Below are 140,960 nucleotides of genomic sequence, written 5' to 3' on the forward strand. Positions count from 1 at the left end.
TTGAGAATTGGTTTGTGACTATGCAAGAAAATCTGTTTTATCATTTCAGTTGCACCGAAAACTTTTCTGGAAGCTTAATATGACCTATCTCATTCACCAAAACAACTCTACTTTGGCTGTTTTCTTAGAACTAAACTATTAAGGAAGTTCAAAAGAATATGCCATAGGCTCTGAATTAGCAGAAGAGAATGTTTTGAGCACTGATTTGTAATATCATTTAATAAAAAAATAGTTTCCTGATGTCACTGCTTTGAAGTAGGCAGTATTGTTTGGATGTACAAGTTTTATTTTATTTTTTAAATTTAGTTTAATTACCTTACAGTTAAATATAATAGTTTACAAAACCAAAGTCTTTTTCTTATTTTCTATTTTTGGTCCATTTTCCTGATAACTTTTGGATTATATCTTGAGTACTGTAGGGTAGTTTTGATTGAAGGTATATTAAAAATAATGGATCCAATATTTAAGATAGAAGTAGCTTAAGGAAGCAGCAGCCTTTACCTCCATGCTTTTTTTTTTTTAACTTATTTTCACGCAAATGAACAATTTGAATTTAAAGACTGGAGATCATTGTAAAAAGAAATTGGAATACAGTTTATATATTAATTACGCTGAATTTAAGTCTGTGTGTCACAGTAAAATATTTCAAATTGTATAATCATTTCATATGTGATTTATAACTTTAACATTTTGAATGTCTTTTTAAAAGATATGAGACAAGAAGTATATTTGAAAATGTCACTGCATACCAAGAGGAAAACTTAACATATTTTGAAACTTATCTGGGATATTAAAGAATATACCAATTCCTAGAAACACTATTCTAGATCTATACTTTAAGGACCGCTCCTAAAATGATTTAAATATCAGCGTTTTGTCATAATATTAAGTTTCACCATAGGAATTACAGTTGTTGAGCTATCAGTTTAATGGTATATGAGATAACTATTTAGAGCTAAAGCTATTTCATGACTTAATGGAAAAGTTTAATTTTAAGATATAATAACAATTCTGACTGCAGACAATTTGAATTTTTTTTTTTTTTTTTGCGGTACGCGGGCCTCTCACTGTTGTGGCCTCCCCCGTTGCGGAGCACAGGCTCCGGACGCACAGGCCCAGCGGCCATGGCTCACGGGCCCAGCCGCTCCGCGGCATATGGGATCCTCCCAGACCGGGGCACGAACCCGTATCCCCTGCATCGGCAGGTGGACTCTTAACCACTGCGCCACCAGGGAGGCCCGACAATTTGAATTTTTGAGGCTCTCCTAATTGGCTAATTATAGAGGAAAATTCATTTTGAAGGTATAAAACTATGCTGCATGTCTGCCAGTTGTAGCTGAACTGATACTTAAATTTTGACAAAAGAGAGAAAATACAGATTAAAATACTGAGTACTCTCAGTTTTGCAAGTGTGATACAAATTTCCTTTTCTGCATATAATACTACACAGTAGAAAAATTTGGATTAGAATCCTCAAAGATAGTGAAATCACTGGCCTTCCCAAGCTTATGTTTACTTGTCATCTCCTTCTCCTTGGAGGTAAATTACTTCCTTACTGGTGTTGACTTCCCATATACTCCTCCCTCCCCCATCTCACAACACACACACACAGACGAAAAACAAAACAGATTGATTATATAGGTCCTCACTGTTAGTGATTCTGAAGTGATTGCTGTCAATACGTAGGTTGCACCTGGAGTGTTGGATGATACAATTTACATAAGCATTTTTGGTTTGTTTTGGTTGACAGCTTTCTTTAAATTACATCACTGAAGCTGAGATTACTAGAGATATAAATTTAAATCTTTTATTATTTAATTTCTGTTATATATTATTAAATTCTTATATGTGTGGGTGTTTCTTACAGGTTTGCAGGTTTTCATTTTTTTTTGTTTACTTAATTGTGCAAGTTGTAAAATAGATTCTCGCATTTTCATTTTAAGAACACTTTTCTCCTTAAATTGTTCTGCAGAGATAACTGTTTTTAGGGGAATAGTTTTTTACAGCCACTAAATTGTATTTGTTATTTTTGTACATGCATTACTAGGGTGGTAAGGACACTAATCTTGTGGGGAAAACTTAAATTTGTTTTATTTGAACTTTCCCTATACATTATTACTAAAAATTATCTAGGAATAGCATCATGAAATCTAGGTTGAGAGAGAATACAATAAACATGAGAATACTTAAAGTTTTAATAGAATCATTTCTAGGGACAAAACCAGAAGAATACTGCCAGTGCCGTAAATGGAAGCGTGAGGCAGCATTTACACTGTGCAACTGTTGCAGAGAATGAGTAAGACAGGATCCTGCGCTAATGGAGATGGACAATTTCTCTCTATTAAAGTAGCTGAATCTAAAACATGAAATGCAACATGGGGGCTATATTGTAAACTGTGCCAAGATTACTCAAATTGTAGCTACTTTTGAGCAGACTTCAACTGTTCTATGATTTTTGTTTTAAAAGGGGATACTGAGGGAATTCCCTGGCAGTTCAGTGGTTAAGACTTGGCGCTTTCACTGCTGGAGGCCCAAGTTCTATCTCTGGTCAGGGAACTAAGATCCCACAAGCCATGTAGTGCGGCAAAAACTAAAAAATAAAAGGGGATACTGAATGTCAGAAAATCTGTAATATGTTTTAATTGAGAGATGTAAATAATGTATACAGACTTGTATGTGATGGGGATTGGAAATATTTAAATTCTAGGGTTTTTTTTCTTTAAAGGAAGAAACTGAATGTTTATTTAAAAAATAATAAATAGTTATGTTTGGCCATGAATCCTGACTTTGCATTACTGTTTATTTTTGCTGTAGGTGTTCCCACACTTCACAGATTCCTAGAGAAATATTGAAGGGTATATGAAATATGTTGAACATTTAAAACTTGTTAGGCATTATTTTTTATAATGCTCACAACAACCCTGGAAGTTAGTGGCTCAGTGTCTTCTATACTAGAAAACTAAAGTTTAGAAATTATAGAAGTCACTGATTAGGGCTAGGGTGTGAAAACCCAAATATGCTTGACCTTGAGGCCAGTGGTTTTGTTTATTTTCTTTAAATATACTATTACCATGAGAATAATTAGCAAAATAATTATTTGTTCACCTTTCCATTAAGCTTTTATCTAATATTTTGTCTTCATTACAGACTATTAAAGAATACAGTATGGGAGAATCCTCATTTTACCCTGATACCTAAGTTCCAAAAGGAAATGTGTATTTTAGAGTATTCTTAGAGTATCATTATTTAGAGGTATTTATGTTTAGAGGAAATTGTGTTTAGACCATTAGGTTGAGAGTATTTTGATGGTAGCAGCCATAGTTGCCCAGTGTCACTAATTAGTATTTGAGATGAAGACTAGGAGTAGAAAATGCTAGTCCATGCTGATGTGGACTGTGTCTGCATGCTTTGCTCCTAATGTACTGAATTTATATGGTTCTTTATAATATTGTATGGAATGATGCATTTTGGTAACAGGTTCTAAATTATTTCTTTAATGCGTGAACAGCCATGCTTCATAGATACTGTTACAAACAGCATAATGATTATCGTGTCATGTTTTCTTGATGACTTAAGTTCACCTTTACAAGTATGCAGCAAAATATAGGTTCCTTTGCTAAGGAGCTATATAGGGCTGCTGGCTTGCTCCTATGCCCTGCTAGTATGTTATTTTGCTGTCATACTTCAGACTTGCTGGAAGCACTCTGACTCCCAATCTTGCTGTTATGATGGCTTCTGCATCCTTGCGTTTTCTGGGCAGTAATGAAGGTTGCAAGTAGAAATTTAAAAGCAAGTTTATTAAGTTGATAAATATCCTTTTACAGAAGTTGTTGGGTTGGTGTACACAAATGCAGGGCCCGTGTAACCACTACTTATCAATGTTCAAGACCTCTTATTTTTTCAGCCTTTGTTCTCATTTTCTCAGTTGGTTTAGAGTTTTATTTATTTATTTATTTGGCTGTGCTGGGTCTTAGTTGCGGCACACGGAAATTTTTTTTTTTTTTTTTTAGTTGCACACGTGGACTTTTATTTGGGGCATGCGGGATCTAGTTCCCTGACCAGGGATCGAACCCGTGCCCCCTGCATTGGGAGCTCGGAGTCTTAACCACTGGACCACCAGGGAAATCCCTAGAGTTTTCTTAATAAACTTGTATGTTATCAGTTAGGAGACACTGTCTCATTCTTTAGTTATACCAGCATTCCCGCTGGAGAAAAGGAATTCCTAAATTGAAGGAGTAGTAAAATTTCTGGGAAGGAAGGGTTAAGATGGTAGCATGCTCACACCTGATTGAGTACTCTAATACAGAGGTCCCCAGCCTTTTTGGCACCAGGGACCGGTTTTGTGGAAGACAATTTTTCCACAGACAGGGGACGGGGCGGGGGTGGGGATCAGGCGGTAATGTGAGCAATGGGGAGTGGTGGGGAGTGGCAGATGAAGCTTCCCTTGCTCACCTGCCATTGACCTCCTGCTGTGCAGCCGGGTTCCTAACAGGGGGTTGGGGACCCCTGCTCTAATACCCTGTATTTTATCTGTAATTCCAAAATCTGAAACGCTCAGAAAACAAAGTATTTTCTTGAATTCACTGCAAACTTAACCTGATCTGAGGTTAATAGTCTTTATTCTACTTAATGTGAAAACATGTTTCACTGCAAAATGTTAGTATACTTAACACTTTGGCAGTAGGGTGAGGAATGGTTACATAATATATGTGGTATATAATTATATTTCTTTTCTAAATTCCAAAATTAAAAAAAAATTATTTACTTGGTTGTGCTGGGTCTTAGTTGTGGCAGGTGGGCTCCCTAGTTGTGGCAGGTGGGCTCCTTAGTTGTGGCATGCAAACTCTTAATTGTGGCATGCATGTGGGATCTAGTTCCCGGAGCAAGGATTGAACCCAAGGCCCCTGCATTGGGAGCGCGGAGTCTTATCCACTGCGCCACCAGGGAAGTCCCATAAATTCCAAAATTTTAAAAATTCTGAAACAGAGTTGACTACAAGAGTTTCAGATAAGGGGTTGTGGACAAGAATCAGGGAGGTACTTTTGAGAGTGCTTTTCTCTAGTCTCTTTCTTGTGTTATCGACTGGTTATGCACCATAATGGGAAATTATGCTGAAATTGATGTAAAAAGAGCTAGGTTTCCTGTTTCCCCATTTGTATTTTTGAGGTACACTCTTCAGCTTGGAGGAACTCAAGTTCTCACAGCCAGACACTGGCAGAACTGGGATTTGAAACCAGTCTTTAATTTTCCAGTGCTTAAACTCTCAATCACTGTACTATACAAGTACTTCTTTTGTGGTTTTTGTTTTTGTTTAGTTGTTTTTTGTCTGGTTTGGTTTGGTGGAGGGGGAACCACACTTGGAGATTTCTAATCCTCAGCCTCAAACATCTTTGTCAGATCCACATGGGACTTACTGAGTTCCACTTTCCTCCTGTTGAAGGTCTCAGAGACTTACCTTGCCTTATTACTCTCTCAGTAGCTGCCAAAACCCTTACCATTACATGTTTTTTTCCCCCAAGTATGGGTGTGGAATATAATACCTAGTAGCAGGAATTCCCTGGCAGTCCAGTGGTTAGGACTTTGAGCTTCCACTGCTGGGGGCCTGGGTTTGATCCCTGGTTGGGGAACTAAGATCCCACAGTCTGCTCAGTGGGACCAAAAAACAGTAAAACAAAAACCTAGTAGCTTCCCCAGCTTCCTTTCCATCCCCATGACAAGTATTCAGGCCTTTTTCATTTCAAGGATCCTGCTACTAATTACTGTGGGGATAAACAAAAGTAATATACATAAAATACTACCATAATGAAATAGGGAATTTACAAAAAATGATTTTTTCTGTTTTCATCCTAGAGTTCCCCATGGAATCACATTTTGATTTCTGCCTTCTATTTCTGAGAACAGATTCACCATTTACCCCCTTCTTCTTACTCCACCTTTTGATGCATTTCAGGTCTGATGTTGGTTGTAAGGTAGAAAGGAATAATAGGGCCTTTGGTTTATGTAGACAATTTGAACTTGGGAACTTCCAGACTGGGGAGTGGCCTGTTTACTAGGTCTTTACCATGATTAAAAATGAATTCCTCTGGGCGTTTCTACACTGCATTTGTCCCCAGCTAGATGAGTCATCTAGCAGAGGACATGGCACATAAGAAGGCATTCAAAAATTCAACATACATTTGTTAACTATGTGCTAGGTGTAGGGTATGCAGATTTAATTAAGCTTATAGTCATGCTGAACAGAAACCTACCCAGTGTGGTAACTTCTTCACAGCATTGTAGGGCAGAGAAATTTTCCCTCTTCAGGTGCTGGTCTAATAATGAAATTGACATAAGATTAACAGGAGAAAAACATTTAATTACATACGGGAGCCCCATAAAAATGTAAGACTCAATGAAATGACTAAAGCAGGAAGCTTTTATATCTTTTAGACAAAGAAACAATACATTTGTGATGAATTGACAAGACGAAGGGGTTTGGGCCTGGTGTAGTAAATTGTTGAAGCAGTAACAAGGTTTATTTATCCAGCCTTCTCTGCCCTAAATTCCCAGTCTCTGGCGATAGGATGCCTTCTACCCTCCTGGTACAGGGAAGGTAACTTTTATATGGGAGAGTTAGCCCCCGCCTTCAGGAGGAACAAAGGATGGGCAGAGTGTCCTTATTTAATTCAAAGTAATATGCCAAAGTGGCAAATTTGGGGTGGCACCTTCTGCTCCCCTTCAGCATAATTGGGGCATCCAAATCAGGATATGAGAGATCAGAAAAGGCTTCCTGTGGTGTGGCATCTGAATACTTCAATTCCCATCCCAGTTCCACTCACGCTGACTTTGAGACTTTCAACATCCCTCCTCAGTGCCTGTTTCCTCACTGATAAATGGGGCTCATGGTAGGATCTCTGGCACTTGATTGCTAGTTAAGCAATGAAAAACGTTCAAAATAATGTCTGGCACACAGTAAGACTGCAGTACATTCCCAACGCCACCTGGCCTGATGATAGCCTCCAGGCTGCGAACACAGGGTAATGTGTTTGGTATTCTACTACTCACTGCCTCACCCTTGACAAGTTCAAAGTTTCAAGTCCAACCAACTCGGTCCAGACGCTCAGAACCCACAAACCCCACGGGACAAACGAGTTCCCCAAAGCCCGGCCCACTCCTGGTGACGAGGGCAGGTGGCGACCTCTACCCTCGAGCGCCTTTCGTCCTTGGGCACCCGCTGGGATTCCCACAAGATTCAGGGAACGCTCCCTGCCACCGCCTTCTGGGCAGAGATGCGCCTGCGCGCGCGTGGCCCCGCCCCCCCGCTCCCCGTGACCCTTCGTGCTGGGCGCGCACGCAGGGGCCCCGCGCGAGGCGGGCTCTGGCGGAGGGGCCCAGGAGGGATCAAAGGTTTAGGGGAAGGCGGGGGCGTGGCTTCCCCGCTGGGCGGGCGGCCACTTCACAGTCCCGCCTCCGTCTGCAGCTTCAGCCGCGCGCCAAAATCAAACCCGGGTACCCGCCGGCCAGAGACCCTGCCGTTCAAGGAGAGCTCCGCGGCGGCGTCGGCCCAGTCGCGCACACCTTCGGCCACCTCCCAGCCCTCCCTGCCCGACGCGCTCGGGGCCGCCACAAGACGAGGCATGGCCACCCCACCCAAGAGGAGCTGCCCATCTCCCGCGGCCAGCTCTGAGGGGACCCGCATCAAGAAAATTTCCGTCGAAGGGAACATCGGTAAGGAGCCTCGGGAAGTGTTGGTCCCAAAGCAGGGGTAGTCGCGGCAGCGGCGGCTGAAGCGCCCCTTCGCTTCATCCCTGCTGCTCCTCATTGAGGGCTTTCCTCCCAGCCTGCTCCTGTGCTTGCAGACGCGCCCTCAAATTCCCCAGCCGCCGAAAGCACCCGTCTCTTGCCTCTCCAGCTTCCCTCCCGTGCCATGAGGGTGTTCGTGACCCCTGGGCGTCTGGCGGTGGGCCTAGGCCTGCGGGCCTTGTGAGGCGTGCTTGGGGTCCCTTTCATCCTCTTTGTTTGGGAAGGGTTTTGTTTTTGCGGTGTGTGGCGGTTTTTTTTTTGGATGTATCTGGTATGTCATTTCTTGAGGTGCAATATACATGTTAAAGGATCCCTTTTTAGGTATACCCCTCTATGAGGTTTGACAAACATACAATGTTTTACTACCACCAAGATCAAGATTCAGAACATTTCCATCCCTGCAGAAAGTTCCCTCTTGCTTCTTTATAGTCAGTCTCCTCTCCATTTCTATCCCCTGGCAAGCAGTGATCTGATTTCTAATCCTGTAAGTTTTGCCTTTTGCAGAATGTCATATAAATGGATTCATGGAGTATGTAGCCTTTTGTGTCTTGCTTCTCTAGTTTACCATAATGCTTTTACATTTATTCATGTTGCTTGTATCTGTGGTTTGTTCTTTTTTGTTTCTGAGTAGTATTCCACTGCACGGATATACCACAGTTTCTCTCTCCCAATTGTGGACATTTGGATTGTTTCCAGTATTTAGATTATGAATAAAACTGCTGTAAACATTCAAGTACAAGGAAAGAATTTTTAAATGATCTTAGCGGAAGGAGTTCCTCACTCCCTACCCAACATCCAAGTGAACATTGTGTTATGATTCAAAGACCACTGCTATTTCTGTTCTTAACCCAGACGTCGTTTTGCAAGATACATGAGAACTTCCGATTCTTCTCTGTTTCCTACCACAGGAAACCTATGCCTGGTACTTCCTGTTTTGGTAGGATTTTGTTTTTTTTGGTTCCAAGTTAGGTACTGGCCATTCATGCATACAGCAAATTTTAATTCTTACCGTGCTGAAACACTTGTACTTCTTTAAAAAGGCAAGGCAGGGGCTTCCCTGGTGGCGCAGGGGTTGAGAGTCCGCCTGCCGATGCAGGGGACACGGGTTCGTGCCCCAGTCCGGGAAGATCCCACATGCCGCAGAGCGGCTGGGCCTGTGAGCCATGGCCGCTGAGCCTACGTGTCCGGAGCCTGTGCTCCACAACGGGAGAGGCCACAACAGTGAGAGGCCCGCGTACCAAAAAAAAAAAAAAAAAAAAAAAAAAAAAAAGGCAAGGCAAACAGGTGCTTTAGCAGCATTCCAAGGAATAGAAAAAGCTGAACACACCCTCAAAGAGGACATCTTGTTTCATTGCTCCAATATTAAGGCACCAGTGGGAAAGATCAATGGAATAGACTCTCATTTCTTCTTAGCTGGATAAGTTCTTTGAAGGTGAATGTTTACTAGTATGATTCCTCACAGCTACTTATTGGATATAGAAGACCATGTATCAAGACAGGAGAAAGTAGATGAACAAAACCTTTCAAAAGTAAATTTGAATGAACAACGCCTCAGATTTATACCACAATCCCTTCCCTTTCCTAAATCCACTGAAGCAATGTATCATATCTGGAAATTTACTTCCTTCCAAGCATCTTTAATCTTCTCAGCACGTAAAATAATTTCCTAATATGTCCCCCCCTCTCCAGTTTCTCAAAATTCTTCCAGAGCAGTCTTTCTGTATACAAATGTGATTGTGTTATCCCTTGCTTAAGATTCTCTGACCTCCCCATTACCTGCACTGGAAGGAGCTGCAAACTGATGGCCTGCATTTACACAATATTGGCCTGCCCAAATTAGAAAAAAGCATTTTTTATTAGTTGCTAGCATTTACAAATGTTGAGATTTCCCATAAACATCTAGATTCTTGGCTTCTCCTGAAAAATCTGAAGATCTGGTAGCACTGTGTTTCTGTAAGAGAACCATTCGCTCTTTAGATGGGATATGTCACTTACCACTTAACTGTTTTCCCTGACACTGCAGCTTTGTCATTTGCTGTTTATTAATGCTCTTATACTGTTGTTCATGTGCCCTCCGCCTTATTTGCCAGACCCAAATAAGCTATATATGTACAAATTGCTAATCTGTGTATAGAAGACTATTTCATGATTCCTCTATTTTCTAAAAATTTGAACTTTAACTGGTCATTTTCATTTCATACTCATGTAACTTGTTTTCTCATGTTCTCTAACTAAAATACTCTCTTATGTTAGATTTTGGAGTCCTTACCTACTTCTCATCTTAATGGTCTGTATAGAATGATTTTTGGCATCATTATGCCTACTTGGCATTAATAATTTTGTTAGGTCCCATGACTTTTTAAAGTATTAACATCAGTGTCCTTGGTTCTTGTTCTCCTTTGCCTTCCTAGAATTTTAATTTATTAAGTAGCTTATTTTCAAGCTCTCCATTTCCTCCCCAAAAGTTAAGGAACTGGATATTAGTCTGATTGGGAACTGCAGGTAACTATTTTTACACTGCTTGAACTAAAGAGTAATTTTAGAGAGTAACTGTTATTACTCTTAAAATTTCAGAGTATGACCACATGAACTTTTTCTGTTTGTAAGCAGTATCAGAAGAAAGCTGAATGCTCTAGCCTTAAGTGCTTTCAGACTCTAGCTGATGGCTGGTGTTTTAATGTGTTCCTTGGGTGCTCTTTCTGAACATCATGTTTTCCTTCCTTCCTCCATCTAGCTCAGTGAATGTGTGGTGAACGTTTTACATGCTTCCATTCACTTCTTCTAAATGGCTTACAGTTTCTGTGCTTACCCTCTTCACATGCAATCTGTGGTCCACCAGTGTTTTTCCTATGATTAAACCTCATGGTCATCTAGTTTATCCTTAAAAGTTTTTTGCCTGTCCTCTGGTGGTAATATGACTTTTGTGTTTTGCTTCTTAACTCTTCTCTCTGTGTTACCTTCTGATTGACCCTCCCTCTTTTTTTTTTTTCTTTTCTATCGACGTTTGTAATGTTTTAGGTTTGATTATAGTTCTTCAAGTCAAAGGTGAGTTCTTTTTGCCCTCTTTGGATCCAGTTTATAAGGAAGAGGAGGCTTTGCTTCAGTTGCTTTTTTTATATGTTTATCTATGTGCGTGTGCATTTGTATTCATATATATAGAGAAAACATCATGCTGACCAGAGATGACTAATATAATCACATTTGGTGACTTCATGTAGGAAGGGTGTGGTGGTCATTAAGAGTATTGTTAAACCCTGTCAAATTCTAGGTCAAGACTTTTCCTACTATTAAATTGAATGAATTCCCAGATAATTTTTTTTTTTTTTTTTTGCGGTACGTGGACCTCTCACTGTTGTGGCCTCTCCCGTTGCAGAGCACAGGCTCCGGATGCGCAGGCTCAGCGGCCGTGGCTCACAGGCCTAGCCGCTCCGCGACATGTGGGATCTTCCCAGACTGGGGCAGGAACCCGTGTTCCCTGCATTGGCAGGCGGACTCTCAACCACTGTGCCACTAGGGAGGCCCTCCCAGATAATTTTAAAATAGTGAATATAATGTCTTGGTTACACCCAAACTGTTTTCTTTTTTTCCTTCTAGATATCTCAGAAACTAGTGAACGATCAGGTAGAATGAAGTCTATACAACTTTTTTTTTTTTTTTAAGGAGTTTGATAGAGTGCACAGAACCATAAAAGTGAAGCAGAAAAAACATGGCTATTGCTTGTAGGAAGTGTTTTGCAAAAATATTTTTATAGTTTCTGTTAGCCATAGTGTTGTATGATAATTAGTGTCATATAATAATAATCATATCATTTCCCATCCTAAAACTCTGGGAATTGGATGCTTTTTTTTTTTTTTCTGGCCACACTGCTTGGCTTGTTGAATCTTAGTTCCCCGACCAGGGATTGAACCCTGGCCCTCGGCAGTGAGAGCTCAGAATCCTAACTACTGGACCACCAGGGAATTCCCTGGCGGCATCTTTATATTAATTTTGTGGTTTATTTGGTTGTTTCTAGATTGGTTTTAGATAGGAAAAACCTGAGTTTGTTTGTAAACTGAATGAATAGAGCCAGTAGAGAGGAAAATTTTGAAAATGCAAGAGCCTGGAATGACTGTCACTGTTGTGGTGGTTTACTTATTTATCACAGCAGTTTCCATGAGGAGGGTATTATTATTACAGTCTCCATTGTATTATGAGGAAACAGGCTCTGAGAGGTTCAGTGACTTGCCCAAAATTACATACCTAATTAAGTGGGAGAATAGCCTTAACCACTTTCCACAGTTATCTCTGTTTTGTTAAGGAAAGTAAGTCTAGGACTAGAATTTTTACTTTTTTTTTTTTTTTTGCGGGATCTTAGTTCCCCGACCAGACCAGGGATGGGACCCATCCCCCCTGAATTGGAAGTGCGGAGTTCTAACTACTGGACCTCCAGGGAATTCCCTAGAATTTAAAAAATTCTGTTCCATGGCTTTGGTAAACTAAAAGCAGTAACAAACAAGTGAGCTTAATACAGGTGGGCAGGGATCCTTTTACTTTTCATTTAAATAAAGTCTAAAAGAGAAAGTTTAGAAAATCAAATGCTTTTCTTTTTTTGTATTGTTTGCTATTATAAATTTTGTAAAAGCTGATGGCTGTCTTGGCATTTTTTCCCTGATAAATTTCCTTCCTCAGTTTCACTTTTCCTCTCACAACAGCTGCGGGGAAGTCAACATTTGTGAATATCCTTAAAAAAGTCTGTGAGGATTGGGAAGTGGTTCCTGAACCTGTTGCCAGGTGGTGCAATGTTCAAAGTACTCAGGATGAATTTGAGGTATGAAAATAAACTTTATTTAATAAAATAAAAAATTTTGATTTAGAGAACAGTTGTATTCTTGGATTTTGTTTTGTTTTGTTTTTTTTCCTTTTGCAATAAAACTTTCAAATATAGGGCTTCCCTGGTGGCACAGTGGTTAAGAATCCTTCTGCCAGTGCAGGGAGCACGGGTTCAAGCCCTGGTCCTGGAAGATTCCACATGCCACGGAGCAACGAACTACTGTTCGTTGTACGCTGTTCGTTGTACGCCTGTACGCCACAACTACTGAGCCTGTGCTCTGGAGCCCGCAAGCCACAACTACTGAGCCCGTGTGCCTAGAACCTGTGCTCCACAGCAAGAGAAGCCACTGCAATGAAGACCAGCCCCTGCTCGCCACAACTGGAGAAAGCCTGCACGCAGCAGCAAAGACCCCACGCAGCCAAAAATAAATAAATTTTAAAAAAGCAAACAAACAAACTTTCAAATATAGCTCTAGGTCTGTCTCTTCATTTGGGCAGTAGTTACGGGGAAGTGTATATATATGTATAACACGCATTGAACTATGCACTTAAGATTATGCACTCCATTGCATCTAAGTAGAATTTTTAAAGTTTTGAAAAATTAATTAAAATGTTGGTTTTTTTTTTTTTTTTTTTTTTCTTTGCGGTATGCGGGCCTCTCACTGTTGTGGCCTCTCCCGTTGCGGAGCACAGGCTCCGGATGCACAGGCTCAGCGGCCATGGCTCACGGGCCCACCCGCTCCGCGGCATGTGGGATCTTCCTGGACCGGGGCATGAACCCATGTACCCTACATCGGCAGGTGGACTCTCAACCACTGTGCCACCAGGGAAGCCCAAAATGTTTTTTTATTTTTATTTTTTAAAGAAGGTGTTGGGGGTAGGAGTTTATTAATTAATTAATTAATTTTTGCTGTGTTGGGTCTTTGTTTCTGTGCAAGGGCTTTCTCTAGTTGTGGCAAGCGGAGGCCACTCTTCATCGTGGTAAGTGGGCCTCTCACTATCACAGCCTCTCTTGTTGAGGAGCACAGGCTCCAGACGCGCAGGCTCAGTAGTTGTGGCTCACAAGCCTAGCTGCTCCGCGGCATGTGGGATCCTCCCAGACCAGGGCTCGAACCCGTGTCCCTTGTATTAGCAGGCAGATTCTCAGCCACTGCGCCACCAGGGAAGCCCAATTAAAACGTTTTTAAAAAATCTAATTGGGGCTTCCCTGGTGGCACAGTGGTTGAGAGTCCACCTGCCGATGCAGGGGACACAGGTTCGTGCCCCGGTCCTGGAAGTTCCCACATGCGGTGGAGCGGCTGGGCCCGTGAGCCATGGCCGCTGAGCCTGCGCATCTGGAGCCTGTCCTCCGCAGCCGGAGAGGCCACAACAGTGAGAGGCCCCCATTCCGCAAAAAAAAAAAAAAAATCTAATTGTAAGTTAAATTTCTTGCGTGGCTTTTTACATTTTGTTTAAAAATAGGTAAATAGGGGCTTCCCTGGTGGCGCAGTGGTTGAGAGTCCGCCTGCCGATGCAGGGGACACGGGTTCGTGCCCCGATCCCGAAAGATCCCACATGCCGCGGAGTGGCTGGGCCCGCGAGCCATGGCCGCGGAGCAGTGAGAGGCCCGCGTACAGCAAAAAAAAAAAAAAAAAAGGTAAATAAGAAAAGCAAAAACAGCTACCCAATAGCTGAATTTTACTAGTTTATTTCTCATGACTTTTGTCTTAGAGACAGCCATTATTTTTGTACTTTCGTTCTTGTCAGACTTTCACTCTGGACACAAGTTTCAATTTCCCAGAACTTTCCATCCTACACTGCAAATGAGAAAGAGGGCATAATCGTTAAATTCCATTCTTTACAGCAAACTTTATTGTATGTGTATGAAGAAGAGAGAGCTGATTGCTAAGATTTTTGTTTCTGGAGAAATGAGAATTGAAATTGAAAGCAGCATAGCAGAAACGGAAAGATGAAAATGTGTGCTAGAAACTTGCTTTGTTAGGTCTGAGTAGAACAGAGAGGTTTTGAAAAAGAAATGTCTAATTTTAAAAGTTTAGCTGTTGGTCTAGGGAATCTAGGAATAATAATTGAATATTTAAAATGTAAATCATATATACAAGGAGGAGTCGCCAGCCAAGGTACTCTGCAGACTTTGAGGACATTGGTTTTTAACAACCAAAAGTATTTTCTCATATACCTGTTTGCCAAACATAGTTAACTTTAAGTCTGGGACCCAGCTCACTACACCCCAATCCTTTTAATAATCTAGGACTAAACCCTGAAGGGACTTCCTTCCCATATGGACTCCATCTCCTTAAGAAATTGATATTTCAGTCTGGTCTTTGAGGAAGGGCAGAGTTAGCCTTAAGTAGAGTTTTAAAGTGGGTAAATTTATTTGCTTCTTTCAACATTTTTTATTGACATATGATATAACTATAGAAAAGTATATAAACCTATGTACAGTTTAAAGAACAATTTGAAGGCTATCATCTTTGTAACCATCACCCAAGTCAAGAAATAGACCATTACTTTCTCGTTCAAGAAGTCCCTGTTTGTTCTTCTCAGGTCACAGTATCTTCTTCCCAAGGGTAATAACTCTGCTAGGGGTAATCACTCACATAAAATAATTCTTGTGATAATAATTTTTCTGCTTTCTAAAAAGAATTTGATGTACATGAACATATCTCTAAGAAATATAATGTTTTGTCTGTTTTTTAATGTTGTATAAATGAAATCATCTGTTTGCATTCCTTTTCCTCTTGCTTATTTTGCTTAATGTTTGTGAAACTTGTCTGTATTGTTGCATGCAGCTACAGCTTGTTCATTTTCATTGCCATGTGGTATTCAATTGTGTTCATATATTGCTGTTTGTCCATTCTATACCTTTGATCAGTTTTTGAGTGGTTCCTAGTTTAGTTGCTGTAAAAACAGCCCCATTAGGAATATGAATCCTGGTGTACACATGCAAGAGTTTCTCTTGGAATAAGAAGTAAAATTACTGGGTGGTGGGTATGTGTATGATGCCTACTTTCTGAAGTGGTTTTACCATTTTACATTCCCCACAGTGTACTGAAGCTGTCACTGGTCCACCCCTTTGCCAATATTTAGTATTGTCTAGCTTCCTAAATTTTATCATTCTGTTGAACATTTAATATCTTTCATGTTTTTAATTTATATTTCCCTGATTGCTAATGAGATGGTGCTCCTTTAATTAATTAATTTATTTGCCATTTGGATTTCTTTTGTAAAGTCCCTTTTCAGGTGCTTTTGCCCGTTTTCCTTTGGATCTTCTGTCTTCCCTCACCCTGCATTTTTACCTCTTAAAGTATGTCTTGTGGCCTCTTTCAAAGTGCCCTATTCAAGTTTGCTTACATTTAGAAATGAGAGACCTGTGTTCTAAAAATAATCTTTCTCCCCCTCATTTCTGGGTTCAACTTTCAGTGCAGTCATTCTCAGGGGTTAGGTAGAAAGTAGCCAAATTAAACCAATGTGAAAAATACAGAAGGAACCCTTTCATTGGGGAATGTTAGACTAGATTGGATTAGGTGACCTTCATTTAAGGTCCATTCTAGTTTTAATATCATAGCTTCTAACTCATATTAAACATGTATAACTGGTTTGTTGGCATATTAAATGTTTCTGCCTCTCAGTGTACCTTACTTTTTTTTTTTTTTTTTTTTTGTCACACCACGCAGCTTAGTTCCCTGACCACCAAGGATTGAACCCGTGCCTCCTGCAATGGAAGTGCAGAGTCCTAACCACTGGGCTGCCAGGGAATTCCCAGTGTACCTTATGTTAACCAAGCACACAGGAACATATATAAAAACTATAATGTCAAAATTTTTAATTTGCAGAGAGAAATATAATTATCAGATTCATTGATGTAGGTCAGCCCATTCTCTATATAGGCCCAGTAGAAGGAACTTATATGATCTCAAGGATTTGGGGTGCTTTTTCAAACAACAAACAATCCCTTGGGAATTTAAATATGTGGGATGCCTCCCGGTTAAAAATGACTGCCCTAGTGAATCACTGTTAGTGTTAGGAGTGTATTGAACCCTTTAGTCGTGTTGGAGAGGAGAGGTTGAAAACATTGCATTAATATACATGGGAAGACAATTTATAATAAGAGGGTTGTCTATTAAGCTTAGAATCAGAGCTCAGGGAAATTAGTTATATTATCTTAATGACTGATGTCATCAGACTAAGATGCACTGATGCATCTGCCTCCATTTTAAGAATTGGCTTCATGGATCTGATATTCATGTTTATGGGCTGGAGCATTTTCTTCCTGTGTACTAGAGTCAAAATTCCAAACTTTCTTCATAACTACCATGCAAATGAACCTACTATTATTGTTAACATATACTTTCTTTTTTTCTTTTTTTTTTGGTGGGTACGCGGGCCTCTCCCTGTTGTGGCCTCTCCCGTTGTGGAGCACAGGCTCCGGACGCGCAGGCTCAGCGGCCATGGCTCACGGGCCCAGCCGCTCCGCGGCATGTGGGATCCTCCCAGACCGGGGCACGAACCCGTGTCCCCTGCATCGGCAGGTGGACTCTCAACCACTGCGCCACCAGGGAAGCCCCATATACTTTCATTAACATATACTTTCATCATTTTCCTGTAATCCAGTCATGTCTCCACCATGTTACAATTTGGTAACCTTCATTGGATTTTGTATATTTGTGTACGTTCTTGGAGGATAGTTTTATTTTTGTGTGTGTATTAAAGGCTACTATGTTGTTAATCCTCTCTACTTAGGTGGAGTTTCAGATTGTGGGGATAGTATTTTGGGGATAAGGTAGTGGAGTGTGAGGGTAGTAATGAGTGGATGGGTTCTCAGTATCTTTGGATATTTTCTTCTTTTTTCCTGGACCTCAAGAAATGGAATTTCTTCCCTCATCCTGGGGCCCTTCTTTCCCAGACCCATCCCTGACCTATTCCTTGGGATTATAGTGTGAACCACTATCCAAATCTAAGCTTTCTTAGCATGCTGTCAATAGTGAGAAGTAGACTGTCTTCAGACCCAACTCCGGTAAGGCCAGTCCTACTTCGAATGTTCTCCATTTAATCACACTTCTTGGCAGTAACACTCTTGTTGGGAAGAGTTGGGCTGCTGATACCTTTGATCTCTTCCCCTAATCAGTAATTTAATTTGCACCTGCATGTTTAGCTGGTTTTGTTTTTTACCTGCCACCTAGTGGCTGAAATGTTGCTATACTATCGATGAGCTCCCACCAATTTTAGCAAAATAAAGAGGAAGAAAGTACCTAGAAAGATTATGTAGTCTCCCCTCCCTTCCCCTCCCATGGTAAGATTATCTTTAAATCATATGACCCAGATGATTATCAGTCTTTGTATTAAAGATTTATTTCAAATAACAATGTGCTTTATTTGGTGATTTATGTTATTATTTAGGCCCAAAGCTTTGATTTAATTGCTTTCTTTTAGCTTATTTTTTGAGGTCTACAGACTGTTAGGAAGATATTTTTAGTCTGTTTCTCAGTGAGCTGAATTCTTTTGGGAGATCTTTGTTATTTATTGTGAAATGCTATTTTACTTTTATCTAACACTTCTTACCACTAAGAAGTCACTGAAAAATTAGTAACTCTGCGAAAGAAGGGATAAAATATACTTATCTGTGAAACAGCTTATTTTTTGATAAGTCATTCTTTTTTTTTAATTTAATTTTTATTTTTGGCTGCATTGGGTCTTCGTTGCTGTTCGCAGACTTTGTCTAGTTACGGTGAGCAGGGGCTACTCTTCATTATGGTGCGCGGGCTTCTCATTGTGGTGGCTTCTCTTGTTGTGGGAGCACGGGCTTCAGTAGTTGTGGCTCACGGGCTCTAGAGCACAGGCTCAGTAGTTGTGGCGTATTCTTAACCACTGCGCCACCAAGGAAGTCCGTATCAGGTAAATTTAAGGTAATACTTGCTGCTGTAGTAAAGTCTCTGTGGTTTAAGATGATAAAATTTCATTTCTCAGGCGGTGTACAGTACAATATGGTATTGAGTGGATGGCATACCATGCTGTCACTCAGAGAGCCAGGCCCCTTCTAATGTGTGGCTCATCTAACCTCTAGGACAGTGCTTCAAACTTTAGTGTTCAGTAGAGTCACCTGGAGGACTTGTTAAAGACTTGGCCCTCATCCCCAGTTTCTGATTTAATAGGTCTGGCAGTGGGGTGTTGAAAATGTGCATTTCTCGCAAGTTCCCAAGTGATGTTGATGCTGCTGTTATGGGGATCATACTTTGGTACCCCTGCCCTGGAGTTGAAGTTGAAAATCGCTGCTCTAGGGCCTTGGTGTCTTTTGCTTCCAGTTGATGAATAAAGAAAGAATCATCACTTTTGAGAGGTTTTTATGAGCCCAGCCTGGACATGGTAAACATTGCTTCTGCCCTACTTCCACTGGCTAGAACTGAGTCTTCTGGCTACAGTTAATTACAAGGGAGACTGGGAAATAAAGCCTAGCTGTGTGTCTAGGAAGAAAAACAACCTGGTTTTAGGGAACACATAGTAGTATCTATCACATGCAATTTCTAAATAGAAGTACTTTAAATATATTTGTTAATGTAACTTAAACTCAAAAGTGCCATGTTTAATTAATTAATGTAGAAGTTGTTGAAGTTTATTTTAAAGTTAATGGGTTATTTTAGGGAATTCTCTTGTGGTCCAAGTGGTTAGGACTCCGCTCTTCCATTGCAGGGGGCACGGGTTCGATTCCTAGTCAGGGAACTAAGATCCCACAAGCCGTGGGGCGCAGCCAAAAACAAAACAAAACAAAACAAAATAAAGTTGATGGTCATTTTGGTAATAGTTATTTGTGCACCAAAGACAACCTGAAATAGTAAGCCCAGATAATGATAAAGACAAAAAATTGTTTTTCACGGTTAGTTTTATTTATAAAAATAGCTCAGATGTATTTTCACTAGTGAATTTGTATTTGTTATTAGTGAATTCTCTATTGTATAATTATGTAAAGTTATCCATGTCTAAGATAAAATTATTGAAATACAGAGCACCAGCACCAGTTAATTATCCACATAGTATCTGAATATCTCCCTTCAAGAAATCAAATTAAATATTACTTACTTTATAGATATAACTTCAGTATTTAATAGCAGATCAACATTTTGGAAAGAATATGGCTTTATTGTCAGTCTTAGACTTGAATCCTAGTTTTGCTGCTTACCAGATATATTGATATTAATGAGTTATTCAACGTTTTTGAGCCCCATTTTTAAAATTTATAAAATAGTGTCAGTAATGACTATTTCATAGGGTTGAGATAATGTATGTAAAACTTTTCATGTAGTCACTGGCATAAAATAGATAATAAACAGTAGGTATTATTATAATTATTAAAATTGAAGTATATTTTCTTAATGAAGGGATATTTTGTGTAATGAACTTACTAGTTCTTCAGCGAAAATTCTTTATTTTCTAAATCTAAGACATAAAAAATAAACTTTTAAGAAAACTTAAATATGGCCTTTGTGTTCACATTCCTAAGCACATTCTTTTTTGAAAATGTGCTAAGTAAGCTACAGATAGTGCAACCAGGGATAGAGCAGACTAATCCAAGACTTAAATTTTGTGTTTTTTTTTTTTTTTTTTTTTTTCTTTTTGCGGTATGCGGGCCTCTCACTGTTGTGGCCTCTCCCGTTGCGGAGCACAGGCTCCGGATGCGCAGGCCCAGCGGCCATGGCTCACGGGCCCAGCCGCTCCGCGGCATATGGGATCCTCCCAGACCGGGGCACGAACCCGTATCCCCTGCATCGGCAGGCGGACTCTTAACCACTGTGCCACCAGGGAGGCCCAAATTTTGTGTTTTGAATTAACATTTATACTGCATAGAATTCCATGTATACATAAATACCACTACACCTCTGCCCCTCTTTTTTAGTGTCAAGTAAAAAAACTTTTTAATGTATATTTTTTGATTATTTGATAATTAATAATTTAATATTATGTATTTAATATTTAAATATATTTTATTGAGCTATAATTGACATATAATATTGTATTAGTTTCAGGTGTCCAATGTAGTGATTCAACATTTGTGTACATTGTAAAAATGATCACCACAGGAAGTCTAGGTACCGTCTGTCACCATACTAAGTTGATACAATATCATTGACTCTATCCCGTATGCTGTGCTTATTTATTTTATAACTGGAAATTTGTACTTCTTGATCCCTTTTACCCATTTCACCCCACATCCCCTACCTCCCTCCACTCTGGCAACCCCCGATCTAGACCTGTGAGGCTGGGGGTTTGGTTTTGTTTGTTTGATTCCACATGTAAATGATATCATGTGGTATTTGTCTTTCTCTGTCTGACCTGTTTCACTTAGCATAATACCCTCAAGTTCCATTAATGTTGTTTCAAATGGCAAGATTTTGTTCTTTTTTATGGCCAGGTAATATTCCATTGTATACGTACACCACATCTTTATCCATTCATCTGTCTACAGACACTTAGGTTGTTTCCATATTTTGGCTATTGTAAATAATGCTACAATGAACCTAAGGGTACATATATCTTTTCATACTAGTGTTTCTGTGCTTGATATATTTTTTTAAACTTTAAAAAATTAATTATTATTATTATTTTTTTTTATGTGTGGAATAGCAGCTTGTGTTCTTTAGCTAACTTCTCTTATAAATCCAGCAGTCAGTGTTCATAAAGTTGTCTCTGTTACTAAGAGTAATTTCCAAAATGCTATGCTTACTAGGGTAGGAAAATAAAATAGACACTACTGTCCTCTTTATAAAAATAACTACACAAAAGTTTTGGTTGAGTTGATAAACTTCATTTAGCTGGAAAAATTCACTTGTATGAAACATTTTCTCCCTGGATGATGATGAATAAGTGGAAAGTCAGTTTATAATTAAATTAACAAAGGCCCTTGAAACTCTAATACAATTAAATTTATTCTTTAAGCAGTTTGGGAAGGCAATTACTTCACCCTTATTTCAGTTCATCATCTGCTCAGTATTTCTAAACAGCCCTATTGTTGACTGTTAGCCTCTTGCCATTTTATGCTTTTTTTTCTTCCAGTTTTGAGAAGAAGTTTCACTTAATTATGTGGTTTGTGGTATGAAATTTAAATTCTGCCTCAAAGTGCCATGTGTTTGTGTGGTTTTTAGTTCTTAACTGAAACTGAGGTCCGTTGTAATGTTTACACTTCTGGATTTTTTTTTTTTTTCCTCAGGAAAGCCACCTACCTTGAGCATGAACTTTCAGGAAGTGTTCAGGGGTATTTGAACTGGGATTGAGAATAGGAATTAGGCAGTCATATTTTATTCCTTGAAAGTTAGAAAACAAGATTAAAGACTGTATAACTTTTGGGGGAATCTTTATATAGCTTGACATAGAAAAGATGATGAAGCATCCCTGGGTCCTGGGTTTTGTTTTTTCTTTCTTTCTTTTTTTTAATTTTTATTTTATTTGGTCACGCGGCACATGGGATGGATCTTAGTTCTCTGACCAGGGATCGAACCCATGTCCCCTGCATTGGGAGTGTGGAGTCTTAACCACTGGATCATCAGGGAAGTCCCTTGTTTTTTCTTTCTTAATCTGACAACTCTAATATCAAAAGTATTCTAATATATTCTATTACTGTGCAATCAATTTTAATTTAAAAAGAAAGAAAATACTGTCGCTCAAAGGAATAAATTTCAGGGACTTCCCTGGTGGCGCAGTGGTTAAGAATCCACCTGCCAATGCAGGAGACACGGGTTCGACCCCTGGTCTGGGAAGATCCCACATGCTGTGGAGCGACTAAGCCCGTGCGCCACAACTGCTGAGCCTGTGCTCTAGAGCCCACGAGCCACAACTACTGAGCCTGCATGCTGCAACTACTGAAGCCCGTGCACCTAGAGCCTGTGCTCCACAGCGAGAGAAGCCACTACAGTGAGAAACCCATGCACCGCAATGAAGAGTAGCCCCTGCTCACCACAGCTAGAGAAAGCCCGCGTGCAGCAACGAAGACCCAGTGAAGCCAAAAATAAATAAATAAATTTATAAAATAAAAAAAAGGAAAAAATTTCAGTGGCTTCTTTCTCTTTACCCCCCCCCCACCCTTTTTTTGATTTGGAAGCTTCGAATGTTAGAATTTGTTGACTTTGGCCTGTAGTAGTGAAGTGGCAATGGATAGATGCTCAAAATTATTTTCTGTATTTTTTGCAAATGATTCATTGAGGATACCAAGCCTCTTTAAAAAAAATTCATGGTTTAAATCAGATATTCCCTAACGTAAATGACTTTAATCAGATTATATAAAAATCTAATAACAAGAAATTGGCTCTACAGAATATAGACAAGTGGATGCTATGGTTGGAGAAAGATTAGCAAATAGATACCACCAAGGTATCTCAGGAGTTTTTCAGTGTGAAAGGAATACTGGAAGGGACCTAAGATGGCTTTGCCTGTTTAATTACTTAAACACATCGTACTCTGTCCTGGGAAGGTGCTAGGCTAGAAATCTGAACAAAGCAGTGTTACTAGTAAACTTTTGTGATATTTTGTAAGAGCAGTAAGTAATTTCACTGTGTTCAGAGGCAGGTGTGAATATCTCATTGTCTTGATTTGTGTTTCTCTAAATTAGCAATGTTGAGCATATTTTCATATGCCTATTAGCTATCTGTATATCTTTGGAAAAATGTATATTCAGGTCTTCTACCCATTTTTTAAATTGGGTTGTTTTTTATTTATTTATCCAATTTTTTTTAACTTAAAAAACATTAAAATAGCCCTATTGATCATTGCTTTTTGTTTCTTTTTTCAAATTCAAAACAGGAACTGACAACGTCTCAGAAAAGTGGTGGGAATGTTCTTCAGATGATGTATGAGAAACCTGAACGGTGGTCTTTCACCTTCCAGTCATATGCCTGCCTCAGTCGAATACGAGCTCAGCTTGCCGCTCTCAATGGCAAGCTCAAAGATGCAGAGGAACCTGTATTATTTTTTGAACGATCTGTGTATAGTGACAGGTATATATAAATGACTGTACTTGTCAGTTTGGAATCTTGGCTTAGAAGTGGACTTTTTTTTCCTGTTTCCTGGGAATCAAAGTAATAAGAGAGGCTGAGTTGGAGATTTGAGATGGAAAATGACATTTAATACCTTCAGCAGTTTGGTACTAATGCCATTAGGGAAGTTCTAGCATAATTGCTAGCTGCCATGGAAACTGGTATAGTGGCCATCTCATCTCATTCAAATTTGCAGAGAAGTTTTTTTTTCTTCCAACCCTCTTAAAATTCTTATCTGCTCTGGTTAAATCTGGATCTGTATTCTAGACTTGCACCTGGAGCTAGGAGATCATATATCTCTAAGGGAGGCTTAGAATTACCCTGCTTATTATGCAAGGATTGTTTTACTAGAGTTAGATCTGAGGTTCTCAAACTTTAGGACCCCTTTCATTCTTAATAATTATTAAGGAGCCCAAAGAGCTTCGTGTCTTATTGATATTTATGTTATTAGATATTAAGGTTGAGAAATATAAAAAACATTTATTAACTTATTTAAAGTTAGTAATAATAAATCCATTACATATAAACATAAAAAGATGTGAAAGTTATATCTTTCACAACAAAAAATTAGTGAGAAGAGTAGCATTGTTTGAAACTGTAAATCTCTTTAGTGTCTGACTTAATAGAAGTCAGCTGTATTCTCATTTGTGCTTCTGTTTTTAAGTAGTTGTAAGCTTTTGGTTGAAGCACAGTATATAAAGTAATCTGGTCTCTCACAGAACCCCTAGAAGGGTCTTGGGGACCACCAGGGGTTCTCACACCACATTTTTGGGAACCACTGGCCAAGTTCATATTTTCTGTAGTTGGAGATAATGTGTTGTTTTCTTCTGTTGTTGGTTTTTTCTGCTAACCAAGGCATTATCTGCCATGGGTTTAGGAGAATGTTTCATGTCCATTTGGTAGATCCGTTTTTTCTTTGTGCTTTTTGGAAAGAATTTATGTGTTGATGTAGACTCTCTTTCAGGTATATTTTTGCATCTAATTTGTATGAATCTGACTGCATGAATGAAACAGAGTGGACCATTTATCAAGACTGGCATGACTGGATGAACAACCAGTTTGGCCAAAGCCTTGAACTGGATGGAATCATTTATCTTCGAGCCACTCCAGAGGTGAGAAACAATAAAAATTTGTTTTGTCCATTGACATTTCAGAGTAATATTTAGAAATCCTTTCAGTGGTATGCAATGAAGGCGATTTAGTTTAACTCCATTCCCCACCTCCAAATTAGAAACTCATAACTGTGTAGATAGAAACATTCTTTTTTCCTAAGCAAACTGTAAGCCCACATTTGGAAGTTGCTCTTCTAGGCCCCTCCTCTGTTCTTCCTCAGTTCTGTTCTTCATTATTTCCTCCTGACTTTCTCAGGGTCTGTTATCTATCACAGCTGCATTAAGAAACTTTCTAAAGCAACCCCTAGAATGTAGGCTTCATGAGGTGGAACTTTGGGTATTTTAATTACTGTTGAATTTCCAGTGCCTAGAATAGGGCCTGGGTACATAGTGGGAGCTCAGTAAATGTTTGCTGAAGGACAGGCCAAGTTGGTGGAGGTCCATTTCAAGAAATCCTTTATGGTTGTTTGTGGCTTGGAATGGGTGGGCAGTAGCAGCTGTAGTTGAGAAGAGCCTTAGAGGACCCTTGCCATTTTCAGTTAAGGGAGCTTACTTGAAAATGTGCCTTTTGTCATAGGTTGTAAATAGCTATTCTTGTTTACATATGAAATTATGTTATGAATCCAGGAAGACCAAGTAGATAGATGCCTTTCGTAAAAGTAACCTAAATAAGAGCTTACATTTGTTAAGGAATTTCTGGTTTTGGTGCTTGCATCCCCATTTTTCTCTGTTTTTTATTCCTGTTTCTTCCCTAAGTCACAAAGTAGGCTCTGGTGAATGTAAATGCCATGACTTCCAGCCTGAAAGAATACCGTATTGCTATTGAAGCTGAATTTTCAAAGAAACTAGGTTTCTGATTCCAAGGGATGATTTTGTTCCTCTTCTAATGTCAAGTAAGCCAGAATTTAACAATAATAATTTTGAAATTCATTTTTATTTTTGAAAAGAATTTTTGTTTTTAATTATGAAAATAATAAATACAAATATAGAAGAAAACATGAAGAATACTAATAATTTCATTCTGCTAGAAACATTCATAGTCAATATCTTAAAGTCTAACACAAAACTTTATTTTTTACATATTTTTAAACAAGTAAATACATTTATTAAAAAAAACAAAAACAAAAAACATTCTATTCTGGTTACCACTCTTTGTTACAGTCTATTCCATTTTAACTCATTTCCATTTTTCCCATGGTCTTTAGAGATAAGAGCCTCAAGGGTATGGAACAGTTCGATAGTAATTCCTCATCTTGAAAATTCACATGCAGTGTCAGTTGTGTGAATTAGCACCCCAATGCTACATGTGTCTGAGGCCTGTGATTTCAGGTTCTCACTGGTGAATTATTTATTTTCAAGTCACTGTCTTGAAATGTTTTCGAGCTCCCTCTCTCTCACTCCGGCTTGTGGATGGAATTTTACTAGCTCTCTTTTAATTAAGGCACAACCTCTCAAGACTCTTTGTTTCCTTCAGAAAGATCAGCTCCAGCTCCTTATACTACATAGCCTACTGCCTCAAATCTCCTGGAATGACTCAAAACCTCAAAGCTCCATACTCCAACCTGGGCTGGTTGTTCTACCATTCTGTTTCAAATTTGCTATTTTTGGATTTTTTATTCTTATCCTCTTGAGACACCTATTCACTTATCTCTTGTGGATCCTGTATTGCCTGGCTCTTCTTTTTTTTTTTTTTGGTTTACTCTTTTTTTTTTTTTTTTACATTTTTATTGGAGTATAATTGCTTTACAATGGTGTGTTAGTTTCTGATTTAAAACAAAGTGAATCAGTTATACATATACATATGTCCCCATATCTCTTCCCTCTTGCGTCTCCCTCCCTCCCACCCTCCCTATCCCACCCTTCTAGCTGGTCACAAAGCACTGAGTGATCTTCCTGTTCTATGCGACTGCTTCCCACTAGCTATCTATTTTACATTTGGTAGTGTTTATATGTCCGTATATACACTACCACTCTCTCACTTTGTCCTAGCTTACCCTTCCCCCGCCCCGTGTCCTCAAGTCCATTTTCTAGTAGGTCTCGGTCTTTATTCCTGTCTTGCCCCTAGGTTCTTAATGACCATATTTTTTAAGATTCCATATATATGTGTTAGCATACGGTATTTGTTTTTCTCTTTCTGACTTACTTCACTCTGTATGACAGACTCTAGATCCATCCACCTCACTACAAATAACTCAATTTCGTTTCTTTTTATGGCTGAGTAATATTCCATTGTATATAGGTGCCACATCTTCTTTATCCATTCATCTGTCAATGGACACTTAGGTTGCTTCCATGTCCTGGCTATTGTAAATAGAGCTGCAGTGAACATTGTGGTACATGACTCTTTTTTTTTTTTTTAACATTTATTGGAGTATAATTGCTTTACAATGGTGTGTTAATTTCTGCTTTATAACAAAGTGAATCAGTTATACATATACATATGTTCCCATATCTCTTCCCTCCCGCGTCTCCCTCCCTCCCACCCTCCCTATCCCACCCCTCTAGGTGGTCACAAAGCACCGAGCTGATCTCCCTGTGCTATGCAACTGCTTCCCACTAGCTATCTATTTTACGTTTGGTAGTGTATATATGTCCATGCCACTCTCTCGCTTTGTCACAGCTTACCCTTCCCCCTCCCCATATCCTCAAGTCCATTCTCTAGTAGGTCTGTGTCTTTATTCCTGTCTTACCCCTAGGTTCTTCATGACATTTTTTTTTCTTAAATTCCATATATATGTGTTAGCATACAGTATTTGTCTTTCTCTTTCTGACTTACTTCACTCTGTATGACAGACTCTAGGTCCATCCACCTCATTACAAATAGCTCAGTTTCGTTTCTTTTTATGGCTGAGTAATATTCCATTGTATATATGTGCCAAATCTTCTTCATCTATTCATCCGATGATGGACACTTAGGTTGTTTCCATCTCTGGGCTATTGTAAATAGAGCTGCAATGAACATTTTGGTACATGACTTTTTGAATTATGGTTTTCTCAGGGTCTATGCCCAGTAGTGGGATTGCTGGGTCATATGGTAGTTCTATTTTTAGATTTTAAGGGACATCCATGCCGTTCTCCATAGTGGCTGTATCAATTTACATTCCTCCCAACAGTGTATAAAGATTCCCTTTTCTCCACACCCTCTCCAGTATTTATTGTTTGTAGATTTTTTGATGATGGCCATTCTGACTGCTGTGAGATGATATCGCATTGTAGTTTTGATTTGCATTTCTCTGATAATTAATGATGTTGAGCATTCTTTCATGTGTTTGTTGGCAATCTGTATATCTTCTTTGGAGAAATGTCTATTTAGGTCTTCTGCCCATTTTTGGATTGGGTTGTTTGTTTTTTTGATAGTGAGCTGCATGAGCTGCTTGTAAATTTTGGAGATGAATCATTTGTCAGTTGTTTCATTTGCAAATATTTTCTCCCATTCTGAGTGTTGTCTTTTGGTCTTGTTTATGGTTTCCTTTGCTGTGCAAAAGCTTTTAAGTTTCATTAGGTCCCATTTGTTTATTTTTATTTCCATTTCTCTAGGAGGTGGGTCAAAAAGGATCGTGCTGTGATTTATGTCATAGAGTGTTCTGCCTAAGTTTTCCTCTAAGAGTTTGATAGTGTCTGGCCTTACATTTAGGTCTTTATCCATTTTGAGTTTATTTTTGTGTATGGTGTTAGGGAGTGTTCTAATTCCCAGCACCAGTATTGAAGAGGCTGTCTTTTCTCCACTGTATACTCTTGCCTCCTTTATCAAAGATAAGGTGACCATATGTGCGTGGGTTTATCTCTGGGCTTTCTATCCTGTTCCATTGATGTATATTTCTGTTTTTGTGCCAGTACCATACTGTCTTGATTACTGTAGCTCTGCAGTATAGTCTGAAGTCAGGGAGCCTGCTTCCTCCAGCTCTGTTTTTCTTTCTCAAGATTGCTTTGGCTATTCGGGGTCTTTTGTGTTTCCACACAAATTGTGAAATTTTTTGTTCCAGTTCTGTGAAAAATGCCACTGGTAGTTTGATAGGGATTGCATTGAATCTGTAGATTGCTTTGGGTAGTAGAGTCATTTTCACAATGTTGATTCTTCCAATCCAAGAACATGATATACCTCTCCTTCTATTTGTATCATCTTTAATTTCTTTCATGAGTGTCTTATAGTTTTCTGCATACAGGTCTTTTGTTTCCCTAGGTAGGTTTATTCCTAGGTATTTTATTCTCTTTGTTGCAATGGTAAATGGGAGTGTTTCCATAATTTCTCTTTCAGGTTTTTCATCATTAGTGTATAGGAATACAAGAGATTTCTGTGCATTAATTTTGTATCCTGCAAGTTTACCAAATTCATTGATTAGGCTCTTATAGTTTTCTGGTGGCATTTTTAGTATTCTCTATGTATAGTATCATGTCATCTTCAAACAGTTACAGTTTTACTTCTTCTTTCCCAATTTGTATTCCTTTTATTTATTTTTCTTCTCTGATTGCTGTGGATAGGACTTCCAAAACTATGTTGAATAATAGTGGTGAGAGTGGACATCCTTGTCTCGTTCCTGATCTTAGAGGAAATGCTTTCAGTTTTTCACCATTGAGAATGATGTTTACTGTGGGTTTGTCATATGGCCTTTATTATGTTGAGGTAGGTTCCCTCTATGCCCACTTTCTGGAGAATTTTTATCACAAATGGGTGTTGAATTTTGTCAAAAGCTTTTTCTGCCTCTACTGAGATGATCATATGGTTTTTATTCTTCAGTTTGTTAATATGGTGTATCACAATGATTTGCATATATTGAAGAATCCTTGCATCCCTGGGATAAATCCCACTTGATCATGGTGTATGATCCTTTTAATGTGTTGTTGTATTCTGTTTGCTAGTATTTTGTTGAGGATTCTTGCATCTATATTCGTCAGTGATTTGGTCTGTAATTTTTGTTTTTTATAAAAAAACAGTATCTTTGTCTGGTTTTGGTATCAGGGTGATGGTGGCCTCATAGAATGAGTTTGGGAGTGTTCCTTTCTCGGGCAGGCGGATTCTTAACCACTGTGTCACCAGGGAAGTCCCTGAACTTTTAAATTTTTAACAAAATTTATTGAAGAATAGTTGATTTACAATGTTGTGTTTAATTTCTGCTGTACTGCAGAGTGACTTAGTTATATATGTTTATATTATTTTTCATATTGTTTTCCATCATGGTTTATCACAGGTAAATTATTTGTTTTTTAACTAACCTTATTTTATACAGTATATTTCAAGTATGGATGCCAAAAGTTTATACACATATTTTGACTTATTTTTTGAGAGTAACACTTGGTTTAGAGCTACCAAATGGTTGAAAAGCACAAGGAGGGGAAAATGAACTACTTCAACTTCCTAGGGAAAATAAATAGAGATTTTGACTAGCATATCTAAAGAGACACTAAGGATAAATTTAATGGCAGCTGTCAAGAATAATTGTTCCTTGCCTCCTCCACTCCTCCTACCTGTTTCTTATTGCTTGCTTTTAGAAATGCTTGAATAGAATATATTTACGGGGAAGAAATGAAGAACAAGGCATTCCTCTTGAATACTTAGAGAAGCTTCACTATAAGCATGAAAGCTGGCTCCTGCATAGAACACTAAAGTAAGACTTCCTTATTCTTATTTACTATTCATTTTAAATTCCTTGATCAAATGTTAATCCAAATCATGTATAATTTTTCATTTTCAGCCATTTTTATTTATTAGTATTGTAGGATCTCCCAGAATTAAGTATGGATTTTGATTCTTTTTATTGCAATGAGATCCTGTTTTCTTAAAGTTTTTATAGCTAATTTCCCCCAGCAGTATTTACAGCATAATATATGGGATTTCACATTAAGGGATAAAGTAGGAAATATATCTGAATACATTATTTAGGTACAAGCATACCTTGTTGTATAGCACTTTACTTTATTGTGCTTTGCACATGCTGCATTTCTTACAAATGGAAGGTCTGTGGCAACCCTGTGTCAAGCAAGTCTGTTGGCACCATTTTTCCAACAGCATTTCCTAATGTTGTGTCTCTACATCACATTTTATAAATTCTTGCAATATTTAAACCCTTCATCAGCAAAAAGATTATGACTCTCTAAAGGCTCAGATGATGGTTAGCATTTTTTAGCAATAAAGTATTTTTAAATTAAGGTATGTACTTTTTTTTAGACATAATGCTATTGCACACTTAATAGACTGCAGTATAGAGTAAATGTAACTTTTGTAAGCACGGGGAAAGCAAAAAATTTGTGTGACTTGCTTTGTTGCAATATTTGCTTTGTTGTGATATTCACTTTATTGCAGTGGTCTGGAACCAAACCTGCAGTATCTCTGAGATATACTTATACCCTTTCAGAGAGAATTTTAAGATATTTCAAGTTTGTTTCTTAGATCACTGTACTTTGTCATTAGTCAGATCTTGGTTCAGACGCATCTCACTTATTAGTATGCAATCTTAGACAATCTCTGAGCCTCAGAGTGACCTCCCTGAGCTTTAGTTTTCTCATCTGTAAAAAGCAAACATTCCTGGACTTCCTTGGTGGTGCAGTGGTTAAGAATCCGCCTGCCAATGCAGGGGACACAGGTTCGAGCCCTGATCCGGGAAGATCCCACATGCCGTGGAGCAGCTAAGCCCGTGCGCCACAATTACTGAAGCCCTCGCACCTAGAGCCTGTGCTCCGCAACAAGAGAAGCCACCGCAATGAGAAGCCCATGCTCTGCAATGAAGAGTAGCCCCTGCTCTCCACAAGTAGAGAAAGCCCATGTGCAGCAATGAAGACCCAGCGCAACCAAAGCCCATGTGCAGCAATGAAGACCCAATGCAGCCAAAAATAAATAAATAAATGTATTAAAAAAAAAAAGACAGCAAAATTCTAAGAAAAAGCAGACATTCCTACTTTATGGTATGATTTAGGTTTTTGAGGAGAATTACGTTTCACAATGCCTAACTTTATATATTTTATACCTGAGATTTTTAGACATGTATAGTAAATCTAGGTGAGAAAGAAGAGACTGCCAGATGAAGTACTTGGCAGGATAATTTTAATATAAAATGATTGATAACATTTTGTTTTCCAGTGAAGACATAAGAATAAATTTTTAGTATTTCTCTTTTATTTGTTGCTTTTTCTAATTATTTTGTTCATCTCTCTCTTTTCAAACAGAACCAACTTTGATTATCTACAAGAAGTGCCTATCTTAACACTGGATGTTAATGAAGACTTTAAAGACAAACACGACAGTCTGGTTGAAAAGGTAGATTTATACAAAGACTATAAATAATGTTTGTTTTGTCTTGTCCAAAGAAGTGTTCTAACTTTGTGAGAAAACAATTTTCTTAGGAAAGATTACATAAAGTTATATTAAAAGACAGTTAAGAGCTTTAGAGGGATTTAGACTGTTTAGATTCTCATCTTAATTTCAACTCCTAGCTTTGTAGCCTTAGCTAAAATGAGGACCTTCTTTATCCTTTAGTTTCTTTATCTGTATCATAGGGGTAACCACGTTAACAAAAGTTCTTGCTCACTAGCCTCTGCTTTGTTCCCTATTCTTCCCCTCTTCCCTATACCACCAATCTTTAGATAATAATAAACCATTTGTGAAATTAATCTTTTTCAACTAAATTCAGTATGGAAGATGTTTGAAGCTGTAAAATATGGATCTCATCCATTTTTCTACTAACTAGAGTCTTGAGATTAAAGATTTTTAGTTTTGAGTTCTATTTGGGACCTTGTCAGTGATAACTTGGCACTGCCTAATCCTTGAGTCATTGTCCTAATCGGAGTTGATCTATCCTCCATATATTTGGAAGTTGACTATATTCTATAAAGTGAGTGGTGCTCATATTCATAAAGGGACTGGCAGAGAACCTATTGATGAACACTTGAGAGAGAATAGTAATGGGATTTGTATAACAAATATCCTTATATCCATGTTAATTAACTTAGTGATCTTAGAGCTAAAGAAGAAGCCACATTTTTTTGTTGTTTGTTTAGTTTTGAGAGAAATCTTATTTTTCTTTTTTCCTGTCACAAAATGTCTGCTGTTTACTATAATAGATATTTAACATTTATAAGGGATGTATCTCAAGAATTTTGAAAATCTCACCATTTATAGATAACTACTGTAGCATATAGTTGTTTTTCCCATGATATAAAGAAAAGCGTATCTGGAAAATTCAAGTGACCTCTTCATACTAATTTAATGATGTTAAAAAACCTAGTACAGAATTCACTTGTGATACTGTTAAAATGAAAAAAATAAAATTAAGTCAGCCATTGCAGTACTAACAGCCAACCATCATTTTAATTAGATGAATCTGTAAAACCACTTTTTAATTTTATCTAACACTTCTGTATTTTGATTAATAATCACCATTTCATATTATTATTATTTTTGGTTTAATTAGTTTTGCTAGAAGTTTGCTTTCTTTTTCAGGTATTTTTGCAAGGCAATAATCTTTGTCTATTCAGAATTACTATGCAGTCTAGAATATGTAGAGAGCAGTATCTTGAATTGTGACGTTGGCCAGTTGGCTAAGTTCATTCACTACTTATATGATCTTTCCTCACATACTAATATTACAGTGTATATATATGATTCAGATTTGTGTTTCAGAAAAATTATAAATCTGTTACATAGATTACATACATAATCAGGACCTTTAGACTTATTAAACCGTTGCAATTATTAATGTTATCAATACTAAAGCTGCACATGTCAGTAGTCTGTGGTATTATTAAGAGATAATAAAATTAGTGTTATGGCTGTTATAGACCTGTATCAATCTTAGATGTAAATTTAATAACTCCTGTGATGACATTTTAGGTCATTCATCTTCTAATACTGAAGTATTTGTTAATATTTCTTTTGAAACTAAATGATATGGCTTTGTGATAGAGTTACTTATACAGTTGAGGTCTTCAACTGTGTAGATACTTTTAATTGAAAATGAATATTAGATATCTCAAATTAGCCAAGGAATTATATTAATATTTTTTTCCTCCCCTCAGGTAAAAGAATTTTTGAGCACTTTGTGATCTTGCTGAAGACTACAGGCAGCCAAATGATTACACATACTTCAGCTTTGTGTATCTTCATAGGTCCATATTCATACAAGTCTCTCTTCTAAACCCAAGTTTTTAACTATTTTTGTTCCAAGAAAAAAAAATTTTTTAATGAATCCTATACAAGAGTTTATAGCTAGTTTTTCTTTTTTCCTTTTTTTTTTCTTCTTTTTTGGGGCTTTAAAGAAAGAAAGACATTTAAGTATACCTTACAACAAGAAGTCTGGGGGTAGATGGTTCCAGAATCATTATAGTGGCTAAGCTGCATCATAAAGGACCCAGCCTCCTTCTGTCTTTCTCCTCTATTATCCTCCTCAGCAGGTTGACTTTTTTTTTTTTTTCTGGTGCTTCTCATCTCACTGACCAATTTCTTAACTACAAATTTTAATGTTACATAGTAAATGGTAATGTGTCCTGTGTAAATTAGTGTACCTGTTAAAAATTGAAAAGTGGAATTTAAGGAATCCCTAGAAAAAGTATGATGAGGTTTTATTTTAAATACTTTTGATCAGGTGCCTTCCCTTCTACCTTAATTTATGTGGAAGATAAGACCAGGTTTAGTATTTAATTACTTCACTGATTTATTAATGTGTCTATAATACATTTGTAGAGAAGCAGGTTAGACTTTGTTCCCGGTTTGTAATGGCATAACTTATAAATCATTTAATCTTTTTCCTGCCTTTGTTTCTACATCTATGGTATGAGTGAGGCTTCATCTTTTGCATGGGATTTTGTAGGATTAAAGAGAAAATGTTTCTATACTTAAAAGATAACTGAAGATTATTACATGAATAGAAAGATTGAATTTATTTGGAACTCAAATAGCTACCTGTTTTTTCCCTTCTCAGACCATTCTTTTAGAATGGAGTATTACTATTATAGTTAAAAGATTGGCTTGAACTATGATTGTCTTTAAGTCATTTGAGGTGGAATTATAGTTTTCCTTAATTTATTCCCATTTTTATAGGTAAAATGTTAGTGGGACATAGTGAGGGATACATTTTTCCATTTTATTTTTTATTGATGCTATACTGGGAATGAGTAGTCTTTCTTTATACTTGGTGAGCTGTCAAAAGGGAAACTGAAGACAAGGTAGATTTTCTTCTTTGCAGTTAAATCTGTTTAGTTAGTCCCAGCTCTTATTTCTGGATTAATTAGGCAGCCTACTATTTAAAGTTTTATTTAAAAGTAAATAAAAGTCACACATTTCTACTTTGAGAACATCATCATCACTTTTCACTTCATAGTTTGCTTTGCTTCTCTGTTGGATTATACCTGAAGTTTTTTTCCCCTTCCTTTAAGAGAAATTACTGATAATACTGATCTTGCTTTATGTTATATATCTTGAAAGCATTATCATTTTTTGTTGATTATATGTTAGTAAATACATATATTAATGAAGGCAAGGGGTAAAATAGTTGTAATTTAAAAAAATCTGCATGGGTTCATTTTAGGTCCATATGTATAGATTTAGTTCTGTACGTATAGATTTCTTTCAACTTTGTTTAGTTAAGGTGTGCAGTGTGCAGTGTGTTTTCTTTGTATTTAACCTTTCTACTTGACATTTTAGAAAAATTCTGTGGTTTTAAATGAGAGGAAGAGTTACTTTTACTTTGAAACTATCATTTTCCTTTTTAAAATATCATTTCTTGTTTTTGGTTTCTTGATATTCAGAGATGATAATTTAGTGAGTTAAACAGTTTAGATGCACTGATCTTTGAAAAAGAGACTTGTTTCAAATCTGTAATTGCCATAAATATTTAAATTGTCTCATGATATTGTATAGATTTGTTTTTGTTTGATATAAATGAATTTGTTACTAAATTAAATATTTGCTTAATAAATAAGTAAAAATATCATGAACTCTAATGGAGCTACACTCATTGAAATGATTGCATCTCTTTTAGAATTAAAATTTATTCTACTTTTGAAGAAAATTATGAATATATAAAGATTGACAGTGGTTTATATAAATTAACATTGACTCTATTTTTTTTAAATTTTATTTATTTATTTTTTTGGCTGTGTTGGTTCTTCGTTGCTGCACGTGGCTTTCTCTGGTTGCGGCGACCGGGGTCTACTCTTCGTTGCGGTGCGCGGGCTTCTCATTGCAGTGGCTTCCCTCATTGTGGAGCATGGGCTCTAGGCGCATGGGCTTCAGTAGTTGCAGCACGTGGGCTCAGTAGTTGTGGCTCACGGGCTCTAGAGCACAGGCTAAGTAGTTGTGGCACACAAGCTTAGTTGCTCCGCGACATGTGGGATCTTCCCGGGCCAGGGGTCGAACCCGGGTTCCATGCATTGGCAGGCGGATTCTCAACCACTGCGCCACTGGGGAAGCCCCCATTGACTCTATTTTAAGTGGAGACATATTTCAGAGATTTTCCATAACCTTTAAACGTGTTTAGCTTAATGACTTTTTAAATCTGTAAAATTGAAAAGAAGCTTAAAAAATTATATTTGTCATGACTTAAAGTAAAAGCTGTACCACTGGATGAGCACAAGGGTATTGAGCCTAATGGTCTGCATTATCTCTTGAATCCTGTATCCCCTATCAGATCATCTTTCTTCAAAGTATATGTACTACTTTTTATAGTTTACTCTTCTAAGAAGGTGATTAATTGTACAAGACTTATCCCTTCATTCAGAGTTCTCTTATCTTTTATGCCTGATACTTAGAGCAGTGTTTACCAAGCCCCTAGAAATCAGGTCTGTTATATTTTAAAAGACAAGAAGTCCCAAAGTTTTTTACATAGAGGTATAAATCTCATTACCTACAGAAAAATGCTAGGTAAGTTGCTTAAAGTATTTACAAATCCTGGTAGATAATAGCCTTCCTCATTTGAAAAATCTTACCTCTTTCCTTTATTTATTTATTTATTTTATTTTATTTCTTTTTTGGCTGCGTTGGGTCTTCCTTGCCGCGCGCAGGCTTTCTCTAGTTATGGCAAGTGGGGGCTACTCTTCGTTGCGGTGCGCGGGCTTCTCATTGCGGTGGCTTCTCTTGTTGCAGAGTATGAGCTCTAGGCCCACGGGCTTCAGTAGTTGTGGCTCGCGGGCTCTAGAGTGCAGGCTGAGTAGTTGCGGTGCACGGGCTTAGTTGTTCCGCAGCGTGTGGGATCTTCCCGGACCAGGGCTCGAACCCGTGTCCCCTGCACTGGCAGGTGGATTCTCAACCACTGCGCCACCAGGGAAGCCCTTACCTCTTTCCTTTGAAAAAAAATTTTTTTGGGGGGAAATAATTTTAGATTCACAAAAGTTGCAAAATTATTAGAGTTCCTGTGTACACCCATGGTAACATTTTACTTAACAATAGTGTATTATCATGACTAGGCAATTGACTTGGTATACTACTGTTAACTAAACTACAGAACTTATTTTTAATAGTTTTTATTTTCTTTTTTTAGAACAGTTTTAGTTTCACAGGGGAATTGAGTGGAAAGTACAGAGTTCCCATGTACTCTCTGCCCCCATACTTGCACAGCCTCCTCCAATATCAACATCCCCCAACAGAGTGGTATGTCTGTTATAATCAATGAGCCTACAGTGACACATCATTACCACTCAAAGTCCATAGTTTGCATTAGGGTTTACCCAGTCTTGTATCTTCTGTGGGTTTTGACAAATGAATAATGACATGTAACCACCATTGTAGTATCATACAAAAGAGTTTCCCTGCCCTGAAAATCCTCTGTGTCTGTTCATCCCTCTCCCCTAAACTCTGGCAATCACTCATCTTTTTATTGTCTCCATAGTTTTGCCTTTTTTCAGAATGTCGTAGAGTTGGAATCATTCAGTAGGGAGCTTTTTCAGTGGCTTGTTTCACTTAGTAACTTGCAGTTAATTTTCTCCATGTCATTACTTTTTAGCACTGAAAAATATTCTGTTGTCTGGATGTACCATAGTTTATCCTCTCACCTACTGAGGGGCATCTTGGTTGCTTCCAAGCTTTGGCAGTTATGAATAAAACTACTTTAAACATCGGTGTACAAGTTTTTATGAGGACATAAGTTTTCAGTTCATTTGAGTAAATTCCAAGGAGTGCAATTGCTGGATCATATGGTAAGAGTTTGTTTAGGTTTCTGAGAAATTGCCAAACTGTCTACCAAAATGGTTGTATCATTTTGCCTTTCCGCCAGCAATGACTGAGAGTTCTTGTTGCTCTACATCCTTGCCAGCATTTGTTGTCAGTGGTTTGGATTTTGGCCATTCTAATAGGTATGTTGTTGTATCTTATTTTAATTTGCAATTCCCTAATGACATGATGTTAACCATCTTTCCATCTGTGTATCTTCTTTGGTGAGGTGTCCGTTAAAGTCTTCTGTCTTTTTTTAATTGGGTTCATTTTCTTAATACTAAGGCTTAAGAGTTCTTTGTATGTTTTAGGTAATAGTCCTTATCAAATATGTCTTTTGCAAATGTTTCTCCTATCTATGGTTTATCTTATTTTCTTGACATTGTCTTTTGCAGAGCAGAAGTTTTTAATTTTAATAAAGTCCAGCTTATGAATGATTTCTTTCATGGATCGGTATGATCCATGATTTTGTTTTGTTTTGTTTTTAAATTTAATTTAATTTATTTATTTATTTTTGGCTGCGTTAGGTCTTCGTTGCTGCGTGCAGTCTTTCTCTAGTTGCAGTGAGTAGGGGCTACTCTTTGTTGCCGTGTGTGGGCTTCTCATTGTGGTGGCTTCTCTTGTTGTGGAAGCACGGGTTCTAGGTGTGTGGGCTTCAATAGTTGTGGCATGTGGGCTCAGTAGTTGTGGCTTGTGGGCTCTAGAGCGCAGACTCAGTAGTTGTGGCACATGGGCTTAGTTACTCCGCAGCATGTGGGATCTTCCCGGACCAGGGCTCGAACCCATGTCCCCTGCATTGGCAGACAGATTCTTAACCACTGCACCACCGGGGAAGCCCCATCCATACCTTGTGTTGTATCTGAAACGTCATCGCCGTATGCAAGGTCATCTAGGTTTTCTCCTATGTTATCCTCTAGGAGTTTTATAATGAATACACTTTATTTTTAGATCTATGATCCATTTTGAGTTAATTTTTATGAAGGAAGTACGATCTGCATCTAGATTCATTTTTTTGCATGTGGAGGTCCAGTTGTCAGCACCATTTGCTGAAAAACTAGCTTTGTTTAATTGAATTGCCTTCGCTCCTTTGTTGAAGATCAGTTGACTATAATTATGTGGCTTTATTTCTAGGCTCTCTATTCTGTTTTATTTTTTATTTTATTTTATTTTATTTTTGGCCGCAACACGTGTCATGCGGGATCTTAGTTCCCCCACCAGGGATCAAACCCGTGCCCCCTGCAGTGGAAGCATGGAGTCTTAACCACTGGACTGACAGTGAAGTCCCTACTGTAGCTTCATATTAAGTCTTGAAGTTGGGTAATTTTTCATTTCCTAGAGGTATGAGCTACTTAGGTTTAGTAACACTTTGGGTGCTTTTTGAGGTTATCCTAATACGCTTTTTCTCCTTTTAAGAATTTATTTGTACAATGAAATCGTTTTTTCTCATCTTCAGAGAGTAGAATATTGAAAAATGAAGGCAGGTTTGATATAATTCATTTTTTTCCTTATTCTGTGTAGTGCCTTGGAATGTTATTAATTATAAAATTTATTAGTACTGAGATTAGTAATGCCAAAAATGTTTAAATACAGTCTTCCCCCATAAGAGCTGTTCAATAATATCTTTCTATCATAACATCTTTTAAATGATTATATCATTGTTCAGACAATCACCCTTTTTTTTTCTCCTTGGGTATAAAGACTTTTCCTACTCTAAAATATACTAAACAAGTATGCAATAAAGAACAATATTTAAACATTTCCAGCTCAGACAAAAACATAATAACTTACTTGACACTACACAGAGATTATCATTTTGAACACGCTTGAACTGTACATCAGGTAATTTTGCTTTGCATAAGTATGTGAAATGAGAGGAATGAAAAAGATATCTTTTAGGACTCTCGTCTGTTATATGTAGATGCCATTTCCATGTGTTTTGAAGTTTCCTAAAGGTGTTTTTTTGTGTTATAACTTAATTTTAAGTGGAGTTTGAATGCCAGATAACCATTAGTCCCCAAAATGGTGGAAGATTGGCGGGGGGAAATGGTACAGAAAGCAGAACTCACCTTCCAAAGAATGATTTCTTTATTCCTGTCCTCCACCAACCATCACTGACTATCAAATTTTCTTCCTTGGCAAGTACAGTAAACCTTGTTTACAATATATTTTATGCACAATCTATATTGTGTATTTTTTGTAAACTTGTTATTATTCAATCGATACATTTTTGGTGTCTTAGGATATACTATAATGTGCCCCATTAAAATTAATGGAAGATATTTCACTTAAAGCTTTCTACTTAGTGACAGCTTATTTTTCAGTAATAAAAGACATAAAGTGAGGGACAGGTATGTAATTTGAATTTGATTCAGTTTTGCATACTCCCTTTCCCCCACCTTTTAAAAAATTACTGTGACTGCAGCTCTGTAATTGAATGTTTAATGAGGTATAAATTCTTAATATGATATTGATATTCTCAGAATATTTTGTATGAATGAAAATTTGGATTTGGTTCAAAGATTTCACAAAAAATTAACACCAAGTTCTGTTTTGGCAGATTTTGAATTGATAAATATCAAAGTGTTTCTTTTAAGAATTAAGACCATCCTCAAAGAAGATTATTATCAATATGGCTACTCTTTGAATTCAGTTAATTTTAGTTCTGTGCCTAGAATAAAATAAGTACTAAACAGATCAATGTCCATTGTACTAGAATATAAAAGGTGACAATTAGAAGTCAAACTAGGTAACAGTACTTTAGTTTTTGGTTTATGTTTTTATGATTACCTTAGAAATATTTTAGGTATAGAATAACAAGTACCATAAATAGAATAAAAGAATCATTAAATATCAGATATTAAAATCCTTTCCTAACCATTGTAACTTAGACTCTGTGGTAGACAAAATTTATCACCGTTTTACAGATGTGAGAGGCTGAGGGATTTCTCAAGATCCCACAAAGACTAAAGCTGAAACAAAACCCAGATATTTTGACTCTCTAGAGTGGGGTTTCATTTTATTTTAGTGAGTAGCGACTCTAGTTTTACTTCTGCTCTTTATATCTAGGGTCATTTTTCTTTCCGTCCCTAACTCTGTCTAGTATTTCATGCCCATTTAAAATAGCAATTTGAAAATAAAAATCTGATAACAAAAGTAGTTTAAGCCCATGATTATTTTATAGTGAAATCAGTAATTGTAGCCCTTTGCCACATGAGGTCATTATATACTTGGTTCTTTCCTCTGCTCTGCCTCTAATCCAAGCATCATAATCTTGATGATGAGTGGTTGGGAAAAGATAGGAGCTGATGAGAGGTCTTTTGCATTGCCAGAGCAAAAGCATTAATTGATTAATAAAAACTTTATTGAGTGAGATTTTTTGTGTACAGATGTTGGGGAGGGAAGAAAATGAGCTGTCAGAATAAATACAGGCAATCAAAAAGGCAATGCTTTTAGGATTATTTTACTATAAGAAAGTCTGGTACCCAACTCCCAGGGCCTTCTCTAAGTATTAGATTGAATAATACCAATTGTTTTTTTATGGGATAGTGATTGGTTAGGTAATTATGCCTAACAGGTTGCCAGGAAACTTAATTTTCTAATTAGACTGTTTGTTAAGGGTTATCTTGCAAGACTCTTTACCATTTACTTAGCAATTATGTATACAAAGAAACTTAACAGTTATTTTTACTGTTCTGTGGAACTGCATGGAGCTCAGACAGATGCTTATTTTTCCAAGAAGGAAGCTTTACTTAACAAAACCATGATCTAGAAAGTGATTCAGTAACAGAGTTAGGTGAAACCTGATTTTCGATTGACCCATCTTCTGAAACATATCACCTTTTAATTTTACTTGGCATCACTTCAAAATGTTGGTGGTATTTTGGTGATATTGAATATATTTATATGTGTGTGTATGCACTATTTTTACCATTATCCCTTGTTTAAACTAATAAGATTCATTCAAAGATAAGGCATCTTCTAAAGCTGCCATTTTGTCCTTGCTGTTACTGTCAGCTAGAGTGGAATCATTTTATATTAGAAGAGTAAATTAGGAAATAGGCTAATGTTATAAAACAATTTATGCTTCACTTGGCTCAGCAACACTATTTTGATATGTTGTACAGAGCTCAGAATACTAGTTATCAAATTCCTGCCTTGGGGACAGAATAGATGGTATGGGCATAAGTTATTATTTTGCTGGTGGTTGACATGAACTGGTTGCTAGATTAGTAAGTGAAATAAACTTGTTAAGTATGATAACTAATTTTTAACAGACTGACCTTAAATAGACATTGAATATTGTCCTTTTCAGAATAGTTACCTTGAGAGACTATACGTTTATTCCAAAGATTCTTCCATTATTCAAAACACTCTTGGATCTGAGTTTAGAATCTGAGTTATATAACTGTTTAAATGTGATTCAGGTTCTTTTTGTGTGTGTGACTGGATATAGTTTTTTGTTTTTTTGTTTTTTGTTTTAATGACCATAAATCATTTAGTGGCGAGTCTAATGAACAAAATGGATAGTAAAACTTGAAAAAAGCTGCTTTTGGCCATAAAAGAAGGTAACAGTAAGGCACTTAGATTTCTTGTTCAGTTTATGAAATATATGTGAAGGAAATTCATATGTTTTTTGCTAATTCAAATGTTTTTGACTAATGGCAGACTCTAAACAACACATAACCTATTGGTATGGTTGCTTTGAAGGCAATCCTTAGTACAAGGTTCTGGTATAGTTAAAAAAACCCAAACATTGTGTCCTGTTATGTTTACATTCGGTATATACCACAGTCAGCTGTTGTTAAGTAAGAATTTATCTTTAGTATTTTTAACATCACAGAGGCAGTAATGATTAAGAACACAGGCTCCCAAGACAGACTGCTGGCTTCAAATCCTGGCCCTGCCACTTATTGTCTAACGTTAGGCAAGTCATTATAATCTTGGGAAAGTAATATTTTAAAATTTCTTTATAAGAGGGCCATAAGTAATAGTACCTACTTATAAAGTTGTGCAGTTTTAATGTGTAGTATATATAAAGCACTTAGAACAATGCTCAATGCATGTTAGCCATTACTATTAGTACTTTTATTTCCTTTCATTCAACATCTTGGTTGCTGAAAGCATCTGGAAAATTGGTAAGTTTGTGCAGTTATATAAAAAAAGAGTGAATAAAGTGGAACTATAGTAGGATAATCACTGTATTTTTTGAGTGGAAATAGTTATGGTGTGTGGAGAGAGAGATTCACCAAACTTCATTGTTGTTACCTCTAGTGAGTGGGATTGGAGTGGTGGTTGAGATTCTTGGGAGAAGGTTTTCATTTAATATTAAATTTATTCATTCAGCAAATATTTATTGATCTCCTACTACATGCCAGGTACTGATGAAAGAGCATCTAAGTTGTTAGGAGTCACTCTTCCCCTTGAGGAAGTTTGAAGTGATAAAGGAGATTAAGTTGCGTAAGTTCTTAGCATTTTCCTTTGTTTCTATTTTCTGTGCTTTTACTTTTTGAGTGGTGCTGAATATAAACATTTTTGATATCTCCATTAATGTTTCAGAAAAGAATGATTTTTCATTTCTGAATGTAAACATTCTTTGAAATAAAGTAGCTTTATTTTCAGATTATAAAATTAATAAATATTTGTTATGGAGAACCCTCAGGAGAATTTGATGCTTGATATTTCTAACACCAAGAGAACTTCCTTCTCTTGGTAAGTAGATGAGATTAATAGGCTATGGTTTTTCAACCCAGTCGAAGAATGGGCAGAAGACCTAAATAGACATTTCTCAAAGACCTACGGATGGCCAACAGGCACATGAAAAGATGATCAACATTGCTAATTATTAGAGAAATGCAAAACAAAACTACAATGAGGTACTACCTCCTACTGTTCAGAATGGCCATCATTAAAAAGTCTACAAATAACAAATGCTGGAGAGAGTGTGGAGAAAAGGGAAGCCTCCTACACTGTTGGTGGGGATGTAAATTGGTGCAGCCACTTGGAAAACAGTATGGAGGTTCCTCAAAAAACTAAAAATAGGGCCTCCCTGGTGGCGCAAGTGGTTGAGAGTCCGCCTGCCGATGCAGGGGATACGGGTTCGTGCCCCGGTCTGGGAGGATCCCATATGCCGCAGAGCGGCTGGGCCCGTGAGCCATGGCCGCTGAGCCTGCGCGTCCGGAGCCTGCGCGTCCGGAGCCTGTGCTCCGCAACGGGGGAGGCCACAACAGTGAGAGGCCCGCATACCGCAAAAAAAAAAAAAAAAAACTAAAAATAGAGTTTCCATATGATCCAGCAATCCCACTGCTGGGCATATATCCAGAGAAAACCATAATTTGAAAAGATACATGTACCCCAGTGTTCATTGCAGCACTATTTACAATAGCCAGGACATGGAAGCAACCTAAGTGTCCATCAGTGGAGGAATGGATAAAGAAGATGTGGCATATATATACAATGGAATACTACTCAGCCATAAAAAGAAACGAAGTTGAGTTATTTGTAGTGAGGTGGATGGATCTAGAATCTGTCATACAGAGTGCAGTAAGTCAGAAAGAGAAAAACAAATACCATATGCTAACACATATATATGGAATCTAAAAAAAAAATGGTCATGAAGAACCTAGGGGCAAGATGGGAATAAAGATGCAGACCTACTAGAGAATGGACTTGAGGACATGGGGAGGGGGGGAGGGTAAGCTGTGACAAAGTGAGAGAGTGGCATGGACATACATACACTACCAAATGTAAAATAACTAGCTAGTGGGAAGCAGCTGCATAGCACAGGGAGATCAGCTCAGTGCTTTGTGACCACCTAGAGGGGTGGGGTAGGGAGGGTGGGAGGGAGGGAGGTGCAAGAGGGAAGAAATATGGGGATATATCTATATGTATAACTGATTCACTTTGTTATAAATCAGAAACTAACACCATTGTAAAGCAATTATACTCCAATAAAGATGTTTAAAAAAAAAAGATGTGGTACATATATACAATGGAATATTACTCAGCAGTAAAAAAAAACGAAGTAATGCCATTTGTAGCTACATGGATGGGCCTAGAGATTGTCATACTGAGTGAAGTAAGTCAGACAGAGAAAGAAACATCATATGATATCGCTTATATGTGGAATCTAAAAACGTGGTACAAATTAACTTATTTACAGAAAAGAAATAGAGCCACAGATATAGAAAACCAATTTATGGTTACCAAGGGGGAAAGGGGGCAGGGAAGGATCAACTGGGAGATTGGGATTGACATATACACACCACTATATATAAAATAGGTAACTAATTAGAACCTATTCTATAGTGCAGGGGTGTATATTCAATACTCTGTAATGATCTATAGAGGAATAAAATCTAAAAAAGAGTGGATTTATGTATAACTGATTCACTTTGCTATACAGCAGAAACTATCACAACATTGTAAATCAACTATACTCCAATAAAAATTAATTTAAAAGATGTGGTACATATATACAATGGAATACTACTCAGCCATAAAGAAGAATAAAATAATACCATTTGCAGCAGCAGGGATGGGTCTAGAGATGATTATACTTAGTGAAGTAAGTCAAAAAGAGGAAGGCAGGTATCATATGATATCACTTATATGGAATCTAAAATATGACATAAATGAACTTATCTACAAAACAAACACTCACAGACATAGAGAACAGACTTGTGGTTGCCAAGGGGGAAAGGGAGTTATATATATAACTGAATCATTTTGCTGTACAATAGAAATTAACACAGCATTGTAAATCAACTACAATAAAATACATTTAAAAATAGGCTATGGTTTTTATCTATTGTTTTTAAGCAAGATGTATAAGGATGTTTGTACCCCTTCCTAGAAGATATGTTACAACAAAGAGAACTCTGAATGTTTATAAATTATCCTTAGTCTGTTTAGAAATTGCCCTTGCTCCTTCTATTTCCTTATTTAAGTAAAAGAACATTATGATTAGTGTTATGAGTCCAATATTTCTGCCCTGGGGAAGTGATAAACACCAAAATTCTGAATTCTGTATTGAAAATGTAATAATACGGAGTTTTATAAACTAAAAATTAGCAAAATTTATTGACTTTTATGTTTAGTGATGATACTTAATTGGCATAAATTGAAAGTTATAAATTAGAATTTTGGTATATTAATTTTTTCCATTGATTTATAATTTGAGGTTTTTTTTTTACTTGATTTCTGTTGGCATTGAGAATAAACCTAAACATTTTTCTTTTCTTTATAAAAGTACTACACGCCCATTAAAACAATTTGGACATTGCAGAAATATTGAAATAAGGTAATCCCTAGATCCTATCATTCAGAGGTACCAACCTAGCAGACTATTGCCTTCCAGCTTTATGTACTTACATCTACAAAGAAACATTTTTTTTTTTTACTAAGTTGAGGTCATGCTATAGATTCAATATTATTCCTGCTTTTTTTTTACCTTAAAGTATATTGTAAAAAAATTTCTTACATCTAAGTTATTTTTGAAAATTTACTTAAACCCATAATTTCTTGGCTCTGTAAAATTTGAAATGTTAGAAAATATGAGAAGAAAAAAAATCTGTAATCCTGCCACTGAGAGTTAGCTACTTACACATTAGTATTTCCTGCTAAACTGTTTCTTTGTTCCCACCTTCAAACAAAACTTAAATATCCATGGTAACTATTTAATTTCTTTTGTTAAATGAATAATCATTTTGAAAAAGGAACTTCTTTAAAGAAATTTATCTTTATATAATTAATATGATTAGTAAATTCATATTTTCACATTTTGTAGAACTTTTGCATTTGTAAAGGACCTCTAATTCAAATTTATTGTAACATTTTCTCTATAAAATATATTTGTGCATGCTTACATGTGTGTGTGAAAGTTAAATCCTTAAGTGCTGTTTTACGTTGGAATCTTTAGGGAGAGAGTACATGTGTGTGCATGTGTGTTTGTGTGTGCACATATGTGACAAATGTAGAATTTGAAGACACACTTTTTTATCTGGCTGGGCTTGGGTAAGCTTCAACTTCTGTGAGGCTCAGTTTTCTCATTTCTCAAATTGTAATGGTAGGACCTTTCCAAGGTACAGGCTTGTTGTAAGGAGCCAGTAAAATCTGTGAAAGGACCTCTTAAATTATAAAACATACAAATGTTCATAGTTATTATTTAAGGTGCTCTAGGAAAGAAAAATAAAAGGCAAAGGCAGTCCTTGATTCCATGAAGTTATGGTCAGATTTCCTATCAGAGTAGGTGGAAATTGGGTATGGGAACCTTGCTGTAAGAAACGCAGAATATAGTTTTGCATTGAATTTCGCATCTTTCTTATTAGCAAAAGGTACAGATTATCCTAACAGACCACATGTCTAGATCTTAGGGCAAGAGAGAATGTAATTCTTTTTGTACCATTTTAATTTTGAACAAGCCATGTTTATGGTACCTAGCTCTTAGAAAAAATAAAAAGAACAAGAGAGAAATGGTATATCTGCCCACCACCATCTGCTATTTTTAGATTGGCTAGGAAGCCCTATTTGGCTGCCTTTGCCCATGTCATTTGGCAACTCTTGAGCCTGCATCATTCAGAGATAAAAGAAGCTTAGAAGGTGGAAAACTGAATTTCTTTGATTTTCCACTGATCACTGATGAAAAAATATATCACCACAAGCAATTTGAAGGACATTGGCTGTAAGTAAAACAATAAGTTTTCATTTAGTGAGATGGGCTTATGCGACACAAAAGACATGATGTATTTCCATCTTTCTGCCTTAATAGGGGCTGAGGAAGGTATGAACCTTCTGTCCTGGTTTGATTTTTATTTATTATCAAGAGAAATAATAGTTTAGAAAAAGATGCAAATACTGTGCATATATATATACATATACATACAAATATATATATGCTTATATATTTTTATGGCCTTTTAGAATAAAATTCTTAGAAAAGAAGGGGAAACTGAATGTCAAGGAAAGAAACACAGAAACAATCTGGGAAATGACAGATTTTAAGATTAATATACTAAGATGAATTTGAAAACTAAAGAAACAAAGTAAATAGAGAAATCTAATTTTCCATTTAGTTGGATAAAGTTTACCCATGGATCAGTTTTAAATGAGCATACAGTTGGGCATTTTATAGGTAATAAAATTTAACCTGTTTTATCTGTGGTATCTATAAAGTGTTCTGAAACATTTCTATAGTTGGATATAGTAATTTACCAAAAGCTGTAGTAAAAGTCAGATTATATATTGTAGGTAGTTTTTCTTTTGCCTATATTATTATTTTACTAGCTTCCTACACTAACTTTCCTTTAACTGTTAAACTTTAACTGTTAAATTATCATTTTCCTATAATTGAAGAATTTTATTAAATGAGTTACCAAATGTTAAGTGCTCAATGTTTATTATTATAATTGTGTTGATATTTTTAATATGTGCACAAATTCTAATGAAATTATATCATTATACTTTCTAATTATATTAGAAAGTTTATTTAAAGCCTGTCCTATTACAAGCCATATTAATTATTTTACATAGCTGTGCATTAAAAAGATGAAATTCACTTTCTCATAGCTGTTCCAAAGTTGATATTTTCCTCCATCTCCAAAAGAGTTTGAGAAAAACTTATACTGTAATCTTAGTCTTATGTCTACTAGTAATGGAAAATAATTTTGCCTACTAGGAAAAGTTGTGGATATATTGCTCTTTTTAAATTTGTGATTATGAAGTCAGAAATATTGATATATTAAGGAGAATCCATTTACAATAACTTAAATTCAAAGATAAAATTTAGTTTTTCAGGTCTAACATACTTGTAAAGAAAGTTCAGGGAACATTTATAAAGTGCTTTATTGTTTACAAAGGACATTTACATACTTTATCATTTAATCCACACAATAAACTTGTGAGATAAATAGAAGTATTCATTTTTATAGATGAGAAAACTGAGGCTCACAGAGGTCACAATTTGAATGTGATAAGCCAATATTTCTACAAGAGACTGGATCACTGGAAAGGATTCTGTAGAAATGGTGCTTGCACGAAAGGGAACTTGTAAGGGATCCTAGGGTGTCCTTTCAAAACTACATTTCTGTGATTTCTATAGTTTTAGGTGGGAGGCAACATGATATAGTAGGAAGCACCTGGGAAGACCTAAATTTACTATATCCTGGCCTTCAGCAAGTAATTCAGCCTCTCTGAACCTCAATTCCTCATATGTAATGCAGGAACATTTTTTATTGCAGTGTTTTTTTTAAATATATCTTTATTGGAGTATAATTGCTTTACAATGTTGTGTTAGTTTCTGCTGTACAACAAAGTGACTCAGCTATATGTATACATATATCCCCATATCCCCTCCCTCTTGAGCCTCCCTCCCACCCTCCCTATCCCACCCCTCTAGGTCTGCAGTGTTATTGAAAAGGTAAAATGAGATAATGTAGAAAAGAACTAGGCACTAAACTGCTTAATGATAGAACTATTGTTAATACGTATAAATCCAAATACAGTGACCCTTCCAACATAGCACCGTAGCCACATAGCCCATTAAAGCCATACTTCTTAAGGGGAGTATAGTATTACTAATCAGCAACTGTTTTTGGTAAATGAGGAAAATGAATGGAGAATTTATTGAAGATGTTAAAGCAGAGAAGGGAATTGCATGGAATGGAACCCATGGATATATATTTGAGGTGGAAAGTAAAATCTCAATGAAAGCAATACAGATGGAAGAAAGAGCACTGCAGGACAAGAAAGAGCCTGCGACCTAGCTCAGTGGAAGCAAAAAGCATGAGAATCACTTGGCTAATCCTGGTCAAACTGTTTCTGGACCGACCATGTATCAGAGAAGCCTCCAGGAACCTCTGTCATTCAGGGAAATGGAAAGTTTCAGCAGTGGAGTGGAATTGCTGACATTGGACTTGGGCTTTATAATCTGATAGACCTAGGTTAAAATTTTGGCTATGCTACTTGCTAGCTGTTTGATCTTGGACAAGTTAATTGATATCCCATGTCTCTTCTGTAAAAGGGGGTTGATAAATCCTACCTCGTGGAGTTGTTTCAAAGATTAAATAAGATATATGTGTAAAGTGCTTTCTTGTTTTTTGTTTATTGCTTCCTTTGCCAACAAAAATATAAAATCTATATGGACAGGACCTTTGTTTTGTCCCTGTATCTGTTGTATACATGTAATAGTAGACCCTTAAACATTTGTTGAATGACCAAACGAACTTGTTGAAGTGTGTGTGTGTGTGTGTGTGTGTGCGCGCGTGTGCACATGTGTATAATACAGTAAGCCCATTTGAATGATGTGAGGAAAATACTCCCAAGCTGCAGTGGCTTTATAAGATTTTTATCATGATCTATCCTTGTCTAAATTTCTATTACATTTATTGTGCAATCACTCAGGTAATATTTAATCACATACTATTTTGTGTCCTAATCAATTTTATGTTTAATTTTTTCAGTTGGACTGTTAAGCTCATGGAGAATAGAGAGGTATTTATCCATCATCATCCAGTCTGATGCTATGCTTCTAGATCTCCAGGTTGGAATAATATGTGTTGTGAATTATTGGGCCACATAACCAGGAATTTGTACTTCATAATGGTAATTGGTCATGGTAGGATTTTGGCCGAAGATGAAAATATGTTTTCCTCTGTTGTCTTCGATGAATATTTGTCAGATGAAAGGCTGAAAGACATGATCTCACTGGACAAGAAAAGGACAGAAAGATCTGTATGAGAGTATTTATGTTCTAATCCCAGAACAGAGTGTATGTGTTGGTGGGTATTTTGAGGTTTCTTTGACAAACATTTCTCTTGCTTCTGGGCCTTTGCACATATCTTTGCCTGGAAAATTTCCCTTACTCCTTCTCCTTCATCTGCTAATTCCTACTTAACTTTCAGTTTTCAGCTCAAAGTCACTTTCTCCAAGAAGCTTCTATAGTACTGACCTAAGTCTGAACAAAGTGTCTCTCATCTGGGTTCCCATAGCACTCTATACTTTCCCTGCTATAATACATATAAAATTATATTGTAATTTTCTGTTTGAGTTCCCAACTAGACAATAACTCCATGAAGATAGGAATTGTATATGTCTTACCATTATACCCTAGTGCAGTGCCTATTACTCAATAAATATTTGTTGAATAAATGAATGAAAAGTGACTAAAGGAAAGGAAAAAAATATTCAAGATAAGAGCTGTCATTTATTGGATATCTGTTAAGTGTCTGGGCCTTTATAAAAGTTAATATTTAATCCTTGCAACAATCCAGATGGAGCAATTGAGTTCAGGGAACTTAACTTGATCAAAGTGATACTGCTGAGATTTGAACCAGGGTCTCCCTAGACCAAAGCCTCTGTCCTTTCCACTTTAATACTGCCTCTCTCATGCCTTACATTTGTGTAAGTTGTTACAGGCTACAAAGTTTTTGCCTCTTATGACACCTTTATGAAGCTAGATGTTATCTTCCTTTTTATATCCAGTAAGTGGCAAAGCCATGATTTTCCAATTAGGTAGTCTAGATCCAGGTTCTTTCCCTTTCCATAATAATACAGCTGTCCATTCTGGGGGATTCAGTGGTGTAAGGTCTTTACAAAAATGGTGCGATAATAAAAGTTTAAAAGATAAGATGTTTTTGATTCAAAAATAATAGAAACAATTCCAGACAGATGTATTTCAGCTGGGCTGGAATAAATGCTGTATTTTCTTTGTCATTTTTTTCCAAGAGGGGGAAAAAATGAATACAGTTGGGAATGATTGCTATTAATACTATCACATCCTTTCTTTTTGATATCTGATTGTTTCCTGGCCTCATATCGCTATGAGCTCAAAATTCATAGGATTTCTACAGAAGAAAGTATAGTTGGTGGGACAAAATGGTGCTGTTGGGTGAATTCAATGCAGCTTCTTCCTACCATTAGCCCTCCTTCTTGTGGCAGTTTGTTTTTCAGTTACTTTGCATATCCCACACCCCTCAAATTGTGGCTTCTGGTAGGAGCAAGCTTAGTTGGGTTTGCCACAGAGGTCATTGACTTTGGCCACCCTTGGCCTATGACTTTATTTTGCTCTTTACCCTCACACCAAAAATTACTTCTGTTGAGAAGTAAGGGGAGTGGGAATAGGATAGTAGGGAGTGTTGTATTTTTGACTGAAACAAGAAGAGGCTCAGAACTAAGGAAAGTAAATCTCCATAACACTTTCCCGAAAGTAGATAAGTCTCCCACACGTGCAGACAAAAGAAAATGTAGTGTGAAAAGGAACTCAAATTTTTCTTAGTCTTACTAGAGTTCTTGCAGCTGCTTTGACACATATAGGTCACTGGACTGTAGGGCAATGCAAATACAAAGTTTCAAAAAAGAAAGTATTTTTTTTAATTTTAAGAAGTATTTTTAAAAGCACTAAAAGATTATAGTTTTATAAAACCACAATTAACCAAAATTCTATTATAATCTTTTAATAAAATGTTAGAGTTAAATGAAAGACTTAAAAGCCAATCGCAAATTTGAAAATAAATTGTTCTAAAGCAAATATAATCCCAACGTATATCTTGATTATTGGCTGCTTTGTTCTGCCCTGTACTTGTCTGTAAATGTTTGATGAAGCCACAGTCCATTATTTACTTTTCTTTGATCTCTACACCAGCTAAATATGGTTGTGTTTCTGTTTTCCTTGTGACTTTGCATTTGTACTATCTGACATTGGAATTTTGCTGAACAGGTGAGTTTGACCCTTCATGGGGGAGAAAGAGACGAATGTGGGTAACTCAGGCCCAAGTAGGTTGTGGCTGAATAGAAGGAAAGCCCAGGTTAGTTTTTTTAAACTGAGGTGTAATTTATATACAGTGATCTGTAAATTTTAAGCAAACATTTAAAAGTATGTTTACATGCATCTAACTGCCTCCCATCAATATACAGAACATTTTCAGTACCATAGAAGGCTCTTAGATGTGCCCCCCACTGACATTACCAACATTTGAATTCCTTTTCACACTACATTTTCTTTTTTAAATAAATTTATTTATTTATTTTTGGCTTCATTGGGTCTTCGTTGCTGCACGAGGACTTTCTCTAGTGTGGTGAGCGGGGGCTACTCTTCCTTGCAGTGCACAGGCTTCTCATTGCGGTGGCTTCTCTTGATGCCGAGCACAGGCTCTAGGGTGCACAGGCTTCAGTAGTTGTGTCTCGCGGGCTCTAGAGCGCAGGCTCAGTAGTAGTGGCACACGGGCTTAGTTGCTCCGTGGCATGTGGGAATCTTCCCGGACCAGGGTTTGAACCCATGTCCCCTGTATTGGCAGGCGGATTCTTAACCACTGAGCAACCAGGGAAGTCCCATGCTACAATTTCTTTACATTGTTAGGATAACCACTATTCTCATTTCCATCACCATAAATTAGTTGTGTCAGGAGAGCCATCTTTCACAGTGTTTTTCACAGAAGACATCATGAATGGGAATGATTGATACAAAGTTTGGGAATTGAGAGTAAGTTCAAATTCCTTGGGATGACATATATGACAGTCGTGGTGCATCCATCATTTCCTAAAGACAGAAATTCCCAACTGGTTCTATTCAGTTCCACACTGGTCAGGGGGCAGAGTTTTCCCTTAGGTATCCACCTCCACATAGGATGTCCAGATTCCCCACATTAAGTCCCACTCACTCTTCAAGGGACATCTTAAGAGTGTCCAGGTTGGTTAGATGGTTAATGTTCAGAGGCAAAGTGTCAGTGTGGGGTACACATTAAGAATAACTTATCATGGAGTCCTTTTCTCTATGTTCCTGGGCCTAAAAATTTCCCACTCCCACTTTGAAAGGGCCTCCAGTCCTGGACGCCATCCAGGTCTGTTCTCCATCTCTCTTGTCTCTATCTTAGCTTTAGGCATATTAACTCCTTGGGGACAAAAAAGCTAAGCTAGAAGCATACATGCATACTTTTTCTGTCTCAAACTTAATCCATTGGGTTTTTGGGTCTCTGTTTCTGCTCCTGGGCTAAGGGAAGATAATAGTGATCTTGGAGATCATTTCATATCAGTACATACAGATTTGCCTTACTCTTAGAAGGTTGCATATGATTCCATTACATAGATGTATCCCATTTGGTTCAATATTTTGATATTTTAAATAATGCATAAATATATTTGTATATGTCTTTTCTCTCATGTATCAATAAATACTTGGGTCAAATTCCTAGAAGAAATTTCTGAGTCAAAGATGTATACACTTAAGATTTAATTTTAATAATGCCAAATTGCTCTCAATAGAGCTGGTACCAATTTATATACTTCTACCAGCAATGTGTGGGTATTCCTTTTTATACTTGTTGAAATTTTTTTTTTTATTTTTGCTTACAGTGTTTGTGCTATGTGGAAATTTAAAATTTTTATGTACTTGAATTGATCAGTTTTTAATGATTTCCAGGTTTTGTGTTATAATTAGTAAGGCCCTCCCTACTCTGAGTCTATGCTTTATGTTTTTTTTTAATGTTTAAAACTTTTATGTACCAAACGTTTATTTTGGTATAAATGATATGACAAAAAATATTTTATAGCTAACCTACTTGTTCCAGAACTATTTACTTAATAATCCATCTCCCATTAATGATGTGCAATGCCACCTTTATACTAAGTTCCCTCATATATTTATGTCTATTTCTAGATCTTCTGTTCTGTTTCATTCATCTGTCTGTCAGTCATTCAGTGGCACCACACTATTTTAATTGGTGAAGTTTCAAAATAAAAATAATTTTAGTAGGTTTGTTCCCCTCTTATTATTAATTTTATATTTTTAGAGTTTCACAGCCTTTTGGCTTTTCTTCTTTTCCATATGCACTTTAAATATACCTCACTGTTTTTTTTTTTTTTTGCGGTACGCAGGCCTCTCACTGCTGTGGCCTCTCCCGTTGCAGAGCACAGGCTCCGGATGCGCAGGCTCAGCGGCCATGGCTCACGGGCCCAGCCGCTCCGCGGCATGTGGCATCCTCCCAGACCAGGGCACAAACCTGTGTCCCCTGCATCGGCAGGCGGACTCTCAACCACTGCGCCACCAGGGAAGCCCCTCACTGTTTTTCTGACAAAAATTCTGATGGTATTTTTATTGGGATCATATTAAATTATAGATTTAAATTAGGGAGAATAGCTATCTTCATGATGTTGAGTCTTCCTAATCATGAACTTGGTATTCATTTTCATGTATTAAAGGTTATTTTTTGCATTCCTTAGTAGTGTTTCAAAATTTTCTTCAAAGTTCTTGCACATTTCTTGTCAAGTTTATTCCTAAATATTTTGCCATGTTCTGTTGTTATTGTAAATGAGATTTTATCTTCCTTTGTATTTTTAAACTGTTGTTGCTATTAATACATATGAAGGCAATTAATACTTACATATTAATTTTGTAACCATTCACATTGCTGATTTCTCTTTTAATTTTAATTGATTTTTGTTCTTTCTTTAAGCGGAAAGCAGTTGTTAGATGGTCTACAAATTATAATGTTTACCTATTCCTTTTCTATTTTTATACCTAATTTCTTCTGTTGACCAACTGCATTGGCCACTGTTTTCCTCCAGAACAATATTAGATAATAATGATGAGAATGGTCATCTTTGAGCTAACATATTTAAATTTGTGTAAAGTGATCAAAAAGGCTATAAAATATGTTTCCTTAAAACCACCACAGAGGACACGTTTTTTCAGAAAGGAAATGACTTTTAGAAAGTCAGAATGCTTCCTGAAAGGGTATCTTGTATGTTCAAATCTTCCGTGTATTTGTTCAAATGAATCTTCTCAGTGATACCTTCCCTGATCACCTATTTTATTTTTTAAACTTTTTATTTTATATTTGAGTATAGTTGATTAACAATTTTGTGATAGTTTCAGGTATAAATCAAAGTGATTCAGTTATACATACACATGTATCTATTCTTTTCCAAATTCTTTTCCCATTTATGTTGTTACATAATATTGAGCAGAGTTCCCTGCGCTATACAGTAGGTCCTTGTTGGTTATCTATTGTATTTTATAAATTTATGTATTTATTTATTTTTGGCTGTGTTGGGTCTTCGTTTCTGTGTGCAGGCTTTCTCTAGTTGAGGCGAGCGGGGGCTACTCTTCGTGGTGCGCGGGCTTCTCATTGTCGTGGCTTCTCTTGTTGTGGAGCACAGGCTCTAGACGCACGGGCTCAGGCTCAGTAGTTATGGCTCACGGGCTTAGTTGCTCCGCGGCATGTGGGATCTTCCCAGAGCAGGGCTCAAACCCGTGTCCCCTGCATTGGCAGGCAGATTCTTAACCACTGTGCCACCAGGGAGGCCCAAATATAGCGGTGTGTCCATGTCAATCCCAAACTCCCTAACTATCCCTTCCCCCAGCCCTCTGCCCCCGCAACCATAAATTCCTTCTCTGAGTCTGTTTCTGTTTTGTAAATAAGTTCATTTGTATCATTTCTTTTTATATTCCGCATATAAATGATACTTCTCTTTCTCTGACTTACTTCACTCAGTATGACCCACCACCTGTTTTAAATTGCACCTGCCCTCTGCCCCAATTCTTCCTATCCTCTTTCCCTGTTTCATTTTCTTCTATGGTATTATCACAGTCCCCCAAGCTAGTGCATGTTTCCTTCCACTGAAACAATAGCAGGGATTTATTAATCTTTGTTTGTTTATTTGCTTTGTTTTATATCTTTAGGACCTAGAACAATACCTGGCACATAATGATGCCTAATAAACACTTGATGGATGACACTTCCTAAGAAAATTCAGGAAAGGTGCTAAAGAGATTTGCTTGCCTCCAGTTAGATGTCAGTATAGAATAGGAATTAATTACCTGAAGAACTAGGTGAGATTTAAAATTTTGTTGTGACATCATCGCAATTTGAATTTCTGTTACATTTCTTTTTCTGCATAGTGATGAACAATAAATGAGAGTCTTCAAATCCCAGTGGGTGTGGGAAGATAAGGACCAGGTGATGGTAGCTGTAAAGAGGAGAATAGGCTGAAACTTGAGGAAGCAGGAATTCCCATAGAGCTCCCTGACTGGCATCCGTTTTGAAGAACAAAATAGTTTTCATTTCTTTTGCAGCAATAACCACAAAAATATTTCACTAGAAAGAGAATTCACCAGGAGGACTTGAACTTCACAGTACAATCTTAATATTGCTCAAAACAGATGTTGTTTTTTTGAACCTAATTTACCATTAAAATTAAACACAGAAAAGTTCTTTCCCTAAAGCAGGGAGAGACTTCACCTCTAAAGGAGACAATTTAGGCCCAGAATGTAACTATGATTACTAAGAAAAAGAAAGGAAGGGAGGGAGGAGTGAAGTGTGGAAGGAAGGAAGAAGGAAGGGAGAGAAAGAAAGCTTATGAAGGTTAAACAAATTAGCTGGTGATATTTTGTGCAAGTTCTGTTGGAAAATTACTCTGGTAGCCTCAGTGTGGGAAAATGAGTTGCTCAGCAGTCACTGCTAAAAATACAGCAACTAGAAAGACGAGATTACTGCATGCTGGCAAATTTGCCTGGCTAGTGCTTGGTAATTTGTTCTGAGGTCTAGCTTTGTTAGAGTGTTGATGCCTCTCCTTTGAGTTTGCTCACCGCAGGATGGTGATTAACCTGAACCTGGAGGACATGTAACAAGGCTTAATTCAGAAGCAGAAATTGGGGATCTTCAGCTCAGAAGTGCTCTTCGCATTTGTGCTATTATTGGCACCATGATTAGGCTGAATTTAGACTAGCATTCCTGTCTCACCTGATGGGAAAATAGGAGGTTACTGCATTTAAGATGGAAGGAAATCACGAATGTCAGCCTGCTATTAACAGTGTTTTCAGATAAAAATTGCAAGAGCCACATGTTGTGATCTTAAGTGGATTTCCAATCAGTCTCTTGTTCACCAGGACTAGTCTCTTCCCTCCTTGGTATTGTGATTCCTGTTAATGTATTCCTTTCCTTCCTTCTACTCCATCCCAGATAGAAATAAAGGACTGACTTCTTCAGTAGGGTAAAGGAAATCTAATCCCTTCTTTTGTCTCTCATTTCAATCAGAGGCAAGACAAAAGACCTTACTATTCTCTATAAGGTACTTCATGATCTCCACTTCTTACTGCTTTCCTCCTTGCTGGCTTCACAGCAGACTGGCCTCTGCCGTTCCTTGAATATACCAAGCACACTTGTCCCAGGGACTTTGTCCTGATGTTGCCCTGCCTGGGATGCTATCCCCCGAGATCTTTTCATGGCTCACTCCAGCACTTCCTTCAGGTCTCTACTCAAATGTCATCTTATTAATCAGGCCTTAGCTGACTACCCTAACTACCTGCCTCTGTCTCCCACTGTTCCCTTTACCATGCTTTGTGTTTGTTTACTGTTTTTATCACCACCTGACAAATTATGTATTTGTCTATAGTCTGTCTTCCTACACTAGAATGTAAACTCCACCAGAGCAGGGACTTGTTTTGTTTACTACTGTGTTCTCAGTGCCTAGAATGGTATCTGGAAAATGAAGCAGATGCTTGATAAACATTGGTTGAATGAATAAAAGAATTTTCTTTAATCCTTGGCACTTTAATGTACAGGTTTGTTTTTGTTTTCTGTAATGTACTTGATTCTTCTGTAGCATATGGGAATGTATTTGTCACTTAGCATCAGCAGTCATTTATTTTTTGAAATGTTTTATAAATATGGACTTTAAAAAATCAAATATAATAGGATATGTGTGAAGGCTCTGTAGGAAGTTGGTTAGTAAAAAATGATCCTGGAGTTCTTAGAGTATATACTTTTAATTTTGGTTTCTATCTTTTTCTACCCAGCACACTCTACCTTAGGTAGACAAAGATAGACCAAAACAAGATGTTTACTCAACTCTTCATTATCCACGCTAACTAATAAGCTACTTGCTATTCTTGCTATTTTGCTTGTGTTTGTTTTTATACTTTTCCCCAGTTAAAGAGGATCAATATTTTGGTTGACAAAGTTAGGTTATATACTATATAGGGGGAAAAGTAAATAGGAAATAATGAGCATTGTAGCAGATGGTTTTGTTATGTATTCTGCTTAATGATGCCTAAGAATTTGAAAGCAAGATTTGGTATGGACCATACCTCTCTTGTTTTTTCTCCTATTGCACTCAGTTTCTTCCAATAAAAATAGATAATTAAGACTTTTTTCTGTACATTAACAGACAAAAGAATTACTGTCTTGCAAATATACTGAATGATTATACATTATTTAGAAAAATCAGTGCAAATGTATTTATGTTAATCAAGTGTGAGTTGCAGGAAAATGCATGTTTAGATAGAATGGGCCTCTTTTCAGCTCATTACTTGGAAAAACCTTGATAAGAAAAGACGAGATTCTAGGAACTATAAGAAAAAAAGGATGTATTCTATGGAGAAAAGATAGCATGAGAAAAGATTTGAATATAGGAGTACTGTGGTCCCATGAAGGGGTTCTAGAAGTTAGCACATTTTGGGCCCTCAAAGTGCATCAAATCATTGTTGAATGTACAATTGGCATTCATTAATTCATTAATTCATTAATTCACTTATTCTTCACCTACTTATCTCATACTAGTTGAATGTCCACTATGTTCCAGATAGTTTTTAACTGAAGTATAGTTAATTTACGTTATGTTAGTTTCAGGTGTACAACATAGTGATTCCCTGGTTGAGGAGGAGCATCTTGGAATCTAACTTCTTCTAATAAAGACTTTCAACTTATCTTTGTTTCAGCCACACTGAAGGACAAATTCAAGATTATTGGGGCATAAAGCTATACAATTTAGGGGCTCCTCTTTAAGAAAAAGAATACAAAATTAGTTACTGGGCTTTAGTAGAGCCTGTACAAGAGAGTAAACCTTGATTGACTTCCCTTCTCACATTTACTTTCATAGGTACTAGTGCCTTCAATTTCAGAGCCTTTCCAGTGTTCTGGGTGGTGAATTGAATGGTTTCTGTGCAGCTGTTTAAATCTCTGCTCAGCTAAGTCAGTTTGACTTGTCCATCTACTTTCTACTTCCTGTTATTTTGTTAACATCTCCTCACCTTTTATTATTTTTCTGATTGTTTTCATTTTTCTGGTAAGTTTTTAGGAGGGAGTAGAGAAAAATGAGATTGTTTAATCTGTCAAGTTTAACCAGAACTTCCATAAACTCATCTTAGAGTTGGAAGAAATCTCAGAAATCATCTAGTTCGGGGTTCCTTAACCTGAATTTTAAGATCTGTGAAACTTATCCTCCCAAAATTATGTGCAAAATTTTGTATAGAAGTGTTTGTATTTGTTTTTCTGGGGGGAAGATCTGTAGCTCTCAGATTCTCAAAAGTTAACATCCCTTGATATTCACAGTTGAGGAAATTGTGATTAAGAGAGATAGTTGCCAGACATCTCCTTGATTCTATGTGTCTGACAATAGAAGAGCCTTGATCCTTGGTTAGAGAGGTCACCCAAAGGAAGAATTTTTCAAGCTATGAGCTTTCTGACTCTGATTTTCCTCAGTACACTCTCATTCCTCTCTCGGGTGTGTAAATATGGACATGTGCAGAATCTTTGCTCTTGCTTAGTTGAAGCCCTTCTCTCTTGTTTAATGATAGTTTTGTCTTCCATTGTGAGGAAGTCATTTTCCTTGAGAGAATGATGTACATGGTCATAAATAAAGTCACCTTAACTGTGTTTATCCCAGATTTGATCATTCTGGGAGGTCTGTGTCTCAGGCTTCCTTAAATTTGCAAGGTCTCTAGGAGTCTATCTACAAAGTGGCCTGAGCAGCCTGATCGGCAATAAATCATCCTAAAGGAATAAGGGCTGGCGGCAGCCTAGGGTTGGTGGGGGTGGGATAATTTGGGGGCACGTTGAGGATTCTTCATTAAGCTCATACTCTGTCCAGTTCCCACGGATCCCTGTCTGAGTGCTAGGGAGGGCCTGCGAGTAAAATGTCAAAGAGATGTTTTCATGAAAATCTTGGGAACATTGGAGGAACAAAGCATTGCTGTTTTGGGATCCGTACAATAATTTAAGAACGAAGTCATGAAGAGCTATTCTCTACTTTGGTGGAATAGTGATGTAATGTTTGTTCTTTGTCAGCTTTAGGGTGCTTCTATGGCAGAGGTAAAACTCTCAGAGGCCTTGGCAGTCATCTCAGGGAGCCAGGATTGCAGGAAAGTGGTGTCAGTTGTTCGTTGCTGAGAGAATTCTGATATTATTGCTCTCGAGACACCTCCTGGGGAGAGGTGGGGGCTTTGCGGTCTTATAATTGCTATGCATTCCTATTCCAAACCTATTATTTGGTCAAGACAGGGGAAGCATGTGCACATATGCAATGTGTTAAAACACCTATGGCTGTAGAAGTGGTATGTCCTTTTGTGCTTTGAATTTCAGGCATGCTATTTCTTTAAAGATTCTGTAGCCAGAATGATCTCCAGGTATCACCAAATCCTCAAGTCCCATTATGATAAGATTTGAATTTCACCAAAAGGAATTGCTGTGATTTGATGATGGACCATTTTCCACAGAGACCAGGATGCCAACAAGCCATCGTGTATCACTGTCTGGAGATAGACTCCTCTGTGGGTACTAAGTCTGTATTGGAAGCAGTAAGAAGGTGTGAAGTGTAAGGGCTATGGACTGTGTCCCCCACAGCTGAGCAATGCTGACAGTCTCCTCTGGGGGAATTAATACATTGATCTGCCCTCTGGAGGGCAGTGACCTCCCTAGAGGGAGAAGTCTGGCTAATCCCTTAGTTTCTCTGACAGCAGATCCGGAAGGATCCTGTTGCCAGGAATTGAAGGTAGTTGTTACCTTGACAGCAGGAGTTCAGCATGCGTGCGCCTCTTCTGGTCCCCATGTGATCCTTTGCTGTGACGCTTGTGTATTTATACCTGTGCAAGACTCAGGAAGGTAGAGACGGCTCACATGTGTCCCGTCTGCCCTCTTAAGAGGCTGGGCTGGGCCCGCTAGGGTCAGTGTGCACTCTCCCTTTGCCACCTTCTCATACAGCAACTGATGGAACCGCTTAATCCAGAGGGAGATCTCCCAGGGAAGCCAGCATGATTCCTGATATGGGCAAAGTGCTGGGTGAGTAAGGGTACCTGCACTTTCAACAAGCCAATTGGCTGAAATGCTTCTCCACGTAGGACACATTTAAGAGGATGACTAGCTTCCCTTTCCACCCATGTTTCTGGACAATCCTCAACACTGCATCAGAATTACCTCTGGTGTTTCTACGTCTCCTGCCTTTCTCACTTCCATAATTTTCCCTTTCTTCGTATATTTAAATGCTTTGTAATTTGAGGATGGCTTGTGTTACGGGCTTTTAAATGTTTGGGGGTGAGTTGGGGGGCTTTTTATCTTTGGAGCCAGCTCTGTGGTCACTGTTATGGCTCAGCCCCTCCTCATTTCACCTGGATTCCTGTCTTCCGTCATCCCTGCTGCCGGGGTGCTGTCACCTCTCCCCTTATACCATCAGGCTTCAGGCTAAAATTCTAGCTATTGCACCAAGTTTCATTTAAAACAGGCTCAAGTATTACATGTTTCTCATTGTTTACAATTGAAGAGATTGTCATCATAACATACTGTAATTGGATATATTTGATCATTTGCAGTTTCTTCTTTCTTTTCCTCCCCCCTTCCCATTCCTTGTTTGCTTAACCAAAAAAATCCTCTTAGAAGATTTCATATCTTAGAGGGATGCAAAAACATTGCAAAGAATGATCTAATTCAAACTTGTGTTTTGTTTTATTTTATTATGGTTTTTTCCCTCTGAAGCACAAAGACCTTCATAAACGTTCCGTCTTTCAAGCAGCAAGTTAAGGTAACTTGGGCATCTCAGCCTTTCCCACCTTAGGAGCACAAAAACATTCACGTCTCAATTCCTCTACACCTCACCTACCCATTATGCTTTGTGTGGAGTCCCCCTCCTCCATTTATTTGTGGAAACTCCCCCACAAGATGCTTTTCCTTTATCCATGCTGAGTCCGGGCTAGAGCTCACTGCTGGGACTTCATAAACTGAATTGCCACAGCTGCAAAAACTGGAACTCTGCCGTTGCTACTGCAGTCTAGCTGCAGATCCCAGCGAAGGGCCGCCTCATTGGGAAGGGCCGCCTTGTTGGTGCCAGGCTGCCACAATGCTGCCATCACTGCCTTGGTGTGGCCCTTGTCTCAGGCACCTCAGCCAATGGAGCTTTTGCAAAGTCAGAGAAAGAATGCTTCCTTGCTCTGTGTTCATGGTGAAGACAAAGAGCTCTAGAACAGGCTTGGTGAGACTTAAAACACAATGAGTTAGATAAATAGTGCTGTCTTTTGAGTTGAACTGCATTGCTCCTGCTGCAGCCGGAACTTCCACCTGGAAGTAATCTGGTTGGAACTCTGATGTTGCAGCTGCCTTTGAGCCTGGTAAGCTGGGACTTCGCTGCCACCAACACCTTCTCATTTAGGATCTTTGCTAATAGTTTCACCAATTTTGTTTTTGAGAATGAAAAATAGAGTGTTTCTTTCTTTAGTTTTGGGAATGATACAAAGGCTTGTGCCCCAAAGTTTCTAAGTTGTGAGACAGCTGTTAATTCATAGGTACAGGGCTCGAATATGCTGCTGGAATGCCTGTTTCCTCTTGGGTTTTGCTCCGAGCTGCTAAATTCTCTGCCCTCCACTGGGTTCTTTTGCTGAATTTACTGCACCAGACACTTAGCTCCCTTTGTTACGTTTTCTGTTGTCTCTTGTTATTTCTGATCTTACTTGAGTTTCCCTCAATTAAACAGACATAGTTGTGTATGTGTGAAACCTAACTGGGGTCAGGATTTAATTATTTTCCCAGGCGGATCCACAGTGTCAAGTAATCCAGTTTATTTCAATAAATTCTGTGTCTGCAGGAGGGAAAAAGGGTGCTGGGTGTCCTCTTATTCTCCCTAACTTGGGTGTGTCTGAGTCTCAGCTCCAGCCCAGCCAGGACTCTGCATTTGCAGTCAGTTATAGTTCAGGTTTCAAACATTTCATTTACATATGACTTCCCCCGCCACACCCACAACAGAACACTATATTCTCTCATCCCCCTTTCTCCTCCCGTGTTCTATCTAACCACTACTTTGACGTCTTCCCCCTCCCCAGACTGTGTGCTCAGATGGCCACCAAACTGCTCCATGCTCCTTGCATTCAACAGTGGCTGGTCAGTCTCTTTTCCATGGCCTTCCTTCTCTTTCCTCAGAAGAGAGCGTGAATTATATATCAATACATTCCCCATCTCACAATACATAATTATCTATTTCTCATAACTTTTCCCACCTCAGTTGTGCAGTTGAAATGATAAACTATTTCAAACATTCAGAGCATTATGTTGAAATAACAAACTCTCACATATTCAGGAATTTATAGAAACGAATATAACAGATACCACGTAATCACCTCTTACATTTAAAAAATATTTACATTTTGCCAACTTCATCTCAGACATTTTGAAATAAATACAACATTACAGATATAGTCCAAGTCCTCTATTTACTCCCTAGCTGGTAACTCCCTAAGTTCCCCAGAAGTAACCATTCCCAAGGTAGACTTTTTTCCCCTTCCCATCAGTGTTTTTTTGTATTTTGTTTACATGTGTGTGTCCATATCAATATATAATGTAATTTTATGGGTTTAAGAATTAAAGGTATAATATTATTCAGTACATAACATATTCCAACTTGATTTCCTCATTCAAGCTTAAGTTTTTCCAGATTTTTTCCATGTTGCTACATTAGATATAATTCCTTTGTTTTAACTACTATTTCAGAATATGCCAAACTGGATATATCCATTTCTCAGTTGATAAGACAATTAGCTACTTTGAAAAAGAAGCTCCCTTCTTTCCTACGCTTCCAACTGTTGCCTTATTACAGCCTAAAAATTTCATTATTACTTCCTGATTCTAATCATTGGCTCAATTCTAGAAGCCTTCTTGGCTTACTTGGCTCCAGTGTTGAAGGAAGTAAATTGACACTTGAACTAAAAAACATGGCAACTTAAGGACAAGAAAGGAGTACAAAGTTTTAAGCTCTGAAATGGTGACTTAAAGGTGCTCCATGGGTTTATAGGAGGTTGCTAAAAATGCTGTGACTGGGACAGCAAAAGCATGGGGCTCTGGAGTAAGACAGCCTAAGTTTGAATTCTAGCTGCACTCTTCCTTGGCCATGTGAACTTGGCAATTCTCTCTAAACCTACAAAAACTCTCTAAGCCTCAAATCATGAATAGCTTATAGAGTTGTTTTGAGCATTAAATGAAAGAATTCATATAAGGCTGTAGTGCAGTGCCTGGCTCAGAGTAAGTATTCTGTTCATCTTTGTTATGAGTAATGGGTATTAGCTTACTTGAATGCAGAAACCTCTATTTTGGCAGTGGAGTCTATATGGGGATCTAGCTCTGCCTCTTCCCTGGAGCTGTGTGTGTGTGTATGTGTGTGTGCGTGTGTGTGTGTGTGCGTGTGTGTGTATTTATGTGTGTTCAAGGAGGACTGGGGAGGGAGTTGGTATAAAGCTCTTATAACCTTAAGCTTATATGGAAAATTCTCTAACATGCTTTAAAGGCAAGATGGGCTTTTTGATGTGCTGACAATTCTATATGAATCCTATTAATATAGAATTCAATTCTATATTAATTAAAACAGTTCAAAATCCTTTTTAGGAAAGATTGTGTTGAAATATATTCTATAAAAGTAACTTCAATAAGTCCACTACATTATATATAATTTAAAGTGGTTTTCTCGTATGTATGTTTTAACTTATCTGAGGCTTCCATGAACCTATTCAACTCTCTCTTTAAACCTACCTCTAAATGAAAATTTTTATTGGAAAATAAACATGTATATATGCAGATAAAGATAGTGACAGGCCATCAAGTTCAGGGAGAATACTTTGTGGCTTGAGGGATTTCAGTGGCTCTGGCTTCATTCTCTTAACTCCTGTGCTGTATCACTGCTCCTTGAGGCATTATTCGGCCAAACACACACAGATGCTATTGACAGGGACATAGTTTATTCTTTTCTGGGAAAAATGCGAAGGCTAAAGGTAGAATGGGAACCTCTTCAGAATGGCTTTTTCTTCCCAAGTCTCAAATAATTAGTAGGGGTTACTCAGAGATTGGTTATTTCAAGTGGCTCTAGTAAGACAAAACAGTGACTGTGATGATTATAGTCAGAGACACAGAAGAAAGTAATGCCAAATACTTGAACACAAGGAAAATTCACACAGAAGACTGTTCATCGTGGAAGTATTTTAAATGGTGATGCGCTAATCCTGAGGATGAGCTGAGGGTGGGTGTGTTGGTTAAGTCCCAGACTCTCAAGTAATCAGCAATAGGTCATGGTCCTTTCACAGTCTGAATTCGTATTCTTTTTATTCTGTGGGCATTCTGAAAATTTCATTTCTTTCACAGGGACAGAAAATAAACAGTTATGGGCTTTGGGAAATACTGCATGTCTCTGTCAGGACCTGGCTTCTACACTAGTTTTGCACCCATTTTCCAAAACTGTGTACATTATGCAGACTTTCCTCTCCCAAATATGATAGTGTTTGTAATAACAACTAAAATAACATGAAGAAAATTTATTGCGCTTATACAATAACTATAAAATCTTTGAGAACCCTATGTGGACTATATGTAGAACTACTCAGTAAGACAATATAAAGATGATTTTTCATTAAGGGACAAGATACAAGATCACGTAAACATATAAACAAGAACCAGAAGTCTGCTGGTTAAGTAAGGTAAATCTGGCCACAAATTCTACGCCAAAACTTATTTTAAGTATGAGTTGTTGTTGTTGTTGTTTTTAACAGAATCCAAATCCTTATGGTTGATGAATTCCAATAGATTTCTATTTTTCTATATTTCAATAGGATTCTATTTTCCCACGTTTTCTTATAGGGACTTTTTCATTTTGACAAACATTTAGAAATATTTGTATTTATGTGTTTCAAATCTCAGTAAGAGATTAGGAGTAGATAGCCTTATAGAAGTTCTTGCAGAGATTTGCTGAGGCAAATTTCCTATATATTTTCTAGGAAGAAATCTTTTGATTTTTCAGTATTTTGCCAGTTAATGGAAATTTGCACATCATATTACCTCAGCAATGAGTGCAGAAATCTAAAAATAGAATGCTAAAAATAGAACCTGAAAGGGGTGCAAGAAGAGAAGAAATGAAGAGATTCTTATATGGATTTAGGTATCATGAGGTATCATACTCTCAATGAAAAATTTATATCATTTAAGATTCATCAAATAATTGTTATTTTTCTTTTTACAGATACCCATACCTGTTTCATAACCTCTCCTGGCTGTAAACCTGAGCACCGATGCTTGACCTATTGTAAGTCACAAAGTTATGTATGGAAAAAAACCAGCTTTGCATTTTAACCTCTTTCCTGTCTTTACTTAAAAAAAAAAGATTTAAATCATAAATGGCTAGGAAGAGGAAAACCTTTTTGTTTCTGTAAGCAAATGTCTGACCTTGTTCTGAATTGATAAACTGCATAGGTCTAGCTTTACTAATTTAAACTCCAGGAGTTCCTCTTGTGATACTGGGGGGTACTCAAAAAATCTTTGCTCTTGTTGTTGATGATGAATATAGGTAATAAAGGAGTATGGAGTTGCATTTTTCCCTTTTGTGACTTGATGTAAAAAAATTCCTTTTCAAACCATTGTAGGAGGTTATCTATCTGTAGGACTTATGGTGGGTCACTTATGCATCCTATTATAATTTGGTCTGGATACAATAGTTTTTATCTTCACATGGAAACAAATTGGAAAGAAATAATGAGACACCATTTGGAATTGTTGGCAAATTTATTTTTTATTTTTATTTTTTGGCTGTGTTGGGTCTTCTGCTGTGCATGGGCTTTCTCTAGTTGTGGCGAGCGGAGGCTACTCTTCATTGCGGTGAGCGGGCTTCTCATTGCGGTGACTTCTCTTGTTGCAGAGCACGGGCTCTAGGCATGTGGGCTTCAGTAGTTGCAGCATGCAGGCTCAGTAGTTGCAGCATGCAGGCCCTAGGGTGTGCAGGCTTCAGTAGTTGGGGCATGTGGGCTCGGCAGTTGCGGCGCATGGGCTTAGTTGCTCCGTGGCACATGGGATCTTCCCGGACCAGGGGTCGAACCTGTGTGCCCTGCATTGGTAGGCAGATTCTTAACCACTGTGCCACTAAGGAAGTCCTGTTGGCAACTTTAAATGTTCAAAAATAAAAATAAAACAAAGAAGTCACAAAAGCAGGAGAACAAAAAGCCTCATCTTGGCTGATTAGCTGATTTAACCAGCAGTTGTTGTTGGCACCAAAATGTCAGCTAGACTTGAAAAAAAAAATCTCAAGGGACTGGTAACTCTGTCCTCTGCGGGGGAAAAGATCCAACATGTATCCCAGATTATACCTTTTGGTACACAGATTTCCCTTATGAATTTCTAATTGGAAGGAAAATATGAGGATATGGCATTGCAAGGAAAGCCAGGAGTGGGGCACATAGTAATAAAATGCAGGACTCTGCTGCAAGGGAGTTTTATCCTTTGCAGTTTGGGGAGCAGTCAGAGTATCAAGTCTTGTGTTATCAGGATGTCTCCTCCTGCCTGCTTTGAAGCTCCTGTGGCTTACATATTGATGTTCAGAGGGAAAGACCCCAGGAAAAATGGATCAGAAATGTACTCATATTTACTATGCAGAGCCTCTGCAGTGGAGTGGCACATATAAGATCTTTTTCCAAACATTAAGCAGTGTCTGTCTGTTTTTGGCATCACATTGTAAATAGGGCTCGTGCTTATTATGATATAGAAAAAATGCTTTCAATGAGATTCACATTCAGCTCTACCATTTTATAATATTTAAGGCTGCAGTATTTTTATAGATGATGCTAACTAGTTAGAGAGGTTTATTAGCTGTGTGAGTCTTAGCCCTTATGTGTCGTCGGGGAAGCTCTGAGTGTCTTCTGACAAATCCTCACATGCTAATAGGGAGTATTAACCACACACAGTGAAGTTAATGAAGTTCTCTCTTCTGTGTTTTTTGTTATTTATTTATTTATTTATTTTGCACTTTTTTGAGGATTACAGGAAGCTGGATGTTTTGTGCTTATGTCCAGCTCATGTGACAGTCTTCATTCTCCTGGGATGAGAAGAGTCTCTTTCTTCTGCAGTCTTCAGTGAAGTCCCCCAGAGCCAAGTTCTACATTTCTTAGCTTGACTCTATTGACTTTTGTTTTATATATACCCCATTAGTTTTCAATGAACAGGCTAAAAGTTAAACAATTGAGGGTTTGTGTTTTTTTAGTCTATGGAATTGAACTTGTTTCAAATTGTTGACCAGTAAAACCATATGTGTTAGTCACACACTGTATAATATGAGCTTCCTGTTTGAGCAGCATAATCTTTTTGGAAGAACATTATAAACCTAACTTTGTTAAGAAGGGATTCTAAGCTTCACAGTGAGCTTTTGCGACCTGGCCAGCTTGAATCTCTTCCGTACTGCTGTGTGAAGCCATTCTGTACTAGTCTTTGGTGAGATGCAATAGCCAGCAAACAGCAAGTAAAACCGTACATCCTGGAAAAGATCAATGGGCAGAGCATTTGATCACAGAAGAGCAGAAATGAGTTTCAGGAGGGATGCTAAAGGCCAGATGGCCCTGCAGATGTCTGCCAAGATTTCAGAGGCCCCAGGTCAGCCAAGCCAACGAATGGATTGTGCTGTGCCTATTATACAGATAGTACTAGGGCAAGGAGTCCAGGTTATTTAGCAGAAAAGATGTGTACAGGATTAGAAAAAACTGGGAGCTTCTACTTAGCTGCTTCCTAATAGTGACTGGATTTTGTGATCTTTGCATCTGCTGCCTTTTGCTCATTTGCTCTACTGCTCGTTGATTGCACTGGTTCTGCTTAGATGGTGTTTGATTCTCTCTGACTACCCTCTTTTCCTTACATAATTACCTACTGAGTGGCTGATAAATCCTGAGCAGTGTGTTAAAGCTGGATGTATAATAATGAACAAGATGGACATGGCTTCCGCCTTCATGGAGTTTATGGTCTAGTGGGGGAGACAGGAAATGGGACAAGTAGTTACAATAAAACATAAGAAATATGAAAGAGAAGGTACAGAGCCCTATAGGCACACATAGCATGGGAACCTAATCTAATCTAGAGGGCAGAGAAGGTCTCTCTGGAAGGGATATGTGGGCTGAAACCTGAAGGATAAGTAAGAGTTTGCTAGCAAGTAAGGAAATATGCCAGAATAGAGAAGACAGTGTGTATGAAGTTGTGAAGTTGAGAGATATTTTGGCAGAGCTGAGCAATTGGAGGTTGAAGTGGAGGAAAGGATAAAATGGAGGGCTGGAGGGTTTCTGTTTCTTTCTCTCCCTTCCTGTACCCTAGGGTATGAGGCGGGCATGAGGGAGGTGGGGAGAGGGTTTTTGGTGAGCGCAAAGATTTAATGGCAAGAGAAAATACATCATTGGGAGTGGGAAGTACGTCTCCAGAAATGCATCACAGGAACAGAAACTGATCCAAAACGCAGAGGATTGGGCTTAGATTAGGGTTAAATTATCCATATAGTGTGGCTGCTAGTATGGCTGAGGGTAAAGCAAAGGGGAAACAGTTTAAGAATCAGTAGAACGTGGAAGTAACTGAGATAATCCAGACTATATGTATAGAGAAAGGAGAGAAGACTTAATGAGAATCCTGAAGAACATTGGCATTTAGATGACGGACAGAGGAAGAACTGCAAAAAAGATTGAGAAGGAGAGGCCAGAAAGAGAGGGGAAAACTAGCAAACTGTGATATCACAGAAGTGACAGGAAGAGTTCTTTCAGGGCTGGGACTCACCTCAGGACACAAAATTTAAGGGGGGTGCCCCAAACCCCAGTAATTATGAAAAATAATATTTTAATGCAGTGTTTGAAAAGAAACCAAGTTAATGCAAAAAGTCCATGATGATTAAAACATCAAACTTTTAAATAAAGGCGAGGTCAGAATTACTGAATTCTCCTTTTGCCTCAGGCTCCAATAGGGCTTGTCAGGACACTATTACACAGTAAGATTTAGAAACTTTTATACTTAGAAGTTTGATATTTTGTTCATATAAAAGGAGGAAGTGATAGCTGTGTTAAATGTAGCCGAGAAGTCAGTCAAAAAATGGGTTGAAAAAAGCTAGCTCATTGGTTATATGGACAAGCTATTACTATTAGATCTTTTCTTTACCATGTTTTAATAAATCATAATGGAGGTTATCTAATTGTCTCTGCAAACATGATTACCACCTCCTAAAAAGCTGAGTCCTTTTCTGAATTAGGAGATTGTATAAATACAAACAATTTTTTTTTCTTAAAATTGTTTCTTTATTCTGGTAAAATACACATAGCATAAAATTTACCATCTTAAGCATTTTTAAGTGTACAGGTCAGTGATATTAAGTACCTTCATATTGTTGTGCAACCATCACCACCATCCATTTCCAGAACTCTCTTCATCTTGCAAAACTGAAGCTCCATACCCATTAGAAACCTATTTTGATTTAAACTCTATTTTGTCTGATATTAATATAGCAATATCCTGCTCTCTTTTGGTTACTATTTACATGGAATATCTTTTTCCATCCTTTCACTTTCCATCTATTAGTGTCTTTGAATATAAAGTGAGTCTTTATATTCAGCATATAGTTGGATCATGGTATTTTTTTTCCTTACTGCCAATCTCTGTCTTTTGATGGGAGAATTTAATCCATTTAAAGTAATTACTGATAAGGAAGAACTTCTGTCAATCTGTTATTTGTTTTCTGCATACCTTATAGTTCTTTTGTCTTTCATTTCCTGTGGTAAGAGCTGAAACTGACTGAAATCAACTGCAATTTACTGCCCAAGTCTTCCCCTGAAAGTTACAAGCCTTCAATAGACTCCAGAGTTCCCAAAATAGTTACATCAGACAGATTCTGCTAGTGTGATTGTTGTCTGTGGGAAGACAGATTCCTGGCACTTCCTATTCTACCATCTTCCCAGGATCCTTTCTCCCCAAACATACATTTTTAACCTCATGGTGTCTATTGTATCAACTCTAACACAAAATGAAATAATTCCTTAATGTTATGAATCCATCTCTTTGTAAGTTCTCTGGATGGATCCTCGTTCTTGCCTAAATCCATGGAGCAGGCATATCTGAGGGTCAGAAATACACACTGGGGAGTCAGGTAAATAGGTTCAGTTGCTAAGCATATCCATGTTTACCCCTGTGAGAAGTCAGCTGCTGTTTTATTTGTAGATTTTTGTAACTGTTTGGGAGGCACTAGATTCTTTTTAAATAATTCACTTCCTGATGGCCTCTTCAGTTTGAAGTGCCATGTATAAATCAGTGCTATGTACAATACAATCCCCAGATCCCTCTCTGATAAAGGTATTGTTTACATTCCTTCTCAAGTGCTCTGTTGCTTTTTATTCAGATCATACCTTTGGTCCTTTTATGCTCAAATGCTATTTTTATTTTAATCATGGTTAGGATACCTCAGAAGATTAGAAATAACTTATCATATCCCAGCCACCTGTCTAAAATCTGGGGAGCTCCATCTTCACCTCTCAGTGTGTCAAAAGCTTAATTACATTTACAAGGTAAAATTTTTCATTTATAGCTCATGAACTCAACCTTTGGCTTTAGGATGACCAACTATCATGGTTGGCTACAAATGTCCAGGTTTTAGCACTAAAATCCTATGTCCTGGTTAATCCCTCAGTACTGAGCAAACCTGGGCAATAGGCCACCCTATTTGTCCTAGAAGTATTTCTTGGATTCCTTTATTAAGGCCACCTCTTTCTTCCAGGTCTAAGAGTAACAGGTGACTTTGATAATTTTACATGTTCATGTTCTTGCTAAGTTGCTGAGGATTTTGTTCAATGATTATGAACATTCATGGACTGCTGGCAGTTTAGAGTGAGAAGGGAGTTAAGAGATCCTGCACTACAAACCATCTCATTTTACAGATGAATAAAATTCTCGACTGCGTTAGAAAGTTTTTGCCATCTTTGTTCCACTCTGGCTGCCATGATACGAGTTTTCTGCAATGTCTTCAAACATCTCTTTTCCCACTAATTAAAAACAAACGATTATGTTGGAACCTCAGCTACAGTAACAGGAAAAAGTAGCATTCAGTTAGTTTTAAATTGTCCAATAATCTTTTTCTAATGCCCCTATTTGCGTCATAGGCATTTTAACTTCCCTCGTGTCTAAAGTTCAGTGTCTCTCATGGATTACTCATATTATCTGAGTGTGAAAATAAATATGGTTGGGTTAATTAGCATCAACTTTAATAAGATCCCAAAGTAATTTTATACAGTGCTTCCTGGGAAGAAAGAAATTAAGCTTGATAACTGAGATGATGGGATCTAAAACGGAAGCAACGCAAGGGGCACGAAAGAAAGAAAATAAGCACAGAAAAGGGAGAAAGATATTGTGTGTACTGTGTGTGATGGATGAAGAAGGTTTTCTTTTCAAAATCACACAATGGGCCTTTGTTATTTTCCCTCCAAAGGAAGTCAGAGCCCAGTGGTTTTCAAACAAGCAGATGGATCTCACCAGCTTGTTGAAGACTCAAATACTTGGCTTCCATTCTTGGTCATTCTGATTCAGTAGCTCTGTAGTGGGACCTGGGAATCTCTATTTTTAGCAAATTTCAAAAGTGATTCAGATGCCATTAGTCAATGGAATGATGTCTGGAACCACTGAGCTAGGCTATTTGAAGAGGTTTTCCTATTTTTCACTTTGGGAAGAATATTCTTCAGACTTCACTTTGTTGAGATGGCAGGTAACATTATGCTTCCTTCAAAGACAGGAAAATTGAGGAAGATAGAGTTACATTTTAATGTAAGAATATGAGAAAATGAGGATTTTTACCCTCCTTAAGAGTATATTAAGGTCTTGAAATGAGACCTGCTGCAAAGAGTGAGGGTGAATTCCTCCAGAGGGCATGTAGGACTATGCAAGGCAATTTGTACATTCTACCCTTGACCATAAAAAAGAGATGGAGTAGGGGTTGGCTCTTGGGAACTGCCCAAGAGTCCAGCATTTTCTAGTCTGACTTGTGCTGTAGAGATTACCCAATCCTAATAAGGTGGAGAAGAACTGTCTGAAGTCTCTCCTGTTCACGATCTATGATAGAAGTATCTCTTATTAAGTGTACCTTTATGTGGCCATGTGGCATACCCAGGGACCCTGAAAAGTCCTCTGGGAAACTAACACAAGGTCCGAAGTTCTTAATTAGCAGAGTGGATTCCCCAGTCCTGTCACCTAATGGTATAGCAGAGGATGTGCTTGGCAATTAATTGGATGAGATGTAAAACTGGAATCCTGACCACGTGTGGTCATTAAAGATCCCAGGGTACTTTCCTTATGGCAGATGGAGTCCTGGAATAATTCCAACCTTGATAATTAAATTAGATTTTGCCCAGCTTCCCTTTACACTTTCTTTCTTTCTTTTTTAATAAATTTATTTATTTATTTATTTTTGGCTGCATTGGGTCTTCGTTGCTGTGAGCCGCCTTTCTCTAGTTGCAGTGAGTGGGGGCTGCTCTTCGTTGCAGTGTGCGCGCTTTTCTTTGCGGTGGCTTCTCTTGTTGCGGAGCACGGGCTTAGGCTCTTGGGCTTCAGTAGTTGTGGCACGCAGGCTCTAGAGCGCAAGCTCAGTAGTTGCGGTGCACGTGCTTAGTTGCTTTGCAGCATGTGGGAGCTTCCCAGTCCAGGGCTCGATCCCGTGTCCCCTGCATTGGCAGACAGATTCTTAACCCCTGAGCCACCAGGGAAGCCCTCCCTTTACACTTTCAACTGGACTCCGTTCCCTTTCTATCTTTAATTTCAGGGACCTAGTACATTAATGGAGAACCACTAGATTCTACAGATAACTGCAATAAAGTAACAATGTCTCCTAATTTATGGAGTGAGATTCACTGGGTTAGTGGTGGATAGGCAGGCACCCTTTGTACAAAGAGAAATTGTTGGATTGGCATCTAAAGAGACATGGTACCACTCCTGAAAAATTAAACCTGTTAAACATTTTAGTGTATAATTAAAAGTATATGTCCTATTAGCTTTTAGAGGTCTTTTAAAAGTTTTTTCCTTTTCTTTTTATGGAGAATATCTTTCTAAAAACAAAGTAGTTAATAGGCATACTTTATTAGTAGACTGAATCCATGTGTTTAATTTTAAAAAAACAACCAAAATATAAAAAGACTGAAATTGGTGTCTAGGATAGAGGTAGCGATAAGAACAGCAAGACATACTGCTAGCTTGAAATATGTTGATGCAGAATTTGACCTCTTGTTTCTTCACTATATACAATTAGTCTGATTCTAATCTTCTACTACATTTTTTCAAAGTGGGGAGGTTTGGAGTATGGCCTGCTTTCTCTTTACAGTTGTATTTTATTACTGCAAATTGTGTTATTAATACAGATTTTTTTTTCAAACGAATGAAAATTCAGTGAACTGTGTACTTGCTGAAAATAGAGTGCTGTTATGTAAGGTGAGCAAACTCCTATAAATTATTATTTAGCAGGTTGTCTGCTTCTGGAAATTAAATTTTTCTCTGAAATACTTTTAAAGATATGAATGAAATATTATTTTCTCATGTGGATAATAATTTTCCATTTGGAGAGTATTTAACCCACACTTTGTTAATAGACCAAAATAGGCCTTTATTTGGTATGCAGATTAACTCATACATATCCAGGAAAGCAAAATGTAGTCTCTAGTTTCTGTGGTTTGTCAACATGTTTGAGACTACATCCAGTTGGAGATTGTTTTCGTCTGCTTTTGTTATTATTGTTAAGCTGATTTTCTTTTTCAGATCATATACCTGGCTCAAAATTTCCTACCTTTAACACAGAATGGGTCAAGACATACACCCATTCTGTATGTACATAGTATTTTGTGACCATTTTCTGTGCATCTCTTCTCTAACCCACCATAAATATTCCTTCACTTCAACTGGATAAAAGAGAAAAAAAAAAAATCAGGAGGCAGACACCAGCTGGTTTTCATTGTAAGAAAGCTGGTTTTATTACCTGAGTTAATGTGAAGAAGAATTTTTTGAAAGTGCATTAAGGGTGCTTGTAAAAATGTTTTAAGTATAAATATATTCCTTTGATGAACATAAGTGGAATTTTATCCTTAGAAAGTCTTTCAAAATAGTGAAAATTCTCAGAAATATAGATAGCTGGTGAATGAATCTGTCCTGTACTTGAAAATAAAAATGTAGATAGGGACTGTTTGTTTAAATGGCAAAATTTTGAAAGCTTAAAGAGAGGAAAAATGGAAGAAATCGTACATCATATTGTGTTATTTCTTATAGCTGCTTAAATGACATAATGGAATTTAGGCTACAAGTGGCCGATTGAAACATGTATTCATCTCCTTTTCCTCTAGAGACTTCTCTAAAATGAAAATAAACAATAAAAACTCTTTATACCAGTAATGTCAAAGAGAATGGGATAGAGGCCATCCTCTAGCGGGAGAATTCCCACAAAATTAGTCTGACTTAGCGATCTACCCTTCTGTGGGTGAACAGCTAGCCCTTCCAAGATGAAAGGGTTCTGATGTAGCACTATATTGTAGTTTAAAATAATTTCGTTTTCAGTATGACTTCTTCTTTGACCAGTGCAAAATTCGGAGGTTTATTTCTTAACTTTTAAACATATTTTCTAGTTATCTTTTGTTATTGATTTCTACCTTAATTGCATCTGGAAATCCTATGCTCTATTTCTATTCCTTTTGTGGTTTTCCTAGAAATTACAACATGAATATTTAATTCATCATAGTCTAAAGTTAACCAAAACCTTTATCCTTTTCTTGGACAATACAAGGTCCTTAGGACACACCTTCACCTCACATACCTTGCTTCTGTCTTACATGGTACTGTTGTCATGAATTGATTAACACAAGGGTATTACTATTATTGTACCATATAGATAATGTTTATTTAGATTTATCTACATACTTACCACTTTACCTTGCTCTTCATTTCTTTTGTCTTGAGCATTCTAAGAGTATTTTCCTTGTGCCCAAATGCACCCTTTAGAACTTCCTTTATTGAAGATCTATCTGTGTCAAAGTGTCTCTGTTTTTGCTCTTCTGAAAATATCCTTATTATGCCTTTATTCTTGAACAATTTCTAGTTGTAGAATTCCAGTTGGCAAATATTTGCCTTTAGCACATTAAAGATATTACTCCACTATCTCCTGGCTTCCAGTGTTGCTGTTGAGAAGTCAACTGTCAGCCTATTGCTCATTTTAATCTCCTTCTTATCCCTGGATTCTTTTATGATTTTTAAATTTATTATTATCTTTGAGGTTCTGCTCTTTCACTATGACGTGTGTCGATTTGAATTTCTTTTTACTTATCCTGTTTGCCACCTCCAGAGAAGTTTTGCATTGTTTCTGTCAGGCAGCAGCAAATACTGGCTCAGGGTTCCTTGACCCACCCAGCTGATAACGCTTTACTATTTTCTGAAGTTGTAGTCCTTTGGAGCCCTAGTTTACGGAGAAGAGCTTCTTCTACTAGAATCTCCACAGTGTGTGGGCCCTGGGCCTTGATTTTATCCCCTTTGGTTGTCAATGCCATCAGGGCAATTCTGCTTCTGTGCTGGCTTATCTCTCTAGTCTCTGCGTTCCTTTCAATTTTGGCCTCAAAATTGCATAATAACTTGTGATTTCTTTGCTTCTCTAAAGAAGATTGAACAAATATTTGAACTGGCAATTTTAGTCATTTTCAGTGGAAGGGTGGCCTGAAAACATTTTCTGCCATTATTGGAAACCAGGAAGATTTCAGTGTAATTCTGGAATCAGAAAGTAGATGGAGGGACTTCCCTGGTGGAGCAGTGGTTAAGAATCTGCCTGCCAATGCAGGGGACACGGGTTGGAACCCTGGTCCGGGAAGATCCCACATGCCACAGAGCAACTAAGCCCATGTGCCACAACTACTGAGCCTGTGCTCTAGAGCCTGAAAGCCACAACTACTGAGCCCACGTGCTACAACTACTGAAGCCTGCACTCCTAGAGCCAGTGCTGCACACAAGAGAAGCCACTGCAGTGAGAAGCCTGCACATCTCAATGAAGAGCAGCCCCCGCTTGCTGCAACTAGAGAAAGCCCGTGCGCAGCAATGAAGACCCAACACAGCCATAAACAAACAAACAAATAAATAATAAATGTAGATAGAATAGAAATAACCAGTATAGCTAAGAGGTGGAATTTTACACTGAGTGTTTTCAAAAGAGGGCATAGAATCATAGAAATTTGATTTGCCTCCACAGAACTTCACAGAGCCTTTAGATTTAGAGATGACAGATAAAGAGGACTGTGGAGGTGAGATGCAGGGCCTAAAAGAGATTGATAGCGTAACACTGACAGCAGTTGCACTTTGCCCCATAGGAAGTTTAATTTCTGAAGAAATTCAACTGTCATAGACTTCCACATGCTGGCCTTGAAATTTCCCCCAGATGATTCCCTTGGACATCTCCTTGGACATACCTATCACAAAGTGAAATCCATTGATTAAAACACTGTTAACATACACCGAATTCCCAACCATTTTTTTGATGTGTTTGTGCCTCATGTCAGTATGAATGGCAACCATGGAACAGCAAAGAATTGTAGAAACTTTACTGTGTGATAGAAGAGACAGAGGTAAACAAATAAATAACATAAAGCCAGAGAAAACAGCAGCAGTGCAGAGAACCTCAAAAGAGAAAAAAAATGAATACCTTATAGAGAAAAGAAAGATACTACTTTCATAAAACAAGAAAGGGGTAAAATAAAAAGATAAAAGAGAACAATAAAAGCCTTTTGAAAAGCAAAAATATAATGGCTGAAAAAATATCAACAAAAGAGAATCTCTCAGATGGTATAACAAAAAGTCAAAGATATGGAAAATAGGGAAGAAGAGACTTAAAGGAGCAATAAAGTAATCGGTGGTCTAGGAAGAGATAACAGAGGAAACAGAGAGGAAGAATTTATCAAATATGTAATATGAGAGCTGAAGTAAGCAGGTTTCTGGATCTAAAGGGCACATTGAATGCCTTATAAAATACATGCAAAAGACCCATGTCAAGGCACATTGCTACATTGTTAAATGTTACATTGCAATATGCTAGGGAAAAAGAGTCAATAATGTCCCAGGATAACTCCTGTCCCATAGGCCTAGAAAATAATCAAATTGCAGTGAAATGCCAGAGGGCTCTAGCAGGGAGTTATTTCTCCCCATACCTGTAAAAGACTCCATAGTATTCCTAACATGATAGAGCTTTCAAAAATAAAAGTGGAGAATTACTATAATAAAAATTCTGCAAGGAAAAAAGAAAGACAGAAACTTCAGGAAAAACATTTATCCAAGAAAGAAAACATATTTAGCCCTTTAGTGAATATTTATACTATCACATTATGCAAATATTGTTTATTAACTTAATAAAAATCATTATGTAACCAGTAATATGCTAGTGAATGTTTAACAAATAGCTCTCAAAAATGGACATATTTATATACATACATTTATTATAAATTTTACTTATATAAAGGATACATAGCCCACAATATACACTTAATAATAAAATATACAAAACCGTATTTTGTAAATTCCATAAAGCAATTGATTCTCACATGTTTTGTTGATTTTTGCTGAATTCTTGAACCACTGTGGACCTATGGTTGCAATTGACAAAGGAACATACTTTTGATATGAATGTTAGTTGAATTTTCTTTTCCCTTAAAAAATAAGAAAGAAAGAAAAAAAGAAAAGAAAGAAGGGCTTCCCTGGTGGTGCAGTGGTTGAGAGTCCGCCTGCCAATGCAGGGGACACAGGTTCGTGCCCCGGTCCGGGAAGATCCCACATGCTGCGGAGCGGCTGGGCCCGTGAGCCATGGCCGCTGAGCCTGCGCGTCCGGAGCCTGTGCTCCACAATGGGAGAGGCCACAACAGTGAGAGGCCCTAGTACTGCAAAAAAAAAAAAAAAAAAAAAAAAAAAGGAAGAAGTGAAACAATAAAAACATGTCAGAACTTCACTCATTTACCAGTGACATGAGCAACCTCTTTGCTGAAATGTATAATATTTTTTGAATAATGGAAAAATATTCCCTCATTTTTTAATCTATTCATGATGCAATGGATACAAACATAACACACATTTACATTTTATCTAAATTATTATTTTATTTATTTTTTGATGTGGACCTTTTTTTTTAAAGTCTTTATTGAATTTGTTACAATATTGCTTCTGTTTTAAGTTTTGGTTTTTGGCCACAAGGCTTATGGGATCTTAGCTCCCCAACCAGGAATCGAACCCACACCCCCTGCATCGGAAGGTGAAGTCTTAACCACTGGACCTCCAGGGAAGTCCCCATTTTATCTAAATTATTAAAATTTTTCTCCATTATTTTCTTGTCTCTAAACAAGTATAGACAATCATCAAGTCAATAAATCAAACCTGGAGTTGTGGCATTTGCTGATTTATGTGGTGAAATACTTCCACTATGATCAGTGTCAAGCTACTACTGTGACCTCACTAAACACAGAGTTGGGAAGATATGTGTAGTAGCATGCCATTATATAGTATTTCTACCATACAGATACAATAAGTGTAAATAACCTCAGTAACATAGATAATAGTAAAAGGTAGTAACATAATTAGGAAGTGTAAGTTTTGAGTGTTCATTGCCTTTGTTTTTAATGTAATTAGTTTAACTATAAGTTTGTGTAATTTAATTATTTTAAATAAATTTATTTATTTATTTATTTATTTATTTATTTATTTTTGGCTGCACTGGGGCCTCGTTGCTGCACACGGGCCTTCTCTAGTTGCGGCGAGCGGGGGCTACTCTTCTTGCAGTGTGTGGGCTTCTCACTGTGGTGGCTTCTCTTGTTGCGGAGCTCAGGCTCTAGGAGTGCGGGCTTCAGTAGTTGTGGCCTGCGAGCTGAATAGTTGTGGCATGCGGGCCCAGTTGCTCTGCGGCTTATGTGATCTTCCCGGACCAGGGCTCGAACCTGTGTTCCCCGCATTGGCAGGCAGATTTCTAACCACTGCGCCACCCGGGAAGCCCTGCGTAATTTAATTTTTAATAATGGCTATGTTTAACAGTTGGCTTGCAATGTTCCTAAAACAATGGGCTCTTGCAATCTGGTACAAGAAGTTTCCAACACACCACCAGATATAGTGCTGTTGGGTGAATTGCGGAAAACTAGGTTGGCAGTGGAACAAACAGATAAATCTTCATTTCTCATAGCATAAAGCAAAAATGTCATGACTAAAAATGTTAAATGAAAAAATAGCAAGTTTTCTAAAGATTTTTATATAATTACTGAATTATTTAAATATGATTATAGGAAGAAGGGTTGGGAGGCTAAGTGGTTGTAGGGCAGGACAAAGCTTTTATTAGAAGTCTTTTTTTTTAACATCTTTATTGGAGTAGAATTGCTTTACAATGGTGTGTTAGTTTCTGCTTTATAACAAAGTGAATCAGCTATACTTTCATTTAATATTTAACCCTGAGTATTTACTAATTTGAAAAAAATTAACAAAAATAAAATAACTAAATGCAAAAAAAAAAGGTTTAATAATATAGGCATTTTGAACTAGTGTGAGTTGGTATTCTTGCTCATTCTGTCCTGTCTTATTCAATGCTCCAGTCTATCAATAAGGAAAAAGGTCTAGTTCACTGTTTGAGGATCTTCTGAATCAAATCACTCTAAAGATCTAAAATTTGATATAGCCTTTGGATATTTCTGGCTGAGCTGGTTTTAACAGGTATTTTAAAATTCGCTAATTTTTGATAGGAAGTATCAATTGAGACAAATCTGTTTCCACTTTGAGTGTCTGATTTGCTGCTTTCTTCTGGCAGTCACTGAATTCTTACAGTTTTAGGCCATTGTTGGCTCACTAGGATTTTAATTAGATAGCTGAATCCCCTATGTTTATGTGTACTGTTTTAATTTCTCTAGTATGTTTATTTTGCATGGTTGTGGCACTTTAACATTCTGCTTTCCCAGAGGACATAGTCTGGTAATTTGATACTGGATGTAATCACAGGAAATATACCAGTTAATCAAATGTCCTAAACCCACCCACACCTTCAAAACCTGTCTGGTGAATGAGTGCATTGTAAATTCTGTTTATTCTTCATTTATCAGATCAGTTTGTCTTGTGTCTTATTCTCATTTCCACACTACTAATTTTCATTCATATCATCTCATTTTTAGATTTTTGCTCTGGCCTCCTAACTCATCTTTCTACCTCCAAACTCAAGTGTTCAATCCATCTTGGACAGCATCATTAAAATAATTCCCCCAAATACCGCTCTAATGTCTCTCCATTGCTCAAAAATCTTCTATGGTTTCTTTTTTTCAAAATACTTTACACCCATTCACTAGACCAGTAATCTCCAGAGTGAGGTGGGTATACTCAGGGGTTGTGAAAGACAATCCACTGGAATACGAGAATGTGGTAGAACTTTTTATTCCTATTTCTATACTAGGTAAACAATTATACATATTTTTAAGTAAAAAAAAAATTAAACTTTGCTAACATGTCATATGCAGATTGATACAGGTACTATCTTTCACACTCTATGACAGATGACCATGTCACTCATGGTACCTGAGATATCTTGAAGTAATAGCTGAAGTTTCAAAGTGCTTCGAGGATAGCAGTTATACCCTCATTTTGGGGGTTAGCTTCCAGCATACTGTGATGTTTTTCTATTTAAATGCATCTAGCTATGATTTATTGATTGTATGCTTTAATGAATGAGCCAGTGGCTTAAAAAGATTTCAGAAAGAAATCACAGATTAAAAAGAATAGTAACTGCAAGTATAAGAGAGCAACAAAAAAAGGCCAAGCTGTTACTTCTCTTCATAGTGTAAACACTTTGCAAGACACATTATGCAGTAAAAATAATGCAACTAATCAGGTCTGACAAAAATTTGGTCAAAATGATTCAAAATTACTGAACTGACAACTTGAAATATGAATTCTTACATTTAATAATGCATCTCACTTTAAGTGTACATAGTGCTTGAGTTTTTAGTTAGTGATAGTAGGAAGCCATTAAATTAGCAAGATACTTATAAACTGAGCAGGTAAAAAGAGCATATTCAGGTTTTGTGGACCTTGAACCTGAGTTAGTTTTGGAAGCCTCTTTAAGAGAAAAAAGACAAAATTGAAAATATAAAATCAAGTGTGAAAATGAACATTTATTTAGAATGAGAAAAGAAATCACAATAAGTTACTCATTTTAAGAAGCAGAAAATACCAAAACAACACAAGATCCAGAAAAATAACATAATGTTTTTATAAATGAACTGTTGACATGCCTCTATAACACCTTTTTTCTGTACTTTTTTAGCTGCATCTTCTTTGAGCACCCCTTCATATGATAATCACTTTGCAATATTTTCTAAAGACAAAATAGAAAGATAATTCATACTTTCTTTAGCATGACTGATCAAAATTTGTTTTTTATTTTGATAATAGTTGCTATTAATAATGTTACACAGATTTTTCAAGTTATAGTCAAATTTGGGGAACCCTCTATCATGTTTATGTTTGAGATGTAAGATTTGGGGGAGTTTCATATTTTATCATGCAAGACTAAATGCTCTTTGAATGAACAATACTAGTTTATTAGAGCAAACTCAAGTGCATTTAAAAACTGCCCTTATGTTGTAGTGAGCTACATAATTGTATAATCAAATTATTCTTATGCTATATATTCTGACTTACTGATAAACGTGTAGGAGTTCTGTCATAGGAGAACTCATTCTTTATTTGTTTTGCTATGTTGGTGGCAATCTTGTATGCCACTTTATCTGGAGCTGCCAGATTGCACCAGGACAAGATACGTGAGACATGGTAAGATGTGCTCTGATAGCTGGATACACAAAATATGTGACTTCACATACAGACATACCCACTGGTTGTAGGATTGCTATAGGTTTGTGTCTTGCAAACACAGGAATTATGATAAATTCTGTTTCACGTGAATACAGTAAAAAACAAAACTAAAAAAATCTATGATTTATTTAAAATTGAATATGATGACAGAGATAATTTCCACTGAAAACCAGATCCTTTGCTTAAAATCTTACACACCTGATGCCTGGAAGGATTTTCCACAGACTCGCTTCTGGTTCCATAATTTCAAACCTTGTTTCTCTTCCACTTTCACATATTTTGACCCCGCACACCATAGAACACACTCATATTGCAGCTTCATGTCATAACCACACACGAGTCAGCACAGTGGGCAGGAACGTTCCTGGAAGGCATCTTCTATTGGGATGGCTAGTATTAACCTAAGTACATATGGAAGAGCCTAGGAACCATATAAATATATCCCACTAAACCTGAGCTAAATGTGCTCCCAGCTCTATTTCCCCTTATTCAGATCCAAAAAGTACTGGCAGCCCGTTATGCCACATGTAACACAAAGGAAGTGTCATAGAGGCAGTCAGAGTGGGAAGAAACACTGGTCTTAATTGTGGTCAAAATGTCATACCTTTATCTCACCTCTGCAGTCTTTACTGAAATATATGACCATGTGGATACATTACAGGGGAGATGCTCAGGCAGGTGAGGGGTCTTGCACTGAAGCTTCATTAGCTTCATGGTAAATTTGTCTTTAACTTCAGAAAACAAAAATATTTTAATGGTGTTTAAAGGCTTTTGACCCAATGCATAGAATGTTGCTGAACTTAATGGTAAATTCTATTGAGAGTCCTTCCTTATTTAAAAGTGAAAGAAAAAAAAAACCACTCACATATCTTTTCCCACCTGTATCAGGCACTAAAACCAACTATCAGAATAAAATAAATGTAGAGCCAGACTTTTGGATCACTATGTCATCAAACATTATTATTATTATTATTATTATTATTTTGCGGTACGCGGGCCTCTCACTGTTGTGGCCTCTCCCGCTGTGGAGCACAGGCTCCGGACGCGAAGGCCCAGCAACCATGGCCCACGGGCCCAGCCGCTCCGCGGCATGTGGGCTCCTCCCAGACCAGGGCACGAACCCGTGTCCCCTGCATCGGCAGGCGGACTCTCAACCACTACGCCACCAGGGAAGCCCCATCAAACATTATTAAAAGATTAACAAAGTATATTAAATCATATTACTCTCATTAAAAATATTGATTTTTTTCACTGATGACAAAAGAATTTTGTACCATAAATACAAAATTTAAAAGAACTATTATTTATTTCATGCTTTAAAATATGTTCTTTAAAGTGCATGATATATCAATTCATTGTACATGTATTATGTATATACAAATAATTGGGGGTGTGCTAAAAATCTTTGCTAATAAGATGCACAATCCAAACGACTTGAGTATCATTGAATTAAGCATTAAGGAGCCTCAAAATTTGGCCCTAAAGGAGCGCATCTCTTAAGCTAGCCTGAATTATTCCCAGTCCCTAAATCAAGTCTTTATATTCTTATCCTAGTGTCATTATCCGAGTAAATCCTACCCCAGCTTCCAACTTGGAATATCCCCTTTTCTACTCAAATTTTATCTATCTTCAAGGACCTGTTCTTCAAAGATTCCCTTGGATTCTTCAGTTTTCAGAGTTCTCTCATTTTGTTATATGAATAGTACTTACTATTTTTAATATGCTCTTAACACCAAATGATAGCCTACCTTAAGGCACCTCTTTTATTGCATTATTTTTTAATGCATGGATATCTTATTTTGCAGCTTCTCAAAGGCAAAACCTCTCTCTTAGACTTTTGTATCCCTGCAGCACCTAACACAAGGCTATGCAAATAATAGATCCTTTCTGAAGATTTGTGGAATCAATACCTTTTTTGGAAAAAATCAAGTTAAGGGGAGATATCTTTTGTGTTCACAAAACCCTCTCTGAGGGAGGGTGTGTGTCATAATGGCAGCATTTTTCTTCCCAGTGACACAGTGGCAGAAAGTTCTCCCCTTTACACATCTATCCCATGCTGAGAATATAGTCATCATAAAGAATATGAAGTAAGTGGTATACACTCAAATCTCAAATTATGACACTAAAGAGAAAGAATGGCTTTATTTAGAGTCCCAATGCGATTAATATATTCTCTGTCCCAAACGAGATAATTTTATCTTCTCAGCAATTTAGTTTTCTGCCTTATTCATCATGCAGTCATGTTCACTAACAGTAGCAGATGGGAGGGTGGCGGTGTGTCTGTCCACCTCACGCTGGTTTGGCATCTCTGTAGAGAGGAAACAAATTGATGAAAAAGAAATAGTTTCTTTTCTGAGTATTTTTTGTGATGGCTTCTTTCGGTTTTGCCTCTTTGGAAGTGAACTTTCACTGTCCCTCTAAAGATGTTGGTTCTTTTTTAACAGCAGAGGTCCTCCTAGCTCAGCAGTCCTCCAGGATCAAGTAACTGCTCATCCTAAAAGTGTGAGATAGTTGGGAACTGCGTGACTTAAACAGGTTATTAAAAAGCCATTGTCTGTGCTGTAACTGGGTTTATGATGTCTTTTTATCTCGACACCTGCCGACATCTCATGGTTCTAATTATCTGCCAATCAGGGTAAAAAGCTCAGAATAGGCAGCATTGTGCCTAGAATTACTATGTGGAAGTATATGCAAACTACGTGGGTTAAAGATAAGAAAGAATCTGTACTTTAGAGAATGAAAAGCTATATTAATCTAGAATTATTGAACACTGGTAAATGTATTATTGACCTTGTCATGGTGCCAGACAGAATAATACCATGATCTAGAGCCCAGATTTCCTGGACACTGGTTAAAACATGCTGGCTCTGTCCTAGCTACTTCCATCTGAATCACAGGGAGTGGAAAGAACTAAGCCTATACTAATCTGAGTGTGTCTGAAGTCCCAAGCCCACGAGATCAGGACAGGCTCTACCCTGTGCCACCCACCTTTTGCCATCTGTATCCATCTCCTACTGTGTTATCAGACGCTCCAGATGGAGCTTCCTGTGCAATTGTTAATTATTATTATTATTTTTATCTCTTCACCCATAATGTCTCTAAATCTCCCGGCACTGCAACTGTTGTCTTTGTTGGAAAGAGATGATAGCCTTCTGAGATGGAGATGGTGGCATTTCTTTGTGAGCTCTCAGAAGGAATGTAGATGCTATTTAAGTTTAAAAAAATAATAATTATGTCCTGACACTTTAAAAAAGTGAATTTCTTTGTAATTACTTCTCATGTTTAGGATTGCTTTGAAATTCACTAGGGTTTTCCTTTTAAACAAGGAGAAAAGATTCAGCTTGTTTCCCTTGTTTGGGATCCTTTGGGATGAAAAGCACTATAGAAATGTAAGCTATTATTAATCCGCTCCTTCTCTAGACACATGTCGACGGGGGCTCTAAAATGTATACCAGCTGACGGTGTGTCTCGGCTCAAAGGAAGCTGCAAAATTATTTTTAAGTGTGTACTTTGAATTTGCCCAAAGCCTGTCTATTTCTATGGAAATAGAAGTGACACCCTGTGGCTGAGAATCCTGTTGGTTTTAGCAGTTACAGCAAGTTCATTTGGGCGGATGCTACCTCTTGGATAATATCTCATGCTTTTCTCTAAGTGGTCTGTATAGCAAGGGTGAGAAGTGGGTTGGACTCTGTCTGGACACAGAGGGATAGACGGATCTTACAGATTTCCTTCAAAGCTTTGCATTCCATAATAAGACCTTGATGACTGTTATCTCTTTTGCGATTGCTTACAGTTGTTGCATAGTAAGAGAAAGTCATCATGTCTTGCCCCATGTAGCTTTACCAGCTGTGTACCTACTTGGAATTTTTTTTTTTTTGCGGTACGCGGGCCTCTCACTGTTGTGGCCTCTCCCGTTGCAGAGCACAGGCTCCAGACGCGCAGGCTCAGCGGCCATGGCTCACGGGCCCAGCCGCTCTGCGGCATGTGGGATCTTGCCGGACCGGGGCACGAACCCGTGTCCCCTGCATCGGCAGGCGGACTCTCAACCACTGCGCCACCAGGGAAGCCCCCTACTTGGAATTTTTAAGTAGTACCTCCTTTTCCAGCGTTACTTTACAACTAGTGTTGACTGACCCAAACCATCGAGAAATCATGATCTCTGCTACCTTTGTCCTCTGTGGGATATTAAGTACCTGCACATGTGATCACTGTGTTGGCACCATATAGGCAAGACAGAGAGCTCAAGACCACCCCAGTGCTGATGGAGATGTGGAGAATGTGGTGGGAACTAGCAAGCTCTGAGCACCAGAGGAATAGACAAGGTTGTAGATTTGCATCGCTTATCAGTTTATGTAAGTACATTTGGTGATTTCCACATTTATGAGGGTGAGATTTGTGGAAATTTGGGATATTTTCATTATAATTTGGAAATGGGTGAAAGCACTCAAGCTACTTCTAGTTCCTTGACCCTGAACTCCCCAGGAAGAAATTTAGGAGCCTTAGGTTAGTAGCATGGAAGCGTCAAGCCATCTTCTCAAGGTCCCACTTGGACTCTATTTCCCAGCTAGTTCTGTAAGGCTGATGCTTCACTGTGTGTTCCTGGTATCTTTTCTCCCCAAAACTCAGCGGTTTAAACAACGATCAGTTGTTTGTTTATGATTCTTCCGTCTTTGTTCTCTTGCTTTTAAGTTTTCAAGGATTCTACTGGTATATTTTCTAACTCAGAGATTCTTTCCTCAGCCATGTCCAGTCAACTCATAAGCCCATCAAAGGCATTCTTCATTTCTGTTACAGTGTTTTTGATCTCCAGCATTTCTTTTAGTTCTTCCTTAGGAGTTCCATCTCTTTGCTTACATTGCCCATCTGTTTTTGCATGCTGTCTGCTTTATCCATTTGAGCCCTTAGCCTATTAATCATAGTTGTTTTAAATTCCTAGTCTAATAATTCCAACATCCCTGCTATGTCTAGTTCTGTTGCTTGCTCTGTTTCTTCAAAATGTGTTTTTTGTCTTTTGGTATGCCCTGTATTTTTTTCTTGGTCATCGGGCATGTTGTACTGAGTAAAAAGAACGGCTGTAAATGGGCCTTAGTAATGCAGTGGTGAGGTGGGGGGGGGGGGAAGTGTTCTATAGCCCTGTGATTAGGTCCAGTCTTTCACTGGGTCTGTGTCTTTGGACTGTGAACTTCACAAACACTCCTCAGGGTTTTTTTTTTTTTTTTTCCTCCCCTCTTAGGTGAAACAAGATGGCTAGGTTGGGTGGAAGGCCAGAGCTACCGGATTTGTGCATTTTCCTGCCCCCAAATCAGTTAGGGTCTGGTAATACCACAGCAGGCTAGACTCTGGTTAACTAGTTTCCCCTGAGGGCAGGCCTTGTTAAGAAGAACAGAGCTCTCTGGCTCTTTCAAAGTGGTTTCTTTTTCTCCCCTCCTGCCAGAAACTTGAGGAGATTTTTCTCCCGTATTGACTATGGGAATCTGGTTGAGTTCTTGGTGGTAAATCTCACAATATTGTGGGGACCCCTCCAAGACTGGGTCCCCTTGGCGTCTATAGCTCTCAGAGTTCTCTGCACGGAGCCTCCAGCAATTCTTCTATTACAGTTCAGCTTTTCCTGCCCAGGCACTGGTTCCCACGGTGGCATCTGCCTAGGGGTCTCTGCTCTGGTAAATTGTGATTCTCTGTATTCTCCTTTTGGTTTCTCCCATTTGGGGGACAGTGTTTTGCTTCATGCCCTTCCCTCTTCTCAGGATTCAAGAAGAGTTGTTGATTTTTCAGTCTGTTTAGTTTTTTACTTACTGTTAGGACAGAGTGGCAACTTACAAGCTGCTTACACGTGGAACTGGAAAACCTGCTTACGATTCTTTATTTTGACTATGTCTCAGCAAGGACAGTGTGATTGTGCCCCTTGTGGTGTTATCTTCCAAGACGGCTCACTCATATGGCTGGCAAATAGGTACTTAGCTGGGGTATCCAGCCAAGGGCACCTTGTTTGGCAGGATTCTTGGGTTCCTCTGCACGTGGCCAGTCTGAACTTCCTCACAGTAGGTGGTCCAGGGTGGTCAGGTTTCTTACATTTTGACTAGATCCCCGCAGAGTGCAAAAGCAGAAGCTGCAGACCTTTTGAAGGCTTTGTCCTGGATCTAGCCCAGCATCAGTTCTGCCAGATTGCAGGCAGCTCAGATTCAAGGGGAGGGGCTGCACAAGGCTGTGAATACCAGAAGTGAGATTCACTGGAGGCTATCAGTAGAACAGTCTTTCAGTTTGGTTCCCTGATTCTAGTGGCTGTCCTTGCCGTGATACCCCCGTTATTAACTTGGCACCCTCATTCCTCACATTTTTAGGGTTCTGCTTTCCTCTTGCCAGAACTTCCAATGACTGAAGCCCTCCTCTTCAAACTTTGTTCTCATGGCAGCTAACAAAAGCCTTGTCCTGCTTCATGGGCACAACCATTGATTTCCCCCATGAAGTTTTCTGGAGGCTATGTACCAGATCTCCTGGGCCTTCACTGTGTTCCTGACTGTAAGAGGCCTAAATACAGGTGTATGCAACAGTTTGCCCAAGGACGTGTGTGGAATTGCATGAGGAAAACATGAATCATTTTCCCTGAAAGTTGATTTTACTCAAAAATATAGATTTAAAAAAATCTCATTTCAATCATTATTTTTTCTATAAGAGCACATGTGAATATGGAATAAAATGTGGTTCTATTGAATATTTAAGGTAGAAGACAAGGAAGGCTTCAAGGACATTCAAAGCTTAGTGTGGTTGCTGGGATCATGGGTATATTCTCTCATGTCACTGTAGATCTGTCCAGTTTTTGTTAATAGAGACTCTTCTTGTCTTGCTTATCCTGCCATCCATCTAGGCCCAGGTTAGACTACGTTATGGCCTGGGCCCTGACTGTGGTACTTATGATGCTTGTCTACAGCAACTTCCACGTAAAGGGAAAAAGTTGTTCCGTGAAGGAGGAGGAACAGTATATTGTTTCTGTATCCTCTTTTTGGAGCCCAAATCCTGTTCTAAACTTTGCTCTATTAAAAGCAGACCCTGGGCTTCCCTGGTGGCGCAGTGGTTGGGAGTCCGCCTGCCGATGAAGGGGACACAGGTTCGTGACCCAGTCCGGGAGGATCCCGCATGCTGTGGAGCGGCTGGGCCCGTGGGCCATGGCTGCTGGGCCTGTGCGTCCGGAGCCTGTGCTCCACAATGGGAGAGGCCACAGCGGTGAGAGGCCCGCGTGCCACAAAAAAAAAAAAAAAAAAAAAAAAAAAAAGCAGACCCTGCCATCTACTCTGCATACCTCCCCGACACTTGCTTTCCCAGCCTCTCAATATCACTGAATAAGAATACTCAGTCAATACAATACTGAATTGTATTACTTTGAGTGGAAGACCCAGAGGCCAGGGATTTTCTCCTCTGTTGCTGTCCTTAGTTAGCGTGGCTGAGAGGCTCCAGTAGGGCAGTTGGGAACTTCAGCAGCTCCTCATTTCTGGTTCCCTGGTGTTCTGGGAAGTCTCTGAAGGCTGCACTGCCCCACAGGCTGAGTCAGTTACTATGGACCCCAGTCCTGTTTCCCCCATGGGGAAAGGGTGGTGCCTAGAGAGATTAGTGGTGAATATTAGGCCCCAGGAAGGCCAGCAAGCTTTGTCTCCTCTGTGTGCAGCAGAGGCTGGGGTCTTCATCTCTAAGAGAGCCAGGATGATGGAGCCTCTACTGAAGGGGGTGACATGAGGCAGTGGGCTGTGGTCAGTGCTTGCTGGGGATTATGGGTGCTGGGAGTCAACTGCTAGGCTCATTTGAGGTTACTCTTTAACATGGCTCAGATATCTTCACTAGATCCCAGAGGTGAATACTTGTCTTTTTTGAGCTGTTGAGTTGTTGAAGCCCAGCCCAGTGCCTCCTGAAAGAACTTAATATTTTGGAGACCCTCAACACTTTTTTTTTTTTTTTTTTTTGGTACACGGGCCTCTCACTGTTGTGGCCTCTGTGGTTGTGGAGCACAGGCTCCGGACGCGCAGGCTCAGCGGCCATGGCTCACGGGCCCAGCCGCTCCGCGGCATGTGGGATCTTCCCAGACTGGGGCACGAACCCGTGTCCCCTGCATCGGCAGGCGGACTCTTAACCACCGCGCCACCAGGGAAGCGCCCTCAACACGTCTAATGCTGTTCTGATTAAGTTTTCAAATCCTCAGAGCTTCTCTTCTTAGAGATTCATGGTGCTGCAGAGACAAGCATTAGGGGGCACCACAAGATCTCGAACCTCCTTTTCTTGTCTATACATTGTCCTGTCTCTTTGGATGGCTAGCTTTAGAGTGTTCATCACAGACCCTGTTTTAATGCTTTCGGATTTAGTGTTTGTCTCATCCCAGGGCCTTTAGCTGGGTGCTCTGGGGCTTGGGAACTCAGTGCTAAGCATGTTCTTGATGACCTAAAGACCAGCAGAACTGGCTACAAGCCCAGTATAGTTAGAGAAGAACCCTCATGCATAGCTGAATGCTCTTTTCACGAATCTTACATGGTAATGTATGTCTTGAGTTCTCTTGAGAGAGAGCCAGAAGTTCACCTGTCACTTGGAACAGATTAAAGCAGAGTTAATTACTGCCCTTTAGTAACTGAAGAGTCAGTGTTAGGGTGGGGTTGCCTATGACGCCCATATGTTTTGTACACCATCCTCTGAGGAACTATCTGGGAGGGGCCATCTGAGATTCTAAAGTGGACTGAAGACACTATTATCACTTAATACTTTCAAGGATGAGTATATTATAAGTGCAAAGGTTCTGCTGTTAGACAAACTGGTTTGAAATACCAGTTCCTCCTGTACTAATTGTGTAACCTTGGACAAGTTATATAATCTCTTGAGGGTCTCACTTTTCTCATTCATAAACATGTGGTAGACCTACTTCAAGGGATGTTGGGTGGGCTAAATGAGGTGACGTGTCTGGCATGTTGTAAGCCCTCTGAAATAATAACAGTAACATTTTTTGGTTTAACTTAGTGTAAGTCTGGCACAGTATTAAGCACATTGCATGCTTTACATACAAAGAGGCTATGTGGCCATCACCAGTATCTTGCTAGCAAATAGATGAGAAAGCTGAAGCTTTTACCTGAATCCAAAGCCTATGCTCTTACTCTTGGCCAAATAAGAGATATTTCTATGTCATAAAGAGGTATCTTTATGTAGCTCTTTCCCATAAAACTAGCTACAGGAATTCTTGAGAGGAAGATGGTGTAATGACCAATCTGGCTTCCTTACCATTTTAACTACCATTTCCCAGAGTTGGAGTAAAGCTCCCACGTAAGCTTAGATCTGGCTCAGACTCCACTTTAATCAGGGGGAATATTACCTCTGGGCCAAGAGGCATTTTACTGCTGAATCTGCTCTGACTCTATACCGTATTTGTGATAGAAGCCTACATCCTGGACCCAAGTTCTCATAAACTGTCATTATTTCCTTCTGGCCCCACCTTATACTCCACCCTGCACCTTAGTTCCTCAAGAGTCATTCTCCACTGATTGCTAATCCATGAAACTACTTACCCTGATCACTCTTCTATCTAGACATCAGTTTATTCTCTGGCCAGGATACCTGAAGAATCTGCACAGCATTCCTTCTCTGGTATAGAAAGTGATGCTTCCTGGATTAGCTTCTTATTTTGAATAGACCTTTTCATTTATACATTGAATAATATTTAGTGAACATGACTACAAGCTTCTTGATCTCAAGATACTCACAAGGTCCTTTAACCACCCTCTCTTTTAGAGCCTTCTCATAGCTTGAACAAACCCTCATTTCTCCTGAGAAATAGGTCCTGGTTCTATTACTACTTCATTCTTATTTGCTTTCTGTATATCTCCTGAACATTCAACAATCTTAGGATAGAAAATTCTCAAGTGGTTTCTCCCTGTCCCCCCTTGACCTCTGAGGGCGATGCTAACCACTGGTTCTGTCTAAAACAAGAAGTAGAGTTGAATAAAGGTGCTATTAGCACGGGGAAAGACTCTCTCTTTTGTTTCTGGTTTGTTCTGCTCACGAGCTTAAAGGCAAAGTGTTTACTTTACTAGGAAGTTTCATCTACCAAGCAATTTCATGAAATAGGACCCAATACTTTACTTTGGCAAGGGTGGCTCCTAGCACACAGGGAAAATGCCCTGTGGATTTTTTCTTTTTGCTGATACTGGGCTCTAATAAAATGATCTTGTTAGTTTTCAATATAAGAACCCTCCATGGATGTATTTGCCATATTTGTTTCCATTTTTAACAGTGTCATAGCAGGGCTCCAAAAGACAGACTTCATGTGTTATGCCATTGTGGCCTTGGAATGACAGACCAGGTAATTAATTTGATTAATGAAGGGAATGTTTAGTCACCACTTCGAATGAAAGGAAGTCAGAGAGGTCAATAAATGAACTCTTTCTGGAGGCCAGTGTTATCACCCCTATTAAAATATTAACACTATCCATTCCCTGGCTGCCTCACTAATCAATTCTTTTTTTATATATTAATTTAGTTTTTAGGCCAACCTCTTTCCCAAAGCTTGCCCAGGCAAACGAGATAAATCACCGGTGGCATCAAATACATCAAATAATGGTCATGGCTAGTGTCAACTCTTGCAAAACACTAGATAGGGTCTATGGGAAAGAACTGTCCTTAGCAGGAAAAGAAAGGGGCAAACAAGGGCACACAAAGACCTTCCATCTTTCCAGTGAGAGGAATCAGCTTATAATTAAATCTCACTCAGTTCTTATTATCTCCAAGGATCTGTACAGTCAGTGAGCAAAGTTCTCTTGAACAAGCGTATCTCAAGGTTCACAGATTATCCAAACGCTATTTCTTCTCTGTACTGATTGTATCCTTCTACCTTTGTCACAATGATTCACACTTCCTTGCTATGAAACTGGATTTTCTATTTTGCAGCAAGGGAAGGAGGCTGGTGGGGTATTTGGGGGACCAGAAAAAAGGGTACAGGTAAAAAAAATCAGTGAGTTGATGATTGATCCATTTTTCTTTATTTAACACAAGTTTGGAGGGAAGTGGTGATAGATCTACTTCATCAAGCTAAACTGCTTCTTTTGGGGATAATAGAGGTGCTTGATTTTCTGTTTCCCTTTTCTTGGATTTTCTAGTAAATATTTTAAAATGGGTTGTTTTTGAACCCATCATAGCATCCAATGATAATAAATAAAATCTGTTAATGACCTCCAAATTTATACCTCCAAGTTTGACTTTTCCTTGATCTCCAGACTTGTATATTTAATTGACTTGGTTTTCCATGTGGATGTGTAACAGACATCATAAACACATCGGGGTTTTTTTTGTTTTGTTTTGTTTTTTTGTTTTTTGCGGTATGCCAGGCTCTCACTGTTGTGGCCTTTCCCGTTGCGGAGCACAGGCTCTGGACACTCAGGTTCAGCGGCCATGGCTCACGGGCCCAGCCGCTCTGCGGCATGTGGGATCTTCCCGGACCGGGGAACGAACCCGTGTTCCCTGCATTGGCAGGCGGACTCTCAACCACTGCGCCACCAGGGAAGCCCAAACACATTGTTTTGATTTTTCCTCCAAAACTCCTCCTCCCCACCCTTAACTACCCTGTCTCATTAAATGGTACCATTTATATTTCATGAAGTTGCTCAGGTTCCAACCTAAGACTCATTCTTTTTTTTTTTTTTTTTTTTTTTTGCGGTACGCGGGCCTCTCACTGTTGTGGCCTCTCCCGTTGCGGAGCACAGGCTCCGGACGCGCAGGCTCAGCGGCCATGGCTCATGGGCCCAGCTGCTCCGCGGCATGTGGTATCTTCCCGGATCGGGGCAAGAACCCGTGTCCCGTGCATCGGCAGGCGGACTCTCAACCACTGTGCCACCAGGGAAGCCCTAAGACTCATTCTTGACTCCTTTCTTCCTCATTTCCCCACAACATGGCAATCCATTGGTGGTTTCCTTTCAGAGCATGTGTCAAATATGATCACTTCTCATCACCTCCACTACTATCAGAGTAGTTTAAGATACCATCAGTTGGGCTTATGATCTTCTTATGCTCATTTTCTGCTCTCCTTTCTTTCATTCATGCTGCTCCAGTCACACAGCCTCAAACATTTTAAGACTTGCCTGTCTCAGAGCTTGTGCTCTTACTCTTTTCTTCTCCTGGACTGTTCTTCTCTCACACCTTCACCTGGCTTGCTCTTTCACTTCACTTGGGTCTCTGCTCAAATATCTTCACCCCTTCAGAAATGTCTTCTTGGCCACCTTTCCATAGATAAGTTTTAAAACTTTACTTATAATTTGTTTGCTTATAATATGTTTTAAAACTGGGAATTAATTTCCAAGAAATCAGAGACCTTGTCTACCTTCCACATTAGTACACCCTCCAGCACTTAGAACGTGCCTGGAACATATCAGTGCTTAATACATATTGAATGAATGGATGAATCCATTTGTGTATATACTATACTGAGAACTCAACTAGAGAGAATTAAGTGTATTAAAAATCAGCAAAGCTCTCAAGCCAGGGTTCAATGTTTGGAGAATAATAAGAGAGTGAATAAGGAAGAAGACAGCCCTGACTGCCTAGGTAGCTACTTTCTAACCTTACCTACCTTTTAATCAGAAGGCTTAACCTAAACTAAGATAACATTTAAAAAAATTTTTTTGGCTGCGTTGGGTCTTCGTTACTGCATGCAGGCTTTCTCTAGTTGCAGCGAGCGAGGGCTACTCTTCGTTGCAGTATGCGGGCTTCTCATTGCAGTGGCTTCTGGTTGCGGAGCAAAGGCTTTTGGCACACAGGCTTCAGTAGTTGTGGCACAGGGCTCATTAGTTGTGGCACATGGGCTCAGCAGTTGTGGCTCTTGGGCTCTAGAGCGCAGGCTCAGTAGTTGTGGCACATGGGCTTGCTCTGCGGCATGTGGGATCTTCCCAGATCAGGACTCGAGCATATGTCCCCTGCATTGGCAGGCGGATTCTTAACCACTGTGCCACCAGGGAAGTCCCAAGATAACATTTATTGGTAATTTATTATGTCCAAATCGTGGGAGCAGGGAATACAAAGTTGCATAACACATGGCCTCACATATTTATATGAGGGATGTGTTTGTGTAAGAGGGACAGATCTTATTCAGAAAGGAGTAAGGAAACTTCCACAAACTACAGGTAGTCCTTGCTTTGTAATCAGACCTAATGTATAGAAATGCCATAAATTACTACGTGGTTAGAGTTTAGCTCTAGGACGGAACTTCCCAGTGGATTTGCCGGTTATAAGTGTGCTTCATGCGCAGCCGCTTCCTTTTGCTAAAACCAAAATAAACATATTAAAAATAAAACTAAACACTGTGCATAAAAGAGTGGGAAGCATTTAAGCATGAAACAGAGGAGAAAGTGACATGATTTGGAATCTGCTGGGGTAACTTTTCTGGGAATCTGTGGGGCCATTTCTGGGCACCTATGACATTCAAACTTAACCATGGTTCTTGCCGTCCCTCTGTGTTAGGAGAAAATAGAGGGATGTCACCTCAGTGACATCCCTCTCAGTGATGTCACCAATGTCAGCAATGTCATTTATAGCAGTGGCTGCATCCCGTTACAGGGAATTCACCAACCTGAGTCTCAGCCTCTTTGCAGCACCTTCCCATGTTCTTCTTGGAGATGATATCTAGCAGTTGGAAATACAGTAGCATGAACTCAGCTTTCTGCAGTCATTCCAAAGGAGTAATCAACTATTTTTTTAAAAGAGACTTACATGGGGGGGTGGGAATTGTGTGTGTTCTGTTAACAAGAAGGCTTTCTCTTCATCTCCTTTCAAATTTCTCCTTTCAGATTTCTCTTACTCCTCTTCCTTCTCCTTTACGTTTACTCTCTTTCTCCTTCCTCTGCTCTTCTTGTCCTCTTTTCATCCTCCTCACCTCGGCCTGCCATCTCCCCAAATCTCCCCAGCGTTGGCAGTTGATGACAATCAATGAGTAATAAGCAGTTGGAGAGATGAATTCCAAAGTCAACTGTGAGAAACCAAACCACGCACCATAGTGATGCTTTTCCTTCCTCTCTCCTTGCACTTCTCCTCTGCATGAACCAAGGACTTGGGTTTTTCTGCCAGTGCCCTGTGATGGAGTGGAGCAGGAGAAAGAGGAAAAAGTAAACAAACGGGGCTTGACTTAATCACACCAGGAGTTCATTTGTCAGAATACCAAGTTAATTTATAGCCTCATGACATGGAACATCATGTTTCAGGACGTGGAATTAACTCAAGTAGGATCTCATGGTTTTTCAGGTATGGTCTTTCTGAGGAGGGGGCCTGAAAGGGTGCTGCAGCCATCTGTTTGCATTGTAGCCAGAAAAATAGCTGTTTTCCACAGTTCTAAGGCAGGGTTTGTTTTGCGCATGCCTGGTAAAGCACTGGTCTGTCCCAGTGGCCTGAGGGAGGACTGAGTACTTCCAATAAGCAGTGACTCGAGAGGTAACTAGGCTGGTCTCAAGAAAGCCCTGGGCCTGACCCATGTGAGATTCTATACTTACTTTCTTCTACTTTCCTCCTACTTTCTGCAGTTCGGATAAGAGACTAGATTCAGAAACTTATTTCAGAAGGCCGGGAAGGAGGCTCATGGAATCACAGGAGCTTAGGACTAAAAAGGACTTTAAAAGTTTTCACCCTCACTGCTGACTGATGCACCTTCCTTCCTCTCCGCTTCTGCCCTTTATCCGAACAGTGACAGGGTCCTGAGATAGCACATCCAATATTTCTAATTTCATAGACAGTTCTTCTACCTATTGAGTCAACATCCCTCTTCTGCCTAAAGTTTTCCCATTGGCCCCTCTTAGTGCTCTTCTGAGACCCTGTGAAACGAGTCTTGGGTCAGTCTAAAAGGAAATAGGGTCTCTCAAGACCCTCCAAAGGAATGACTCTCCTAAGGTCCTCACTAGAAATAGCCTCAACCCTGGAAGCTGGGATTGAAGGAAGTGGTTGAAGCAACATGCACCATAAGCTCAGTGAGTATAGTCAGAATGGTAAAATTCTCTTTGTTGAGTTTCCTCACTATTAATTCTTTAGAAGGTGGCATGGAGGCCCTCTTTACTATTACTATTATTAGTTTAAAAGTAAAGGCCTAAAAATTGATGCAACACAAAGAAAAGAATTACATGCAGGTTCTCTCCTCCAAATGATAGTCTTTTTCTGGGCTCTCTTCTGATATGATTTAGGGCATTGGTTCAAAAAGGACATAGAAATAAGACACAGCTCTTTTCTAGCAGAGAACAGGAAGTCCTAAATTTTGTGTGTTAAAAGCAGGGAGTGTGAGAGCATTAAATTCCTTCAGCTAATGGATTGTACTAGAGAGGAGACCTCTAAACTTCTTTTAGGTGTGAGTCTGAAATTCTTTAAGTACTCATAAGTATGGAGATACTTTCTGTTCTGTTTCTCATTATTTGTTCAACAAATGTTTATTAAGCACCAATCACATGTCAGGTACTGTGCTCCAAATGGATGGAGGTGGGAGATGGGCAATTTTTTCTTGTTTACCTTCTGAAGCTTAACTTGGGACGAATTTTGTCAATTCTGCTGATAGGTTTGGATGAGATTTGCTGTTCACTAATGGCTTTTCTCTTCCTATCACTATGAAAATGCAGTGGGGCCAGAGTTTTACTGGCCTACTTTCAAAGATGGCATTATTTTTTGATTCATCAAATGGAACCCCTAAATCCAATTAGCCATCTGGTTTAATTTAATGGTTCATAAATTTAAGTGTGAAATATATATTTATATTACCTGTTTACAAATACTTATCTATAGTATATCTTCATAAGACCATTTTTTATACTTCAATACCCTTTAAATTTTGTGCTTGAAAAAGAAAATACGTCGTTAATCTGTAGTATCATTATAAAAATAAATGTTGAGCCCTGACAATCCTAGGACTGACCAAGCAGTGAGTTTCTGTACACAGTGATGTTGCCTAGGGAAACAGGGAGTATCTGAGAACTGAGAAACCAGTTTGGCTGAGGGTGGGAGGGGGAAGCTAGCCACTAGGTTCTGGGGAGAACCAAGAGCCATACGGTAAGATGTGGCTGGGAAAACAGATGCCCTTCTCATGCATGGAGATGGTCGGCAAGTTGCCTTCCTCTGGGAACCAAAGTGTAGGTTCAGCCAGGAATAGTGGTATGTAAACACCCCGATTCCCTCACGTGCAGGCAGAGAACTGAGCCAGTAAATACACAGGACTTTTTTTTAGTCCACAGTAGGCAAATGAAAGCTCAGTTAAGTGTGTTACCTAAATGGAAAGGTAAATTCAATTTGCAAAATGCTGTAAAGGTCCTGCCATTCAGCAGGACAAGCAGAAGAGATGATTTAAAAAATGAAATCCTTTGCCTTATTGCATCAACTGCTTTCCACTAGCAACTCTTTAAATAAGTGTGCAGAGAGGGGAGTAGGGGAAGGACAGGTGTGGGTGCATTGGGGGGTGTAGAGGAGGCAACCTGAATTCCCCTTTTGGCAGCTTGCTTTGTCCTTTATGTTGGTAAGTGCTCTCTGGCTTTAGCTGACCATCCTTTTCCATCAGCTCTCCTAATTTTTCTTCTTGTGTTTTTCTTCTAGCTTCTCATAAGTCTAAAGGAATGTGGGGATGAGGGTAGAAGAAGAGTTATGGTGTGATTCAGGTGTGTCAGAGAAATATTTTGATCCTTGAAAGTCCATGTCCCAAATTGTTCTCATATGATTATATTTCATTCCTAGTTGTGGGGAGACGAGGATACCCTGCACTGTCTAGCACAGTAGACACTGGCCCCATGTAGCCATCCAAACACTTAACATATGTGACTAAAAAACTGCACTTTTAAAAAGAAATTTAAAAAACTAAAAAAATACAAAAGCAAAAGAAAAGTTTTTAAAAAAACCTGAAATTTTAATTTAATGATACATTTTAGAGGAATGAAGAGAGATGTTTGTACAAGGAAGGGTGCTGGAAAGAATTATCACGAGAGCACCTGACCCTCCAGTGTACAATCAACAAAGAATCTGGGTAAGTTTGTTAACAGTTAGGGTTAATAGAATTGGAAAATCACTATGAAAATGTGTACTGGACTTGATTAAAGGGAAAATAGAAAGAGAATAATAAGTATTGTAAGTACTAATACTCTGAGGTAAAGTACAATAGAAATGCTAAAATACATTAGTGACAATGTCAGGAAGATAAAGGTCATGTTGGTACATATTATAGATTAAGAAGAAACTGGAAAAAAACGAAATCTATGCCAATTAAAGGGAGAGTAGTTGTAAATAATCAATCATTTATTATTTCTTATATTTGTGAAGGAAAATTGGATGATCCATGCTCTGGAAAAGATTGATATATAAGTCCACTTTTGCATCATTTTTTAAATGAAAAGAATTGGATTTCATCTATATTTTATTTCATTCTTATAAATTGCCAAAGGCTGGAGTGTGGCCTAAATTTTTTTTTTTTTTTTTTTTTTTTTTTTGCGGTACGTGGGCCTCTCACTGCTGTGGCCTCTCCCATTGCGGAGCACAGGCTCCGGACACGCAGGCTCAGTGGCCATGGCTCACGGGCCTAGCCGCTTCGCGGCATGTGGGATCTTCCCAGACCGGGGCACGAACCCGTGTCCCCTGCATCGGCAGGCGGACTCTCAACCACTGCGCCACCAGAGAAGCCCTAAATTTTTAAACTGTGGGTTGCAGCCCACTAGTGGGTCACAAAATCAATTTAGCGGGTGACAATGAACATTTGAAAATAGAATAGAAACGAAACTCTCAGAGTGCATTTCATAGGATAAGGGTAATTACTATTTCATGAGACTTGGTGTGTGTGTGTGTGTATGGTTGAAAAAGTTTGAAAGCCACCAACCCGCATGACTTCTCATAAATCCTTCCAATTCTGGTGTATAACAACTCTGTATGTTAAACATGTTGAGTTCTGTAGATGGGAATTGTTTTGTAGGATTTCAGGTAGTTCTTCCATCTGGGAATAGCACTAGTTTTTGTTGAATGGAATTTGACTTAATGTGTCTCTCCACTTTGGACAAAAGGCAAAAAAAAAGAGCATTTAATTATTAAAGAACCAAATAAGGAATAAACACTGTCGGTCTCATCTTGAAGGCAGTCCAAAAATATGGAGCTGGTGGCTATAATTTAGGGGAAACTCCATCATACGAAAATATTTCTGCTGTATTTCTCTGCATGAGTTTACAGAATTATCCATTTAATTGGAGGCATTCTAAATACATGAATTAGCATAAAAATATGTGATTTTTAAAAAGAGTACATTTGGTGTTACAGGTATTGGAAGCATTTATTTGCATTTCTTGGTTATATATATGCATAAACTTTGCACATCATGATTCTTTATAGAGCAGTTGGTGCAGAATTTACAAGAATACACATGATCTCTGCTGGCTTTTCACACACTAATTTAATAAAAAGGAGCTCAGTCTATCCTTCATTATTATGTTTCTTTGTTATTATCCATAAAAGCCCAGTTTTGGACTTGTGGGAATGATGAGGCACTGTGTAAACAGGCCAGTTCTGTGGCATGTAATTCCACAGAATGCTGTCAAAGAAGCTGTGGTGGAGGGAAGTGAGTTAGGTTTCCTAATAGCCTGTTCTACTTGTGCGTCGGTCAGAGATTTTGGTGAACCTCATGAAGGACTCTTGACACCTGACCACAGTTGGGTGAGGTGAATTTTTTCTTTTTTTTTGATCTGTAGCCTTAACAAAATTTCATTACTCTGATGAATTTTCACTTTGTGCAGTTATGTGCACACCTCATGTATATATAACATGTTTTTGGTATGCCTTATGGTCTTTGACCATACTATGCTCACAAATCTTGCAAGTAAAAATTATAGGACTTTTACCACAACTGACTCTGATACGACCAAATGTATTCATATAAAAACAGTAAAATTATACCTTGAGAGAAGTTGGCTTATGTCCAAACAAGCACACATATAGTGATTCTATAGACAGCTGATATAAAAATACCTTATCAAAAGAAAATAACAGCCCTTGACACAATATGAGGCTTATCTTATAGTGAAGCCATCTTTGCTACCTTTGCTACCTCTAGTATTCTCCTATGGATTTCTCGCATTTCATCAGCAGTTGTTTTTGGCCTCATTTTAGCAATGCTGAGGCAGCATTTCCTTTTTGCTCCAAACACTTAACAGCTTTAATTAATAGTACTTATTCAGCTCATGCTTAGCAGTTTTATTTTTGCAAAGCAATTTATAATCATTTTTATTAGTTATTCTAAATTGAGATTTAGAATGGAATGTCATAAAGAAAATGCTTCATGTTTGAGAAAGGAGACTATGCCTACGCAATGTTTGTCTAAATAGCATAATTATGGTGGCATTACTCATAGATTGCTAATTATTTATTCCTTAATCTGTAGATGTAAATACCCTACACTCCAACCTGCAATTATGGAAGGTCTACAAACCTGAATTGTGACATTCAACTGATATCTGTAAGAATTCTCGAGGTAAAGTTGAGTATGTGTCTATGACTAAAACACTATTAAAGCAAAAGGAAGTTGGAGTAATGATATAAATTATTAGACACTAATGACAATCCAAATTTAGTAGTAATGCTGCCATGCCATTAGAATTCAAGAGTATCAAATAATACAACTTTTAATTATATAAAAGTGATACATATTAGTAGAATATGTATTAATGTGTTTGTTATAAATCAAACTGGTAATTGGAAAACATGTTTTCACATGATATGAATCAAGATTGTCATTGGAATATTTATTTTTGAATGGGATTTCTAGATTTTGCATACCAAAAGGACACAAAATTAGCATAAGCAATATTTTAATGACTTTGCATTTACTACTTTTGCATACATTACAGAATTCAGTGTACAAATTCAAAGCTCTGAATTAGGCAGTTTGAAATGAAACGTAATGTTCTAATTACATTAACTCAGTACACAACTTTCAACCAACTTTTGATTATTCAGAGACCTTCTAATCTTTGGGTTATGTGTACCTCAGTTTGCCTTTTGCACCTGCCTTTTGGATATTACTCTACACATGTAAGAATTTTTATAAGAGAAGGCCTCCAGAAGGGAAATGTGGAAAAACAGTGACCACCTTCCTTGCTTACTGGTCTCTGTTAAAGAGGAATGGCGGCAAGAGGAAAACAGGACCAACTAGGAAAACTTATATGCCAGGGAAACTGGCACCCTCTGATTCAGAGCCATTTTTTCAGAATTTAAATGCAATTTTCAGACTATGGAATGATGAAAATGAATTTCATGAAAAGTTTTCTTTCCCTGGTTACCATGGTGTTTGTAAGAGAAAGAAACTATAAACAACAACCTAGGTTTATGGGAAAAGAGCCAATTAAAAAATTGGAATGCCAGGCAAACACATCCTTGACTGTGTCTTTTTTTTTTAGGAAGGAGTAATATAAACATGTAGCCACACAGCATCTGCATAGATATTAAATATGATAAAAAGATTTACGAATGTACAACTGTGACCTGAATGAAAGGGCATGTCTAAACATAATGAATCCAATTTCCTGCTTACACTGGCAGAGAAACCAACTACTGTGCCTAAAAGAAATAGTTTAGTTTTATTAGCTAAATAAACAGACTAATCACCTCTGCTCCCACTTACCCAAAGCTTTTTTACCAAAAAGCTGGGATACCAAAGCTGGGATGTTTCTCAAGGGCACACTACAGATTTTAAACGCTGAATTGAGGTTTTAAATGCACTAAAATTCAAGTGGTGGTTTCCATGGTGACCTTCTCACAGCCACTTACTTGGAATGGCAAAGCACCTCCCCTTAAATATGAGTCCCTAAGTCCCTTTAGCCCTGTAGCAATGTGCTGAAAAAGGAATAGCTGGCTTGGAGAAGGGTATTTGGTGTTGGCAGGCACTTCTTATGTCAATATGGATTCCGATTCCTCATCAGACTTGATTCTAGGGATTCTGCTCACTCTCTATCCCTTTTTGCCACCCATGGTGTTCTGGGTCAGGGCAGAGGGAGAGTATGGGTAAAGTGTGGGTGGGCCAGTAAGAGATGAGTTAGCTTGTGTGTGCTTCTCAGATTGCAAGAATCCAGAGGGGAATCTGATATGAATTGAAAAAGGGTCCTGAAGTAACATGTTCCATTATTTTCACCTGGGAGATCTTAACAGTCCAGTGTTTTTAACCCAGGAAACACCTGGGTGAATTCACAGTACCTCATGGGTAATTTATTAAAAATATACATATATGATAAAAAGCTAAATAAAATGAGATATAACTTTAATTATAAAAGAAAAATATAGATACAAAATGTGTATGTATAGTTATACATCTATGTCTATATAATGAAAAAATATATAGGACTTTCCTGTACTGCTAAATGATGATCAGTAAGCCTCTCTAAAAATCTGGGTAGTTTTCCAATTCATTTGGTTTGAATTTTCTATCGTATTAGAATTCAAAAAAGAAGGATGTGGATTTCTGCAGTTTGGAATCTATCGAAATAATAGCTAACATTTATTGAATGCTTCCTATGTACCACACCTTCTGATTACTCGACATCTATTTATTTATTTATTTGTGTGTTTGTTTATTGGCTGAGCCGTGAGGCATGTGGGATTTTAGTTCCCTGATCAGGGACTGAACCCGTTCCCCCTGCATTGGGAGCACAGAATCTTAACCACTGGAAAGCCAGGGAAGTCCCTACATCTATTTAATTCATGTAATTTTTACAATAACTAGATGAAGTAGATACTTTTTACTAATGTAGAAACTGAGCCTGAGAGCAGTTAGATAACACTGGCCAAGGTCAAGTAGGTAGTAATGAATGTGCCAGGATTTAAACCCATATAGTTTGATTCTAGAGTTGAGTCCTAACCATGACCCAGTACTTCCTCTTCATTGCTGGTATCTATGTGAAAAGAATTAAACACATTCCCTATTGTTTTATCTTATACAATATGTCCAGGTAAGTGTTAACTCCCAGCATTTTTTTTTCTTTTTTCCCCAAGAACACAGGGACAGCCATAATAAATGTCAAATTTTACTCGATGCCATTTTTTGGGTGCTTGATAAAATTGTAATTCTTCTGCTATATATTGAGCTTTGCTCATGTGGAGCTCCATTTTATTCCTATAGCTCTTTAATAGGAAGCAAAGGAACGTTCACCTTACATATTCAGAAACCAGCTTAAATCATGAGAGGAAACCCAAAATGGGGGGATGGATGAGGCAGAGGGAAGGGAATGTAATGTCATTAGTATCATAAGATGGAAGACAGAATAGATGAAGGAAGAGGTAGAAGTTAGGAGCAGACAGAAAAGAAGGGAACTACGAAAAAACAAAAACAACCTCGGTCTTAAAGAAAGTACATAAATGAAGACGGTTTGACAAAAATATACAGACTAGGAACAGTGTCCATGGCTTCGAATATATCTTTTTACCACATTTGAAAAGCCAAAACAACAGCACAACAACAATCCTGATAATTAGAAAAGAAAAAAAAGGTGGTGGAGGGCTTTGACTAAGTTTTCCTTACTGGCACACTCTCCTTTCATATACTGGCTAGATGTTACAAATGAGGCTTTGATGAACTCTGAAGGAAGATCTATATTTTGAAGAAGTAGTACCTTCGATAGTATTTGCCCTCCAGATAAATATAAAAATCCTAGGACTGGGACTTCCCTGGCAGTCCAGTGGTTAAGACTCCATGTGCTTCCACTGCAGGGGGCCAGGTGTTTGATACCTGGTGGGGGAACTAAGATACCACATGCCACATGGCGTGGGCCAAAAAAAAAAAAAAAAAAAATTCTAGGACTGCCTAAAACTGCAAAGAAACCATACTTCTGCAGTATTGATTAGGGCTCTGTGCCTGAGGCGGGGATTGTGTCTATCAAGAGGCAGAAGAAGAGACTTCAGTGTTTCCAACTGGACTTTCTTTCTCTTACAAAGATGAAAACATGAGTGAGCCATAGGGTTCTGACAGAAACATCACCCTCCACAAAACAAATAGGCCTCTAAGTGTGCATTACATAAGCAATTTGTGTGATTTCCCTGAAGGCAAGTACAGTGTTACAGGGTGAGAAAAGGTGTCATGCGGCAATATGATTATTTCATTAACTTACTATACAAGAACATTTATTGCCCCACCCGAGCATCATCATCTGTCTCCCACTGTTGGGTTTTACTGAGGGGATGATGTCAGTGGCAGGGAATGTGGAGATAGGAAAGATGTCTTCAGTTGCCATCCCATTAGGTATAGAGGTGATAGCTCACCGGACTTTCATAGAGCAGATCTCCATCTATTCTGTCAATGATGACTGTTGTCTAATCCAATTAATAAATTGCCTATTTGTATATTTCTTTCGTATCTATTTTCCATAGGAACTCTACAGTAGGCTCCATGAGGACAAGGACTTTGTCACGTTTGTTCGCTGTTGCTTATTCCCACTGCTGAGCCTAGTGTTTGACACATAAACTGTATAAATTGTTGAGTGAACAAAAAAATCAAAGTTCAGAGTGAAAAGCAAAAAACTGAGCAGGAGTATGGCAGGTGATAAAAGACAGTTATAGACTCTAGGTCTAATGTTGTGTTAGGATACATTTATAGTGACTTTTTAAGATATGAAGGAAACACAACCATGATAATATGGGAGAGAATAATGTCTACTCTCATGGATTATTTAATTCTGTTCTCAGAGTTTAAGAAAGGAATAAAAACGTGTAGAAATAAATCTGTTTCTCTCTTTTCTAACTCTGACCTTACTCCCACCCCAATCTACTAATTGACAGTGGGATTACAGTGAGGTTTGCAGTTCTATAGGAAATAAGGATGAATTTAATAGTGAAGACTTCCAGTGCTTATTTCCATGCCAAGCGGTGGCCTTAAATCAGCCAACGTCACTTTAAGGAGATAACATTCTCGCTCACTCAATTGACGATAGGACATAGATTGAGGCATTCAATATGTCTGATGGGCCAAGAGGATTATTTAATAGTATTTTGGCTCTATAATTGTCTTTTCTTTGCATGGTTACTGAGCTACTAGAAATACCCCCACCTTTACCACCTTCACTGAGAGCCCACCATCACCCTAATAATAGAAGTTACCCTGCGAATAAACAGTAGAGTGAAGCTTCAAACCCAGATTGGTCTGACTCCAAAGCTCATGCCCTTTCCTGTTTGACTGTTATTACAAAGCATACTCTTTTTAGGCAGATCTTCCAATAAGGAATAGAACAGTTACATCCCACTTGATACCACCACTGTCAGGTAAGTGCATGATTGTTAACCAGATAACTCCCAGGTCTTAGTGGTCTTAGTTCAAGGCTAAGTGGCAGAACACCTGAGTTCAGTCCTTACTGACCTTGCCCTGATCCCTTGTCTTTATCTTTTATTTATTTATTTTTATTTTTAAACATCTTTATTGGAGTATAATTGCTTTACAATGGTGTGTTAGTTTCTGCTTTATAACAAAGTGGATCAGTTATACATATACATATGTTCCCATATCTCTTCCCTCTTGCGTCTCCCTCCCTCCCACCCTCCCTATCCCACCCCTCTAAGTGGTCGTAAAGCACCGAGTTGATCTCCCTGTGCTATGCAGCTGCTTCCCACTAGCTATCTATTTTACGTTTGGTAGTGTATATATGTCCATGCCACTCTCTCACTTTGTCACAGCTTACCCTTCCCCCTCCCCATATACTCAAGTCCATTCTCTAGTAGGTCTGTGTCTTTATTCCCGTCTTTTAAATGGAGTCGTAGTTCATGAGAATTGGTGTGAATCATAAAGGACTGCAGAGCACAGGCAAAAGTAGATTAGTGGATTAGCTCAAGAAAGAACTATAGATTATTACTCTGAAAGAGCATTTTACCATTGTGCTTGATTTTGGATCAAAACTTGGAAAGACAGAGGAAAAGCAAAATAAGTCTACCATATATGGTCAAAATTTCTTTATGTAAGATTAGAAAGACAAGGCACTCAAGCATTCATCAGACACATTTATTTGATATTTCAGCTCCATTTATTTTTTTCACCTACTCTATTTCTCCTGATTTTGCTGTTTACTACTTTTGGTAACATTCTTCTTCAACTAAAACAATGTTCCTAAAATTGTTCTGTGGTTCTTTATCAGGAATGATTCAATCTTTGACAGAGACCATGGGGTCAGGGAGCTAGAAATCAGAGTCATAGAGGTAGAAGGGAGATTACTTTTTAGAAAGTGATTAGTAACACAAACTGGGAGGGAAAAAAAAAATTAAGCCAGGTTGACTACATCAGATGCATCATTTAGCCAAAGGAGTAGAAATACTTTATAAAGGTGTTCTTTTAATCTACCATTTTCTGTCACTTTTACTTAATAGTGAGACTGGTTAGGGTGTGGGCTTAACTTTTGTTATTCTAGTTTTATTAGGTTCTCTAATTTAAGTGAAATGGAAGTGTCCACTTCATTGTGTGCGATATTAGTGCCTCTGAGCAGTGTACCCATCCCCATCAGCCACATCACCCATCATTTTAAATTTAAATGTATCTACACAAGGTAATAGAATGCTTTGCTAAATATTTTGAATTAGTATTTTCACACCTCCCTCCAACTCTAAAATGCTAGGTATAGTCTTTCTGTTTTTCTGCTGTGGTGTCCCAGAGTGGTTTTGTGGCATTCCAGTCATGGATGTAATATGATAATTGACTTGTCTCAGTTGGCTGCAAGAGTGGAGGTTGGCTGAGTGAGGTGGCATGGTATAGTCTGCAATAAAACAAAACAAGAGGTATAAAGAGACACTAACAAGACTTGAAAGGTAGATCTTTTCATAAATAAACATGTTTACATTCCAGTATATTTTATTAATGTAGCTTGCCTTTAGTTTCAGCCAGGGGTTGGCAAAGTATGGCCTTCTGTGGCCAGATCCAGCAACACCCATTCATTTGCACACCCATTCATTTGCATATTGCCCACAGCTGCTTTCTCACAACAATGGCAGAGTTGAGAGTAGTTGAGACATAATATTGATATATGGCCGTCAAAGTCAAAATCTTTTACTAACTGACTCTTTACTGAAAAAGTTTGGTGACCCCTGGTGTAAACTAATTTCTTATCCTATTTCTTATTGGGTATACATTCATGAAATGTAACAAGCCCCTAAATTCGAACGGTTCGGAGAACAAACATATATTTGTTTTGAAGTTGTTATAGCACATCATTAAAAAAAAAAAATGACATGACCCCATAATTTCCAAAATAAAAATTTCCGTATGGCAGCCGGAACATTCTAAGGCTTCAAATACTGAGTATGTCAGTTTATTTCTTTGGAAAGAAATGGAAAAAATATATACCTAAACACACATAGTTACAGTTTTTTAGGGGTTTCCAGAATTTTAACACTCCAAATAGAGTATCAATATCGGTATTATCCATATGGCATAATAGTGAAGGCAGGGAGTAGGGTCAAGATTCTTGAGTTCAGTTTATTTTGCCCATAAAAGGCTAAAAGTTTCATATTGATTATGGATCTGCAAGAGTAATTAAAACTTTTTGAGGAGTAAAATATAATTAAAGACCAGCTAAAATAACTGCTATCTCAGCCATGTAATTTATTGTTAGTGCTTGCTAGTCACCCATAGGAAGGTGTGATCAGTCACTAAATATTTCTGATTGCTGTAGAGGCAAAGCAAGTTGACTTTATTCACTTATAGGATGGCAAGTGCTATTTCCTAGAAAAATAATTCATTTCAAAATTTAGTACATTGTGTTAAGACAGTTTTTCAAATTAAGGTATTATTTTGAAAAAACATCCTAATATCCAAGGCCAAATTCTCCTATTTCACACGTTTTGAAAGGAAGGTAAAGAGAAAATATTGATTGTTAAGAAAAGAAAAAAATATAGAGGATTGCTTCTGAAAACATAACAACTTTGTGTTCCAATTTCCTAACCATCTGTCATACAGGAATTTTATCCATTAGCAGTCTGTTCTATCTGTAGCTCCACTCATGTGACCTTAGAGATATCTGCAGGAAGACTGCTTATGAAATATAAGAGAAATCACAAGATTTGAAATGTGGATATGTGCATCATGGCTTTAAAAGGTGTCTTCATTTGACTTGAGTTTTTATCAAAATTGAATATGCTTACTACCAAACATAATTTTGCTAAGAAGAATCAAGTGCCAAATTTACGTCTGAACTTGATTCCTTGTCTGTCCCATAGTCACCACTAATATGGTTACTCAACCTTTATTAGAGGAAGTAAAATGAGAGTTTAAGAAACTTGTTTGAGAATTGCATACTCTGCTCAGAATGTAGTATTTAACTGTACAGGCAGCAAATTGGTCGGAGTATAGCTTATATGTATTTATTCCCCGAATGTTTGATTAACGGGCTGATCTGGGTACTATTGCTGCTTAATGAACCACCCCAACACTGAGTAGCTTGCAATAATCATTTTATTATGCTCATGGATTCTGTGGGTCAGGCTAGGGGACAGCAAGGTTACTTGTCTCTGCCCCACACTGTCTAGGATTTCAGCTGAAAAGATTTGAGAGCTGGGATCATTTGGAGGCCCCTTCACTCATATGGCTGGGCCCTGTGCTGGGAAGACTTGGAGACTAGAACTGCCACCTGGACTGCCTACAGCTGGCTTCTTCATGTGACTGCTCCAAGTGAATTGGCTTGGAGCCAAGCATGGCAGCCATAGGACTGTTGGATTTCTTACATGGCAGCTCAAGTCTCCAAGCATGACTGATCCAGCAAACACAGTTATAACTGCATCATCTCTTATAACCCAGCTTTGAAAGCCATACAGCCTCACTTCCACTGTGTTCTGTTGGTCTAAGTGGTCCCAAGTCCAACCAGATTCCAGGAGAGGAGAGTTAGACTCTACCTCTTCATAGGGGAGTGTTAAGGTCACATTGGAGAGAAGATGTGGAAATGGGAGATGTTACTGAGACCCTTTTTGGAAAACAGAATCTGCCGCCCTGGCCAAAGAGAAAGTGAGTACAAAATTGAGAAAATGTAAGTGTTTAGTGAAATGTTAACATTTTTATGATATTGATTGTTTATTAGAATTGGATGTCTAAAAGGCATCCCAAACCTACTACATTCAAAACAGTGTTCTATATCTTCTCCCTAAATCAAAACAGTGGTTTTTGTCTTCTCCAAACTTGGTCCTCATCAGGTATCCCCGTCTTGGGAAACAGCACCATTTCCTAGCCAAAATTTAGGAGTCATCCCTGATTTTTCTTGTCCTTTCAACTCTTACATCTAATCTGTCAAGTCCACTTAGTTCTACCCAAAATGCCTCTCAAATTCACCCACTTCTCCCCATCTTTAGTGCTCTCCCCCAAATGCAAGCCATCAGTTCCTCTCTAATCCATCTCCATTTAGTATTAAGAATGAATTTACCAAAGCCTAAATTTGATCGTGTGATATCCTTGTTTACAAGTCTTCAGTAGCTTCTGATTGCTCTTAGGATATGATGTTAATTTCTTCCTGGACCTACAAAACCCTGCAAGATCTGCCTCCTGCCTTCCCCAAATCTCATCCCATACCACTCTTTCCTTTGCTCATTTTGCTCTACCCTCACCAGTCTCCTTTTATTCCTCAACCCTCAAGAATCTTTGAACCTGCTTTTTATCTGCCTGAAGTGTTTTCTTCACAGTTTTCTGCATGGCTGACTCTTAAGGTCAGCTGTTACCTCCTCAAGCCTACTCTGATGAGCCAGTCGAAAGTATTTGATCTCATTACTCTCTCCTTTATCATCATATTAATTTCTGTAGTAGAACTTATTCTATCCATTTGTTTATTTGTTTATTGCCTCTCTTCCCAATTAAAATTTAAGCTCCCTGAAGACAGTGGCCTTTTCTGTCTTGCTTACCCCTATTTCTTCAGTACTTCATTGGATCTGGTGCATAATAGACATTCCAAAAATATTTTTTGAAAAAAATAAATGAAAGTTTGCTTAAAACAAGGAAAAATCATATGTTTAAGCCTAATTTCTCATGAAAACGTATCCATATTGTACTAAAGCCCATGACTGAACACACAAGATGATTTTTAAATTAATAGCCACAGGAAAGTAAAAACTCACAAGTGCTTTTTGCGTTTAATCTGACCTTTCAAGAGAGATCTTACTATATTTGAAGTTGTAATTGTCATTAACTCAACTTAAGCTTCATTTATTCATTCTTTATTTTTTCATTCAGTTTTTGGTGAGAGCCTATTATATTCATGGGACTGCACTAGAGGAGATGAAGAATGTAAAAATGTGTAAGATCCATTTTCTACTCTCACAGAGGCTACAGTTTTGTGGGGGAAATGAGGAACACATACTGAAAGCCTCATTACATTGAGACGTAAGTGGCACAACCTAAATGCTCTCCGTATGGAGAAGAGAGAGGTCATCTGTACTGAACTAATCAGAGAAGATAATATGGATTAGGTAGCACTTTAATTGGGTGTTTAAAAATAAAAAGGCTTTCAATAGGTGGAGATGGAGGTGGAGGAAAGAAATTCATTCCTGTTCAAATAAATTGGCCTGAGCCAGTAACCAGGACCACGAAAATGAAATGCATGCTTGGGGAGTGGTGAGAAGTCCCATACATCAAGCTATGTATGGGATCAGTAGCAAATACAGCTGGTTGAAACCTGGTCAAGAAAGGTCACTAACTGTAAGCTAAATAATTTGAACTTTATTCAGTAGTTGATAAAGAGCTTCGAAAGTGTTGTTGTTGTTTTTTGGGGAGGGTAGGAGCTTAATCAAAACAGTGCTTTAGGAAGACTCACCTGCTTTGTGTGCAGTTTAGACTGAAAATTGGGGTGGGTGGGTGGTAAGGAGCCCACACTTTTTCACCAAAGACCAAGGACCATGTAATCTTAACTTTCTCCATGTACCTCCTAGGGGTAGATTGAGGAAGCGCGGTAGAGTGGAAAGAGTGGAGGTTTAGGTCTGGTTTTGGAACCCTGGCCCCATAACTTTGGTACTTGTTTCTGGGCTTCTGTTTCCTTAATTGTACAATAGGGATAATTTTTATCTTATCGACAAGGATTAGGAAGTTCTTGACAAATGGTAGCTATTATTAATTATTGAATGCAGCACTGAATTTATTTGCTTCAACTTTAGCCTTATACTGGACTGCTTCTGTTTGCCTTGATTGGTAGTCTATGCTAAAGCAAGATTATGAAAGCAGTTAGGACAGAACCACTATACCTAGTATGTAATATTTTCTTCTGTATTCTCTGAAAAATCACCTCCATCTACTTGATGACTCTGCTGTTTATTCCAAATAGTAACTGCAGCATCAGCAGAAGCTTTTGAATAGTTGTTTCTCTAAATGGAATGTCTTTTACTTTTGCCAGGATAGATAAAGTGTTAAATAAGTACTCAATACTTATTACATTTTAATTTAATCAGAGAAGCGGTAATGGAATTTGAGGGCCACTGGCTGGAGCAGCAAGAGCTGTCTAGCGCTCTTTCTTCCACTTTGTCCCTCTTTAGGGTTTATTTTAATACCATCCTTGGACTAGGATACCAGGATATTGGTTCTAAGGCATCACTGAATCTATGAAGAAATGTGAGCACCTAGGAGTGATCTGGGGTTACTTTCCCTCGATCAAAGTTACCAAAGTACTCAAATGGAAAATTGAGAAGAAAGGAATTTACCTTTTAATTATTTGAAAATTACCTTTCTCTTTCAGTTTCTATCTTACCATTACAGATGCTAGCACAGAAGTTTCTGAACCATTTTTGCTAAATACTAACCTTTAAATTTAAGCAAGTAAGAAGTGCTGAAGGAAATTTGTTACCAATTTCTATGTAATGCTGGATGAAATGTTCATTTTTGGTAAACAGAGATGAAAGTCTTAAAATTTAACTTAGGGATGAAGATTGCTAGTACCAGGCCAGGACCTAAATACCAAAACAACAATAACCATACCAGAATACCAAGAAAAAGATTTTCTTCTACCACTTATTTCAGTATGAAAAATTAAAAAGTTAAGAAGGGATGGAACAAGCAAATACCATGGTGTTACCCATTCATGGGGTGTTATTAATGGCCATCAAACATATATGTTGTATGTCTATTTTGTGCCCTATAGGGATGAGTGGCTAGAAAGCACATACATGTAATTGAAGTTAAAAGAAAATAGCACAAAAAATCTCATTTTAAATAGTTGCGATTTAAAAGCAGCCATGTTAAAAAAGAAAATAAAACCAAACTATAGTGGCTTCAACTTCCAAACATTCTGGTTTTGGATAGCTGAGTTCTCAGAAAGTATATGCAGGTGTTGATATCAGTGTACATGTGCTCTGTCAGGTTCTGTTCAAATTGGAGTAGTAGATGTAATTGAAATATCATATTGTGTGGATTTCCCCAACAATTAGCCAACTCTCTGGATCAGATGTTTAAGTTCACAGAAAAAGACCAACCCCCAACTCCAAACTTCCACTAATTTTGAGGAAATCTGAAACAGAGTTGACTTGTAAGAAGGTGTGTGGAGTTCTGGTATTCACGTTGCTTCTCTTGATGATGGGAGTGATAACATTACTAACAATAGGGTTATTATGAAGATTGAGTTCATTTATCTTAAGTAATTAGAACAATCCCTGGAACATGGTAATTGCTATGTAAGTGTTGGCTATTAGCAGCATTAGCATGTATTAGTATTGTTAGTGGGGCTATCAATATTTTCATTGCCAGATAGCAGAAACTGTCAATAGAGAGCCTATTTCATGTGAATTTTCATAAGCAGAAGGGCAATTCTGGAATTGTGCTGACATGAGTATAAACACCTATTAACTGGGTTTAGGAAGATGGAACCAAATTCAGGCTCCACACCCCTTTTTTTCTAGCTGTATCTCTCTCTTTTTTTTTTTTTTCCGGTACGAGGGCCTCTCACTGTTGTGGCCTCTCCCGTTGCGGAGCACAGGCTCCGGACGCGCAGGCTCAGCGGCCATGGCTCACGGGCCCAGCCGCTCCGCGGCATGTGGGATCTTCCCGGACCGGGGCACGAACCCGTGTCCCCTGCATCGGCAGGCGGACTCTCAACCAATGCGCCACCAGGGAAGCCCCTAGCTGTATCTCTTAAAACTTGTGTTTATGCCAAAAGAGATTGTCCTCACTTAAAGTTAGTCTCGATGACCACATCATTTAAAAAAAAATACACTGTGATCAATCAACTGGAAACCACAGATCTTAATTATGCAAAAAGGAAAATATGCCCAAATATTAGCAGTCTTCTCTGAAAGGCGATATTTCTCACCACCATTCCATCTATTTTTCTCTGTTGCACAACTTTTTTTTTTTATAATGAAACTATATTACTATCATAACAGAAAAAAGCAACAGATTTTCATTTTTGAAAACCAACAGCTGTAATCAAAGGTCCAACAAGATGCCCAATAAAACATGACTTTAAAATTTTGTACTGTATTTTTATTTGCCCAGGTGCAAGAAAAGCAGCACTCTTCTTCTGAAGGTCTTCTCATCCTACAACACTAACGTGAACAAAGCCCAGGTGGGCAGTGAGCTAACACTGTCAGCACTGAACAGCATCCAGTAACTATGAAAGGGTTCAGACATTCCAGTCGTGTCACTGGTGTCGCAGGAGCCTCTGTTGTATAGTCCGTAAGGATATTAATCTTACTGCCTATCAGAAGGGTTTCTGTGAATTATGTATTACAGTAATATACACTATATAATTATATAGTACTTGTATGGAAAATAGTTATAGGCGGATAAATGAGGTTATTTATATATTTTAATTCAAATTTAAGTTAAAAAGTAAGCAATTGATCCACATGGCTCAAACTTCAAAAAATTACAAAGGATACAGCGAAAAGTCTTTCTCCCTATGCCTACCCCACAATCACCTCGTTCCCTTTCCTGGAGGCAAATACTGCTTTTAGTTGCTTTTATATCCTTCCAGCGATGTTTTATGCACATGCAAATAAATATATAGATATAGCCTACAAGTTATAGATTAGGAAGAATGATGTCTTAAGGAACTTGTGGAGCCTGAACCTGTTGTAATAGAAATGTATTCTGGTTGAGTAAGGGTCTCTCTTTTTAATGTTCCAAAAAGAGTGGATGCAATCGATCATTCTATGAGTAATTACCGAGTTCCTACTATGTGTAAGACTCGTGCCAAATGCTGTTTGTCCTGTCAAGTTGCCTTTAAAATTTTTCATATGTATTCATCTTGTCATTCAGATCTGTGTGCTCAAACATCACCATGTCAGAAAGGCCTTCCCTAATACCCATTTGCAAACGGCTCTCCCTCACCCTCTCACTGTGTTTTGTTTTGTTTTGTTTTGTTTTTTAATTTGTGGTACGCGGGCCTCTCACTGTTGTGGCCTCTCCCGTTGCGGAGCACAGGCTCCGGACACGCAGGCTCAGCGGCCATGGCTCACGGGCCCAGCCGCTCCGCGGCATGTGGGATCTTCCTGGACCGGGGCACGAACCCGTGTCCCCTGCATCGGCAGGTGGACTCTCAACCACTGCGCCACCAGGGAAGCCCCTCACTGTGTTTTGTTTCTTCTGGAGCTAAGGTGATTCTATAACTTCTCACCAATTTCTCATTTGATAATGAAAGGGAGTGCTATTATCATTACACAGGGATAAGAGGGTAAAATGGAACTATAAACTGGGATGGTTGGCCACCCTATTTATACCATGAACTACGTCACAGCATTTTGCATTCCAAGGAAATGGAGATTATCTTGTCTATTTATTGATATTTTCCCACTTGTAATCTCCATGAAGCCAGGACTTTGCTTGTTCTAGGAACCCATCACCTGGAAGAGTCCTGGACACACAGTAGGTGCTTGATAAATATTTGTGGGCTGAATGGATAACCCAGTCATGCTTCATGTTCTGTGTAGAACTGAGCATCTTTTGGTCAGCAAGGGGAAACTGAAAAGTCATAAAGGGCAAAATTTCTCAGAATGTGTCCTCCCTCAGGATAGGGGGAAAAAGAAGTGGCAACTTTTAACATTCAAATTTCAATATCTTGCAGCATTTCCTGTAAAGAGATCAGTCTTGCAGATGTGCACTGGAAGTGTCAACTGTTCGGTTATTTGCAAGGAGATGGGGGGTGTTGTGGGTTGCAGGATAGGCCTAGTCTGGGGAGTAGACCAATGGGATGAGAATGGTCATGGACCAGTTTGATCCAGTGGTTGGTTAATCTGTAGAAAACCTGTCTCCACACAGTGGAACAGCTATGTCCATGTGACTCAGTCCATAGGAGAAAAGGAAGAGCAACTTCTGAGCAAGCAGCCTGCCATCTGGGCTTATTCATCCTCCAGGAGGCAGGAGGCCAGCAGGATACAAAGGAACAAGCACCTGTCTGTGTCTGGGACATGGCTAGTGGGTCACACACAGACACAGACACAGGCACAGACACACACAGACACACAGACACACAGACACACAGACACACACACACACACACACACACACACACTGATTAGCAGAGTCCAAGGGCCCTGGGAGTCAGTTTTGGTAGAAAAGTCTGATATAATTCTCTACTATCTTACCTAAAACCAGACTAATCTTTTTAATCATAGAGGGCATAGGTTGTAGTGGCTTAGTAGCTCAATTTAATTTTCCCTTTTCCTTTCCAAACAGAGAGGCCTGTGTCCTGCTGTTGGGACTGATCCATGGGAGAATTCCTGTAGGAGGAAGAGGCTGAAACTCTGGCCTAGTGTTATTAAACAGAGCACTCATGATAAATGTGTCAATACTATTTCTGAAATATTTGCAAGTTTCTGTCACAAACATATTGTTCAAATTTTATTAAAGGAAAATATTGTATTATCCTATTGGAATTATTGGGTTTTTGGATAATTATCTTAAGCCCCTTGATTTTATTGCTGAGGGAACTGAGGCCCAGAAAGGTTGAATAACTTGCCTTACTCGACATGAACAGAGATAGTCTCCGGTTTTTAGAAGTTAGAACCTCTTCTAATATTTGACGATAGGTATGTGGGTTTTTTTTTTAATTAATTAATTAATTTTATTTTTTTAGGCTGAGCCTACGGCATATGGGATCTTAGTTCCCCGACCAGGGATCAAATCCGTGCCCCCTGCATCGGGAGCGTGGAGTCTTAACCACTGGACGGCCAGGAAAGTCCCACGTGTTTTAAAATGACATTTGGATATGGCTGAGAGTTCAGTAGTTTAAGCTTTGAAGCAACTTATGTCGCATATTTAACCAAATAAAATTATTTTCCCTAGCTCGTGCCATGCTGACAGCTTACAAAACCTGTGTTCATCTTGCTTCACTCCTCATAAAAAGGGACTACAGTTATTTTTTTAAAATATTTTATTAATTTTTATTGGAGTATAGTTGCTTTACAATATTGTGTTAGTTTCTACTGTACAGCAAAGTGAATCGGCTATACATATACATATATCCCCTCCCTTTTGGATTTCCCATTTTAGGTCACCACAGAGCACTGAGTGTAGAGTTCCCTGTGCTATACAGTGGGTTCTCATTAGTTATTTATTTTATGCATAATATCAATAGTGTATACATGTCAATTCCTATCCCCCAATTCCTCCCCCAACCCTTTCCCCCTTGGTATCCATATGTTTGTTCCCTACATCGGTGGGACTACAGTTATTTTTAAACCTGGAATTTGAAGGAGGGAATATAGATTATATATCAAGGTTGGCTGAATTTACTCAGGAACTTTTCAGACTGAATATGTAATTTCTGGAGTGTAAGTAAAACAAAAATGAAGTCTTTAAGTGATCTCTTTGTCTCTCTTTGTCTATATCTTCAGTTTCATCCCAGACTAGTCCCAGGATGGGAAGAAAAAGTGATTTTCTCTTTCCTTACTCTTACATTATGAAGTGGTTGATTAAACTGATTCCAGGGCAGCCACTTTGATGAGCATTAGATAGCAATATTGTTTAATAACAAAACAACTACAAGTCAAAACAAGTATTGGCACAAAGAAAATCTCTATTCTGTGTAGCAAAATGTTTATCAGACTTCCACCAATGAGCCATGTGTTTAAAAAGAAGCTGATATTGAGAAACATTTCTGATTACTCTTTGAAGTTTGTAGTAACAGGATATAACATATCTATACTACCTCCTTTTGTTTAGGGCCCCAAATGAGATGTGTATGAATGTTGCAATTTTGTATAACTCCAGGATAAGCATTCAATTATATCTTTCACCTTTTTTTTTCTTTTCTAGTAAAATAGAATAATAAAAAACCCCAAATAATAGTTTATGGGCTCTGCTATTTGTTGAAAAAACGCTTTATAGATAATATTCAGTGACAAGCCATCACTCTCCTTGGTTTATATAAAGAAACTTGAATACAGAGGTCTTTAAGTAAAAAAAAAATACAGAGGTCTTTATAAAGAGGTGTGACTATATACAATCACACAAAGATTGAGAAAACTCTTTGTGGCAATAATTCTACCTGCAGGTCAGATCTGTGCCCTACTTCTGTGAATAATCGTCACAGGGTCTACTAGTTGCATTATTTTTTAACATACAAACTTCTTGTTTTAGAATCAAAGAGTGCCAAACTTCTCCAAGACCAGGAATGCCTGGACTGCCTATTTGAAAACCTTCATCTTCATTCTTGCTGGAGACATTATGTTGTCAGGAGGTTTCATCACCTGCTGCCACTAGATGGTGCCTGTCATTGAAACAAAGGTTCTTCCTCCCATTTTTGTTTTCTTTAGGTGCCTATAAGGACGTTGGATGATATCAAAGAAATTTGATTGATAAGTTAAGTAGTAGGTTAGTATTCTAGAAGGTCATTTAGCACAGAGAGTTATTTTATTTTTTAATAAATTTATTTTTTAAATTTATTTTTGGCTGCGTTGGATCCGTTGCTGTGTGCAGGCTTCTCATTGTGGTGCCTTCTCTTGTTGCGGAGCACGGGCTCTAAGCGTATGGGCTTCAGTAGTTGTGGCACGTGGGCTCAGTAGCTGTGGCTCATGGGCTCTAGAGCACAGGCTCAGTAGTTGTGGAGCATGGGCTTAGTTGCTCTGTGGCATGTGGGATCTTCCTGGACCAGGGCTCGAACTCATGTGCCCTGTGTTGGCAGGTGGGTTCTTAACCACTGTGCCACCAGGGAAGCCCCACAGAGGGTTACTTGTTAAAAAGAAAATCATTATCCGAAAAGACTACTTATACTGTTTTTCTAATTCCACTAATTTTTTCTGTTCATCCTTCTTGTCACCAAGCTGTGTGAACTCAGTACAAAATGAACAAATAAATCTTTCTTTGGGCTCATGAGAATCAAGGGACATAATTCAAGGTTTAGGATCAGTGAAAAAAAGATCTCAGGGGCCTCCCTGGTGGCGCAAGTGGTTGAGAGTCCGCCTGCCGATGCAGGGGATGCGGGTTCGTGCCCCGGTCTGGGAGGATCCCATGTGCCGCGGAGCGGCTGGGCCCGTGAGCCATGGCCGCTGAGCCTGCGCGTCCGGAGCCTGCGCGTCCGGAGCCTGTGCTCCGCAACGGGGGAGGCCACAGCAGTGAGAGGCCCGCATACCGCAAAAAAAAAAAAAAAAAAAAAAAAAAAAAGATCTCAGGATTCATTGTCCTTGCTCAGAATAGCAATAGCAAAGGTGACCACATGCAGAGATAACGAGAAAAGTTAATGACCTTTCAAAAGAAAAACACTTGCATCTCAATTACTGGACAATAATCAATAGGAAAGGAAATGGAACATGCTCTTTTAATTGTGGGATACCAAACATCAAGTAATGAGAAAGATAACAGGTTGTTGGCTTCTTGCCAGTGACAGCTCTTTTTCTCATTAATTTAAGGCACACACAAAACCTCAGCCCAAAGTGCTCTAATTCCCTCTCTGCCTCCCACCCCACACTCCAGCCCTATACTCTTTCAGGGTAAAATTTTGTCAATCTTGATAGTGAAATGCCTTCAGGGGTTACTTATTTGGTTTGTGTGAAGGACAGTTTGATGTATTTTGTAGCAGAATATTGGAAAACATAAGCTTCTTGGATTTTTCCTTTCCCAAACAGTCACCAACGCTGACCATTCATGGCTGGTTCACGATTATAATGAGAAATTGTCAGCTATGTTGAAATACATAATCCACAGTGTGAAAAACTGCTGAACAGCAGTTGTAAATTCTTAATACAAAAGTGTCTTCTCTTTTCCTGTGAGCTTACTTTGGGGTTGCTGATTCTTGCTAACTGTGTGCTCAGGAACTGAAAGTTAATTTTAACATTAGTCTAAAACCAAAATATAACTATGTAGGGAAAACCTTTAAAGCTAAAAAAGAAAATCTTTTGAATTTCCCACATCACTGCAGTGGGTCATGTTGAATGTGTGAGCATATATGTGAGCCAGATGTAACAGCCTGACACACAACATTAATGCAATTTAATTTTAAACATTAGACAGCTTCTGGTGGTTCCTAGTGTCTCCTGAGCATTGACTAAGGATTTTAAACACACTACGTTTTTTAAAAAGATACGAGTATATACCTGCTTCCCAAGCAGTGGTGAGGTACAATAGATCTATTCCAGTTTTAAATACTGGAAAGAAAAGTCTTTTCCCCTGGGACTTCCCTAATGGCACAGTGGTTAAGAAACTGCCTGCCAATTCAGGGGACATGGGTTCAAGCCCTGGTCCAGGAAGATCCCACATGCCACAGAGCAACTAAGCCTGACCGCCACAACTACTGAGCCTGCGCTCTAGAGCCCGCGAGCCACAACTACTGAGCCCGTGTGACACACTACTGAAGCCCGCGCCTAGAGCCTGCGCTCCGCAACAAAGAGTAGCCCCGCTCCCTCCTCCTCGCAACTAGGGAAAAGCCTGCAGGCAGCAATGAAGACCCAACACAGACAAAAAAAAAAAAAAAAAAAAAAAAGCCTTGTCCCCGAATTATTTCCCTCCAGATTCCCCACCCCCCACCCCCGTCTTATTAATTACAGCTTAGCACTGAAGGAAGGTTTGGAACCAAATCTTTGGAGCAGGTTGTCAGTATGTGATATTATTTCTCTTGGGCTTTATGTGCTTTGGTGGCTATCCTCAAAGATGCAGTTTGGTCAGTGACTTCCACATGTGTATTATATATATAACATGTATTAATAGGCTTATATAGGCTTACGTCATATACCGTGCGGCTCAAATCCATTAAGTGGCTTCTCTCTAGCAGTACTCAAAACATTAGATGGTGTCTGTGCTGACGGTCTGTTTATAGCTTAATGGTCTACTTAACTGATGACGATGGGGCTGGGTCATTGATATATTATTAGGAGTATGTGCTTGGCAAAGGGGACTTAAACTCTAATTGGCCTTAGGAACACAGTAAATACAATAATCCCTTTATATCCTCAAGAAACTCCCTTGGATGGCTTAAAGATGTTTCCCAAACTGCTTGAGGACGACAGAAGTCCAGTGACATAAGCGAAGGACAAGGTGGAGAGCCGTGCTCTCCCCAGACATCCTCTGCTAAAGGTGTACGATGTCTTAATACTGTGTGCTGGCAGCACTCTCTCTAGCTATATTCCTCAAGTTTTATGAAGTAGAGTCAAGAGTGACCTGGGGCTGGGAAATGCCAGCAACTTCAGTTCTGCAAGAGAGAATAAGCTCTCCCCAGCGGGGAACTCTAGCGAATAGGACAAAAAGCTGGTCCTCGCAGCCCGCTCAGGGCGTGAGAGAGACGGAACCCAGGAAGGCGAAGGCGGCGGGTCGGGAGCCGGGTCCTCGGTCAGCTCCAGCCGGGCGCTGCGCGCAGAGCCGGGGCCCCCGGCAGAGGCGGTGCGGCCCGAGGCCCCTCCCTGCCGCCACCGCCGCCGCCGCCGAAGCCCGGGCTGCTGACGCCGAGCGGCGGCCCGGAGCGGTGGGGGCCGGGCGCGCGCGAGCGAGGGCAGGGCAGGGGGCCGGCCGAGGCCAGTCGCGGCTTTAAATATGGATCGCGGGCTCGCGCTCGTGGCACAACCTCCGCCACCGCCGCTTTCTCCGATCCCCCCGCCCTCCCCGGGCTCGCTCCCGAGGGGCGTCCAGGCCGGGCACCGCCGCTGCAGTGTTAGTTACTGGCAGAAACGTCGGCGATCCCCATAAATATGCAGGAGCTGCAGAAGGCAAAGTAGAGTAGACGCCCGCGCTCTCCCACACTCACTGGCCGCTCACCACGCGGGCCGTGTAGATATCTATCCCCCGCGCTATCTCCCCCCTTTTCTCGCGGGCCGTTCAGGTTCCCGTCCTGCTGGCTCCGAGGACCCTCCCGCCCCAGCGCCCTCGCCCCGTCCTCGCCTCCCTCCGCTCCGGAGCGCGCACCCACCCGGGCGGCAAAGTTGTGACTACTTGGGCGCGGGTGGCTCGCGCCCCGCTCGCTCCGCGCCTCGCACCAACTTCCCGCGGTTCGGCCCCGCCGCGCCCCGAGCCCGCGCCTCCGGGGATCCCGCGGGCCCCCAGCTTCCAGCCCCGGCGGCGCGCCGGGCAGCGCTTCGGTGGCGGCGGCGGCGGCGGCGGCGGCTGCAGCCCCACACTCAGCCGCCAAACTGGAGGAGCGACGGAAGCCGGACCCCAGGAGGTGAGCGCCCGGCCGGGGCCGGGGAGGGAGGGTCGGCCAAGTCCCCCGCCTCCCGGCGGGCGGCGGGCGCTGGGGCGGCGGGCCCGGGCAGGTCCCGGAGGGGGCTCAGGCGGCCTCTGGTGCGCGCCGGGAGGGAAAGAGAGGTCAGTTGAGGGCCGGGCATCCCCGGGGCTGGGCGCTGGCGGAGTGTGCAAGCCGAGGACGCGGAAAAGCACTTTTTTTCTTCTTCGCGTTTAGAGGAAGAGTTTGGGTGGTCCTGTTTCTCCCCCACTGTAAAGCCCTCAGCGCGTAACCCGGCGTTGCCGCCCGGACTGGGGGGGCCACTGTACCCCGCGGGCTGGGCTCCGGCGCAGTGACACGTGTGTTCCTGTGAGCCTGGGTGGCCCCAATGTGGTTGGGCACCTGCTTGAGAGGGTAACGTCCCCAAACCCACTAGCGGGGGAGGCTTGCGGGGGGATCTTTAGGTGCCGCCGAGACCGCGGCCCCCACTTTACTGCCAGCTCCGAGACGGAGCATTCACATCTTTCCCTGGCACGCCGAAAGCGGGGGTGAGTCAGGCAGATTCTCTGCAAGTGGCACACACACAATTATTTGCAATGGATTTGGAAAGGGTAGGCAGAGGTTAAACTGGGATTTCTCTTGGCCGGCGACAGTGGAGCTCTTCCTCAGGTACTGGGCAGCATGTGCGTCTTGGCAAGAAGAGGTGATTTCTTTTTTCTTAAGTGCATTTTACCCAGCCTTTGCCAGTCCGTTAATAAGAGTCACCAAAGGAAGGCAGGAGTTGGGAACTACATCAGCAAACTGCAGCAAGCACCACAAGCAGGAAAGTTATTAAAGAACAAAAGAACAGCAACAACAAAAAAACCCGGAACTTGACATGAGAGATGGAGAAGGAAGCCATTCTACCTCTGTTCTACCATCGTAAACCATTTTTTAAAGTTCCACGTAAAACTTCTGTTTTGTCCACCCCTCATTCCTTCTCCAGGCCTTGCCTTCATAATTGGCCTGCACCAAGCTCTTTCCAGGCTTGATGATGAAGAGCACTTTATAATTCTGGTTTACCCTCCTCATTTCTTTTTCCATTTCACTTCAGTGCTGGAGAAAGTTGCTCCCAATGGGAAATCATGAACACTGGCCTGTGCCAAACACACATTGTCTCAAATCCTGGAACAATTCCTTTCCTAAGAGACACTGCATTGTAACATATTTCCCTTTTTCTCATGTATCTGGGACTTGGAGTTCGAATACTACCTGAATTAAATTTAAGTGTACATTGCTCAATAGGGTTTAGTTTTTCATTTTGGTTTGAATAGATTGTTCAAAGCAGTTAGAGCAGTATTCAGTAGCTTCTTATGGCCCATGTAATGTCTTTTGAAAAGGTTTCTGACTTAAGAACTCTCTCTTCCTTGTATCCATCACATTAACATTTAAGTAATTTTCATGGTCATTATTGCACTTAGATTGAGGTTATTAGTATAACTTCAGTCAAAGCATGTCTACTTCTTTTCCTATAGCTTTAACAACTGGGAAAAAAAAACTTTTACTTTCATTTTAAAGTTAAATACAGTGATAAGATTCTGTTCTCTTTCTATTACAACTTGAAATTGAAGAGTTTTAACTTTATCTCAGGGTCTCTGGTAAGATGACAAAAAACTCCCACATATATGGATAGAGAGAGGAAAGTAGTACTCTAATGAACTCTTGAGGCATAGGGTATTTATCAGAGTGGAGGTGGGAGGGATAAGATGGGATATTTTGATAGTTCCAGGCATGTCTACCTTTGTGAAAACAGAAGACCAAGAACCCCCCAATATTTTGCATGAAGCTGTTTTCAAAATGAGGTTTTGGGTATCATTTAATGTTTAGGGGTCATTCTGGAGTCTTACTAACATATATGGATCTCTTTTAGTTCATTTTGTTAACATAAAATGACTTCAAATGTTTGAATGTTAGTGTTATTAGTTTAGTCTTTTAAATGATTAGAATATGTTTTGGGTTTAGAACAGTGTGTGAAAGCAATACAGGGAATCATTTAGAGAAAACATTGTGATAGAAACGGGTAACCTTTGGGACAACTTCCAGCACACTCTGGTGGTAATTTCATTTTTCACTTAGCTCCGGCAAGTATAATTTTAAGGTTCTGATCCCTTGTTCTGATAACAAGGTGGAAGTCAGGTCATAGCTTACATCTTAAAGAAAACACAGCACTTAAGGAAAGGAAATACACATAAGTTTTTGAATCATGTAGATAATCAGGTTTCTCTGCCTGCCTCTGAGGGCGCTGCAGTCCGCGAGGACTACTGTTGTTAGGGGAGAGAGTCCTGTGAGAATTCACTGCTACTTAAGTGTGGCAACACACATCATCTTCTTGTTTTGGAGCGTTTCTTTGTTCATTTTTAATGTGAATAGAAGCCAAGACTGGAGTTGATAGCTATAAAGATTGGGAGTGGAAAGAACAAACTGAGAAGAGAAAAATCTAATGATGATGAAAGTTTCTAAGGAGGTTTTCCTTGATTGCTAAATGGAAAGAATCAGGGCACATGATTTGATGGGACAAAAGAAGCTGTAAGTGGAACACCTATCTTGGTTCTCACTGTTGCTGCAGTTTCTGAGGCCAACCTGTGATTTATGACATTTATCTATGTTGGGGAAGCCATTTAGCAAAACACATAGTTTAGGAACATCCAGGAAGTTAGTAAGACTTTTACAAAACTAAACTAGATCTTGCTACTTTCAGGAACTTTTTGCATAATTCAGGAATTTTAAGGGAGGGGAAGAATAATGTTTTTTTCATATAAGGTCAGGGCTAAGTTGTATTTCACATACACTTTTGCCTTTCTCCCAAGAGCTAAGCATTTGATATGTTTATGTCACAAATAGAAAATACGCTGCTGTCCTTCTAACATTAAGATGATATTTTTTATCCTCTGTAGTGCACACCGTTAGTTATTTTTGCAGCAGTGGAGATGGATTCTTTTAACCCACCTTTTACCCAGTTCTTTTGTCTGATGTACATTTACACACATGCACATGCACAGGTGCACGAATAATACTCATTTGTAGAGGTAGCCGATTTTATTTTATCTGAAACCATATTTATGACTGTCATAATGATTTTGTGGCAATGACTTTTATTGCATTTCTCTAGTCTCAGCAGTGCAATGGCATTTCAAACAAGGCATCAAAAGGACAGCCAGCTATGAATGGTGATGGATTTACTTACCTGCTGTGACAAAGAAGAGAGAAAACTTTTTCTTCCAATCTTCTTCATGATGTTCATAATTTCATCCCTCAATGATAAGGTCTTACTTGCCTTTGGATTAAGTTATGTGTTCGAAAAGATGGTGATAGAACTAATAATGGTGAAACCATGTACATCTATAGTTGTTTTCAGAAGCCAAAACATCCATCTTTTTCTTCTTTCCTGAAAGTTAAGTAGATGTAAGGGATTATCATGCTTGTTGAAAAGATGAGGAAGTTAAGACAGCGAACTTTGTATGCTTTTCTTAAACTAAGCGGGAAATTATTGGTGGAGGTGGGAATGAACATTTCATCTTTGAACTAGTGACGCCTGTTTATTGAATGGCTGTTATCAAGTGAACGAGTATTGTTTTAGTCACAGCTTTTAAGATACTAAAGCAGGTGAACATTGATCTTGGTGTAAAGTGAGAGTTTCCATTCCTGTAGGTAGTTCTGTTCAGTGGAGGCACCCACCTGTCTCCTCTTTAGTTCAGGTCCTGCAGTGCCTGCAGGTGAAGCTTTCAGTTTGTGTGTGCCCGTTCTAGCTCCCGGCTTGAGAGCTAACTTTTGTTTTTCATGGAGAATGGATACAGAAAGAAGTTACATGAAATTAGGATATAAAAGGAAATAATCACCAACTAGTATTTCATGTTTTTTTTTTTTTTGACTTTGTGGATTATTGTGTAGAAAATCCTTTGTTTCACTTGAATTTCTGTATTGGAAACATTAAAAAAGTTTTAAAGAAAACTTTTAGTATACTTTTTTGGGGGATTTGAAAAATCAAAATTAATAAAAATACAAAATGAGAAAGAAACTGATATGATGTTCTGTGAGTGACACAATTAGAAAAACTGTTCATAATGTCTTGGGTAAGAAGTTAGCCGTTGGACTAACAATGCAGGGGACACAGGTTCGAGCCCTGGTCAGGGAAGATCCCACATGCCGCAGAGCAACTAAGCCCGTGCGTCACAACTACTGAGCCTGCGCTCTAGAGCCCTTGAGCCGCAACTGTTGAGCCTGCGTGCCACAGCTACTGAAGCAAACGCGCCTAGAACCTATGCTCCACAGCAAGAGAAGCCACCGCAATGAGAAGCCTGTGCACTGCAACGAAGAGTAGCCCCCGCTAGCAGCAACTAGAGAAAGTCCGGACGCAGCAGTGAAGACCCAAGCAGCCAAAAAAAAAAAAAAAAAAGTTAGCAGTTTCTTTTCTTTTTTATAAATATATTCACTGCCTGATATTCTCTTATACCATTTGCAAATAAGTAAACTTGTGGGATCTGGAATTTTATGTTTGTTAATTCTAGCTTTGGCCTGGAGACCTAGTATTCATGGATAGGGCCCAGTAACAACTTCATCTATTTGGAACTCCTATATTTGGCATATTCTTCCAGCAAAACAGCCTCTGAGCAGGCAAAATAGAGGGTTAAAAAAAAAAAGACATCATTAAAGAGGACTCACTTTACTCATAGGACATCTCTCAGATTCTGTTTACTCTTTAATTCAGATACAGTTCCCACGGCTGATTATAATATTTCTAATCCTACAGCAAACAGAAAACTACAAATTAGAAGATAGAAATGGCCTGATATTGGCAGTTGCATGGATAACATTGAAAAGTGCCAGAGAACAGCTTGGTAGTAAAGGAAGAGGTAGACTAACTACTAATAGCAGATGTAAGAATGAAAGGAAGCCTGGTGGTTTGGACTCTACGCTGCCCTGATAGCATCACTTCATACATTCCCTTCCGCCTCCTCCCCTTCTTTCTTTTCTTTCTCCTTCCCGTCTTCCTATCTATTTACATTTTTATTGAACTGTAACGTGTGTATAGAAAAGTATGCATGCCATTAAATTCTAAGTAAATAGCTCAGTGATTTACCTAAGTGAATACAGCTCTGACCCAGCACCAAAGCCAAGATGTAGACCATTGTCAGCAGCCAGAAGCCCCCTCCTTCCTCCCCAAGAGTAGCTTCCCTCCTGACTTCTGGGACTGCAGGTTACTTTTACCTTTTATTGAACTTTCTACCAGAAAAGTTGTATATCCTTGTGCCTGCCTGCTTTTGCTCAACATTATGTTTGTGAGAATCATTCATGTTTTGTGCATAGCAACAGTTTGTTTATTCTGATTGCATTATAGTGTTCCACTTTATAAGAATTCTGCAATTTATTCATGAGGGACTCTTGAATAAATTCACTCTTGATGGACATTTGAGTTTTTTTCCAGTTTTTGGTTACTATGCAAAGTGCTGCTCTGAGCATTATTACGTATGTCTTTTGGTAAATGTGGGAATTTGGGATGTGTGTGTTGTGAGTTGAATTGGTGAGCTAGACTTAGTAGATAGTGCCTTCCTTCAAAAGTGGTACCAGCATCTTATGAGAGTTTTGGCTGCCCCACATCCTTACAAACAGCTGGTATCATCTCTTTTTAATTTTAACCATTCTAGTGGATGTATAGTGGTATCACATTGTGGTTTTAATTTACATTTCCCAGAGTACCTTTTGTACCTTTTTATATGTTGATTGGCTTTTGTTTTTCTTTTGTGAAGTACTAGTTCAGGGTTTTTGCTCATGGAGTTTCTGCCCAGTATGTTATCCCAAGTTACAGATTTTAGTACTTGGGGGGTAAACTTACCTTATTTGTTTAGAAAGCTAAGCTAACCAGACAAACTCATTCATCAATGTTTCTGTATAATAAATGAAATAAACGGGTGAAGAGATAGGAAACATCTTTTTTTTTTTTTTTTTTTTAAGTGAAAGTGAGTTTATTCAGAGATACACATACCATAGGCAGAATGTGGTCTATCTCAGAAGGTGAGAGCAGCCCAGGGGTATAGGGTTGTTAGTTTTTATGGGCTGGGTTATTTCATAGGCTAACAAGTGGGAGGATTATTCCACCTATTTTGGGGAAGGGGTGGGGATTTCCAGGAATTGGGCCACTGCCCACATTTTGCCCCTTTATGATCAGCCTCTGGACTGGCACCTGTGGGCGTGTCATTTAGCACATGCTAATATATTATGATGAGCATATACTGAGGTTCAAGGTCTCCTGGAAGTCAAATCTTACAACATCTTGGGCCTAGTCGGTTCTAACCAGTTTTTGTAGTATCCTGTTTGATTAGAAACATTTTGAACTTGTAAATACCATAGTCTGGATCTGTGAAACTGTGTCCTTAAAAAAAACAGCTTTAACACAACATTCGAAACCATACAGAATGTGTCCTCTGTGCTTACCATAAAAGTAGAGTACCTTGTTATGTGGTATTGCCCAGTGACTGATGGAAATGTGCAGTTGGAAGGTATGAGTTGGAGACCAGGCTCTCTTATTTGTGAGTTATTTGATTAGGAGAATTTAGAAAATCATCTGTAATAGATCTCTTGTTTTTTTCATTAGTATTAAAATGGCTGTAAAACCTAATTCATTAGAGGTATTATGGGAGACAGATGAGGTGGTATTTATAAAACCTTGCTCAGAACTGTAAATGGCTATACATATTTTAGTTATTTTATTATTGTTGTGTTCTAAACATATCTTACTCTTGAGTTGAATTTCCAACACTGAGAGCAGTTACTGACATAGTAATAGATGCTTGTTTGCTGAATGAATGAACAACACACTTAAGCACCCTTTTTTTTTTTTTTTTTTTTTTTTGCTGTACGCGGGCCTCTCACTGCTGTGGCCTCTCCCGTTGCGGAGCACAGGCTCCGGACACACAGGCTCCGCGGCCATGGCTCGCGGGCCCAGCCGCTCCGCGGCATGTGGGATCCTCCGGGATCAGGGCACGAACCTGTGTCCCCTGCATCGGCAGGCGGACTCTCAACCACTGCGCCACCAGGGAGGCCCTAAGCACCCTTTTTGAGCTGTTAACTCTGCATGCTTCAAACTGTGTTTTACATTTTTTTCTCTAGAACTTTTACTTTTTATTGCTAAAGCTGAGTTGGGAACAGGGTTTATTAAACATCAGCTTGAAAAATTGAGTCTAGTAGCCAGCAGCTTGAGATCACCCGTTTCACTATGTAGCTCATATCAAATTTATGCCCCCAAATAACACACACAAGACCTGGAGAATCCTTGAAAATGATTATAGTGCTCTTTACCCCATGGGTGAGCCCCCACAGCTTACACACGGAATATGTTTTGCTTCTATAATTAGAATGCTGGCCAACAATTTCCAGATTTAAAATCTTGTAGTGGGTTTTCCAGTGCTGATACCTTGGAAACCATGTTTCGTGAAAAATGGAATATTTAAAGATGAAATACAGCTGAAAACTGGAGCTTGTAGAGAGCCCTTTCAGCTTACTATGGTTAAGGTGGTTCTCGGATATGTTGATTCTATTATCAGAAGCAAACGTGCAGCATATACCTTATGAACATTTGTGTAAAGCAGCGATTCTTAATCCCTTGAAAGGTCTGATTCTCAACTTTGGTTTGACTTTCTGATCCTCCTTTTTCTTCATATGAAAAGGAGTTTAGTGCCCTGTATTTATATTTAAATGAAATAGAATGAAAATTTGTATGATTTTTTTTTGGAGAATTACGTGATAAACAACAGTAGGTATCCCTTTGCAAAATCAGGCTTGCAGCAGAAGAAACTTGGACTTTGATATGGAAATCTAATTAGATTTTCTTATCCAAAGACTGATTTTTTTCCCTTTTTTCTTATATTTGAGTTTTTTTATTTTCTTTTGAGAGCTGGTTGTGGTAGTGTTGGTTGGTTGGCTTTTATCATTTAAGTATAACTGTTTTGTGGTACTCAGATTACTGAGTATCTAACATGTATTGCTTCAGAATAACATAAGTCAATCTACATTTTATGAGGACGTTTACATTTTAGGTAGCATCCCTCGTATGTGCTTGACCCGAATGTGGCTGCTTTAGAGTGATTTACTGGACAAATTGAATCATCTGGAATAGTAGACAACTTTTGTTTCCTTGTTACAGATATAATGCTATGGAAAATTGAAAGAAATACAAAGGGTAATTATAGTGAGTCTTGTTAAACTACTGTTTTAAAAATAGTGAATTTCAGAAAACCTCACCTTCTGTTCTGGGTGATTTCATTCTTGTGAGAAGTTAAAGTGGGTCCTTTAAAAACAAAAGCACCCAGGCATGTCTGGTTATTGCTGTGTTAAAAGCTGGAAGCAGGACTCCTCCCTTTGGGGTCTACTCAGCACATGTGACTTTAAAAAGAAATTGATGCTGTGGATTTAGGGAAGAACAACTATTTAAAGAATAGGATTGTGACAGCTATAGTATCTAAACTGATATCCCATGAGAGTGGAGTGAGATTAGCTCTTCCATATCTCCTGCTTTTCAGCATGGAAATCTGTTGGTCTCTATGGCCTGATGGGGAGATTCCTAATGTCTTTAACACAAACCAGGCTTTGGTACCTTCTACCCCAGAATGATCATGAATGAAGTTCTGCAAGTGTTATTTGTGAAACATGTTTGTTCTGAGTGAGGACTGAGTGAGATCATCAGCCTGGAAGTTTGACTGTATCTTGAGTGTTGATGGCTGCCCTCCTCGAACCCTCCCCTTGCGTGTTGCATGTTGACTGCAGCTGCCACGAGACCTCCCAGCAGAACTGCTTCAGAAATGCCTTCATTCCTTTGACCTCTAGAGACTGTGTCCTTAGGAATGTGAGATGAGCACTCATGATGTTAGCAGAGAGTAGGGCCTCATGTTAGGAGTTGGCTGAAGTACTGATTACAATCACCTTTAGAAAATTGCTGAGCGTTAACAGATTGAGAAGAAACACACAGCTCACACATTTGCAGTTTTACAAGTTGAACTCCTTTGCCAGGGAAGTGAGAGAAGGTGGATAGGAAGTGTCTCAAAAGATTTAGATAAATTAGATCAGATAATTTCCCTTGAAAAGTACATTAAGAGATGAAGCTAAAACACCCATCCAGAAACATCAGAAGAAAATATAATTCAAGCACTCCCACTTTTTCCTGCCAATACATTAGGCAGTGAATTGTACACTCTATTTGATCACTTTATTGCTTACTGCTCTGCACTGCCCTGTTTCATATGGGTTCATGTTGTCTTCCTACACTTTCTGCTTCCTCACTGTAAGAATTGTGTCAGGGTATCTTTTGTGGTCCTCACAGTGGATAGCATATTTTATAGTGAAAATACTTATTTAGTGGAATTATAATTAGTTACTTAGAAAATCTGGACAGACCAATCAGAGATGCCCAATCATTACACTCAATTTAATCTAAAGTCTATTTCTTCTCGAGAAATTCCTCCAGTGTAGTAGCTCTGATCATTGCTGTTAGGTCTTTCAAATACTTCTTGTGAAATTCGTTGTCATGAAGTTTGGAATCTGGTAATTTTAGGGATGAAACTTCTGTAATTAGGGTTGTGATGTTGTATAGTTCCTTGGAAAAATTACCTAACCGTTCTATTTAGATAGGACTCTATTTTATCTGTTTTCTGAATTGGACACAGTTTTATGTACTGATTTTTTGAGATGAAAAGTGAGTTGCTAGCACTTAAAAAATCTTTTTATTTTGAAATAATTGTAGGCTCACAGGAAGTTAGAAAAATATAGTCCAGTTTTTACATAGCTTTGACCCAGCTTCCCCCAGTGAGCACTGCTTTTAAGATTTCTAAAGAGGCATTTACCTAAAAAAAAGTTTAAAAGGAATTGTAATTTTTGTGCCTTCTCTGAAGAATATGTAGCAGATATTGTAAAAAAGGCAAAATTAGGCACATCTAGTGCTTTCTGGGTTTCAGTTGGCAAACCTGAGTGGGCATCTCCTGTGGTAGGCAAGGGGGAGAGTCATTTATTCACTTATGTATTTACATCTGTGAATTTGGTGTTTGCCTCACTTGAATCATTCTTTTATATTGTACTGATCATGTTGAACTAGGAGTTTTAAATCCAGATGTTGTTGTTCTCATAAAATCTTTGGTGGAAGATGTAATACAAATATAAATGAGGAAATTAGGACTACTCTATGGTACTGCTGTTAGGGCACTGTGATAATACTGGGTTTTATGTAAAGGTGAGAGAATATCATTGCACTATGTATCTATGTGTTAGGTGTATATTATTTGCCTTATAATCTATGTGCCTTATAATATGTGTGAATGCGTAATATATTGAGACATTTTAGAATAGATGTTTTTTTTTTTTTTTTTTTTTTTTGTGGTACGCGGGCTTCTCACTGCTGTGGCCTCTCCCGTTGCGGAGCACAGGCTCCGGATGCGCAGGCTCAGCGGCCATGGCGCACGGACCCAGCCGCTCCGCGGCATGTGGGATCCTCCCAAACCGGGGCACGAACCCGTGTCCCCTGCATCGGCAGGCGGACTCTCAACCACTGCGCCACCAGGGAAGCCCTAGAATAGATGTTTTACTTGTTATATATAGAATAGTATTTCCAGTGAAATCTCAATGTTTGATTATTCTTTGGTATATTGATAAATATTACATTTGAACACATACTATTTGAATTCAGTTATCACCTCTTAATAGGGGTCTTTTAATGTTGAATGTCTGTGTTCATCCTTTGAGCCTTACCTATATGGCTCCCTCGAAGGTTTGGTCTTGCACCTCAAGACGGACATAACTGGGAAAGGTCTAGAGAAGTGCACTGCATATCATGAGAAAAGGGGGCTGTCTTTAGGAGAACAGACAGAAATTGACTTGAATGCTGTAATCTTGAACAATGAAGTCTGAAGGGAGACCTCACCTACGTCTGAGTCCAAGCCTAGGGAAAGTCATGAACACTCTGCCCCAAATCCAAGAACATCAGTGCTAGGAGGTCCGCTTACAACTGAGAGAAATAGGTTTAGAGTTTAAATTTATGTAGTGGATATTTCTGTGAACAGCATTTTACCCTAAGAGGAGAAACTGGCTTCTCAAGAGGCACAGAACAAATCTTTACGTAGATTAAGTATTTATACAATGTAAAAGAGAATATGGATATGTTGGTAAATAGACCTCTTTGGACAGTATTCTGTATTCTCTCTTGACCCAGAGCTCTCTCACAGCACTTTGTTTGAGTCACCTATCATTTTGTAGAACGGTTTCTTGCTTTTTGATGTCACTGTCAGATGTCACTGAAGGGTGGTCTAAGGGATTGTGGGTCTGACCTCACATGTTGTTTCCTATAAAGTTTACCTGCCTCAGCAGGTCTTATCTCAGCTCTTGACCTTGACCAGAAGGTACTAGTATAAGTGCATTGTTACACTTGAGGCTATAAAATGATCAAATCATTTAATACTCCCTGTAAAATTTCTCTAAATCAAGTCCACCCCTTGCCGCTGATAAAATAAAATCGGGTGTTTCTGAATTAAAACCAACCCTTTTGGTTCAGGGTTCATTTGGGATAATTCCACTACTCTGAAAGAATTTGCTTTCCCAACTAAGTGAAATTTATTTTGTAGGTTTAAAAATCAGTGTGTTAGATACCTTAGATGTAATATTACGTTCACAGATTAAATAGAGAGCTCAGAAAGCCCAATGCCATATATTTCTTTTCGACCCACAGCTTTTAGCTTCTGTGATGGAAGGACTCGGGTGTGTGGGCTTGAATAACACAGTGTCTTTTATATAAAAACCAGAGCAGCAGAAAAAACCAGGCTAGAGTACGTGGCTCAGGCTTCAAGCAGGTTGTTGCTTGAATCGGGAGCTGGTGGAATAACTTCCTAGTCCTATAGAGACAGTGAGGGTTCTAAGGTGAGTGTCCAGGGATAAGGGATCTATCAGGACCCTGATGATTTGGGGAGCAGTGATGGGATGGTGTGAATGCCTGAAGTATGGGCATTAGGTACCATGGGTTGCAGTCTGTGGAATCAAGGGAGGGGAAATCATATTTTGAAGAGCCCATTTCTGGGAAATTGTGAATCTGTCTGCTTAAATTGCAGGAGTGATCTATTTATCTGCTGTCATTAGAGTATGAAGCATTCACTTTAATTGAATTTTCTGATAACTGAAGCTTACCTAATTAAGCGTCCAATTAAAATTGCTAGTGGGAAGCAGCCACATAGCACAGCGAGATCAGCTCGGTGCTTTGTGACCACCTAGAGGGGTGGGATAGGGAGGGTGGGAGGGAGACGCAAGAGGGAGGAGATATGGGGATATGTGTATATGTATAGCTGATTCACTTTGTTATGAAGCAGAAACTAACACACCATTGTAAAGCAATTATACTCCAATAAAGATGTTTAAAAAATTGTCTTAAAATATGTTTCTGAATTGCATGCACTTATCTCCTTTCTTAACAATCTATTGAATATAGTTTTCCCTTTTGTTCATCTCTCATGGTCATTATATAGTTCAGTGATGCTCTTTGGGCTGGAGATGTGTGGAGCTATTGCTCCTGTGCCAAGTGTTCCCATATTGCTGTGCATTATACATTCTTTTGCTTATCCTTTATGTTGTAAAGAGGGTGTCTTAGCTGTGTCTAAACAGCGATTGAGGATCTTGCTATTTGCTTATATGGTGGGCAGTGACCCCCCAAAGTATCTGTTCTCATGAGTTGAACATATATGAGGAAATGCTGTTTTGACTAGAGGCCACAATGAGAGAGGGGAATGGAAGGTACTGTGCCCTAGGGAGGAGGCCTTAGCCATATTGAGAGAGAGAGACTGAGACAAAGCCGAAGGACCCATTTTCATGAGGTGGTCTGAGAAGTGTGGGCCAGGAGAGGGCTGCTTCAGGATCCAGGTAGCAGATTGTAGCTCTGGCGTGATGGTGCCTGAGGCAGTAGCTGTGGGCTTCAGTGCCTTGAAGGTTTAAAGCATTAAGGAGACCCGGAGAGAGCATCCTGGGCAGAAAAGTGGCATTCTCCAGTCGTCACTGGCCTTCAGTGAAGAGGCTCAAATAGAAGGTCATGAAGGGACTGGTGGTGAGCACGACTGACATTCTCCAGAAATGAGAGAAGGTTGCTGAGATCCAGCAGTCCTGTGGCAAATTTCAGTTATTGTCACCAAGACCTCTTTGTACCTGCAGGTATTGAGGCCGGTGGAAACTCCCATTGAGCTTGTTTTCTGAATCTGCGTTACTGTCAGGATTTCAATGTGCTATTTACGAGCATGGACTCTGGAGCCAGAGTGCCTGGGCTTGAGCCCTGCCTCCAGGATGGTCTTAGGTTGGGTTCCCTGGGAAACGGGTTCTGATTGGGCAGGAAGTTCATTGGGGCTTGCGCTGAGGTATAGTACCTGTGAGGAAGTGAAGGAAGTTAGACTGGGTACAAGGAGGGGTTGAAGTCGAGTCGATGGTAGCAAAGGCTTCTGCTGATCCCCTCAGGAGCTCTGGAGCTGAGGAGACCCTTCAGAGTTGCCTCATCTTGAGGTAAGGGAGCCAGGCCTTTTGACTCCATGTCAACCAGTCGTGAGATGTGGGCCGCCCTTGGCCAGGGCACTGACTTTGAATCAGGTGGCTCTGTAGAGCAAGACTGAGCTGGGCGTTGTCAGTCACCCAGCATTCCCATGGGGAAGCCCCTCCTTTGTGAGGGGGAGATCTGGGTGATACCGCATGGCCCCCAAATCTTTAGTGCTCCAGCTCTTCATCTGAATCTACCTCCTCTAAGTCCTAGGCTTTCAGTGAGTTAATATATGGGAAATGCTTAGAAAAGTTTGTAGCACATAGTATGATTTAGGTGTTCTTTATTATGATCATACCTGACTTTATCACCTCTACCTTTCCTTTATAATATGGTTCTTTTAATACAATTTGAGTTTGAAAGCTAATGCTGTCATTGTTAATTTTTTCTAATTTTCTTTGCAAGAGGAAAAAGTCTGACAATATCCTTGTAAGAACGTTGATTTAGTGTACTATGTATTTTGGTAGTATTTGCATTTTTAATTTTTACTGGAAGAAAGGTGCAAAAGAAATAATCACTGATGATGAAATTGGAAGGATTTGGGCATATGGTGAATGAAATTTTTAGGTAGGGGTGTGTGTGTGTCATTTTTAGCCTCCCTCAAAGTAACTTAGGTGAAGACCTTCCAAGTTTATGGGACATGGACCCACCTCTGCTGTTGCGTTGGGGAGTCGTAGGAGACAGCAGTTCATGGCCAGGTGATAGTGTCCGTCTCAGAAGGTCCCCAGAGTCTTGGTCTTTGTCTTTCCTGTCACTCTGGTTCTAGATCTGAACATTACAACACAATCAGTAAATACAGCATTGCCAACTTAATTAAACTGCTTCATTTCTTAAACATTTCAGAATCATTCTTTTCAACATTTCAGTATTTAAATTCCATAAATAGAGAGAGGGTCACCTGGAGTGTTTTAGAAATTTGGTTTTAATTCAAAGTAATGCTCTCATGGAGGCTCAGTCCCTGCCAATTCATTTCTCATTCACTTGGGGACATGTCTAATTCCTTTGGGCAGTTTCTATCTCCTTTGTATTTGTATGGATGGAAAACATTTCATTTGAAATGACTTAGTTGATTGACCCCCTACGCACCAGGCAACTATATCATAGTAAGTTGTTTATTTTGCCCTGTTAACATTAAAGCAGTGATAGTTAATTATGTGTGCCACAAAACACTTCTTTAAAACATAAAGTTTGTCTTTTTCTTCTCTTTGCACCAATAGTCCATTATTGGCATATCCTAATAAAGCCAGCAGAGCAGAGGAGGAACTACCGTGATACTTCCTTTCATGAAATTAAAAAAAAAAAAGACCTTCCTTGGATTCATTTTCTTCCTTAGTTTTAAGTTGCTTGTAGCTATTCTCAATTTCTTTTAAAGAAATGAGAATATTCGGAGTAAACCATGAAAAATAATTTATCTACATATTTATTATACAGTGAACCATAGATGATGAAGATTATATGGAATACATAGTAAATATCAAGCCAAGTCAATGAGAAAATTTATCTTAGCTGCTTTGGTGTTACCTTATTTTTGGGTTGAGCTGTGCGTTGTGGGTTCCATGCAGAATTCCATAGTTAGTTTTGTTATGTGAGCCGGGAGCCTTATGGAGAATCTCACTTCAGCAACCAGCAAGGTTTTTTTTTTTTCCCTATTGAGATTAGGAATGTCAAGTACATTTAAGATTTTACTTCCACGTTTTTTGTTTGTTTGTTTTTATTTTTTGGTGGGGTGGGGGGAATTTTTGGGAGGGGTGAATATTGATAAAAGATTTAAGGTTGACTAATAGATGTGTAAAAGGTATTAATGTTTAAAGTGGTGAAAACTCATCTCATAATAAGTCCTTTCTAAAACCAAAGATGACTTTTAAAACTGTGCACTTTGGGGATTAAAATACATAAACCCTCTTTTCAGAGAAATGTTGTTGAGCTCCATGTAATGGAAACAAGTCTCATATCCAAGAAGATTATGTCAGTACAGAATTTAATTCTCTAAAACATGAAATTATGACATTTGTATATATGATCTTTCAATGTGTAGGAGACATGAAGTAAAAAATGAATATTTTGGAGAAAATTATTTATTGTTTCCAAAATGGACATGGGTAAGAATGATTGTATCTTGTATATTGTCTATTTAATCCCAAACCAACCACAATTACCATGTGATTGCTTTGCAGAGCGTGGCCTGCTACTGACTCTCTAGAAGCCATTTCATGCCTCCTCTTTTTTTTTTTAACATGAATGCAGGAGGGTTTTTATGTGGGTTTTAGTTATAGTCTGGTGAAAAAAAATTCTCAGTCTTGGGCCATTGTTTTGAGTTTTAAAATGAATAAATTAAAACCAGAATATATTGTAGATAAGAGGAAAAAATTGTCTAACAAAACCCAATTTTTTATTTAAATAGAAGGACATTACTTTCATATAGAGTATTAATCAAGGTTAACCAGTTCTTAGCTTGTTCATCTAAATTTATACGTGTAGTACAGTCATGGACATTAAATGTTTGCTTAAATGATCACTAATACAGTAGAAATACATTAAACTAGACTTTACTCTCAGAGTTTTACATATGAAATCTTTAGTAAACTCACTATTATATTACTTAAATAAAAGATAGAAGAGGAAGGATACATAATAAGCATCTCACTCTGAATTCCAGTGAAACCACATTATTAGAATTTGCATTTTTTTTTGAAAATTAAGGGCTAGTTTTTACTCAGTGATACTCAAAGGTTAACCAAAAGGAAAAGGAAGGTTCCAGATGGGTGTCAGCTGTTTGGTCTAATGGTCTAAATGAAATGGGGGAAAAAAATGAAAAAGAAATCATGGACTTAGACTAATGGTTCAGTTTCCAACTGTAAACCTGGTGAGTTCGCTTTAAGTGCGGTTTGCTGCAAATTGATTATGGTTTTTAGCACTCAGCTTCTTATCTCCAAAGCACTTTCCAAATGTTGAATAATTAATTGCCACAACCCCTGTGTGGGGGGTAGAATCGCAGGCATGTCTCTCTGTTTACCAGGAAACCATTATGGCAGAGTCTGTAAATGTTGATTTTTATTTTTAGAGGTTTCTGTGCTTTCCAAGGTGACCAGCTTTTTAAATGCTGTCCTGGTTTCCAATCACAGGGTCATGGGAAAAGTAACCAAGGATGTTG

General features: G+C 38.8%; 1 protein-coding gene across 2 annotated transcripts; it reads left to right on the plus strand.

Annotated features, from left to right (window-relative positions):
* The first annotated feature begins 7,378 nt into the window (after positions 1-7,378).
* Positions 7,379-67,328, plus strand: DCK (deoxycytidine kinase). Of its 2 annotated transcripts, none has more exons than XM_060092512.1 (7): positions 7,379-7,707; positions 12,474-12,589; positions 23,374-23,567; positions 24,571-24,718; positions 30,206-30,321; positions 31,877-31,967; positions 67,095-67,328. In XM_060092512.1, the coding sequence occupies exons 1-7, from the start codon at positions 7,617-7,619 to the stop codon at positions 67,113-67,115; spliced, it is 777 nt and encodes a 258-aa protein (XP_059948495.1). In that variant the 5' UTR covers positions 7,379-7,616; the 3' UTR covers positions 67,116-67,328. The 2 variants fall into 2 exon arrangements, with proteins under 2 accessions (XP_059948495.1, XP_059948487.1); XM_060092504.1 differs by lacking the exon at positions 67,095-67,328 and adding an exon at positions 33,725-35,374 and having other exon boundaries at positions 7,380-7,707.
* Positions 67,329-140,960: the final 73,632 nt, after the last annotated feature.

The sequence above is a fragment of the Mesoplodon densirostris genome, chromosome 1 (genome assembly GCF_025265405.1).
Source record: "Mesoplodon densirostris isolate mMesDen1 chromosome 1, mMesDen1 primary haplotype, whole genome shotgun sequence".
Lineage (NCBI taxonomy): Eukaryota > Metazoa > Chordata > Mammalia > Artiodactyla > Ziphiidae > Mesoplodon > Mesoplodon densirostris.

Bases quoted from the DNA above. Each gene is read 5' to 3' on its own strand.
- DCK (XM_060092504.1), top strand. From the start codon at position 7,617: ATGGCCACCCCACCCAAGAGGAGCTGCCCATCTCCCGCGGCCAGCTCT. The intron at 12,590-23,373 runs GTATGAAAATAA...AATTCAAAACAG, and splicing joins GTACTCAGGATGAATTTGAG to GAACTGACAACGTCTCAGAA. The intron at 31,968-33,724 runs GTAGATTTATAC...TCCTCCCCTCAG, and splicing joins ACGACAGTCTGGTTGAAAAG to GTAAAAGAATTTTTGAGCAC.